This window comes from Prosopis cineraria, unplaced genomic scaffold (assembly GCF_029017545.1).
Source record: "Prosopis cineraria cultivar Desert tree isolate PC_DT_omini unplaced genomic scaffold, ASM2901754v1 PC6, whole genome shotgun sequence".
Taxonomy (NCBI): domain Eukaryota; kingdom Viridiplantae; phylum Streptophyta; class Magnoliopsida; order Fabales; family Fabaceae; genus Prosopis; species Prosopis cineraria.
In genome coordinates this window covers 42,992,708-43,134,355 of record NW_026555337.1, presented here as the reverse complement: position 1 = coordinate 43,134,355, position 141,648 = coordinate 42,992,708, and the positions used below count along the sequence as shown (strand labels likewise).

Here is a 141,648-nt window from a genome sequence, read left to right as displayed (position 1 = left end):
ATAAATAAATTATTAAACTTTTATTTTCTCCCAAGTTAAATGCGTCCCCTTCTTTAATAAAAAATAAATTTTATCTACAATTTTTCAATTGACTTAAAAATATTTTAATAAAAAATTTATTTTAATCATATAAATTTTGTTGATAGTCATTTTGGAACATTATTCTTTATTATCTTTGAGATAGGAAATGGGTGGACATGTGATAAACTCAAGTAGATGCCAACACAAAAACTCCAAGTGAAAATCTAAGTGGATATTTCATAATCAAAATAGAAGGAATCTTGGCTTGACTCGATGTAAATGATTTAAACTTTCATTAAAGTCTCTTTAACAAAGTCAATCTAAAGTTAATAGGGAATACTTCCCATAACTTTATAATTTGAAATAAAAAACTTTAATAAGTTTATACATAATTCAAAACGTTCATTACCAAAGTGCACAAAAGAGGACATAGAGAATCTCCTGGCCTCTTGATCGCGACCAACATTGAGATTCACTATTTAATTAAAATTCACAAAAATCTTGATAACTTCTAAATTATTCTAATGCCCTTGAAAAGAATTAGTTAGCATAATTTGGAATTTAATTTGTAATTTACTTTGAAAGTCTCAACCCTGCTAAATGGCCCATTTTGCAGTTCTTTTTCTGCATACCAGGTCATTTTGCTTTGTAGAACAAGTATGACTTGACTCAATCTTTCTTCATCATAATCTTGCCACATAGAAGACGAATGGTTTCAACTTTGACATCGGCAGTTCCAAGAAAGATAACCAATACCTACAAAGATGGTAATTAAGCCGTTGTAAATCCATAACATATAAAGAGAACATGACATCTCAATTGTGTGCAATTAGAATTATTAAAATAAAGTTTTCACCCAAAAAATTATTAAAAAGTGCTTCAATAAAACAGATAAATGCATGTTAGTTTAAGGTTTGATAATAGCATAACCTGCAAGTGACATTTATCTTGCGTGGTGCGTGCGTGTGCGTGTTAAGTGAGCAAATTCTAGTTCATGCTACTACATTCTCGTCATAATCTATGCATTTCTTATTTTGTTTAATTAGATGGCAAAATATATGCCTTTTAAATTGATTACACAAATGACAAATTTGACACTGGAGTAAACAACAGAATCAATTTGAATTGTGCCATAAGCACAAGGCCAAATAAATAGCCCATTCCAAAAAAACTAGTTTTCATGTAAGAGAGCCTTTCATACTTGAAGAGGAAATCAAATTTAATAGGAGAGCTCATGCCAAGAGACTAGCCTATAAAGAAGAAGAGCCCTTAAATTTATAAACCACACTTACTTGTGAGGCTACTCAACGTGGGACTCATGAAAAATTTCTCTTGATGTATTTATTTCCATTTTCTTACTTACCACACATGCACCAATTCACTTAAATCCCAAGTTTGCCAACAATATGTCAAGATGAGTCTATCTCCTATTGTAAATACTATCTCCGTCCTAAATTAGAGAGCACGTTTTAAAGGAGTTTCTCCATTACAAAATATAAGATACTTTGGATAGATTAAGGCTTCATTAAAGCACCAATTTTAATATTACTCTTTCTCTTTCTATAATTAATTTTCATTTTATTTTTTGCAATATATTAAATTATAGGTTTTTTTAAAATTATATTTTTGTTTTGGAAAGATAGGGTTGTAAGTGTTTCTAATGAGGTTTATTGATATGTAAGATTTTGTCTAAAAATAATTGAAACGGAGGGAGTATTATTTTGCATCACCAAATGCAAAATAGAGAAATATAGTTAAGGCTCAAAGTAGTGAAATACCGTCAAGTGGGGAAACTCATTTGAATATGGCAAAGTACCAGTTTTCTTTGAAGAGGGGAAATGTTTTGCTAGATTCATTATATTAAATTCAGGATGAGAAAACTTTATGATTGTGAACTTCCAGCCGAAAATGAATGACTAGAAGGTCAAAAGCTACGTGTTCATTGATGATTCGATAGTAATGACACAGTAGAGTTGCAGTTAAGTAAACAATGACAAAATGTCTTTACCAACACAATAGTTGACGGTACTTTGCGTTTTGAAGTTGAGAAAAATATATATGTATGCATTTCTTTGTATTGAAAAAAAAATGTAAAGCCACAGCTTTCTTCAGTAACTGAAACAGAACAATGCTAATATGTTACTCATATGAGTACAGACCTTGCTCGATGGATCAGAGCGGGAGAGGATGCAGATACGGAGGCTTTCGACGTTCGGTTGTTGGCCGAAAACACGACGGAAATCAACGAGAGAGCGGGTGACATCGAAGTCAGGCGCATCATAACCACGATCTCGAAGCATTTCACACACCGTCCGACGAGCGTAGTAGTATCTTGAGCTCTCCACACTCCCTTGGTCAAGGAAATCAGTGATGCAGTAGTTTGTGTTTCCGCTGCCGCCTTCTGCTGTGGCTGTGGCTGCAGCGGCGGAGGCGCCATTTCCGTTGCCGATGCTTTCACAGGTGAAGGTTGCCATTATCGCTCGCAGTGGTAACGTTTGCGAGTGCTCAGTGTGTGAGTGAGCTTTCAGGTTTCATACATGTAGTGCAAGGAAGGAATAGGGTAAGTACAGTAAGCGACGAGTCCGAGTGCGATAGTGCTGTGCGGTGTGGTGCGTGTGAGCTTCTCCACTGCATGACAGTGTCAGCATTTATTTTTAATTTTTTATAAAAATATAATGTGTTTTATAAATTTTCCTGTCATTGTCAAGGAGATGATGGCGTTTTTGATTCCATTTTTCCTCAGAAAATATTTTAATTAAAATATAAATTCGAAATTTTTTGTTAATTGTAACGTTTTAATGTTTGATCATTCCTCCTCTTCTAACATGATGAAAGAGATCCTTAGCTGGCTTTTTTTTTTTTTGGTTGGAAAAATGAAAATTAGGAACCTCATCAAAATATTAATAACATTTATAGACCCTAAATTATTGAATCCTAATAACAGATTATGGTCATTTCTCATAATAATTATCTTTTATTAGTTAGTTTTAGATTTATAATAGACTTTTATAAATTTCTAACTAAACTAGAAGATTCCTATGTATTTTTTGTTAATTTCCCTAGTGATAGCAAAAAATCATAAGCAATTGGCTTGTGATTCATAAGTAATTTCATAAATTTTTCAATTAATATCATGCATAATTCTAAGTGATTTTTCAAGCAATTTGTCTATATAATGATAGTAAGAAAATTACAAGTAATTGATTTATGATTTACAACTAATTCTCATAAATTTTCAACTAATATTATAAATAATTTCAAATATATTTTATTGATAATTCAGGATTTATATCTATCATTAATGTTTTTATAAGATCCTTAATTATCATTTCCCCTTATTTGTTTGGTACTCTATTTTGAGTTGTTTTTATATATGATTTCAGTTTCTATTAAAAAAAGTAAGTTTTAATTTTAAGCGATTATGATTTGTGATTTTTGTTTGGAAATTGTTTTTCTTTCTAAAAAGTGATTTGAAGATACCCTTTATTAAAATTATCTTTAATGTGTAATTATTAAAAGGGTATCATTTAATAAAATTCTTCTAAATTTGTATAATTATTATTCAATTTTAAAATTATTAAACATAAATTTAATGAATGACATAATATTAAAATAATTTCTTAGATTTTTCATTTTAGCATGGACAAAATTTTTATTTTTAAGTGAAGTACATATTTGGTAATATCCTGAAATTTAGACCTGAGTGCTTGTAAGTGTCAGCAAGAAGTTTTGATTAGTATGATATATTTCTGATTTGGATAGAAACTCAAACATGAGGAATCTAAGATGAATTCAAGGTAAGATGAAGAGAAAATAAAGAAATACTTATAGATAAGGAATTTATAAGAAATTTACCTGCGTTTAGTTTTATAACATATAATTTATATAAATTATGGAAAGTGAGTGCACACAAGGAATTCTCCATTAAAGTATACAGATGCCTGAGAATACAAAGGAAAATTTAGAAAAGAGAAAGTCAAAGCTGGTGAGGACTAACTTGAAAAGATTCTTTGTTTTAATTAAGTAACATCTTAAGTTACTGGGTGAATTAGGGAGAACCTTAATCATAAAATAAGTTCAAGTTACATTCAATAGGCATTAATTTAATATTTTAAGAAGGAGAAGCACAAAATTAGAGTTCCAAACTTTGTTTGTAAGAATGCTAAAGTAATTTTCATAAACTTAATGTGTGCAAGAATGTTAGAAACAATCTCTAAGTGCAAACTTAAGTAAGAGCATGTAGATGTATCATATTTAATATCATACACTAAAACATGGCGTAAACTAAGGTTGCTAGAAATATAAAGAGTTGAGGGAAGAGAGATTGCAAAAAATAATTTATCTTGATTTAGCTCATCCACTTAAGCCTACATCTAGTCCCCAAGCAACTACTTCAGTTTTCTTCACTATAACATAAGCTTGAGTAGGTGCTTGCCACCACAGTACATCCACAAGTTTAGTTTAGGCACTTGTGAGTCTTTATAACAACTCACTTTACTAGTAAGCTTCTTTTTCCAAGAGAACAACTTCTTTTGATTGCAAGGAAATCTCTCCCTCACTTTTACAAAGATTTTGAGTATGTAAATCACAGTTGAAACTCTTTCTAAGAGTAATGGTGAGTTCAATGAAGCTCTAATACTCAAATGATGAAGATATAAATGATATTGGTTCAGTAATAATGATTTTTGTATAATAAGAGTAATATGATCATAAATTTCATAGATTGATGATTTTTGAGGTTAATCTCTTGTTAAGATGAGTTTGGAGTGTCATATTTATAGCCCATGGAGTGAAATAAGTGATAGAAACATCATATGACCATTTAGAGACGTTACACAGTAATTATAGCCATCGGTGACAAATCTTGTGAGAAACTAAGGCTTATTCTTTCTTGGAACCTTACAAATCACATAAGATATGCAAATCACACAAGAGGCCAAGTTGTATTCAGGCATGTTTCAGACCACAGAAGCTAAAGAATGAGAAACAAGGCTCTAGAGGACATTTCGTGCATGGGTACAAGGTGTTTCATGCATGATTTAGACTACAAAGGCTATTTAGTGAGAAACTAGGCTTCTAGTGACATATCACATGTGCATGCAAGGTGTTTCACACATGATTTGGACTCTGAGACTATTTCAAGATAAATCACTTTGAGACTATTTGCTCTTGCATGATTTAGAGGGTTCACTACACATAATTTCATAATATTCTAGCTCACACAATACAACTCCAAATTTGACAAATTATATATCTTTGAAAAGATCTTGAAGTCTAGTTTTTTTTCAAACTCAAATTCAATGTAACTTTTGAGATATGATTAAAAATAGTGAATAAAGGTTAAGTCTAAATGTAGTGCAGAATCAATATCTCAACACTCAATTTCTAAAATTCATATTTTTCTCAATAAAACTCCATTTCAAATAAATAAACTATCATTGAAAATATGTTGAATTATATTTTCAAATAAGATATGTCTCACATTAAAATAATTTATATAGTGAGAGATATGATAAGAACATGACAAAAAGGTCAAAAATGATTTTCTGCACAATTTCCATTTCAAAGCTTAGATTTCAAGTGTTCAAGACTTTTTCAACTTAACTCTATTTTGAGTAAATAGAATAACTTTGAAAACTTTATGGAGCAAGTAATTAAAATATTTAAAAGTTCGTGAGATATATATGTTCAAAGATGAAAATCATGAATATAGGAAATTATCTCACTCTTTTTCTTAAGAGCTAAAATGCATGTTTTGATTTAAAATATCTTGAGCTAATATTGCATATCTAAATCAATAAGTTTAACATAAATACTTTTAGCCTAATGATATATACCTATCAAGTCCGAGGCTTCCAAGTACATCCAAGCTTGTATAAATGTTTTCATACTTTAAGCTCTTCTTAGATCATCATTCTCTTTATATTCTCCAATCATGAGTATAGCATGCATGCTAATGATGTCTTTGATTTTTGCCCCTTCATGCTCACTCTTATCTTTACTTTGGACAATCTTAAATGATATATCATGAATAAAATGATTAGTCCAAGTGTTAATATGCCTATATCCAAGTTATGAAGAATAATAATATGAACACTCTTGGATATATAATCAACTTAAGATGAGGAAAAATATAATAGTATAAAATAGCTTTGATGCACACAAATCATTTTTTCAAATCTCATGAAACATGGAACAACATAGGTAAAAATACTTTAAAGCACTTATTCCATAGTCATAGTTAACTACTCTATATATATATATATATATATATGAAAACAATTAGGCATAAGAATAGTTAATTCATCTATATTTGTCATCATTAAAATTTAAGCTAAATATAATGTCACAAGTCATTATGTCCAACAAATCCAAGTTTTCTAGAATAAGTTATGAATTTTTGAATTTAGTCAAAAATTCTAGAAATATCAAGTTAAAGCAAACAAAGATTGAGTTAAAAATTTTTAAGTCCTTCTTGTCTCTAATTTCTTCTAATGGAACCTAAGATAGCTTCTGTTGCTAAATAATAGTTCCTAAAACAGGATGTTTCATATTTCAAATTTTAAATATATGACAATGATCAGGTGTTAAATATAAGCACTTCTCTTAGTGAATATTCGAACATGATTAGTCATGTTGTGATGAACTAGCCCCTTTAATAATTCTTTATATTTTGGTGTTTTAAAATTAGTTTTGGATGGATTTAAAGAGTTATTTTATTTCTTTCTTTTAGTTTTGGTCCTTTATTTGGTAATTTGGTTTATAATTTAATTTTGTTGTAAATAGTAGTTTTAAATTTTGTTTTTATCTTTTTTTTATGTGTCTTTATTTGCTTATTTTTGTTTGTATTATTTTAGATGACCTTGAGATTGCATTTGAATGAGCATGGAGGGATGTCAAAGTGAAGAAAAATTTCAAAGAGAAAGATGTCATGACATGTCACCACCCAATTAGCATGGCAAATTCTTGCAATAGAGCTTTTATACAAACACCAGAGTAGGAACTTGCCATGGCAATTTTTGCTGTCAAAACGCACAACTCCATTTTCTAGTTAATATAAAGGAGGCAGGATTTTTTTGAAGCAGGCTTCATTTTGGACATTCTCTAAAGTTCTTGATTTTAAGGTGATTTTGGAGATTTTGGGGTGATTTTGGAGCTTAGGAGGAAGAGAACTTATTACCATTTATGTCTTCATTGAGTTTTTCATTAATTACTTTTTTCCTTTTGTCTCTTATGTGTCTAATTTGAACCAGTATTCTGCTGTTTTGATATTTTATTTAGCTGTGTGGCTGAACTTTGGTACTTTAGAGTATTATAAACTCCCAATTGTATCATACACTACTACAAAATAGACTTTTCACGTCACATTTTTAGGCATTTTCACGTCACAATTGAAGGGGACATCATATTAGGCGACTTAGAATAATGGCATTTCCACGTCGCAAATGCCTATGACGTGGAATATCATAAACCACGTCCCCTTTAATAATAGGTGAGGTGGTTTCTACAAAATCCACGTCCCCCCTTATAAGTGGTGAACGTGGTTTATAAAGAAACCACATCCCCCTCTAGTAAGAGAGACGTGGTTCTCATTGCCTAGTTCATATATTGAGAAACCACATCCCTCTTGATATAGGGGAACGTGGTTTTTTAAGAATCCACGTCCCCTATGGTATAAGGGGATGTGGTTTCTCATCTGGATTCACAAACCACGTCTCTTTCTACCTATAGGGGGACGTGGTTTTTAAAAAAAATTTTATATATAATTTGCATTTACTTTACAACTAAAATAAAATCTGCCAAAATATGTCATAGAAACAGCCAATTCATACAGTGAAAGTCTAATAAATAGCAATTCATTTACAACCATTTATACACTATCACAACAAAATACACCAAATGCAATGGAAAACAAAACGATTGCACCTCTAATTATATAATTATAAAATTATCTAAAATAATAAGTACATACTTTCATGGGCTCAAACAAAATTTAAGCATCATAATATCATATATGTCATGTAAAATTAAAATTAATTGATCACATTCTTAGGTCAAAACAAAAATCACATTCTTGCGTAGAGACCTGTTCAAGAAAATAAAAAAACAAGGAAAAAAAATACCTGGAGAGAAGAGAAGAGGTCCTTAGTCGTGAGTGGCTCGGCTTCTTCGTCCATAGAGCTGCCGAGAGAGACAGAGGCAATGAGGAAGCTGGGAGATAAGAGAGAGAGAGCGAGGGAGGGATCTGAGAGATGAGAGATAGGGAGAGCTGAGAGAGAAAGTGAGGGAGGGAGCTAAGAAAAGAGAGACAGAGAAAAGAAATAAGGAAGCTGAGATGAGAGAGGGAACTACGAGGAAGAGAGCTGAGACGGAGACAGAGAAAAGAGATGAGGAGCTGAGATAAGAGAGGAAGCTATGAGGGAGACAGAGACAGAGCATAGGGAGCTGACACACTAGTTTTGAAAAATGAAAAAGTGAGTATGCACGGAGTCCAAAATTTCAACATATTATACGTCCCCCTCCTAGAAGGGGGACGTGGATTTGAGAATCCACATCCCCCAGGGGGAAGGGGGAAGTGGATTTAAGAATCCACGTCCCCCTCTTAGTTGGGGGACGTGGATTGTTTAGAATCCATGTCCCCTTCCCAGTTGGGGGACGTGGATTCTAAAGAATCTACTTCACCTAGCTTATGGGGGACGTGAATTTTTAAATTTACTTTCCTCTCCTATCTGTGTGACGTTGATTTGTTTTTTTTTAAGTCCCATTTTTAAAATGGGACGTGAATTAGGGTAGTAGAAAAGCCTTTTTGTAGTAGTGATAATTTACCAATTAATTATTAATGGATTTTTATGTTTTAATTTTAATTTTGTTGTGTTATTGCTTGATGATTGGCCACCATTAAATAATAATTTGGGTAAATATATAGATTAAACTTGGGAAAGAAATTTTTATTTGGACTATTGGAATTTAATGCTTAGGATTAACTATAATTAATTTGTCTCTAACTTAATGCTTTTAATATAATTTTAGCAAGGAATTGTTGAATTAGAATTAAGTAGGATTTTGGATAATCAAAAAATATTCAAGATTAATTCAAGTGTCCCAACCTTTAAAACTAAAATTAAAAATTAATTTAATTTGTAATTTAAGTGCAATGGAGAAAATGAGGGATTTGAACTCTAGAGTGCTTTCCATATTTTGTTCTTGAGTTTAGAGGGTTTTTGTCATGCCCTGAAAATAGAGGGTGACCGGCACGGGTGCGAACCACTCACACATCCCCGTAAGCCTCAAAATGAAAATTTATTCCATTTTACGAAAGAAAAGAAAGAAAAAATTAATCAAATTACATGAAAATTAAAATAATCTTTTTCATGCTAATTGTCATGAGAAAGTTTCAACATTTTTGTAGAAATTTTAGTAGAACATCTCCTGTAACTAGGATCTCCTGAAAATTCTACAACAGAAATTTTTTACAGATAACAATACAAATCAGGAGCATAGCTCCTTCCAGCCAGCAACCAATATACAAACCAAAATAAAGTCTATCAACAATTTATGTGGAGCATCTAATCTTTCCTTTAAATCAAAAAGACATACAAATTATATATTTACATTAAAAGTAACAATACCAATCAAAAATTTCCACCCACTGTAGTTATTTTGCCCTTCAGAGGTCGATGGTGGAATCAACGTCAGCTCACAAATCTGAGGCCAAAATAAGTTTTCCAGTGAATAGCATTCCTAAAGTAAAATTTTAAAACTTAAATTAACAAACTCTAATGATAGCATAAACTAAATAAAAATAATTAAACAAAATAAATTTGTAAGTTTGTAAGTTGTAATCATAATCGTAAAATGAAAGGAAGTTGGAAGTAATATATTTTTCTCATGCTTAAAGAAAACCATTTATTCACACGTAAATCCGAGTGATGTATTTGCTAGCCAAAATCATGTAAATTTTGAAACAGATATTTGTCCAAATGTAGAATTTTGAGAACTCAACAGAACAGGTAACAAACATGAACACATAGTCCACGAGGGTAAATAATCAAACGCGACTTATGCCACGAAAACAAACGTGGACACACAGTCCACAGGGGTAAGTAACCAAATGTAGCCAAAGCTACGAAACAAATGTGGACACACAGTCTATGAGGTAATACTAACCAAACGTAGCTCAGGCCACAGAATCAAACGTGGGTACAAAGCCCACGAATATCAAACGTGAGAACAAAGCCCACGAGACAAACTAGTTAGTTTTTAACCATAGCGTGCTCGGGCCAACGAAACTGCCGCTAGCAGCAGTATTCTGTTTAGAGTCCTCTAAAAAAATTCACGTTTTAAACATGCAAGAAAAATAATTATTGTTGTAATAAAATTACCATTCTCAATGCCAAATTCGCATGAATTATTTCAATTCTCACAATTTGCGAAAATCATATTTAATAGCTAATATACCAAACTTGCAATAATCGAATAGCCGATACATTTCAAAGCTTAATAACCATATGAGAATGCTTTCATCCATCTTAGAAATACCCTTTTTTAAAAAATAAATAAATGCACATATCACAACTCGTTTGTCCTTCATTAATATTTCATAATTTTCAAAATTAATGCAATTCATAAGAATAAAATACTTCAGTAAAGACTATTAAAAATAAATTAAATGGAATGCTATTCACTTACACGTTAGAGTTCTGAATTCCCGAAAGTATTCTTCTTTTAATTCTTGTCAGGGTCTTGTTCTTCCACACACCCTATAAAATATAAATATATACAATTTTAATAACTTTTAAATTTATAACACAATCTCTACCAACCACCATCTAAAATTCAAAACCAAATTTATGATTTAAAGTTAGTTCAAGCATTATCGTTCATTTCTCTAACTTTCTCCATAAAACTTTAACCATGCCATTCTATTTTCTTGGAATAGAAGTTTTCTCCCAATCTTTGCACCACTTACCTTAGGTGCATTACTTCTACCTCATCAATTTAAAACCTTCAACAATTTACCAAAAATCAAACAAGCTCCAAATATACAAATAACTGCATGCAAGCCAATAATTTAAATTCCTTTATAGATCTACAGGTGAATTCCTAAACCAATAATTTCCATCAATATTTAGAAGTTAAATTTTATTTCCTCATACAAGCCCTTCAATAACATCTCATAGGCACCAATAATATCTAAGCTTGTCTCTTTCAATTTCATCTCAATAAATTCTTTAACATCAACCAAATCAAACAAAATCAATTTAACTCCAAAACTATAACCCATATGTATCACCATCATTCTTCAATACTAATGCATATTTTGTTAATTCGGTCATGGGCAGCAACAGAAAATCAAGAGATGAAAAGCAATTTCAATATTATCTCATCACACACATAGGTGCGTTAGTTACCAAGAAGAAAGAGAGAAGAGATCAAGACTCTTCACCCCAAATGGACCAACGACATACAGCAGGGGAGGAGGAAAATGAAATTCACAGCTGAGCAAGAGGAAAAACGAAGCACTATTTGAAAGAAAGTGAAGAGAACAGAATCCACATCAACTCTAGCTCATAACCAGTACCACCAATTTCCAGCAAGCTGATTTCTTCCATTCATCAGCAACATGTGAATGAAATTTGTGAAAATAGAGCAAAAATCAGAATCGAGTAGAAGGAAGCATAATAAACTAAGAAACATAGCTGAGAAACTTGACAGTAGCAATAGAAAAAAAATCCCATAATCTATACCTCACCCAACCGAGACCGAACAAGGAAGCAAGATGAGACACAGCTCTGTATAATAAGCTGAAAGGAAGAAGAAGAGAGGAGGTCTACTGCACGAATCCAACGCGAGAAGAGCAAGAGACTTCCAGCGAACTCACAACCACCTGAGATGGACGAAAGAAAAATGATGAGGAAGCTTGGTGATAGGAGACGCGGAAGCAGAATCGTGCTAGTTTAGGGACAGAACCCTGACACAACAAAAACACAAGAACAAAAAGAAAGAGACGAAATTTATGATGAAAATAAAGAAAGATATGAAATAAACAATGGGATAATGATCAAGGAGAAGATCCTCTAGAGCACCTGCCTCTAGAAACCTCAACCTTCGAAGACACCACAAGAGTTGATCACGCTCTTAATCATATCTGTTTCTCACACGGGATGCCACCACAAAGTACTAAGGCTCATAAGAGTTATAAACTCTAAAATGAATAATTTCATTCAACTTCTGTTCCGTTTACAAGAGGGAGCATGCCTAATTTATATAGGCTCATAGAAAAGAATATTTTCTAAAATTAAAACCCTAATTTCCTAATACTAAAAGGAAAATAATATAAAATAATGATAAAATATTCAGCCACATAATTTAGGAGATGTGATCCTAAAATTATGGGATTACAAAATTTAAAAATTAATACTATAATTAATTCTAACCTTTGACTAGACTCAAAATAGGAAATCAAATCAAAGGACCATTAAAATAGGAAATAATTTAGGAGACAATCAAGGGATCATAAAGGATTTAAAATCACGCCACCCTTGACTTCTTCACTAGGGTTTCATGCCTCCTTGCTTGCAAGAGGCTCAACTTGTAGTCTTCCTTGCATTGGGTTAAGGTCTGCATCTCTTGGGCTTGACTCTTCATGAGTTTGGATCTTAAGTACATTATACACGTATAGATGCTCTCCTTTGGGCTTGAGAGGAGTGCCCTAATGCTCTCCAAGCTCTTGAACTTCTTGCACAAGATTGAACAAGGCTTGCTTCATGGCTTTAGTTCGGGCTCTTGTCATTGAACCCCAATATGTTGTAATGGGTCTTTAGGTACGTTGGATTGGAAGTATTGTCTCCTTCCATGTCACCATGCTCATGATTACCATCCTCAAGCTTCGTTTCCGTTAATGTTATGTCATCCATGCCATGGGGTCCATCATTCCCTCCCAGTTGGAAAGGATTCGTCCTTGAATCTGCAGAATCATATAAAGATAGATCAGAAACATTAAATGTGGCACTAACATTGCCATAAGAGCTAGGCAAATCAATCTTGTAAGCATTATCATTAATTCTTTCCAAAACTTGGAAAGGTCCATCTCCTCGAGCTTGAAGTTTGGACTTCCTTTGATTAAGAAATCTCTCTTTCCTCAAATGTAACCAAACCCAATCTCCAGGCTTAAAGATCACACGTCTCCTGCCTTTATTAGCTTGCTTGGCATATTACTCATTCTTTCGCTCTATGTTTGCTTTAACCTTAGCATGTAAGTCCTGCACAAACTCAGCTTTTTTCTTACCATCAGTGTTAGCATGCTCAGAAAAAGGCAAAGGTAAAATATCAATAGGAGATAATGGATTGAAACCATAAACAATTTCAAATGGAGAATAAGAAGTAGAAGAATGAACAGCCCTGTTGTAAGCAAATTCAATATGAGGTAAACAATTCACCCAATTCTTCAAATTCTTTTGAATTATTGCTCTTAGCAGTGTAGTCATAGTTCTGTTAATTACCTCAGTTTGACCATCAGTTTGTGGATGGGCAGTAGTGGAAAAAGTAACTTAGTCCCTAATTTATGTCCATAGGGTACGCCAGAAGTGACTAAGAAACTTCACATCCCTGTCACTTACAATAGTCTTGGTAAACCATGCAAATGAACAATCTCTTTAAAGAATAAGTTAGCAATATTAACAGCATCATTAGTCTTAGCACAAGCAATAAAGTGTGCCATCTTAAAGAATCTGTCAACAACAACAAATATGGAATCTTTTCCTGCAGAAGATTTAGGCAATCTAATTACAAAATCCATAGAGATATGTTCCCAAGGGTGAGAGGGGACGGGTAAAGGAGAGTAAAGTCCATGAGGTTGGACCTTAGATTTTGCCTGTCTACATTTAATACATTTATCACAAATAGATATGACATCTTTCCGCATGTGAGGCCAAAAGAAATGATCAGACAAAATAGCCAAAGTTTTCTCTACACCAAAGTGTCCCATCAAACCACCACTATGTGCTTCCTTAGTAAGCAACTCACGCATAGAACAAATAGGAATGCATAATTTATTTTTCTTAAAAAGAAATCCATCAAATCTAAAGAAATCACCAGATCCATGATTTTTACAAGATTTTCAAATATTTTCAAAATCAGAATCAGTTTTATAAAGATCTTTTAGAATCTCAAAGCCAAGTAATTGAGCATGCAAATAGGAAAGTAATGTATACCTTCGAGATAAGGCATCAGCAACGATATTTTCTTTACCTTGCTTATGCTTAATCACATAAGGAAAGGTCTCAATAAATTCCATCCAGCGAGCATGTCTCTTGTTCAACTTACCTTGAGACTTGAGAAACTTTAAACTTTCATGATCAGAGTGAATGATGAATTCCTTAGGCCACAAATAATGTTGCCATGTTTCTAAGGCCCTCTTTAGAGCATAAAGCTCTTTGTCATAGGTGGAATAATTCAAAGCTACGCCATGAAGCTTTTTACTGAAGTAAGCTATGGGCTTAGAATCCTGCATTAAAACAGCACCTATACCAATACCAGAAGCATCACATTGAATTTCAAATGCTTTAGAGAAATTAGGCAAAAAAAGTAAAGGGGCATTAGTCAATTTATCCTTTAGGGTTTGGAAAGCCCTTTCTTGTGTCTCACCCCATTTAAAGGTCACATTCTTCTTAACAAGTTCATTAAGAGGGGCAGCAATGCTAGAGAAATTCCTAACAAATCTCCTATAGAAGCTTGCTAAGCCATGGAAGCTTCTCACTTCACTTGCATTCTTAGGGTTGGCCATTCACGAATAGCCTTAACTTTCTCCTCATCCACACGAATTCCCTGTGATCCAACAACAAATCCCAAAAAGATAACAGAGTCATACAAAAGAAACAGTTTTGAAAATTAGCATATAGCTTATATTCCCTCAAGGTGTCAAACACATTTTTAAGATGATTCATATGATCAGTCAAAGATTTACTATAAATCAAAATATCATCAAAGTAAACCACAACAAACTTGCCTATAAACTTTCTAAAAACATGATTCATTAATGCCATAAAAGTACTAGGAGCATTAGTCAAACCAAAAGGCATAACTAACCATTCATATAATCCAAATTTAGTTTTAAAGGCAGTTTTCTATTCATCACCCTCTTTCATACGAATTTGATGATAACCACTTCTAAGATCAATTTTAGAGAAGATAGAAGCACCATGCAATTCATCAAGCATATCATCAAGTCTAGGGATAGGGTAACGATACTTTACAGTGATTTTGTTGATTGCTCTACAATCAACACACATCCTCCAAGATCGTCTTTTTTGGCACCAAGATAACAGGGACAGCACAAGGGCTAAGGCTCTCACGCACAAAGCCTTTCATCATCAATTCCTCTACTTGGCGCTGGATCTCCTTAGTCTCTTCAGGGTTAGCCCTATAAGCAGGCTTGTTTGGAATAGCAGCTCCAGGCAAGAAATCTATCCTATGCTCAATTCCTCTTAAGGGAGGAAGTCCATCAGGAATTTCATTAGGGAATAGATCTCTATAATCCTGCAACAAAGAGACAACACTAGAAGGCAAAGTGGGGTCAAAAGTGTTAGTAAAAAAATAAATATTCTTGGGAATTACAATAAGGGCTTGCTCACTCATCAAAGCCTCTTGAATCTTACTTTTCCCACACAATAATATTTTTTTTCACTATTTTCCTTCACTCCCACCATTCTATTTTTTTCTTTTCTCACCTTCTCACCACTCTTTTTCCTCTCTTTTGATTGATTTTCAAGTAAAGTAATACTCTCTTTCTTTTCTCTCTCACTCATGCCACAATCAAGGAGATCTCTCCTTTGCTTGTAATCTTGAGTAATCTTTAGTTGATCTTCATAGGCTTGGATGGGCCTAAGAGGATTTAATACAATAGTCTTGCCTTTAAAAGGCACCTTGTAACAATTTCTAAAACCATCATGAGTAGCCTTACTATCAAACTGCCAAGGCCTACCTAATAACAAGTGTCCAGCAAGCATAGGGGCTACATCACATAATACATCACAAGTATAAACTCCAACAGAGAAAGTAATCAACACTTGCTTAGAAACCCTAATTTCAGCAGAATCATTCAACCATTGCAATTTGTAGGGCTTAGGGTGTGGAATTAAAGGTAAAGATAATTTATCTACAAGTAAAGTGCTAGCGACGTTAGTGCAACTACCACCATCAATTACCATGCTACACACTTTCTCTTTGATGAAGCATCTAGTGTGAAAAATATGCTCATGTTGCTCATGTTCATCATCCTCCTTTGGTTGAATATTGAGAGCTCTTCTTGCCACCAAGATAGAGTCAACTACACCATTGCATTCAAGCTCATCATTTGATTCATGGGAGGTAGAATCATCATCAACATTATCAGCATCATCTTTATCACTTTCATGCACACTATCATAGCCACCATCATCTCTCAAGATCATAACCCTTTTATTGCTACAATCTCTCACCATGTGGCCCACACCATGACATTTGAAACACTTAATAGGAGAAGTGTTAGATGAATAAGAAGAAGGTTTAGGGTTAGAAGTTTTACCCTCATACTTGGTCTTTATTTCTTCCTTGGCCTGGGATGTATCTTTGGCTTTGGAATCCTTCCATTTGGAAGTTGTCTTGGAGTCTTTCCAAGAGAACTTGGACGTTTGTTCTTATTTCTCTGCTCCAACTTTATAGCCTTGTGTATGAGCTCTTCCTTGTCCACAAAAGTGTACAAGTCAAGCTTATCTCTCAACTCTGGCCTCAAGCCATCCATAATTCTTGACATTGCTTCACGTTCATTTTCTTGAATGTTTGCATGAAACTTCAAGATATTCAACTCGTGCACATACTCCTCCACTATCATAGATCCTTGAGAAAACATTCTTAATTTTCTATTCAGCTCTGTATAGTAGTAGCTGGGGACATAAGCCTTTCTCAAGTACCTTTTAAGCTTCTCCCACGTTTTAATGGGCTTTTTCCCAAGTTGGCTTCTTTTGTACTGTAAATCTTGCCACCAATAAACAGCATAGTCAGTGAAATTCAAAGAAGCAGTTTTTACCTTCCTTGACTCAGACAAATCAAGAGTCATGAAGATTTGGTCCATCTTCATTTCCCAATCAAGGTATTTTTCTGGATTGTTGCTACCCTTGAATGAAGGATACTTTACTTTTTGGTCCGGTAAGTCAACACTACGTTTGAGGATTTCTTTCCCTTAGGAGAAGGGGGTTCTTTATACTCCTCATCATCGCTGGGGATCTTATGCTTCTTTCCTTTAGAAGAGGAAGTCTCCGGCTCATCTTTATCCTCTTTATGGAACCTATGATCAAGTTCCAAGTGAAACTGCTGCAACTGTGTTTTGATAAGTTCTAAAACAGAGTTCATATCAATACTAGGGGATTCATCCTTGTTACTCATGTTCACAGAAGCACTAGAAACCATATAAGATAAAAATGGGTCCTCACACACACAAACTCACGTGTTTACTCTCAAATAAATAAAGTCACTCGTGTTTCACAAAAAAAAATTAATGGCTTTTTTTTTAATGATGAAAAACACACTTGCCTTTTACCACTCACTAAGCTTGTGGATAGAATCCAATGGTGAAACCAAACACAAATCAAGAAACTAAGAAACAATCAAGTGAATATCTTTAAATTAAAGAAACTAGAAAACAAGCAAAGATGAAAAGAAAGGATTTTTTTTGCAATTTTGAAACAAATAGGAAAGAAAAATTTTCAAATAAAATTAAGCTTGCTAAAGGAAAAACCACACGTGACAATAAAAATAAGAAAGAAAGAAATAAAAGTCAAAGAGTCAAATACTCAAAGACAAAAATAGAAAACTAAATAAAATAAGAGAGAAGCACAAATATCAAATAAGAGAGTAGAGAATTTGAAAAGTGCTACCAAAAATTTAAAATAAGAAAGTGATCAACGTATAAGACTTTCTTATCACCCAAGTTGACTTTTCTCTTTAGGCAACCTCTTGGTGACTTGGAGTTCAAGAATAGCCTTTTTCTATAGTCATAACTCACAGCAATATTTTTTTTGTAATTTTTTTTGAATTTTCGGATTTTTTTTCAACACACTAACACTTCTTTTTTTTTTCTGCCTTTTTTTTGCACGAATTTCTAGGTATATTTTTTTTTCTTTTTTTTGAGAAGGCTAATAAAATGAAAACTCACATAAGATGAAAAAGTCACAAAGATGAAGAAGAGAAAAACCAAAAGATAGAAGTAATGGATAGATAAGAGATGATCATAAAAAGAAATAACTCAAGATGAAAAATAAGAAGAAAGGACAAGAATTTGAACCAAAACTAGCAACCAAAGCTCTGATGCCAATCTGATAGGGACGCGGAAGCAGAATCGTGCTAGTTTAGGGACAGAACCCTGACACAACAAAAACACAAGAACAAAAAGAAAGAGACGAAATTTATGACGAAAATAAAGAAAGATATGAAATAAACAATGGGATAATGATCAAGGAGAAGATCCTTTAGAGCACCTGCCTCTAGAAACCTCAACCTTTGAAGACACCACAAGAGTTGATCACGCTCTTGATCACGTCTGTTTCTCACATGGGATGCCACCACAAAGCACTAAGGCTCACAAGAGTTATAAACTCTAAAATGAATAATTTCATTCAACTTCTATTCCGTTTACAAGAGGGAGCATGCCTAATTTATATAGGTTCATAGAAAAGAATATTTTCTAAAATTAAAACCCTAATTTCTTAATACTAAAAGGAAAAATAATATAAAATAATGATAAAATATTCAGCCACATAATTTAGGAGATATGATCCTAAAATTATGGGATTACAAAATTTAAAAATTAATACTATAATTAATTCTAACCTTTGACTAGCCTCAAAATAGGAAATCAAATCAAAGGACCATTAAAATAGGAAATAATTTAGGAGACAATCAAGGGATCATAAAGGATTTAAAATCACGCCACCCTTAATTTCTTCACTAGGGTTTCATGCCTCCTTGCTTGCAAGAGGCTTAACTTGTAGTCTTCCTTGCATTGGGTTAAGGTCTGCATCTCTTGGGCTTGACTCTTCATGAGTTTGGATCTTAAGTACATTATACACATATAGATGCTCTCCTTTGGGCTTGAGAGCATCAAGCTCTTGAACTTCTTGCACAAGAGTGAACAAAGCTTGCTTCATGGCTTTAGTTCGGGCTCTTATCATTGGACCCCCAATATATTGTAATGGGTCTTTAGGTACGTTGGATTAGAAGTATTGGTCTCCTTCCATGTCACCATGCTCATGATTACCATCCTCAAGCTTCGTTGCCATTAATGTTATGTCATTCGTGCCATGGGGTCCATCACTTAAAACGTTCGCACAGTTCATGGACGATAAGATAAGGGAGAATGATTCGAAAACAGGGGAGAACAACCAGCCAATGAACGTCTCCCATAGTGGAATTTTCGGCATTCTCAAGGTCACCGGCGAGTAGTTTAATGACAAGGATGATGATAATGGATGAAGGGCTGGATGAAGAGGGTTCAAAGTTTCTGGTGAAATCTACAGCTCTCTTGACTCACGCACCAATCTGCTGGAGAAAAGAAAAGAGAAGGAATTATATTATAATGGGAGAAGGGCAATTTGGTGATTTCACATAGCAAAAGGGCAAAAAATTAACTCTTCCTCTAGCCTCTTTCAGATTTGAGCTTGGAACCTGAGACATAAATACCTACTCAGCTGCCACTACATCAACTCTCTAACATGTCATATTTATCCCAAGAAATAATATAAAACACACTTTAAGCAAATTAACATATATATTTATTTAAAAAATTGTCAAGGTTATTACAATTTTATAATCTTAGTTGCCTAGTTTCATCTTTATTTTTAAATCAAATCATTCACTACTACAATTTTCTTGCTTAACTTGACTAAAATTTGAAAATTTAATGCTTATTTGCTATTTGACTTGATTTTTTGAGATTAACATTGATTTACCATTAATTACATTCATGACCCACACATTCAGTGTCTATTGAATTTTCGTGTGGTTTCCATGACAAAAAGAAGAAATAATTGAAGAAATCACTCCCTTTGAAGTCACCTCTAGACATCATTGTTCTTAAGATTGAGTGTTGTTAGTGAAGGGCGATGGGAATGAGAAGCTCATTTGTGGGCGAGGAGGACAATGAGAATTTGCACAAAGGTTGGTAGGCATTGAGATTGAATGAAAGTGGGAGGGGAAAAAATGGAGTGTGCAAACATGGAATTCAAAATCTTTGAATCCTAACATGAAAGCCATTTTCACATATTTTGGTGGAATTGGAATTGAAAAATTTTCTAATCATATTATGCCAAATAAACATTTTCCCAATTTCATTTTCATATCCATTTCTTTCATTTTAATCATACCAAGTGGGTCCTTAGTAGCAATTGCAAAAAACTGCCATGTATCTAGTCAAACTCAAACTTGCTACTACTAATGGTTGGGGGTGTCTTTCTGCTGCCAATGTTTTGGCAGGATAAGTTTGGCAAGTTTTGCACCTTTACTAGCATCAGTGATAGAATTTTAAAATTTGTAGTCATTTACAAATCTCTACCAAATTGAAATTTTGAAACATAAAAAAAAAAAGAACGGGTGATTTTGTAATATCACAATGGTTTATATATATCTATATATATATATATTTTGAACTGCTATTATAGTTTATTTTTTTTTAAAAAAAGTTAAATTTTTTATTTTTATTTATTTCTCAATGCATTTATATTTATAAAATTTTGGTTTAATAATTTTACAACAGATGAGAAGATGAAATGGAGGAAGTTTTGTTGTCAAATTTTCCTCTTTTGATAAGAGGATTAATCGTTCCATCTAAAAAAGAAAACAGATAATTAAAATATTATTAGTACAATATTTAAACAGAAAAAAATAAAAATGAGTTTAAAACATGAAGAGAAGAGATGCCAAACCAACAAATGGAAATTGAAAAGGGATAGAAGATCTGGAGAACATTGGGAAGAGCAAAACCGAATTGAAGGGGTGAAGCTTTTTGACCTTTTTTACATTATTTCATCTTGTATTTTGTAAATTTTGCAACATACATTATGTGCATTAAATGGGCACAGGTAAGTTGTTGACAAATGAGTGGAACTTAGGCTTGATTTTCATGGAAGGAAAAAACGAAAAGAAAATAAGGAGAATTAAAAATTAGAAAGAGAGATTTTTAAAAATAGTAAAAACTTTTTATTATTTTTAAGAGTTTCTTTCCTCCCATTTTTTTTTTAATATCCAGGCCAAGGATTAAGGTATTTAAATTTCTTGCCACAATTTAACATCTTATAAATTTGAAAGGTGTTCCTGGATATTTGTTATTTATTTATTTTGTTGGCACTAGATTTTTAGTGGTTTCCCCTCTTCAGCTAAATAAGAAAGTGCTTTCTTCCTATACATGCTAAAATCAATTATAAACTTAAAATTATAGTTACCTCAAAAGCTAATTTTACTTGCTTTTTAATTTGGCTTTTCAATTAGACTTTTTAAAAATTTATTTAAAAAGCATATGAACTATTTTACATATCATGTTTTTAGATTCATAATTAATTTTGACATATATATTTTTTTTAAGTATCTGGTTAGAACCAAGGGTCCTAATGTTTTGAATGGTTTAATTTTTAATTACACTATTCAATTTTTATTCTAAGATATTGTTTATCATATCATTAAAATTAATAATGTAATTGATTCATTAAATTTATTTAAAATAAAAAATATAAATTTACCTATATCTAAAACTATTAATTACAATATGAAGAGTCACAATGAAAAATTATATCAGACTTTTTTATATAAATTGGAAAGAGAAAAATATAGCAGACTTTAGATAGATATCATTTTAGAAAAAATGTAATTAATATCTTCTCAATGGTTGATAATGAAAACCATTAATTTTTTAAAATGTGCATTATGATAATGATTATATATATTTTTTGCCGCAAAATAAAAATTATCTACATATTACGATTTGAAAGAAGTATTTATGTTGTTATTTTTTTTCCGTGCATCATACATTTTTTGTAAGAAATAATTGTGAATATTGAAGAAAAATACACCATGAAAACAGATTAAAAATTTACCTATATAAAGCATGGTTGTATCAGAATACATTACTCTTGAGATTTTGAGCATTCTTCTTCCATCTTGAGTTCTTCATTTTAGTTTGCATATTTAATATTTATGTTGTTCTGACACCTTGTTTTCTATAGGAAATGTTCATTTAATCTTGGGGTTTCCACATTCAACTTGTATGGCATAATAACTCTAAAGAATAGTATTCTCAAATACGACTCGAATCAAATTATTCACTAGATTTTTCAATAGAAATCGCCTAAAGTTTGGAAAGTGATAACATTCACAACGTTAAGGACCAAGATACCCATTTGGTATAGGATAATCATAATTAACTAAATAATATTAACCTAATAAATAAATGAAGTTTTATAAATTTGACTATCATTAATTAATCAATGCAATAATAACTACAATGAAGTTTAGTTATAAAAAAAATACACGGAGGTGGATGTGTGAAATTCATTGACATAGTTGATAAGGCATTATCAAATATTCGAGCATCAAGGGCCGTACCTTCCATCTCGCAATTATAGAAGTAAAACACATGTCCCAATCATATATATAACCATGACATTATGTGTTGCATATCCCTTCTTTGCAATAAATCTAGGTTGATTATAAGCAAGACTAACAATGCATGACATATGAGCACCATCAATTGCTCCTACAACATCCTTGAAGAAAGGCCAATATCTTGGATCATTTAGTATTTTTGAATAACAATACTATCAAAACATAGGATCACACGAGCTTTAAACTTTCCTTGGCTAAATTAAGGCAAGCAACTAATACTTTATATATGACATTTATATTTACATTTCTGTTCTAGAATTGTGTGCTGGAAGATAGGCCTAAAGTCTTAGGATGATGCTTGTGATTGAAATATAATCACGATGATGATATTTAAGGATGATTTGAGAATTGAATTTAAAGTTTGGGATATCCCATGTTGATTGTGTTGTTCTAAAATTGGATCTCCTGAAAATTTTTAATTGCCATGGTAGAAGATTTTATTGGCTTTAAAATTTTAAATACTGTGGTAGATGTTGTTTAAAGAAATTAAGAAACTAAGTTGTTACAAAATAATGTTTTAATCAATTTCTTTTTCTTTTTTTTACTTTTGATCAAAATTATTAAATCAAATTTTCCATAGATTCTAAAAGAGATTTTGTTTTTGGAAGGTTAATACTTTATTATTAATTTTAATCTTCAGATATTAACATATTTAATGGATCAAATTATATGGGCTTGATTAAAATAAAATAAACTGTAGGAATCCAAATCAAAATTGAGAAAAACTATAAAAACCTGAAGATTAATTTTCTCTTTTTTTTTATAATATGATTTCATATCTTCCAATATTTTTCTTACTTTTCTTTTTATTTTCTTTTTGATTATATTTCAGGTTTTCAAATGGGATGATTTTGTTCACTTGGATAATCTTAAAATGACTAATATATAGTGATTAGAGGAAAATGTTAGGGACAATGACAACCAAGTTCTAAAAGGACCATTTTATTCCAATAAAGTCTCAACAAATTCCAAAATACAAAGTAAGTCCCATAGGTCCTTAGTTGGTATTATGATACATTAGAAATGACTCAAATACCCTTGATAATTATAATAGAATATTTCAAATACAAAAATTTGCAACTAATCCTCCTAGATTTGTAACTTCATTTACCTCTATTTGCAACTTGATTTCCTAATTTTATTTATAAACACAATATTTTAATATTGAATTTTGAAATGGTTTATAACTTATTTTCTCATATTTGCAATTCCATCTAATCTGATTTGCAACTCTTTATCCTGATTGTATTTATATACATATATCCCAATTTTGGCAAAATCCAAGTGGTACCATGCACCTCCTCCTTCACCATTTCCATCGCACAATCCAGATGGTCTGGACTTGCATTGCTTGTGGAGTTGTCATCCATGATTCCTAACTTGGCACAAAATATGGAAAGGACACCAAAATCATAAACAATTCTGCCTTTTACTATACCCTATACCTTAATTCCACTATTTACATGGTTGTAGAGAAAAAGTTGAAATGCACCCTCAAAACTCTGCCCTTTAACTTTTGTTTCATTTATTTTTGATCAAGCATGAATTTTCACACATTGAAATCCTACAACTATAGTGTGGACACTCACTAGATGAGAGGATATGAAACACTTAGATCTCAAATCCTAACAAAATATTTTTATATAGCAAAACCTTATTTAGTGAAACTAAACTTGTTTTTATTGTTGCAACTGGAAGCTTAAAGTTTTAAAATAATTAACGCAAATATTAACTATAAACAATCAAAATATCACCTCATACACATATGACTCTTTTTGGCAAAAGAAAACATAACCCTTTGAAATAGGATTTGAAATTTTGCCAAGCTTTGAGACACGCAATCAGTGTTTTGACAAGAATTTGCAAGATGAACATCTATGCTATTTTGTACTAGACAAATGTTAATGTAGGATTAAAAAAGGACAATTCATTAAAATTAAGGACCATCAATCTAACATACTTTTAAATTAGGTCAAAAATATTTCAAAATTTCACTGCAAGATATTGAGCCTGTATTGAAATAAAATTATAAAACAAAATAACTAAAATATCCTTTTTCAGTATGTTGTAGCTTATGGCAACAAGTAACAAAAGAAAATTAACATGTAAGTTGACACATTTAACATGTAAGGTAAATGATTAATAATAGAAGTCTATGTGATGATTTAAATGATTTAAACCCATGACTTGTTAAATCATTATCATAACTTATAAAATCAACTATATATTACTTGTTAAAAGCTTTACTTACTTGTTAATTCCTTCCCAGGTAAGTATTGCTTGTTAATTCCCTTGTATTACTTCTTTCACTAAGGAACATATTGGAATAAAGATATTTTGGTAATTTTATTTTACAATTTTATTTAATTTAAGTCCAATATCTTGTAATGAAATTTCAAATTGTGTTGAGCCTAATTTAAAAATATGTTACATTCAAGGTCGTTAGATGAAATTCTCCTATTCAAAAAACAGCATGTTTCTATTGCATGAATAGTCAATTACTTTGGAGACACAATGATATTTTTGGAATATATTATTGTATTTTTGAAATGTATTCACAATTTTTAAAAGAAAGTAATAATATATGTTCTTTAGCATTATTTAATAAGTATTTTTAATATCAATATTATAATTGTGGATATATTTTTAAAATATTTGTATAATTATTGTTCTTCACAAGTTGAATGTTGTGTTTGAATAACAAGACTAGGCATGCCAAAGACGCAGAGTCTTAAAGATAACTATAGGGTTCTTAGGCTCTTTTACTTCAATTCACCTAGATGTGAATATGTGAAGAGATTGATGTAAAATGTGTTTTTGATTAATGGAAAATAAAGTACAAAATCACAATGATTATAACTTGTGAACTAGAAATAAACCTAAGTCTAAATATGGAATACAAGGTAAATAATTCATAATAGTGAATTTGAGATGGTTTCTAGTGTAAGTTGTTGTCATCCTTCTATTGTTAGTTGAGCCCCTTTTATAAACATTCATTTGAGACCATGGTGCCTAAAGATTCTGAAACCTACATGTGAAATGTCCATGATCACTAAGCATAGTCTTGCAAGATTCATGGCACATCAAAATAACGATCTCATGTCCACTTAACAGTTTTCAATATCCAGTCATTCCGAGCCTTAAGGGTCACATTGAGTACGTACGTGGCACAACTCCTTTTGAGAATAGACTAAGCCTTGTCATCACTTGAGCCTGTGAAACGTTCTCACTCTACTAAACCCAATTAACAAATAAAACTCATGGTAATCAGAGGATTAGCTTAAAGAGAGATTACTAAAGTTCAATTTAAAAAATAAAGGATCACAATTTTTCTAAATAGAAATGAGTTAAAATCAATTAAAATCTTTCATATCAGAGTAAAATTAAGTTATGGAAGCATGGGATACCTCAGAGGAGTGAAAAAGTCAAAAATGGTTGAAAAATGAAACATGTGCTATGATACAGGGCAATGCGCCGTGGCTCATGCATGCTACACCGCAGCGTGTTGCTCTCTATGCTATGCATCGCATCTTAGGCACCATGCGCCGCGGCATGTTGCACAAAATTTTTGCAAATTCTGCTGTTAAATTCTCCAATGGACCTAGGACTACCAGTACAATACGTCAAAAGCACCGAAACATTAGTATAACAAAAATTCACTCCTCAACCCCATTTTACCAGAAACAAAGGGGGAGGTAATGTGTCACTGCATTTCACTCAAATCATTCAAAACATGTTCAAATCTTCATTTCTACAATTGCACTAGTATTTTGGCCCTATAAACATATATAATAAACATATATATATATATATATATATATCAACATACACAAAGGCTAAGGGCCTAAAATACAATTCTAACATTCCAATAGCCAAAATAGTGCAAGTGTGGTGATATGCATCCTAGAATTGAAAAATCATATACCATTACACAATTAAATCTAAAATTAGAGGCATATAGTAGGAATATGCTAATTCCCCACCTCTTTAGTCTTCTCCCTCTCAAAACCAGAGCTAGAGCCTGAAAAGTATTAAATAAGAGGGGTGAGTCTCGCCACTCAATAACCAAAGTTAAACCTACCTTATGCAGTTGTATGTCAATTTAAACTAATTACATGCACAAGGAAATCAAATTTATAACATGCTAACATAAATCATATCTTGTCATTTATCGTTAAATAACTTCTTTAACTCTCAAAACTAGGTGCATTATCACCATATTCTCATATATGTGACATGACCCATACTCAAGCAACATACCACCACTAAACACGTGTGACACGTCATATATTTACTTAGGCAATGATCAACTAACCTTATATCCTCCTTATTTCCTCAGACCGAAACCATGGGCTGTAACATTAATTAGGGCTCCATCTGTGTGACTGGACTACCCAAACTCACCCATCGTGAGGTGTGACCCAACCAAAGATCACAGGACTCACTCTCGGACCATAACTTCCCCCATTCTTGAATCCCTGGGGTGTCTCATACCCTAGGCTATTCTCCTCATTGAACTGGTGGAGATAGCTAGGTTCTAGTCCCTTGACAAACTATGGGATAGTCCCTCGACAAACAGTGGGACAAGGCTATACCCTGTGCACCGGAGGACAACCTAATTACTATATGGATTTTCTTTACTCCCAATCCCTAGGTTAACTCTTGCCACCGATCATGCCATAAACAATACTCACTTGTTCTCACTTTTCACTTTTATATACTCACTTTTACAACAACCACATTGGGCTCATGACCTTGCACTACCCAGGTGTGTATTCTCATCTTTTTTCTCAAAATTCATTTCGTATTAACACACAACTACCTCCACACATCATCACATTCATTTTTCAAAAGTATAGGCATATTCATAGTAAAAATCCTCTTGACTTTGCATTTTGCATTTTCAAGCCAAGAATAGCTTTTTCATATACTCAATGAAACTAACATGTAGTTTTTACTTTAACAATCAATCCCATGCATGTAATATTCACAATTTACATTCAACAATCAATTAACATACAACCACCCAAAGTAGAGTTTTCCCCTAGTTACCTAAAACCTTTGAAAGATCAAAGATTTATCCCTCAATTAACTAGCTTCCAAACTTGAATTTCCACTCCAATAAGTGACTAAGAACCAAAACTACAATCAACCAAGTTGAATTCCATCAACAAAACCAACTCAAACATTTGAACCCTGAATCTCTACTTCTAAATTGCCCAACATTCACTCTACAAGAGGTGGAGCCTAACCATTGGGTTTAATAGTTACCTTTAACCCCCAATAGTATTAATGAGTTATTAAATCCCCATTAATGGCATCACAAACTTCCAACTACCCATAAAAATAAGATTTTGTGGGCATTAATGGTGCCCAACAACTCAAGACACAAAACTCAATATACTAAGGTTTATATACTCTAATCTACCCCTATTAACTCCATTTGAGTCAACAAATTCATACCCATAACCTATATGGATCGAAATCTCACTTTTACTATCAAACCCTAACCATAAACTCTCAACTGTAGAAGAAATGGGAAAATTAATAAGTGTAATACTTACCTTGAGTGTTTATAGCCTTCAAAATTCTCCCAAAGTCATCCCTAAGTAAACCCTAGCAAGAGCATTGGCGTGTCTCTTCTTTCTCTCTTTTCTCTTCTCTCCATTTCTATCTCATTTCGTGTTTGATAAACTGCAGAAAATGGCCATGCGCCACGGTGGACGCACAATGCACCGTGGCGCATGGCATAGAGAGGTCCTCCTTCACTCAAAAATGGTTATGCGCCATGATGAACGATCTACGCACCGTGACGTATGGCACAGCAACTTCAACTCTTCCTTTTCTTCTCCTTTCGATACCCGGGTGGCCCGCCTCGATACCGAACCATAACTAGGGCTGAAATACCATCAAATATAATTATTAGACCTCTCTAGCCACACACCACTTCGACTTACTTAATTACCCTAATTAGGTTTAATTAATCAAGGAATTAAAACTTGGGATGTTACAGCCTGTCATTTTAGTTTTCCTTCCTCTTTATGATCGTGGGCTGACGCTTCATTTTAAGCCCAAACAATGCCCCCTGCATGTGAGTAGCTAATGGTCATAGGCCATATGACATGTTTGAATGGGAGAGTATCTTGGTGTTTTGTTTCTTTGAATCCTTAGGACTATAAACTTTTGACTTCACATCAATCGTCTCTTCTACCACTCTATACTCTCTACTCTTTCTTGCCCTTCAAGCTTTTTCTACTCTATGCACTCGCATTTTGCTCTGTTCATCTTCTCTAGCAATAACATCTTAAACCAATGCTGCTCAAGCTTCTCAAGCCATAATCCCTACTCCTCTTTTTGAGGAATTAACTACTGTTCACAATCTACTTGAGCCTCCTTAGGATGCTACTCTAGTAAATGTTACCCTTTTGAGCTTTCCTTTTAAGTTACTTCCTTTCTCTAATATTAACTCTTTCTATTTAGGAATCATTGTCTTCAACAAGACTTCCCTCCTGTCTTCACTTCCAGTGAGCCTTTTTTTCCAACTATGTTCTTCTTCTTTGCTTTTTTTTTTACTTTCTTTGAATTCAAACTTCATCCCTTTGATTTTTTGGGTATAGTGCTCCCTTTTTATAGTTTTACTTTGGCCATTGAGACTAATATTGGCTACCTATCTATGGCCTCAAAGGTCGTAGATCTAGAGGGCCCCACAATCCCTAACCTATGGCTATTGTAGGTTATTGGCTTGGGAGACTCGCTCCTTCAATGAATCTTTCGAGAAAAAAAATTCTATAATTGGCCCCGGTGTCCGTTTAGGTAGGCTAAGTAGGTGAAGCACCTTCAATCTAAATACTACACTCTATGGGAGGAGGTAGGTTTATTTGACTTGATCTAATATCCCTCATTAACATTGACACACCCGTCATGCTTCTTGATGCCTTGCTCTGCTTCTAGCCCCTTGGTTGCAATGCTTTCCTATTCGAGCTTAGCCCTACGATCATCACCCCTCTTAACATGTTCATGTTCCTAGGGTTACCATCACAGCGTAAGAGGATTTCTTTCTTATCCCTACCATTGATCCTGATTATGTCTCCCTAGATGCTAAAGTTGAAGTTGAGATGAAGGCCTCTGGTTCATATACTTCTATCATTGCGAAGTATGTGAACTTGCTTGCCAATGAGCCTGTCACGTATGAAGAGTACCTGGTCTTTTTGTGGGTTCTAGTGAGCCAGTAGATCTTTGCTTTGAGTAGAAGCAAGCCTGTGTTGCATCATCTACCTCTAGTGAAGCATCTTCATTGTAGGCGGCATATTTCCTTGTGCCTATTTGACAAAAATAAACAACATTGGGCTTCTCTTCCTCACATCTCTTCAATGGTTACATATTTGGAATTGCCCAAATCTCAAGTGCTTGCCAGAGGAAGGTTTAGCCAACTCCCTTTCTTCAATATATATATATATATATTAAGAGATAGTTCATTACTAAAGCAATAGTACAAAGAAGTGGATGGACTAAGCTTGCATAAAATTTCTCACATTTCACACTTTGATATATATTAGATGGAATTGTTTTCCCTTATAGGTATTTGTTTTAACCTTCCATTAATAAGTTGATTTCATTGTTTTGATATTTTCACTCTTTTTCTTACCAAAAAAATAATAAAGGCAACATATTTTGCAGTCTGCTCAAAATCAACAAAATTATCATTGTAATTATTTTTTTATATGGGAATCTGAAACTCAATAAGCTCCTAGTCTCCTAGTTTTAATTGTAGGATTACAGATGATAGAGTTTTTTAGTTTGTTCTATTTACTTTTTTCTTTTTGTTTTTTGTCAAGTTGAAACTTATTCCCATAGATAAGAAGGCTTGCAGTCTTTTACTATTGTATTCCTTCCCAATAAAATATAACTTCTTAAATTTTATTTATGATGTTGGCATTCTTTTATTTCTTAGGCCATTTTATTTTTAAAAATTAATTTAATTTTAAGTACTTGAGAGTTATGATGCATATATAGAGTTTCCTCACTAATATTCTTTCTTAATTAAAGGTTAGTACTTTATTATTATTGCGTTTCTTAGCTTCATTTTTTTTTTGGCACTTTCTCTATCTTTAACAAAATTTAAAACGATGTGCAATTGTTAAAGTATTTGCGAGCTGTAAAATTCTTGCAGGAAAATGTGAACATGTACGGACTGTTCCCCCCTCCTCACAGAGGGGAACGCGTTCAAATCATTAATAAATGATGACATCTTCTAATCGTTGCCCACTTGTTCAACCAAACTTTAAAATTAGGCGATTTTAATTTTAAATTACATTCAATGTGTTAATATTGTATATTGACAATAATAATCATATTTGAAAACTTTTTTGTTTATATAGAATAATTTCATGTAAATAAATATCAATTTTAGGAAAAAAAAATTCTTCACTTAATACATATTTATTGCAAACATTAATGTGTGCAATTAGGCCTATTTATAGGATAATGACAAAGATTAATTTTAGTCATATTTACATGACACTTCATTATTTTTTATTTATTTTACTTTTATACCATTATTAAATGCAAGAAAAATTATTAAAAATAATTGTTTTTGCCCTTATGTGGGGTAGAAGTGAAAACTTATTAAATTTATAAATAAAATTAATGAGGTTTAAGATTTTCTTTAGTTTTAGTAAAACATATTAGAACCAGTGACAAATTTAGGAGTGCCAGTAAGGGTTGTGGTCCTCCTACTCCAATTTTTTTAAAATAATTGTTTATAAAAAATGAAAAAATCATTGTTCCCTACATCTAGATAAAATTTCAGTTATGACCTCTCACATTTGGATAAAATTTCAATTATGGCCCCCTATGTGATGAATTCTGGATTCATTCCTGGCTAGAACTGACTTATAAGTAAGATCGGAAGGAGTAAATGATTAAAGGGAGGGATATTTTGGAAAATCGATATAGAACTTTTATAAATAACCAACTTAAATAATTTCCTTAATCTATGTGAATTTGTACATCTTGCTCCTTTATTGATGATGGGAAGATGCATTAAAAATTGATGATGGGAAGGAGTATATGATTTTGCAACAAGATTTAAGCTCAATATACATGTTTAATTTCTTTAACCCATTGGCTTAAGCTCATTTTTGCTCCTTGGGTTGGAACACGTAGTGAGATACTAAGTCTTTGGACTATCCCAAGTTTCCCAGAATCATATGCCATATCATGCACTGCCAATCCTTGTTGTGACCTTCATCTCTCTCGACATCTCATGGTACCTCTCCCATAATTAAGCAACATGGTTGGATTTTACTTGTGATTCCAGTAATGATACTACTCTTACATTATTGGTAGTTTCCAAGGATGTGTTTTAGCCTTTCAAGAGCAACTCCTATTGGCTCTTTTTAGAGATGAAATTTCTAATAATATGATCATCATGTAAAGTTTCATTGAGTGTTTGTAATTTTATAATCACGATAAATTTCATCGATTAGTTATTTCCTCATAGCACTACATAGAAACTCATGCACATCATCTAATCGTATGGCAAAATTTACATGAGTTTTGTTTTATCTAACAACTAATGCACATCAGCAATATGTTTATTTTTAGAAGACATGTTTGCCCGTGTAATTATGATTCTATCTCATGCTTTTATTTTTTTCCATGTGTAGAAATGCTAAGCCAAATACCATGTCTTTGGACTATCTTGAGTTTCAATGTATATAATATGTAGAGCAAATCTGTGATGATCCCATCCTCAGAAGAAATCTAGTCCACAGAACCACATTCTTGAAGTTTCCATTATCCTAGTTATAACATCCTGAATTTCTTAATCCTAAGTTTAGAGGTTAATTAAAGGTGAAGTGGAAATTAAAATGGGATTAGAGATTCAGAGGATTAATTGGTATTTTGACTTTGTTGTGTGTTATATGAGTAAATATAGGTGATAGGAGTGCGCATCGGGTCGAAGCAAGTATGCGTGGTGAGAATAAATCTCACTGTGCCACGCGTCGCGGCTTGTGCTGCGTAGGCCGCAACGCATGGACCAGAATTTTCCTTCATAAGTCGTGAAATTTCAGAAATTTCATAGGAGAGAATTTAAGAAACACACAAAACAAAGAGAGGAGAAGGGCTGAGAAGTTAGGTTAAGTCATTTTGGAGGGTGGAAGGTGATTCAGATTGGTAACTTGCCAAGTAAGCTACGTATAACTCTTACCTTCCATTCTACACAAATTTCTCTGAAAATGAGTTATAGGAAAATTGAATCGGTAAAATTTAAGGGGTTTGATTCTTGCCTAATAGTAATAAAAAGATTCTTGGAAGTTAAATTAGAGTTTTGTGACTGGTTTATAGAGCTGAACGGTAGAGCTTTGAACTCAAAGGCTCAATTTTGGCCTTTAGAGAGAGAAAGTTAGGGCAAAAATCTGTCTTGAGTGAAATAAGACCGATTAAGGTGATGTAAAGTAGTAATTGGATAGTTATGGACTTAGAATGGATAAATAGAAAAGATTTTATGGATGAATATAGCCTTAAATAGCAAAAATGAGTTTTTGGTCAAAATAGACCAAATGACTAAAATGTGCCAAATGTGTTCAGATTGGCATATTGGACGCGTGAGTAGAGAAAGAAAGCTTGAGATAAGCTTAAGTGATAGTAAAAATCCACGGGTAACCTTTATAGTAATAGAAGGGTTGAGGTAACCGAATAACTTCCTTTGTTTGACTGTTTATTGTAACTGTATGTTAGTATGCTATGTAATACATGAACTAGTTTTAAATTGAGCATGTTTTGTGGCATGGAGTGATTGCGTGTGTAAAATGACTTTTGGTCGAAATGAGCATTGAAATTATGTTTTGTAATGTAAAGTGCTATATATATATATATGTTACGTATAAGAAAAAGTAAATTGTGAAAAGCGAACCTTAAATGGTTCGAGAAAGCATGATCTGAGTGGTGGGAGTTCACCCGAGTATAGAAGATGATAAAGACCATATGACAAGGTTTCCTTAGTATCCTATTAGGGTGCGGTGTTGGAAACAATTCTCCTTAATGCCTTAAAAGGTGCTATGTTAGAGAAGATCTCTTGAGTGCCTATTAAGGTACTGTGTTGGAGATGAGAGACTCTTTAGTATCTTTGTGATACGGGTTGGAGTCAACGACGCCCCATTGTGTGCATTGGGGGAAAACCATAGTCCGTATTGTGCGTTAGAACATCTTTGGCTGGGTGATTCTACCACTGTAGGTGAGCTCAAAACTAATGAGAGTGTACATTGGTCTGAGATGAGCCTATGATTTCATGTCGGGGTGATTGGAGGTTTGGTTGGTAGAGATCATGCTAGTATTTTATATGATATGATGAAATATCTTAACATAACACGGAATCCTTTGGGATTGATGAAAAGATGAAAAATGAAATGTGATATGTGATGAAAATACTATGTAATGAGGTTTTAATGGTATACTATGTTTACTCTCATATTATTGCATGTGATAGTCAATAGGATAGAGTTATTCTGTTATTGAGATTTTTATCTCACTCCCATGGTTACATGTTTACAGGATTGGGAAGTGATCAGGCCAAGGGAAGAGAGTCTGGACCGGCTTGAGTTGAGAAGCCGTGTACTCTGAGGTTGTGTAATGAACTGAAGTAAAAGTTTGTATATATAAGTGTATATAAGTTTCCATAAGTTGCATGCATGTATTGAATTGTGTTTTTGTGAAATCAAACCTGATTATATGTATGTGTTGTTTGAGACAAAAGGGCTTTGATTTGAGTATGGTTGTGATGAATTGGTTGTTTATGTTGGTTAATCTTAAGCCAAGGGACAAATTATGATGAAATGAGTAATTTAGAGGCTAAGATTGTATTGTGGATATGATTGCATATGTATGAGTTGAGAAATAGTCGAGTGAGCTAAGTTATGCCGAGAAATGGCATAGTATGTTAAGTTAGTGAATTGTGAAAATTGGCCGTAGAAGGGTCAAATTTTGATATATGATAATGATTTTGATTAATTAAGGTCAATCAGGTGTATTAGATCCTTTTAGACTTGGTTCAAGGCCTAGTGTAGTCTAATGAGAGCAAGGGATCGATTTGAGCGTTTGGGTGCGCAAAATTTTTAGGAAAAGTGACTTTTTGCACCTAGGTGTCTAAATTTTGATCGGATTGTTAGATTGTGTCTAAACTAACTCATTAGTTAGTATACGAGCTAAGCTTCTTGTAGGCATTTGAATCACTCCGATCGGATGTCATATGAGAAATTGGCTCACGCCGAAAGTTCATCATTTTTGCTGTCAAAATGACAGTAGAAAAACATAAAAGCGCACCGCAGCGCATGGAGGCACATGCCGCAGCGCATGACACAGACAAGGCAAGCGTATGGCTCTGTGCCACATGTCGTGGTGCACTAACCGTCCGCCACAACATACGGACTAAGTTTCAGTTTTTAATTTGTGTTGAAATGCATGCATTTGTGATAGGAATGTTGGTGAGTTATTTTCACTATGTATTTGAGATGTGTATAAATTATTTCCACTGTGTTTTCTCTAATTGAAGTGTGATTTAATTGATTTTATAAAGTAAGTCTTCGGTCGAAGCTTTTTAAAATGGAATTTGATTCATGTGATTGATGTGAGGTAGTGGTAACACCATAATCTTCTTCTATATTAAGTGGATATAGGAGGAGGTTACACTAGTAGTGGTTCCTCATCAGTTGACAGTATTCTATATGAGAAAGTTGTCGAAAATGCAGATGAACAATGGGTTTGGATTCTATTTATCACCCTAGTTGTGATATTGCTCTTTATTTTCTACGGATATTTTAGTTTGATTCTTTTAGATTTTCAATATGAGAGGAAGAAAGGAGGACCCAATGTTTTCCATCATAGGGTTGTGGATGTTCTTATTCTACCCTGCCTCATTTTGGTATTGTAAGAGTCCTCCATTCTTAAAAATAAAGCTCTGCTATGTTTTGGTTTGTTTTTATAGAGGTTTGAGGTTGACAGTAAAACTCTGACACTTTATGCACTTTTTCTGTTGGAAAGGATAAGAGTATGTTTGTGGACACATTAATTGTAATTTTTGTTGATTTTCTTCTATGCCCTTGCATTAGCTTTTGAAAGTGTGTGAAGTGATAGATTAATTGGCCCTGAAGTTTTGATGGTTGCAGGTATAGGTGGACTTTGGTTAGTCTTATTGAAGTGACAATCACAAACCATTGATTCCATCTGAGATTAGTTTATATGTGATATTAATCCAATGAATGATCAATTGCCTGCAAAATTTTCTCTTCTTTTAGTCTTGGGTCTGTTTCTTTTGTGGAAGTTGAGTAACCTTTGGATATGTTCATAAATGACATTTAACAACTAAGCTTACTTTGTCTTGCATCTACTTCTCCTTTTTATATCATCTGTTTTTACTTTATAATTCTTATTCCATAGTTGGATTTGAATCTGGAACAACACTACCAAGCTTGTCAATCAATGTAGCAACAAATGAAACAACTGCCAAAAACTTATGGCACAAGGGAAAATTAAAATTGTTGAATTAGTCTCTCATGATCAAAGGTACCCTATAGTCCTTTCCTTCTGTGACTTTGTTTCTTAAATATTAATGAATGTCCGAGAACATTACCAAGAGAAATAGATAACTAATTAACTGATATATGCCTGTGAAGTTATTCTCAATAGTATTGCATTAAGGTGTTCAGTGAAACTAAACTAATTACATTATTCTATATGACTCTTCTATCAAGAGTTTTAGTACTGTTAATAATTCCTAGAGAAATGTAGTCATGCCAAAAATCGATGCCAGGCTTCTAGTATTTTCATGATGTCTGCATTATTTTCTGTCATAGTCTAAGTTCAGTGGGGAATATAATTAGATATTTTGATGCCTAACATACTAATAAAGTTTCCAATTCCAATAATGTCACTACCAAAATGGATGGCTTTTTATCTCGATGCATGTATTTAATTTGAACTGAAAATTTACAATCCTTGCCTTCTGATTTCATGGTCATGTTCTAAATGACTTGTTCATTTGTTGATTTTCTAGCTGTGGGATGTTGATGAAAAATAGCATTGGAGGTCATGTTCATAATCAAAGATTGAGTAGCACATATGGGGAAAATCTCTACAGAACTTAAAGATCTTGAAAATTATTGCTGCTACTTCTTTAATGTGATCTTCAAATTATATGGAATTAGTGTCATGATACTCAATGGAAGAAGAGACCTCTGTTCAGAAAGGATAGGATCATACGAGAGAGAGATCACAAAATCATTTCACATCCTTTCCTTTCAGTATTTTCTCTTAATTTATTGTAACAGACTTTGCACCATTCACTTCCATATCTTTCATGCGCATCTGTTACAGCCTCCTAATAAGCGTACTCACTTTGTTGTGACACGTGTTCCTCATTTCTTACCCAATTAGTCCTTCTTCCATTGAGTATCATGACATTTAGTCATGTTATTTCAACACCATCTGGGAGAGACAGACCTATTCAAGTGGTATTGGAGATTATGATATATATGTTTGTTGTAACACTTGCCCCGAGTGTTATCTAAAAATCACACAATTCAAATAAACTAAGTGTGGTTAAGGAGTTAATCCTAAAACCAACTTAAGAAATAAACTATTTAAATCACTAAGCAGATACACGATTGCAAAATAAACATTTAAAACCTTTTTTTTAAATAAAATTTTTTTTTATAGATTTTGCCTATAGCGCACGGAAGCGAGTTAGGCGAAAGCGAGATAAAAAAGATGCTGTCATGACAGCCCTCCCGGGCCAACTTCCGGGAGGCGCCGTTCTGTCATTCAATCCCCAATCGAAGAAATTTTAAAGCTCAAACATCACATTCAAAGGGTACTATAAGCGTACCAAATTTCAAAAAGATCCAACGGTCGGATTAAAAATTAGACATGTTAAAAGTTAGGTCATTTTTGCTGTCATGACAGCTAAAAAGCTGTCATGACAGCACCTCCGAGCTAACTTTTGGGGTGCACCATTTCATCATTCGACCTCTGATCAGAGCGATTCCAAATCCCACATGTCACTTTTAAATATTACTATTAGCATACCAAATTTTGGAAAGATCCAACGGACGGATTGAATTTTGTGCATGTTGCAACATCATCAATGTTGCTGTCATGACAGCAAACAGCTCATCCGGACCAAATTTTGAAGTGCTCCGTTTCTCCGTCTGATATCCAATCGACGTGATTCTAAAGCCCACATGAAGCTTATAAAAGGTTTTACTTGTGACCCAAATTTTAGAGAAATCCAACGGTCGGATTAAGATTTGGACACCCGGATGCAAAAGTACAGTTTTTTGGTAAAAACCATTTTCAAAATTGTCCAAATCTCATCCTAATGGCCACAAACTTGTGAGAACACTTTGGATACGTCAAATAGGACTAAAAACACCTGATAGAATATTTAAATGATAGAAAAATCCTTTATACCAAAATTTGATCACCCGGGTGCCATTTCCCAAAATGAACCCTAAACCCCCAAAATGCACAAATCACACAAGAGTGGCCAAAAACTATTCCAAATATCATATACACATATGAATACACACGCTAAACATTTTCACTTGGCTCAGAGATCTTCGTAGGGCCCACGCACCCACTCTCTCTATTCAAGGTGTATGTTTGCCCATAATACACCATTTGCAATGCAACCACTTTGCATTTGCTTGTGGAATCACATATATACCAAAATAAATATTTTTTTATAGTGGAAACTTAGTCTACTAAATAAATCCATCAAAACCACACACCATAGCCAAGTTTTCTAGCCACAAGTCTACAAGCAAACAAAAATTCATACACAAGCCATACAATCCACACATACTCACACACATATACATAATCACATCCTACTGGCACCCTAATTCTAAATACATTACAATAGATTTGCTCAAAAGAAAGGAGTTACAATTCTTTACAATTCACAAACAACCCCTAGCTATGCTCCTTTCCCCATCCTCCACTGGTTCCTTCGCCTGGACTTGGAAATATTGAAAAGAAAGGGGTGAGACAACCACAGTCTCAGTAATAGAGAAATCTACATTGATTATTACAAAGTAAGCCATAATCGAATAAACGAATAATAAATTCAACATAGTATATAATTTAACCATTTAAAATGCATGAATGCATGACATAGGCTGGTATGGCCTTTCATGACCAACAGAATGCCCCCGGCACTCTTTAACTCATAGGTAAACCTTATACCCACTTGTACCTCCACAGGCATAAAACATAATCTAAGGCATGATTTAATCCACCGAACCGCCTATGCCCCTTCGATGTGAATCCTGAGCAGTCGAAGCTAACTCCCTCCCAGAGCCAGCCCGACTTACTCTTCATGTAAGGGCTACCTTAGCCTAGGCACTCAACCTCACACTTCATATGTCAGATTCTCTCTCCCACTGAGAGGTGTCGAACACTCAATACACTAACCACTTTAGTGCACTGAGCCCACAATACATAAGGCAACACTGAGTACTGGCAGTGTGCCATAGAATATCAAAAGTCCACACCTTCTCATTGGTGAACTCCCATCGAGATCATGCCTTTTATTCGTGTCTACCTTTCCCGAGTATTGACCACTTCAACACTCTAAGGTAGTATAACATTTATAAATCTCCCTTAAACGGTTCCTTAGCCTATCTAAGGTACCTTACTTAGTTACACTTCCTTAAGTGCAACTTCTATTCTTTATGATTATAATACATGCAAACAAATCTTGTTTCCATAAAAATATTGTTGTTAAATAATTAGAAAAACATATTTTCACTATAATCAAAGTAGTACCCCATAACCCCTTATAAAGCACATTTAATCTTTTAAAACATGTAATGCATGATAGCTAGTAATATTTATTCAAAAATAGCTAAAACAAAGTAATAAGAAATATAAATTTCCCTGTTACCTCAACACTTTGGTACTAAAAGGGTTCCTCTTGTACAAAATAGGACTCGGTTTGTTCCTTAACTTCCAAACAAATTCCACCAACAATCCCTAAAATATATAAGTGATCCACATCACTTATCATGACAAATAGCATTAATGAAGACTATAACTCATACCACACAACTTGAGTCAATGAGTCATAATCCATCCTAATAGTCTATATATTAAACCAACCATTCACATAATACTACTTAACCACCAAAACCATTTATTAGCCATCACTAGGCTAATTTCCAATTTATATAATTTTTAATCAATTAAAAACCTTCACTTAGTGTCACCAACTTTCACCATTAGCCCTTATAATGAAAACCAAACCTTAATTTAAATCTTATTGGGCTCAAATAGAAAAATTATAACTAAATCAATAAGCTTAAACCATTGAGGAGCAAAACCCAATCTCTCAGGGTTTAATTTGTGCCCAAAACACCTCTTTTCATCCAATTATTCACTCAAAACATTAGATCACTATATAGAAACTCAAAACATCCTCCCTAGGATCCAAAGAAACAAAAGCTTATAAGAATAAAGCCTTTGGGATCAAAATTCAGAAATTCTCTCTTCTAAAAATTGAAGAAAATCAAGAGGAAGGGAAGAGGATTTAAGTAGGGAGTTTACCTATCGTGTAGCCGAGCTCGCAACGGTCGTAAAGCCTCCTAGATCCAAGCCTAACTTCCTCTCTTTCTCTTCTCTTCTTCCTCTCTCCCTCTCGTGTGTTTCCTTTCCTTGTTTCAATTCAGTTTCTGCGTCTATTTTGGTCTTTCAAAAGCTGATATAAGACTTTGGAGAAAATTACAAGAAAGGGCCCAACATTTTTTATTATAGCACAAAAGCTCGGGTCAACTTTGATAATTTTTTCCATAGTTAAAAACAAAATAAAACCCAACTTTTGCTTAGTAAAATTCAAATACTAGACCTCTATCAAATTATTCTAAATATTAATTTAATTATAGATATTATATTTTATTTTTAAAATAAATCTGAGTCTTAAAATTTTTGGGATGTTACATTTGTATTTTTATTAGTCTTCTAGAAATTAGAACTCTACTAGTGATATAGTGCCTATTTGGATTGCCTCATTAATCAATTTTTGAGGAAAAAAATCGATTAATATGAAAAGTTACCCAAACAGTTGAAAATGGTCAAAAATCGATTATGAGTCAGGACGCGCATTTTTCCGTAAGCTCTCTCCATCAGCTTTCGCAGAAAGTTTATCAAAAAGTGTTGGGAAAAATTACAAAGAAAGGCCCAAGAAAAATTACAAAGAAAGCACATAATTTAGTAAAAATAAAATTAAACTCTCTTCTTTTCCCTTTTTTTTCTTAATAAAATTTAAACTTTGTATATTCAAAAAATTAATATTTGGTATTTAAAAATTAAATTATATAGTAATTTATATAGTTAAAAATTAATTTTGATTAAATTTTCCAAACATCTTCAATTCTATTAAAATCAATTTTAAAAAAACAATATCCACACAAATTGCGTTATAACATAATCAATTATGATTATAATCTACCACTTAATCAATTATTTTCATAATCTATTATACTCAACTGAAATCCAAACGGGCCCATAGGAATTCAAAATCCTCTCAACTAGAAATTTTGCATATTCTCAATTTTTTTGCCATTTTAAATTTTGCAATATATAACTCTACTACTTATAACTTGCGGGTTTTCTTATAAGATGCACGCTTGAAATCAAGATATACTAAGAAAATTGCCATATGTATCTGATTTCTCATATGCTGATATCACTGTTAGTTAACTTTGTTCTCATGTCTCATAAATATAATACCGTAGTGTCTTCATGTTCAATTTTTATGAATTATGACTTATGAGCTATGTGCTGCAATGCACTTGTTCTTTTCTTCATTCTGATTATTCTACTGTACCATAATTTAAAGCATCAGCAAAGTGGAATTCTAATGGATGTTAGCCAAACTTATGAAGAAGAAAGAAGAAGACAACCCAAAACTAGTTAATTTGTTTCTTATCCGATTAATATTGAAATAAACAAGGCTCGATCAGATATATAATTTGACCATATAATAAAAAAATAAATAGACAAAACAATCAAAAGAAAGTAAGTTTTATATTAATCAAATTATTGATAACATAATTTTCTTTTATAAGAATTATTGATAACATAATCATTTATTGGAATCCACCCACTAATAACTTGTTAATATTAAAAATAAAACCGAGGTCCGATTATCAATAACCCAATTGTTTATTCAAAATTATTAGTTGATTGAGTCTAAATTAACTGGCTGCTTCTCACGGACATGGTTTATATTCGGTGTGAATTAATAGTATGTTGATTAAATGATGTGGACTTCGATAATAAGATTAGGAATAATTAATTAAATCAATTTAATTAAAATCAAAGGGAAATAAGGCGCAGGTTCGTGGTAATAGCCTGTTCCCAGCCACACATGTCTGACTGAAGGACGTTACATTTGTGATCATAAGCTGCAAAGTTGACTAACGAACTTTACAACAATGATGAAAGATAAACATGATTTGTCTTATTACAATTTTTAATTAATAAATATGGTTTGGAATCTTAATTAGAAGACTATTTTTAACATAATTAACATATTAGACTTAAATATAGTTTTTTTTAATAAAGAAGATTTATATAATAAAAATATGGATAGAGGTTAAAAGTTTAAATTAGAATTTGTTTTTCAAAATAGAGAAGATCTATGGAAAATTTGGTGGAAAGGACCAGCTTGCAACCAAAATTGGTCCCAAGGACCAAATTCTGTTGAATGACCAAGCTGCTTTTTTTTTCCTTTTAATAAACCCTTTTGAAATAAAAAATTTTGAGAAAATAAATTTGCCTCTCTTCTTCCTTTCTTCGTGCGATTTGAACAAGGTAAGACGGTGAGGCATGCTTCCGATGGACAATCAATAGTGGTGTGAGGTATGACTGAGTTGTGGGCAACAAGCACAGAGAAAGTGTTGGAAATTGTGTCCTAGGACCAAACATTGTACCATGTACATTGTTATTTAATGAATTTCTCTTTTGTTATCATATCAATTGCATGTTCACTATGATAATTATATCTTTGGACAAACTATAATGATTGTCCTAAATGTCCCTGGTTGGTCATCTATGAGGGATCATAGATGAAACAAGACTAGTATGACTTTGATTAATTATAGAGATACAAATCAAAATCATAGGCACTTGAAAGAATACAAGGTGATGGACCGACCCCACTATGAGAAAGCTGCATGGTACAAGTCATAAGCTTATCTTATATGTAATCATATCATTAAGCCCTTTGACCTGAGATCATCATGGATTCCTGCATGATGACCACTGAACTTTAACCTACTCAAAAGTCACCTTTGACCTAGTAATCATAGAGGCTATGATTGAGTTTAGTGATATTCATAAAGAAGAATATGAGTGGTTAAGATGAAATTTGTCCCTCACATTAAGTGAGATATATTATTGGGCCCCTCGATGAGTAAGATCGAGAAAATGTATGGCCATATCACAATGGAAAGGGTTATTCCATTGCTATAGTTAGTCTACTCAGAAATTGAGAAAGTAATGGTCAGGTAAAGGAGAATGGCAATTCCATGTCTCATACATGACCAAAATATTACATGACAAAAGGGATGTGATATCGTTATATGATAAGTTACATCAAATTATTGATCTCCATATGAATTGGGTAGTTGTAATGTCTTACTAGAGGCCACCTGTGACTTGTGGGCTAATAGCGTAATTAGCCTACTGCCAACTTTACGTAGGCCTACAGGGTCGCACACAAGAATAACTCAACTCGAGTTATAATATCTAAGTTTAATGAATTTGAAATATGTCTAAATTCAATGAATGTAATATAGGGTAAATGAATTATATATATATATATATTTGAATATTTATTTGATAAATATTTTTATATATATATATATGAATATAAAATTCAAAATATAATTATATATATATATTTGAAATATATATGTGTGTGTGTGTGTGTATTCGTGTATATGTATGTAATATAATATGTATATGTGATATATATTATATTATATTATATTATATTGTGTTAGTTTTAAATTTAACTTTATATGATAGATTAAATTTAATAACTAACATGATATGAGAGAATATCATATCAGTTCTATAGTTTGAATTTATAAAATAAATTCAAATTAGATATAATATTATAGATTTTATTTATGAGATAAATTTAATCTAATATTTTCGTTGGCTCATTAAAGAAAAGCAAAACCCTGGTCTATAAATAAGATAGAAAAGGGACATGCAAGATAAGTTTAAGAGAGTTAGAAAAGTTTTGATGACAAAACATTTTGAGAGCCACGAAACACCTTAGAGAAAAAGTAAATTGATGTTCAAAGACAAACGGACTTTAGGAGTGCTAGTATGCTGTTCGAGTTAAAGAATTGTTTGTGTGGATACTAGTAGAGGGAGCAGATCTATGTTGTCAGCTCTTGAGATCCAAACTCTTGAAGAGAACATACCTGAAGCAAAAAAAAAAGTAACTCTTCTTCCCACCTTGACTTAAATGATTTCATTTAGTCCACATCAGAATAGGAAATTTAAAATTTTAATCTTTTGCTGTGCCTCCTTATCTAACAGAAAGATAACCCCATCTCTTTGCACGGTGCCCTAATCGAATGGCTTATAATAGACGAGTATTTACCATGAGTTTTGAGCTTCTTCAGAAAGAGTTTCGAGCTTCTTCATAGTGGTGGCAGCCTAAGTGACAATGATTAGGCACACATTGTGTTTGAAAGCTTCCTTTTTGTCTAAGCAAGCACTGTTATGTTTTCCTCTTTTTTTGAGTTGCTCCCTTTGTTCTTCATGCATTCTAAGCTTATTCAAAAATTTGCAAATGAGATTGAGTGTGAATTTTTAATTTCCTAAACCTTGTATTGTTCAAAAATTTCATGTAAATTAATCCATGAGCAAAGTTAGGTGTGTGAAAATTACATGCTATTTGTATTGAATTTCATGTAAAATGAATACATCTGCCTGTGCCCTTACCTACCTTCTATGTTAACCATTATGTGATACCACGTAAAATAATTTGTGATCATGCTAACATGCCTATAGGACAATTACATTCTTATGATCATGCTAACACACAGAACACACATGATTACATTATGATTGAATTGCCTTCAATGTCAAGTAATACCTGACCCTATGTTATGCATTTAAGAAGAAAGGTGAAAATAAGAAACATGAGGGCTTTATATTCCTCAAGGACCTTCTTGGAATTGGAGGGGTGGCCATAATAGTCTCGCCATGAATCAATCCATGAAAGCATCCTCCTCTTCTAGCACATACAAGCGAGAAGACTCTACTACTACTAACTATAACCCATGTGTGACGTCATGAGTTCCCCAGAGTCAACAGCAATGGGTTTTACTTTAGCACCAGCCTCAGCTTTACTTGGGTCCTTGCTTTCTACATCCACCCTATGCATGTTACTCCCTTCATGAAGGTCATCTCTATCCTACACATTGCTTGCCTCAGCTCCCATCGACACCTCCTCACATTTACATTTCATCTTTTGCAGCTCAGTCTCTAGCACACATCAGAAATATCTTCTTCATTTGTAATTGCAACATCCTTTCCTAACTCTGATTGCAGTTGCAATATCCTCTTGGCAATAGCGTCACCAAGTAATCCTATTATTCAGTTATATACATGAGACATTTTCTGCACAAAAGACACAAATAAGGCCACGGAATATAAATGGAAATGACATATCAACTACAATACGTAACTTAAAACATACTGGATCATTAAACGTAGGGTGTGAAGGATCACTAGCTTGGTTGTCCTTCTGCTGCCCAAGTTTCATAGGTGACACTTATGGGGTAGATTTCATGGGTGCCTCGACCATTTTAAGCAGTGTAGGTCCTTTGCATTCCACCTCTAGTGTAGACCCTGAATACAGGACCCCTCAAACACTGTCCCTCTCCTTCACGATAGCTTCCTTTATCATCTTATCATCCTAATAGAGTAAAGCATCGCTTGACATAGTAAAATCGCTACCATCCAAGGGAAAGTTTTGAAGAAACATAATCTAAAATCACAAGGCAGAAAGGATGTCATATACACAAGTTAATCAACATGTAAAAACAATTAAATAATGCTACTTACCATCAAGAAATAAAGGCAACCACCAACATATGATTTTTCTTACTATTGGTTGTAGCCTTCTTGTATTTCTTGACCCCCCTCATTAGCTCTTTAATAATAAATTCACTTCAGTTGTAGGAAGTCAGAGCTATTTTCTCACAAGAGATGATCTTCACCAACTGTGAAGTCACTTCTCCTCTTGCAGGAGGATATAGAAGCATACCCAATATGCACAGAACAATCAATACCTTAAATGAATCTTCTTCATCTCCTTTAATGATCCTATTTTTAATGTTCAAAAATCTGCACCTAACATACTTCCCTTTCAACTCATTGTATAGCTCGCCAACTTCTTCAACTACCTCCCCTCCTTCTTTTAGAAGACCTATAAGCATGTGCACATCTTTAGCATTAACTTGTCACTCAATTTACCTTATTGATAGCATTCTTGTTTCTAGGTCAATTGCTTTCAACAAACTTCTATACAAAGCATGGTTTATTTGTATGTACTTGATGTCAAGGAGCTTGCCAAAACTAATTGCATTAGCCCTCACCATTAGAATTTCACTTTACTTGACATGTTGAGCAAATTCCATAACTTTCTTAGGCGAGCAAACCGTAAGCAAATTCTCTTTCAACGCTTCATTAGATGAAGACACGCAAGCTCTATGATGCCTTTCATCCTCAACCATTTTGTTGACCTATTTCCTCCTTTGGATAGATTTTTCCATACCTTTCTTGCTCCTCTGTAGTATTTTTAAGACCCTTCCTTTACCTTGCCTTTATTTTTCAACTCATGTAAATAAACATGCAATCTATTAAGCCTCGACCAACATGCATTCCTTCCCTTAACTATGATTGCCAACTGCCAAATGCATAAAGTATAAGTCCTACACAATTATAGCTGCCTTCAGAATAGGAGAGGTTGTACTCCATGTACACTAGGAAGCCTAAAGCTGTTCACGAGGAGGAGATTGTTTGTCAAGTTGATGGATTGTATCTGACCCAAAAGGCGTCATGACAGGACAATGGGAATTAGACAAATTAATGATTGTACCTAATGTAAGTGAGAGGATGTTGGAAATTGTACCCTAGGGCCAATCATTGTACTATGCATATTGTCATTTAATAAATTTCTCTTTTGTTATCATATCAATTGCTTGTTCAATATGATAACTGTATCTTTAGGCAAACTATAGTGATTGTCCTAAATATCCCTCGTCAGTCATCTATGAGGGATCATAGATGAAATAAGACTAGTATGACTTTAATTAATTATAGAGATACAAATCAAAGTTATAGGCACTTGAAAGAGAACAAGGTGCTGGACTAACCCGCTATAAGAAAGCTGCATGGTACAAGTCATAAGCTTATCTCATATGTAACTATATCACTAAGCCCTTTGACTGGAGATCATCATGGATCCCTACATGATAACCATTGAACTTTGACCTAGTCAAAAGTCACCTTTGACCAGGTGATCATAAAGGCTATGATTGAATTTAGTAATATTCATGTAAAGGAATATGAGTGGTCAAGATGAAATTTATCCCTCACATTAAGTGAGAGATATTACTAGGTCCCTCGATGCATAAGATTAAGAAAATGTATGGCCATACTACAATGAAAAGGGTTTTTTCATTGCTACTGTCAGTGTACTCAGAGATCAAGAAAGTAACGGTTCGATAAAAGAAAAGGACAATTTCATATCTCATACTTGACCGAAATATAGCGTGACAAAAGGAATGTGTTACGGTTGCATGATAGGTTACATCGGATCATCGATCCTCATGTGAATTGGGTAGTTACAATGTCTTGCTAGAGGCCACTTGTGACTTGTGGGCTAATAGTGTAATTAACATATTGCCAATTTTATATGGGCCTATAGGATTGCATACAAGAACAGCCCAATTCGAGCTATAATGTCTAAGTTCATTGAATCTAGAATATGTCTAGATTCAATAAATGTAATATAAGGTGAATGAATTTTATATATATATATTTGAATATTTATTTGATAAATATATATATATATATTTATATGTTGGATAGGGGGCACAGTGGAAGATTAAAATTTTAAAGTCCCTATCCTGATATTTATCGAACGAACTCATTTAAGTCAAGGTGGATAGAAAAGTTACCTTTTAAACTTGGCGCATGTTTTCTTCAAGAGTTTGGATCTCAGGAGCTCACAATATAGATCTGCTCCCTCTACCAGTATCCACATGAACAACTCTCTAACTTGAACAGTGTGCTAGCGCTCCTAGTGTTTGTTTTTCTTTGAACATTAGTTTTCCTTTCTATAGGGTGTTTCATGGCTCTCAAAGTGTTTTTGCAGTCAGAACTTTCCTAACTCTCTTATCCTTCATAAAGGACATCCCTATCTATATATAATATATGGATCAGGGTTTTCATCTTCTACTTAAAAGCCCACGAAAATTTAATTAAATTTATCTCATAAATTTAATCCATGATATCATATCTAATTTAAATTTATCTTATAAATTCAAATTATAAAACTGACATGATATTCTCTCATATCATGTTAGTTATTAAATTTAATCTATCATATAAAATTAAATTTAAAACTAACATAACATAATATAATATATATCATATATATATATATATATATATTATATATACATATATATTTCAAATGTATATATATATATTTAATTTTATATATCATATACATATATTGTATATATACACACACAACACATATGAATATATATTTCAAATATATATATATAATTGTATTTTGAATTTTATATTTCATATAAATATATATATATATATATAAATATTTATCAAATAAATATTCAAATATATATATATATATATATAAAATTCATTCACCCTATATTACATCTATTGAATCTAGACATATTCCAGATTCAATGATCTTGGACATCATAGCTCGAATTGGGTTGTTTTTGTGTGCGACCCTATAGGCCCATATGAAATTGGCAGTAGGGTAATTACGCTATTAGCCCACAAGTCACAATTGGCATCTAGCAAAACATTACAACTACTCAATTCACATAAGGATCGATGATTCGATGTAACCTATCATGCAACCATATCACATCCCTTTTGTCACGCTATATTTTGGTCAAGTATGAGACATGAAATTGTCCTTCTCTTTTACCTAACCGTTACTTTCTTAATCTCTGAGTGCACTGATAGTAGCAATGGAAAAACCCTTTTCATTATAGTATGGCCATATATTTTCTTAGTCTTACGCATCGAGGGGCCCAGTAATATCTCTCACTTAATGTGAGGGACAAACTCCATCTTGATCACTCATTTTTTTTTTGCATAAATATCACTAAACTCAATCATAGCCTTTATGATCACCCGGTCAAAGTTGACTTTTGACTAGGTCAAAGTTCAGTGGTCATCATGTAGGAATCCATGATGATCTCAGATCAAAGGGCTTAGTGATATAGTTACATATGAGATAAGCTTATGACTTGTACCATGTAGCTTTCTCATAGCGGGTCGGTCCAGCACCTTGTACTCTTTCAAGTGCCTATGACTTTGATTTATATCTTTATAATTAATCAAAGTCATACTAGTCTTGTTTCATCTATGATTCCTCATAGATGACCAACCAGGGACATTTAAGACAATCACTATAGTTTGTCCAAGGATACAAATAATCATATTGAACATGCAATTGATATGATAACAAAAGAGAAATTCATTAAATAACAATGTGCATAGTACAATGATTGGCCCTAGGGTACAATTTCCAATAGTTCAAATATAGTGTACTCTAGTGCATCCATTATCTTTTGTTTCATCATGGGTAAATCTCTGACTATATGATTGTTTGTAAGTAATGCTAGTAATTAGTAAGATGCTAAATTCTGAGTAGAGTCATGATGGGCCTTTGAGGTGCCTCATTTTAGATCCTTCACTAGCGGTGAGTGGTTATTATGTAATTTGCTTCTTGAATTTTTACAATTTATGGGATATTAGTAGCTATCATATATTACTATATATGTGGCAGGGCGGCATGTTATGGAATGTGGAGTAATGGAGGCTGGAAGACCACACAAGATTGATTGCCTCTAACAAATGACAATATGATTTATCATCTTGCGAGATCATTTTTGTGCTTGTGTCAAAGATCATTGGTTTTATTTGTGAAGAGGGACATGAACCTATGTCTACTGGATTCAATGCTCCTCATCACCAAAGGTTTAACAGGACAACATTTGACTCAAGGAAGGATGGATCGGGGGAGACAAGTGGTATTGCACTTGTGACAACCTTCATATTACTTTACTTTTGACACATGCTCCACACTTTTAATTCAATATAATTGTTATGCTTGTGTCTTTTTTATAGGCTGTGCATTTTGCAAGAGTTATTGCATACTTGTTGCTAGACAAATTTGTGCATATTCCTTTCATTGACTTCAAAATTGCTAGGGTTCCACAATAAAAGAACACATTAAGTATTTTAGCAGATCACATGTTCATGTTCATGTCATTTGCATTGTTGAATTTTATAGATGATGACATATTTCCCATTATGAGTAGATATGACTGTGGTATGTTCGTCATATGTTGGCTTCAAGGGTGGGATAATAGCCCTATTCCAGAGTGCACTGATAGACTTGAACTACCTACGCTATGTTGCATTACCCATGTATAATAATTTAATAGCTTGGACCATTGCCTTACATTACATATTCCTTACATTGTCTAGGTTAATTGCCTACACATAGGGCTAAAATGGTATGGTGGCTGTTAACCCATTCATGAAATGACAAGCAAGATGAAGTTGTGGAGAAATTGGAACGTGATAGAGGTTTAAGACGAAAGAAAGCAAGGAAGAGGACATAGTTTTTATTGTAAAAATGTCATTATAGATTATCCAATGTATAGATGTTATGAATTATTTGGTGCATAGATTTTACATATGTACATAAACATTCTCATATTTGTGGTAACAAATATGAATACAATTATGTCTTCAATATGACTCTTCAAAGATTCTACCCTCACAATGACTAATTCTATGTAATTTCAACTATTAATGACCCCAATTTTCATATAAAACAATATGGAGAAAAACTTGCAAGCATACATGAGGAAGAGTTTATATTGATTTACATGAAAACCACATTTTACATGTAAATCACTATGAAGATAACATGCACAAGCATGCCTGGTGAGCAATTTATATGTAATCCCTAGTAGATTACATGTAAATGAAATGCACAAAGAGCACCCCCTAAAAGTGTCTTAAAATTATATGAAAACCACTGCATTTTACATGTAAATTACTATGGGGATAAAATGCAATATGTTTTATCTAAAGTATAGAGAGAAAACAAAGAAATTTCACATGCTTTGATACCATAATACAATTTGTGAAAACAGTGACTTGCCTTATTAATTTCAATATAAGATATATTTATATAGGGGAAAAAATCTATCAAACAATAAAATAATAATAGAGAATAAAATAATTACAACAAAATTAGTTATAACCACCCTAACTATGAAAAATCATATATACAATTAAAAAAATCTAATATTGCCGTATATTAAACTTGTCTAATTTCTCTTGTGTCAATTAATTAACTAGCACCTAGGTTTAACATCTGAAGAACTATTTTCATTTGAATATATGACATGAAACACATGATGTCCAATGCTTTTTTTTTCTTCAATATAATTCGCAATGAGTCTTGCAGTGCAAGAATTATTTTGGGACCTTCCTTAGGTGTGTAATTTCCTTGGGGGGAAAAAAAAGATGCGCTTCAAACAAGGCATTATCTTCAATAGGGACTCTTTTTTTTTTTTAATAGGATCAATAGGGACTCTTTTGCTAGAATTGTTAAGTTGCATCTCACCTAACATGATTCGTATTTACACTTGGTTTTGATGGAGAGAAAAATAGAAAGGAAGGAAAATTAAGAAAGAAAACTCTTAAAAATAGTAAAAAAAAACTATTTTTGGACATTTTCCCCTCTAGTCTTCTCCCCTGCTTAATTTCTTCATATTTTTCTTTCCATCCAAACTAAGTCTTCAATGAATCCATGAGTTTGAAGACTACATGCTTCTCTACAAACAGATTGCCTGCAAATATGTGTATCTGTATGTAATGATTAGTATCAATCTCTATAAGAGTGTATGATTAGGGTCTTTTAGTTTGTCTTAATTATTAATTTAATTTTTATTATTTAAGTATGGGATAAAATTATTAAAATATACTGACATGGGTAATAGAATATTGAATGAAAAGAAGGTTAATTATTTAAGTAAAAACCAGCATCATAAATTTTTAAAAACAAGACAACAAAATGCAGTGTAATGGGCTAGACTAATAAAAGGTAAACTGATTTAAAGATTAATTTATTCTGATTTAATTACATATGCATTCAAAGTCATTAAAATATGTTATAAATTGGATTAATTTGAGAGTAAATTAAATTATATTTGAAATTTAAAAGGCTAACATAATAATTTAAGAAAATATAAGGATCAAATTGATAAAAATAAAAGTAACCAAAATTTATCCCCCCATATAATCTTGACCTAAAACCAATTAGTAGTGTCTATACTAATTAGTGATTAAAAAAATGATGTTAAACATACTAAAAAGAGCTCTATTAAACATATGTTAATGCTCAAGTTTAGTGCTGGGGTTGCTACATCTGAGCAAAATTTGCTAGTTTTAAACAATTAAGGTCGCTGAGTTTGCAACCAGTTAACCATTTATGATTCTGATTTCTGATGTCTTAATATAACTAAGCAAAATTTGTTTTGGCAAAAAAAAAAATACAAATAAGCAAAATTTGTTCTGGTATCTCACAAATTCTTATATTTTCCTTGAATGATTGACATGTGAACTAGAGCATGCACAATGTCTCTTTTCTTCAATCTGATATCAAAAGAGCTTAACAGGGCGAAGAGTGTACAATTTCCTTTTTTTTTTTTTTTTTTTTTTGGGATGTGTTTCAGACATGCACGGCATAATCTTCCATAGTGTGTGGGGACCTTGTTGGCATTAATAATGACCTAACATGAGTAAGAATCAATGGGCCTACCAGCTAGGACACTACACACTCTGCTCTTGAGATTTGTGTACATGCATGTGTTTATCACTATCATAGATCTTTTATCCCAAAAACAAAAAAACAAAAAACAAAAATCAGTATCACAGATCTGTGAGATTTCTTGTTCCTTGGCTTGAATCATCTGCCATTTCTAATCTATTTGAGTATTAGCAATTTTAACCTTTTGGTTTACTTCACTTTTTCATTGTGAACGTCTTTGTTGTTATCCTCATCTTTCACCTCATCTCTTTTAGACTAAAGAATATAAGTAAATTCGTCACTCTAAATCTTTTATTTTTTATTTTGAATTTTAGCTCAGATTTTTTTATTTTTAAAATATTTTACACCATCAAATAAAAGATTTTAAGTACATAAATATTTTTATTTCTCACAAGTATTTTCCTATTCAAAACAATCTTGTTCGAAGTATAGTCAGGCACTAATCAAAACATCAGAATTTCCTATAGGCTTTCTCATAGAAAATTAGTTTATGCATGATTTCTCACACATTTTTTTTTATGACTATGATATGAAAGAAATATTTGTGACAATTGCGTGAGGAAATTTGCAAAAACCATAGTGCATTATGGTGCCAATTTGACGGCAACTTTCTCACCACTGATAGCCATGAGAAAACAAAGGAAAACTTGTCAAAACATAGCAAAAACAATTTCTCATGAAAAATATATGAAAAGAAGCTTTCACCGGATTTATGCCCTTGAGAACATTTCTAAATAACAGAGTTCATATGCCTTTTATTCGTATGAATGTCTTTCATATAGCTATGTGTGAGAAATTTTCAAGTGGTTAATCATGCTTTTGCAAGTAATTCTCACAGATCTTATGCCGTGAGAAATTATCTCCAAATATTTTCCATGAGAAAGTCTTTTGAGCAAATGTTTTCCATAGTCAACTTAACAATGAGAATTTCTTTCGATACATTATCTACGAGAAAAGTTTTCAAGTCATCCCTTTCAAATATTTTTCATAGATAATATGTCAACAGAACTTCTTTCTAATTTCTACCTAGTAAAAATTATTATCTCGAATGTTTCTCACAGTTTATTAGTGGTGAAATTTTTTTATTGATAATCATTGTGAAAAAGTTATTTAAATGTATATTTCGTTTTCCAATAATTTTGTTAAATAATACTATTAATTATCTAAAAAATAGTTTTATTAAAAAATATTTAATTATATATTATTTTTGTTTTATATGAAGTTGATTACTTACTAATTAAAAAAATATTCATATAATATTGATTCTATATTCAAGATCAAACCATAATTTTTTTATCTATAATTTTAAGCATAGAAATATTTTCTTTTTATTACAAATAAAATAAATAAATAATTGTTATAATATTTTCTTAATTTTTCTCACAATCTATATGTTAAGAGAATCTCTCTCAAATTCTTACCAGTAAAAAATTATTATTGTGAAAAATTTCTCACTGTATTATGAGGTGTGAAAACTTATCATTGGTAATGATTGTAAGAAAGTTATTTAAATAATATTTATTTTTTATAATAAAGTGAAAAAATACCAAGAAATTTTTTTCTAGAAGCTTCTAGTATCATTAAATAAATAATATTGCATGGGTATCCATTAACTTTATCAAAAAAGCCATATAGTCAAATTCGGCCTTAACACCTTGTGCTTTTCGGCAGAATCGAATAACTAAATTATTAAATATTATATTATTTTATTTTTTAGTTAATTTCAATTTATATATTAAAAAATTAAGATTTGAATTTTATTTTATTAATAATAATAAAAAAGAATTTGGGTATTGATAAGCCTAAGTCATATCGGCCTCAAATTAACTAAGCTATAACCTAAATGTGTATACCTAGGTCATTCTTCCCAACAAGTTCAATTAAGATTGATTTCAGAACTAATTCCTAAGTGAATAAACAGTAACAAAGAGTTTTAATTCAATTACCTAAAATGCAATTAAAATCAACCTAAACTAGTATTTTTGTGCTTTTCGATTTTTATGAAAAAAAAGTGAGTGAATGTCTTCAATTAAAGATTGTAGATTCCTTGGAGTTTAGTGGAATGCAATTCTTGTCACAAATATTTAATTGGCTAAGCTTTGATTCTCATTAGTCTTAAGTAGCTCAAATAACCATTTGAACCTAGCAAGCATAGTTACCATACAATTCTAGAATTCTAGCAATCATATGATAAAACTAAACTTGCTTCATTAAGATCCTAATGTGTAAATTGCCATTGGACTTGTTGAAACAACAAATAACAGTACCTAATTGAAATTAAGCAATTGATTAAATCCAAATCAAGTTTCCAATGATTAAACAATGCAATTACACAATGTAGTACATTGGACCAATTCTAGAACAAGGCAAGCACATGAATATAACAATGAAGCTCAAAATTCCATCAAAGAAACCAATATTCCAATAGCCAAAATATAAGTTCTCCTCAATCAAATGTCTCAAGCATTTGATCAAACATTTTAAGTGCACTAGTGTTTGCACCTGAATTGTAAATTTGGGGGCCTGGTTAATTTAATTTAATCGACCTTAAAATAATTAAAAATGAATATTTATAAAACTTTAGTCACTAAGTTAAGACCAAGTCTAGGCCATTATCTCGACATTCCACCCATGATGAGTGACCATAATGGAGAAAGTGCTTTCTAAATTAAAGAAAGTGACAATCATGGGGCTTGAGTATTAACCCAGGATCATCTATAAGTAGAGAAGCCCTCTCTCAACAAGAGGCATCATCAGCATCAGTATCAATAAACTACCAGTCATTCTTAGACTCCGCATCTGCTGCTTTATTTTATTTTTTCTTTTATCATATAGTTTTAGTCTTTTTTTCTGTTATATGGCCGACATAGCTCACTACTTCTTTTTTTAATTAATATATCTCTGCTTCCCGATATCTACATTAATTTTCTTCACTTCGCATTCTCATATTTCAGGTGAACTATAGTAAGAGAGCCCGAGTTATCCGCGTTTGATTAGAAGTCAGGTTCTTTCATTCTTTTAAAAACCCTGCATATATGGCATGCCTCACGACATCTTTTTTTTTTTTTTTTTACAAACAACTAGTTACAATCCAAGCCAAACTAGAAAATCTAGGGAAATTGGAACTAGAATGGAGAAGAAAACTCAAATTAAAATTGTTTAGCCTCCTCGAAGATAAGAACTCACGCACATTCACTTTACTCCTTGGAATCCCAGTGATCTAGCCTTGCATCATTGCCTCCGACAAACCTCCAATCGAACCATGCAAGTCGGCATGTGATAGGAGTGAAGTGCTATACGATTTTGATGGAAGAATAGAGGTGAGGACCGAATTTATTCATTTGAATCGGACGGGATGAGGAAATGATTGCACGGTTCAGATGTTGATTTGATGGGTGACTGATGCAAGATTAAGAGATAATTGGTGGAGAAAAGAGAGAGAGTTTTAAAGGAAATGGACGAAACGGTGGATAGCAGAATTTTGAAATGTGAATCATGAATTGGCTATGTGATTGGAATGTGTCTTTTCGAAAACCTGATTGTGAGTGAGAAAAATGAATGAGTCGTGAGCGCAGTGGGAGAGAGAAGAAAGAGATGATGATGATCCGAATGTCTCTGTGAAGGAAGTGAGGTGAAAAATAATTTAAAAAAAAATGAGAGGACCAAGTGGTGGGGCACATGCAATGGCAAGAAACTAAATGTGTGTGGTGAGCACGTGAGGTTCCTAAAATTTTTGGAAGAAAATAATATTATTTCTTGAAAATTTATTAAATGGTTAATAATAAAAAATAAAATTTTAAGAGGAAAAAAAATAAAAGCGAAGGGAAATTGGAGAGAAAAATTTTCCACTTTATCCTCTTGCTTCTTCTCTTTTTCATGTAGGCACCAACACAAAAAATAATAAAATCAATAAAAATAAATTTTAGGAAATTAAAAATAATATTCAATAAAACCTGTAAAGATATGCAATAAATCACAACAATTCCTGAAAAATATTTATTTGCCTCTTAATTGCAAATTATTAACCAATTAAACTCAAAAGTGTAAAATAAATGCTAAAAAGCCAATAAAAGTGAGGTAAAAAGATGTAAAATATGTGAACCATCAGATATTTGGCCTTGTCTGGATTTTTTGGCTCATTGTTTTGAGGTAGGTAATGATTAGAGGTTATCTAGATCTTTGTAATTATTTTGTATTGTAAGCTATTGGTATTCATTAAAAATTAAAAATTGTTCAAAATGATTATTAATAAAATTTATATAATTAAAATTAATTTTTTATTAAAGTACTTTTTAAGATAATTGAAAAACTGCAGATAAAATTTATTTTTAAGAAATGAAGGAAAACATTTAACTATTTTGGGATAAGATAAAAAATTTAATCATTCATTTATTAGTTTTTGAAAAAAAATGGAAAAGTAAAAGTAAAAGATATTTAACGTAATATGACATGTTTTTAAAATACCCATCATTTATTTTAAAATAATAAATGATGGGTCTTTTTCAAATAAATGACAGGTATTTTAAAAAAAATCCATCATTAATTTTCTGACCATCATCTGTTTTTTATATATATGATATATTTTTTTAATTATAATTTTTTATATCTTATATCTTAATTTTTGTAGTAGTGTGTTTTCATGGTAAAAAAAAAATGATGCTAGCGTTATTTATCAATTCAGTGAGGGGGAAAAAAGATTTAGAATGGAACAGCCAAACGGTCACAGTGTCCCTACTCCGACTACTTGCAAAGTAAGTAAAGGAATCAAAGCAACCTACATTATTGCCCTTCGCTTCAGGCATTGGCTGACAAGAAAATCTACCAAACCAATTAAATTGAATCTTCCAACTTTATTATCCCCTTACGCGGCTTTGAGATAATTTCCATTATTGTAATATAAAAGAAATCCCGCATATAAAGATATGAACATATATCATAAATATATAAATTTAAAAAATATCTAATCAAATGATTTAAACTATTTTAATAAAGTATATTATCTTTAAACATACTTAATATAAGAAATTTAAAATAGTATCATGAGCCATTCAATTAAAGACAAAAAAAAAAAACAAAGAGAGAGAGATGGAAAAAAAATGAAAGAATGAAAGATGAAATAAAACAAGAGATTAAAAAAAGAAAGAGAGAATAAGAAGAAAAAGAAGAAGAAATTAAATAGACTTAAAACCTCTGAGACTAAAAAAAAAATACAAGCCTAGGCAAGAAGAAAAAGAAGAAATGAAAAAAATATATTAGAAGAAATATTATAACATAAGAAGTAACATATCTAAATATTTAAAGATATATTATAAATAAATAAGTTTAGAAAGTATCAACTAATTGACTTAAATTATTTTGATAGAGTATATTATTTTTAAGTATACTTAGTATAAGAAATTTAATATCCACGGAGAGAAAGAAGCTCTATGGCAAATTGACTTTCATGCCATAAAAAAAAATATTTTCCACAATACTACACTTTCAATAATATTTACCTAGGTACTACAAATTTAAAATTTGGCCTGATCAGTACCGAGTTTCAAATTTTTTTTGGTCAAAAACGTATATAGAACTTGGCTTCTATCAAGCCAAGTTCTATTTAACATAAAAAAAAGATATCTGTCCCATCATCTCTCTCTTTAGCCAATTTTTTTTTTGTCAGATATAGAACTTGGCTTCTATCAAGCTAAGTTCTATTTAATTTTAAAAAAATCAAATATATATCTCATCCCCTCTCTCTTTAGTCAAGTTCTAATCAATTATTTGGGCAAAATCTAAATCATACAATCATTATTCCAACATCATTAACTCCATTAAAGACTAAATAATCAATTGAAGTCCCTAATCAATTGAAATTAAAATGTTAATGTCTAATATAACATTAGACGCTTGGATTAACCGAATAAATCACCATGAATCTCTAAAATCATTAAATGAGATGTTTTGAGTGATACTAAGTCATTATAAGTAAAAATAATAAAATTGCTAACATATTTTAGGTTATACCATGAGTGATATTAAATTATCATGGATCTCTAAAATTGTCAATCAGGATATTATGAATGATACTAAGTTATTATAACATCTCTATTTTTACTCCTCAAATCTAAATAAAAAATTTATAATCATATAAATATTAAAGAAATTGTGTTTATCAAAATATACTAGTAGAGTTTAATTTTTAAGATATTAAGAAAGTACTATAAAAATTACATAATATGTGTGGGGAGGAGGGTTTATAGATTATTAATTTTTGAAAAGAAAAGAAGGAAGAAGATTTAAAATAAAAAAACAAAGAGGAAAGAGAGAATAGATACCAAAATGTAGGGCCAACTAACTTATTTTATTATTTTCAATCTCATTTCTTTTTCTGCGCGCATCACTTCCTCTTTCTTTCTTTTTGTCTTCCTCTCGCTCGGTGCACAGTGAGAAACTAAGATAAAGAGTGAGCAAAATTTTAAAGATGAGGCTATATAATAGATACCTTGAGTATGATCTCAAGCTTTTTCGGACTATATAAGTGTTTTAAATATTTTTCTTAATCACATACTTTATTTGGTTTTTGATTTCTTGATGATAGAAAACCTAAGATTTGATATAGTTTGAGTTTTTAGAGACTTCAATTGATTATTTAGTCTTTAATGGAGTTAATGATGTTGGAATAATAATTGTATGATTTAAATTTTGCCCAGATAATTGATTAGAACTTAGCTAAAGAGAGAAGGGATGACATATATATTTGATTTTTTTAAAATTAAATAGAACTTGGCTTGATAGAAGCCAAGTTCTATATCTGACAAAAAAAAAAATTGGTTGAAGAGAGATGATAGGATAGATATTTTTTTTTATGTTAAATAGAACTTGGCTTCTATTTAAGTAAATATTATTGAAAGTAAATACACGTTTTTGATCAAAAAAAAAATTTAAAACTCGGTACTGATCAGGCCAAATTTTAAATTTATATTATTTAAATAAATATTATTGAAAGTATAGTATTGTGAGAAATAAATTTTTTTTTTTTATAGCATGGAAGTCAATTTGCCGGCTTCAAACTTTATTATCCATTCACGCGGCTTTGAGGTTATTTCGATGAAGGAAAGAACAGAAGCTCAATCATTATTCAACACTGCACTCTTCTGCGCTCTCGTTCCAAAAAACTTTCCAACTTTGTTATCCATTCACGCGGCTGAGATTATTTCCATAAGAAAAGAAGCTCTATCATTATTCAACACTTCACTCTTCTCTGTGCTCTCGTTTCCAAAAAACCTTCCTTGATTTCTTCTGCAGATCTCCTCTGATAAGCATACCAGAAACTATGGCTGCTGAGCTTGTAACAAAATTAGTTATTACCACCACAAAATAATACATGTAATAAAAAATTTAATATTGTCTTATTTAAACTAATGTAATTTCCCTTAACTCGTGTCAATTAGTTAACATCTGAAGAACTATTTTCATTTGAATAAATGACATGAGACACATGATGCCCAATGTCTTTTTTTACTTCTTCAATATAATTTACAATGAGTCTTGCAGTGCAAGAATTATTTTGGGACCTTAATTCCTCAGGTGTGTAATTTCCTTGAGGAAAAAAAAAAAACAGAATGTGTTTCAAACAAGATATTATCTTCAATAATGGGGACTCTTGCTAGTATTAATGAGTTACATCTTACCTAACATGATTAATATTTATACTTGATTTTAAAGGAGAGAAAAATCTGAATGAAGGAAAATTAAGAAAGAAAACTTTTAAAAATAGTAAAAAAAAAATTATTTTTGGACTTGTTTTTCCTTTAGTTTTCTCCCCTTCTTAATCTTTTTTTTTTCTTTCCATCCAAACTAAGGTCCCGTTTGGTTATTAAAATGGAATGAAATGAAATTGATTGAAAAAATTAATACAAAAATAAACTAAATCATCTCTTTTCCTCATTGTAAGCATGATAAAACTTATTGATATATACTACAAATGTGAGAATCATTACACCCTCTAAAAATCTTATGAATCATGATTTCCAATCCCATGAACTGAATTACCCCCTTCATTTATGAATGTGGTTCACTATTTCATTTGATTATCTCATTTTTACCTTTATTTTTTCAATCCATTCCATTTCTTTCTAACAATCAAATGTGACCTAAGTCATCAATGAATCCATGAGTTTGGAGACAACATGCTTCTCCATGAAATAGATTGCCTACAGATACGTGTATCTGTATGTAATTAATGAAAAGAAGCTTAATTATTTAACTAAAAAACAGCATCATAAATTTTTAAATGCAGTGTAAACTGATTTAAGAGTTAATTTATTTTGCTTTAAAAAAAATTTGTTCTGATTTAATTATATATGCATTCTAGGTCATTAAAATATTTTATAAATTAGATTAATTTGAGAGTAAATTTAATAATATTTTGAAATTTAAAAGGCTAACATAATAATATAAGAAAATGCAAGGGATCAAATTGATAAAAATAAAAATAAACAAAATTTATCTCCCCATATAATCTTGACCTAAAACCAATTGACAGTGTCCATACTAATTAGTGATTAAAAAAATTATGTTAAACATACTAAAAAGAGCTCTATTAAACATATGTTAATGCTCAAGTTTACTGTCGAGGTTGCTACATCTGAGCAAAATTTGCTAGTTTTAAACAACCAGTAAACCATTTATGATTCTGATTTCTGATGTGCTAATACAACTAAGCAAAATTTGTTCTCATATCTTGTAAAATCTTCTATTTTTCCTAGAATGCATGACTTGCTAACTAGAGGATGCACAATGTCTCTTTTCTTCAATCTGATATCAAAATAGCTTAACAGGTCAAGAAGTAGCATGTGTTTTACCTTTAACTCCTTGTGTGTAATTTTCTTGAAATAAACCAAGGATGTGTTCCAGACACGGCATTAGCTTCAAGGGTGTGTGGGGACTCTTGTTAGCATTAATAATGACCTAACATGATTATGAATCAATGTTTGCTCAAAAAAAAAAATATAATAATAATAATACGATTACGAATCAATGGGCTCCCAGCTAGGACGCTATACACACACTATTCCAAGCCTCTCCTTTTCTTTACTTTTTTATTATCATTGTCTTTATTATTCTCATCTCTTATTAATTGAGGGATACAAATAAGTTTATTATTTCAAATCTTCTAATTTGGCTTTCGAATTTTAGCTCCTTTTTTTTTTTACCTTTAATATTTTGTACACTATCAAATAAAAATATTTTAAATATATAATTTTTTTTTAGTTTTTATAAATATCCTTCAATTTGAGACAATCAAAAAGTATAGTTAGAGATTAAATTTTGATACTTCTTCCCATTAAAATTCTAACCTCGATTTGTCAGCAAGAATTTTATTATATTTGAGCCCCTAAACATATCCCAACTTTGGTGGTCCCCCAGCATCAACACCCAACTCATACAAAGTTTTTCTTTTGAAACAAAGAAAAAAACTCATCACGATTCATTAATTTCCTGAAAAACCGACAAAAATTGAAAGTCTTTCTTTTTAGTCAATGACAGCATGTCTTCCAAGTGCGCGTGAAAATTTTAAATTCCTCCTTGGTGGGGCTGCCTTCACTTTCTTTTCTTTTCTTTTTTTTTTTCTTTTTTAAAGCAGAAATATTGGGAAAAAAATTACAGAGGATTAATTTAAACATGCAAGTCGATCTTGCAATCTTCACAGATCTTGTTGCTTAGCTCTAATCATCTGCCATTTCTAAGCTCTGAGCTTGGTAAGATCAGCGACGCAGGCCATCATTGTATCATGGCTCAAGGATCAGGATCCTCCTCTGTCACTTAGGGACTTATGACGTATTTCTTGGTTTTCGCGGTGAAGATACTCGCCTCACTTTCGTAGGCCATCTCTATGAGTCTCTGCGTCAAAGAGAATTAGTACCTTCTTTGATAACAAAGCCCTCCATGCAGGTGAAGAAATCCGACCATTTCTGCTGAAAGCCATCAAAGGATCGAGGATAGCCATCATATTTCTCTCCAAAAAATACGCGTCGTCAACATTCTGTCTGGATGACCTTGCAGAGATTGTTGAGTGCTTCAAAGAAGGAGGTCGGTTGGTATATCCGGTGTTTTATCATGTGGATCCATCTGTGGTGAGACATCAGAAAGGGACTTATGGAAAAGATTTGGCTCGTTTGAAGGAAAGATTGGGAGACAGTATTGATGACAAGTTGCAGAAATGGAAGGAGGCTTTGTCTCAAGTAGCTGACTTGACTGGCTGGCATCTCCAACCCCGGTATCTCATCTTCTATAATTTGCTTGTAATTTCTCTTTTTTCTTTTTCCTTAAAAAAATATGATACTTACTCCATCTAATCACCCGCACGGATCAAGAAAACTCGTTATATTCTTATTAATTAAAGGGATATAGAACATTTGTTACTTGTACAACCTCCTAGCCTTGTCTAAAGTTGTGAGAGAGCTGTTAAAACTATTGGGGTAAAAATAGAACATGACTTGATATTTTGACTAGCCACTTTATAATTTGGATTCACTTTTATTTTTTGGAGGCGCATCATATAAGGGATCAGGAATGTGCTTTTGAAGTCAGCAGTATGGTCCTGACCTATCAGCCGGGTTACCCATTTATGTCCATTTTTTTTTTTTTTCGGCTTGGACTTTGAAAATTGAGGTGTTTTAGTATAACAGGGCTTTTGAGCCCAGCAATTTCAAGTCTTGAAAAACAAGATTCAGCTACCTGTTTTATCCTGTATTTATTTTAACCCCTGAAAAATTGTGATATTTTATATCTTTAGATTAATTAAATATAAATTTTAAAATATATATTTATACTTTAAAATTAATATTTGTATTACTTATTGAAAAAAAACTTATATACTTAAGGTCTTTTCTTTTTTTTTTTGGTAATTTTTAAAGTCATTTTCTATAATTTTTTCTTCAATTAATGATCAAAATTAATGTTTGTTATCAGTGGGGGCAATATTGCATTATTTTCCAAAGTGAAAGGAAAATATTGCACAAAAAATGAATCTAAAGACCTGGACGCTCTTGGATCTAAAATTTAGATGTAAGCTTTTCATTTACCCCTAAAATATAATATAGTCAATATAATTTATGTTTGTTTTTTTAATAAATTTTATTAATTTTTCCAGAATATTATTAAATTATTTATTTAGATATTGCTTTGGTAAAAAAAATTAGATACTGACATATTTATTTAAATTCTTTAAATCAGGAGAAAGGGTAGACAATTAACTTATAAATTAATAATTTTAAAATTTTCAACATAATTACAAATAAGAAATCAAGTTTTTTGGATTAAAGTGTATGTTTTTAAAATAGAAGGTAGAACTTTGTAATTTTGGCTGAGCGAAGCCATGGCTATTGAATTTTACTTCTCATTTTATACTCTTTCCCATTCCATGATTCCATATATATATAATTTGCATATCAATATTTTTGTATGAATAAAGGATAACTTTTTTATGGGCAGGGTTGCAAAAGATCAAGCGTATATTGAAATGGTTACTTGTGAAGTATCTAACAAGATTAATCGCACTCATTTGGATGTTACCAACTATCCAGTTGGACTTGTGTCTCGAATAGAAGAAGTAATCTCACTTTTAGATCTTTGGTCCAATGAAGTCAACATGATTGGAATCTGTGGCACTGGTGGGATTGGTAAATCAACACTTGCAAGAGCTGTGTATAACTCAATTGCTGATCATTTTGATGGTTTATGTTTTCTTTCTAATATTAGAGAAAATTCTAACAAGCATGACTTGTCCAATCTCCAAGAGACAATACTTTATGAATTGGTGAAGGAGAAGGAACTCAAGTTGGGTGATTTCCATAAAGGAATTTCAATAATGGAACATAGGCTTCAACAAAAGAAGATTCTTTTAATCCTTGATGATGTTGATAAATTGAAGCAGTTAAAAGCACTTGCTGGAAGATGTGACTGGTTTGGCTCTGGAAGTAGAATCATCATTACAACAAGGGACAAACAGCTCCTAGCAAGTCATGGGGTTCATAAAATTTATGCTGTCAAGAAATTAAGTTATAAGGAGTCTCTTCAGTTGATTAAATGGAATGCTTTCAAAAAGGTCATTATGAATTCAGATTACATAGATGTTTTAAATCGTGCAATTAATTATTCATGTGGCCTTCCATTGGCCTTGGAAGTGATTGGCTCTAACTTATGTGATAAAATAGTTGATAAATGGAGTTCTGCACTAGATGAGTATGAAAGAATACCTGCTACAGAAGTTTTTGAAGTCCTTAAATTAAGTTATGATGCTTTGGAAGAAACACATCAAGAATTTTTTCTTGACATGGCTTGTTTCTTTAATGGAGAGAAATTAGAAGATGTCAAAAATGTGTTGAAGATTATACGTGGTGTCGAACCAACTTATGCTATTGAAGTGTTGACTGATAGATCTCTAATAAAGATTAAAAAAGATCGTGTGACAATGCACGACTTGATAGAAGATATGGGTAAAGAAATTGTTCGGCGACAATCACCAAGAGAACCTGGTAATCGCAGCAGGTTATGGTCTTATGAGGACATTATTCACGTGTTGCAAAATGACACAGTAAGAGCACAACATACATCACTCTTCATTTAATGCTTATCTTTATATGACTTTTGTATCTAATATCCATCATTTATTATGTGTTTTTCATTTTAAAAGGGATCCAAAGAAATTGAAGTCATGATTCTTGATTTGCCTAAAGGTGAAGAAATTCAATGGAGTGGAGAGGAATTCAGAAGGATGAAGAACCTCAAATTTCTTGCCATAAAATGTGCAAGTTTTTCTGAAGTCCCCAAATATCTCCCAAATAGTTTATGTTTGCTAGAATGGAAGGGGTATCCTTTAGAGCTCTTGCCTTCTAATTTTTGTCCAACTCAACTTGTCCAATTAGACTTGTCCAATAGTTGTTTTGCAAACCTCCAACCATTTATTAAGGTATGTTTATAAGTATTCTTAGAACTATGTACTTTATTTCATTTGTTTGATTTTTTTTTTATATTTTATTTTGCAGAAATTTGAGAGTTTAAGTCACATGAATTTTAGCAAGTGCAAATTCCTAAGTCAGATACCAAACTTGACAGGAGCTTCTAATTTAAAAGAATTGCGGCTTGATGGTTGTACAAGTTTAATTGAAATTGATGATTCAGTTGGATCCTTGGATAATCTTAAAGAATTGAGTGCCATGCGATGCAAAAATTTGAAAAAATTTCCTGCTACTATTAAGTTGAGATCCTTGGAACATTTAAGTCTCTATGGTTGTTCAAGTCTTCAAAGTTTTCCAGATATATCAGAAAAGATGGAGAAGTTAAGAACACTTGATTTGGAGGGAACATCCATCCCAAGATTGCCATTTTCAATTCACAATCTCATTGGGCTTGAAAGCTTAAACATGGATGCATGCCCTAATCTTGTGCAATTACCGGCTAGTATTTGTATGTTGCCAAACCTTTCAGAAGTAACAGCAAATTTTTGTGAAGGGATGAGGCATTTTGAGATGTGCAGAGGTGGAAAAGAAGGAAGCTTAGAAAGCTCATCAATATCTTTGAAATTGAAGCAATTCTGTTTCTCAAAATGCGATTTGTCAGATGATTCTCTTTCTCTTTGTCTATCTTACATCCCTGGCATTGTATGTTTAGATCTAAGGTTTAATAATTTTACAACCCTACCAGCATGCATCAAAGAATGTAGGCATTTAAAAAATCTTTTGCTGGATTATTGTATGCAACTTCAACATATTGAGAGGATGCCACCAAACTTGGAACAATTCAGTGCCATAGGTTGTACTTCATTCTCCAAGTTATCCAAGAGCAGAGTATTGAATCAGGTCTCTCTCCCCCCAGTCTTTTCTTAATTATCTTTTTGGTATTTAATTATATTTTATTTGTAATTGTTTGGTAATATGTAATGTGCAGGCATTCTATTTTGAACCAGGGAAAAGAAACTTTATTTTTCCAGGAAAGAGAATCCCCGAGTGGCTTGACTATTATAGTCGAGGAGGCTCCATGTCCTTTTGGATTCGTAATGAATTCCCAACAATTTTTATTTGGTTTCTTGTTGAAAATGACCAAGATTCTCCATACAAGTGTATGTTCTCAGTGCACATTAATGACATCAAGCTAGAAATTAATTCTTCGGAGTGGCTTTTACTGTCATCAATAAAGGCTAATCATATATACATATTTGAGCTACAAAGCATACTTCAAAAGGCTGAACTCCCTCGTGTAAATAAATGGAATCAAGTTAAGGTTTCCATCAAGAGCAGTGCACAAGAAATGAAAGAGGAAAAGGAAACTCATATTGCAGTTCATGTATATCGGCAACAAAGCAACTTAGATGATATCCGATTCAGGGATCCCAAAACATTCCTTGACAACAATTCATGGCAAAAGCTACGACCCCCAACCAAAGATTGGGAAGGACTTGAAGCTGTCATGCATTACAAAGGTACTTTTCCTCTTCCTTTCTATACTAAAAGTAACATACCTTGATTACTACGACTTCTGGCAAAAAGTACAATAACAATCAGATAGGGAATTACTTGATAATGATATGAATTTAGACTAAATTAAAAAAGAAATAGTTCACCAACATGCATATAGAATAAATAACTAAATATTTTGTAAGATTCTCCGTTGCTTTGTTTGATAGATATCAGGGTTGTTGAATTTGCAAAACAAAAGGAAGTCCTGGGATCGAAGGAAGGCTTTGGCGATGATAGTGGAGTTGGAGTTTATCAGGAAGTACCCACCAAATTTCCAACTACATCTGTGGTGTCTGATGAGTCCATCATACGTAGTAGGAATAGTGATAAAGAAAAAATGTTTGAACTTTTTGCTGGATTAGTTAGAGTGATTATTGTTAATCACTTAATTGCTGAATCATCCTGAAATCTATATAAAGGACATCACTTTTCATTAGAGGTTAAGGGAGTTGTATCCTACCTCTAGAGAGTAACAGTGATGAGCTGGCACCAGTTCTGAGGAGGAGCCATCGTGTGGCAAGAACTTGGAAGGTGAAAGAAAATGTTGGTTAAAAAGTTACAGAGCAGAGTACAGAGGAGGTTGAGCAATTTCTGAGGAATCTTTATGGTCATGGCAGCTTCTCCCTGAATATTCTATACTTTTCCCTTCTGATATTTTTCTTCTATAGTGTGATGGTTATATTCCTAATACTGTTGTTACTGACTTTCCATTTTTTCTTGAATTGTCTCTGTAAATTTCTAGGCACAATAATTGTAATTTTTGTTGATTTTCTTCTATGCCATTGCACTGGCTTTGCATAAATGTGTGAAGTGATAAATTAATTGGCCTTGAAGTATTGATGGTTGCAGCCTTATAGGTACAACTAGACTTTAGTTGGTCTGATTGAAGTGACAAACACAGAGCATTGATTCTATCTGAGATTAGTTTATACGTGATATGAATCAAATGAATGATCAATTGACTGCAAAATTTTCTCTTCTTTCTTTGATATGTTTCTTTAGTGGAAGTTGGGAAACCTTCTGATCTGTTTATAACTGACACTAAACGCCTGAAGCTTACTTTGTCTTGCATCTACTTCTCCTTTTTGCATCATCTGTTTCATCATTATCCATAGTTGGATTTGAATCTAGAACAAAACTACCAAGCTTGTTAACCAACGTGGCAACAAATGGAACTACTACCAAAAACTAATGGCACAAGGGAATATTGAAATTGTTGAATTGGTCTTTTATGAGCAAAGGTACTCCATAGTCCTTTCATCTTGTTATGTGACTTTGTTTCTTAAATATTGATAAATGTCCGAGAACAATGCCATGAGAAACAGATTACTGATTAACTGATGTATGGCTGTGAAGTTATTCTCAATAGTATTGCATTAAAGTGTTAAATGAAATTAAACTAATTACAATAGTCTATGTGACTCCTTCTTTTTGTTAAGAGTTTTAGCTCTGTTCATAAATCCTAAAGAAATGTAGTCATGCCAAAAATCAATGCTGAGCTTAAACAAGTTGATAAAATGATGTGGACTCATAAGATTAGAAACATTCAGAACAAGCTGATTTTTTTTTTTTTTGGAGTTAAACAAGTTGAGTTTACAAATTAATTTATTTCGAATCGAAGGGAAATAAGTCGAGGGTTCGTGGTAGTCTCTTTCCAACTACGCATGACTGACTGACACACGTTACATTTATGGATTCCAACAATCTTCACAGCTCTTGTTGCTTAGCTCTAATCATCTGCCATTTCTAAGCTTTGAGTTTGGTAAGATCAGCTGTGGGAAGTGTTGAAGAACAAAAGTGCTTTGTAAATTGCCGCTGCTACTTCTTCTATGTAATCTTCTAGAAGTATTTGGAATTTGCTCTTTTATTGCTTCAACTCCATCTGGGGAACACAGACCTAGTCAAGGGTATTGGAGCAGACTATGATATTTGTGTAATATATATGTTATTTTAATAATACTCCAAGATAAATGGTGAAAAGAAGGGATATTTTAGAAAAATTATCACATTTTTTTTTTACAAATAACAAACTTAACCTAATTTCCTGAACTCGTGTGAATTAATTAACTAGCTCCTATATTTAATATCAAAAGAACTATTTTTCTTGAACATATGACATATAAGACATATGATGATGCCCAATGTCTTCTTTCTTCAACCTATATATACAATGAGTTTCGTAATGCAAGAATTGTTTTTTGAGTTTAAATCCTTGGTGTAACTTCCTTGAAAGAACAAGGATGCATTTCAAACAAGGCATTATTAACTATAGTGGGGACTCTTTTGCTGGCATTGACAATTAGTTAAATCTCATCTAATTAATATGATTAAGATTTAAGGATAAATGGAGTCGGCATCTTGTACTCATCACTTATGGGCTCATCTTGGCTTTTCATTTCACTTTAATGATTTCTTCAATTCACTTAAATTAATTTTTAGATATTTTTAATATTATATTTTTATAATTTTTATTTTAATAAATAAAATGATAAAAACGCCTAAAAATTAATTTAAATGAATAGAAGAGATCATTTCAAAGTAAAATAAAAGGCCAAAATAAGCCTCGGAGTGATGAGCACTCGGTTTTCATCGAAAGCTCCAAGTGTAGATCATGGATAAATGAACCCATAAGTTTGGATCCAACACAGTTCTCTATGAAACATAATGCCAACGACTACAGAATATGTATATATGTGAGGAACTAAATTAATAAAAATTAAATTGATATGAGAATTATAACTTTTTTTTTTCCATTTAGCTACATATGCATGTTAATTTAAATCATTAAATACTTTATACATTAAATTAATGTGAGAATATACTTGTCTTCTGAGATTTAAGAGGACTAAAAAACGAACTGACAGTGTTTACAGTAATTTGTTATAAAAATTATACAATACATAACACATACGAAAAGAAGCTCTATTAAACATATGTTAATGCTTAAAGTCAAAATTTGCTAGTTTTAAACAATCAGTCAACCATCGATTACTCTGATTTCTGATATGCTAATTAATACAACTAAGCAAAATTTGTTCTGATATCTCATAAAATCTTATATTTTCCTTGAATACATGACTTGTGAACTATGTGATGCACATTAATGTTTCTTTTCTTCAATCTGATATCAAAAAAGCTTAACAGGGCAAGAATTAGCATGTGTTTTACCTTTAACTCCTTGTGTGTAATTTCCTTGAAATGAACCAAGGATGTGTTCCAGACACGTACGGCATTATTTTCAACAGCGTGTGGGGACTCTTGTTAGCATTAATAATGACCTAACATGATTATGAATCAATGTTTGCTCAAAAAAATAAAAAAATGATTATGAATCAATGGGCTACCAGCTAGGACACTACACACACTCTATTCCAAGCCTCTCCTTTTCTTTACTTTTTCATTATCATTCTCTTTATTATTCTCATCTCTCATTAATTGAGGGATACAAAAAATTTATTATTTCAAATTTTTTGGTTTGGCTTTCGAATTTTAGCTCACTTTTTTTTTTACCTTTAGTATTTTGTACACTATCAAATAAAAAGATTTTAAATATATAAACGTTTTATTTTTTTTAGAAATATCCTTTAATTGGAGACAATGAAAGTATATTTAGAGATTAAATATGGATACTTCTTCCCAATAAAAATTCTAACCTCGATTTGTCAGCAAGAATTTTATTATGTTTGAGCCCCTAAACATATCCCAACTTTGGTGGTCCCCCACCATCAACGCCCAACTCAAAAAGTTTTCTCTTTTGAAACAAAGAAAAAACTCATCACGATTCATTAATTTCCTGAAAAACCGACAAAAATTGAAAGTCTTGCTTTTTAGTCAATAACAGCATGTCTTCCAAGTGCGCGTGAAAATTTTAAATTCCTCCTTGGTGGGGCTGCCTTCACTTTCTTTTCTTTTCTTTTTTTTTTCTTTTTTAAAGCAGAAATATTGGGAAAAAAATTACAGAGGATTAATTTAAACATGCAAGTCGATCTTGCAATCTTCACAGATCTTGTTGCTTAGCTCTAATCATCTGCCATTTCTAAGCTCTGAGCTTGGTAAGATCAGCGACGCAGGCCATCATTGTATCATGGCTCAAGGATCAGGATCCTCCTCTGTCACTTAGGGACTTATGACGTATTTCTTGGTTTTCGCGGTGAAGATACTCGCCTCACTTTCGTAGGCCATCTCTATGAGTCTCTGCGTCAAAGAGAATTAGTACCTTCTTTGATAACAAAGCCCTCCATGCAGGTGAAGAAATCCGACCATTTCTGCTGAAAGCCATCAAAGGATCGAGGATAGCCATCATATTTCTCTCCAAAAAATACGCGTCGTCAACATTCTGTCTGGATGACCTTGCAGAGATTGTTGAGTGCTTCAAAGAAGGAGGTCGGTTGGTATATCCGGTGTTTTATCATGTGGATCCATCTGTGGTGAGACATCAGAAAGGGACTTATGGAAAAGATTTGGCTCGTTTGAAGGAAAGATTGGGAGACAGTATTGATGACAAGTTGCAGAAATGGAAGGAGGCTTTGTCTCAAGTGGCTGACTTGACTGGCTGGCATCTCCAACCTCGGTATCTCATCTATTATTTGCTTGTAATTTCTGTTCTTTCTTTTTCTTTAAAAAATGTGAAACTTACTCCATCTAATCACTCATATGGATCAAGAAAACTTGTTATATTCTTGTTAATTAAAGGGATATAGAACATTTGTACTTGTACAACCTCGTAGCCCTGTCTAAAATTGTGAGAAAGCTGTTAAAACCATTGGGGTAAAAATAGAACATGACTTGATATTTTGACTAGCCACTTCATAATTTGAATTCACTTTTATTTTTAGGAGGCGCCTCATATAAGGGATCAGGAATATGTTTTTGAAGTCAAGAGTATGGTCCTGACCTATCAGCCGGGTTCCCCGTTTATGTCCTTCCCTTTCGGCTAGGACTTTGAAAATTGAGGTGTTTTCGTATACAAGGGCTTTTGAGCCCAACAATTTTGACCCCTGAAAAATTGTGATATTTTATATCTTTAGATTAATTAAATCTAAAATTTAAAATATATGTTTATACTTTAAAATTAATTTTTGTATTACTTATTGGAAAAAAAACTTACATACTTAAGGTCTTTTCTTTTTTTTTGGTAATTTTTAAGGTCATTTTCTATAATTTTTTGTTCAATTAATTATCAAAATTAATATTCGTTAAAAGTCACTACAAAAAAATTGACTTTCAGTGGCGACATTTGTCGCCACTAAAAGCTAAAAAGTCACTGCTAAAAGTTTTCAGCGGCGACAAAAACTCACCACAATATCGCCGTAAGAGCTCTTGTCGTTGATTCAATTTGTGGCAACAATAAAAGTTGCCGTTGAAAGTTGAGAATTGGCGGCGGCAAATGTCACCGCAGAAAAGAAAATTTGACACAGCCGAAAGATGGTAGCCATTGAAAGTTGAAAATCAATGGTGATATTTTGTCACCGCAAAAACCACACATCAACTACGATTGTTTGTGCCACTGAATGTTAAGTATTAATGACGACATTTGTTGCCATGGAAGCAACCAATTAGCGGTGACTTTTTTATCGCCGCTAAAATGTAATGTTGGTTCACTTTCACACATGACGCTATGTCACCGTCCACGTGGCGCCATGTCATCCTCCACGTGTTGCTCCCACCACACGCCATGTGTCATCATGTCACCAATTTATATTTCCATTTTGAAAGTTGTCTCCTCCAAGGTTTGAACCCATGACCGTGGCGCCATGTCATCCGCCACGTGTTGCTCCCACCACACGCCACGCATCATCATGTCACCAATTTATATTTCCATTTTGAAAGTTGTCTCCTCCAAGGTTTGAACCCATGACCGTGGCGCCATGTCATCCTCCACGTGCTGCTCCCACCACACGCCACGTGTCATCATGTCACCAATTTATATTTCCATTTTGAAAGTTGTCTCCTCCAAGGTTTGAACCCATGACCGTGGCGCCATGTCATCCTCCACGTGCTGCTCCCACCACACGCCACGTGTCATCATGTCACCAATTTATATTTCCATTTTGAAAGTTGTCTCCTCCAAGGTTTGAACCCATGACCGTGGCGCCATGTCATCCTCCACGTGTTGCTCCCACCACACGCCACGTGTCATCATGTCACCAATTTATATTTCCATTTTGAAAGTTGTCTCCTCCAAGGTTTGAACCCATGACCTCCTCTTTTTGTGTCCAATCATTTTGCCACTGAGTTGGAATGAACCTGTAGTCTATTATTGCATAATTAAATACACACACACAAACACACACACACACATTATTAAACTATACAAACACACACATATATTAAAATATTAAATATTATAAAATATCATTACTATCCTCAAATACTTCAATTTAATTCTTTTAATTTATAAAACTGCAAATTATATTATTTATTTTGTTTAAAATAAACTATAAATATAATTGATACAATATCATTTGTATTATTTATTTTAATTTTTTTTACTTCTTGAGGTTGTTATATTATTTATTTTAATATTCATATTTATAATTATAATATAAAAATATCTAAGAATAAATAGTAAAAATACTGATAATTATACATTAGTTTATAATTATTTATGTTTCTAAACTGGCATCAAGCTTTAAAGTTATTGGTGTTAAGTGTAGAATTTGAATTGAAAAATTAGATTAGATGAAATATCATTCTATGAATGAATAAATTTAAGTATTACATATTTAATTATTATAAACAAGCAGTGTTATTAACTTCTATGTTGATCCGATGACTTATACTTTCTCTCTTTTCTCTTCTATTTTGAATATTTAAGATTTTTCACTTATTAGTTATAATTTTAAATTTAATTTGTTTTAGTTATTAATTAGTCCAAAAATATATATTAAAAATTTCATGCTTATTTTGGCCATTAAACATCTCAACTGGTTTTTGAATAAAATTATCTAAATAAATTTAGTTTATTTAACTGACTTCTAAAAAAAAAAACATCCAAACATAAATCATATTACATTTACTGATTTTTCTTCTGACCTTAATTTGCTAACCTCGGTTGAATCTTAACCTTAGTTGTAAATTTTTTAATACAAACACACGTAAAATAATATGGTTTAGCTTAATTCTTCACTTTAGCTCATTAGCATTAAATAATACCTTACACACATGTAAAATAATATGGTTCAGCTTAATTCTTTACTTTAGCCCATTAGCATTAGATAATACCTTACCTTATCTTAAAGTTACAATTTAACCATAGAATATATTAAATGAAAACTCATTATGTTATTTTATATATTCATTATAAAATTAAAATAATATAACAAAATTAATGTCTTAAAATGTTAAATATTAGATAAATAAAAATAAAAAATTATGATGATAATACAAAATCAATATACTTAAGGTCTTTTCTTTTTTTTTTGGGAAATTTTTAAAGTCATTTTCTATAATTTTTTCTTCAATTAATGATCAAAATTAATATTTGTTATCAGTGGGGGCAATACTGCATTATTTTCAAAAGTTGAAAGAAAATATTACACAAAAAATGAATCTAGGGTCCTAGACGCTTTTGGATCTAAAATTTAGATGTAAATTTTTCATTTAACCCTAAAATATAATATAGTCAATATAATTTATGTTTGTTATTTTAACAAATTTTATTAATTTTTACAGAATATTATTAGATTGTTTATTTAGATATTGTTTTGGTAAACAAATTTAGATATTGACATATTTATTTAAATTCTTTAAATCAGGAAAAAGGGTAGAAAATTAGGTTATAAATTAATAATTTTAAAGTTTTCAACATAATTATGAATAAGAAATTAAGTTTTTTTGGATTAAAGTGTAAGTTTTGAAAATGGAAGGTAGAACTTTGTAATTTTAGCTAAGGGAAGCTGTGGCTACTGAATCTTACTTGTCATTTTATCCTCTTTCCCATTCCATTATTTCATTATATATATTGAAATGATTACTTGTGAAGTATCTAACAAGATTAATCGCACTCATTTGCATGTTACCAACTATCCAGTTGGACTCATGTCTCGAATACAAGAAGTGGTCTCACTTTTAGATCTTTGGTCCAATGAAGTCAACATAATTGGAATCTGTGGCACTGGTGGGATTGGTAAATCAACAGTTGCAAGAGTTGTGTATAATTCAATTGCTGATCATTTTGATGGTTTATGTTTTCTTTCTAATGTTAGAGAAAATTCTAACAAGCATGACTTGTCCAATCTCCAAGAGACATTACTTTATGAATTGGAGAAGGAACTCAAGTTGGGTGATTTCCATAAAGGAATTTCAATAATGGAACATAGGCTTCGACAAAAGAAGATTCTTTTAATCCTTAATGATGTTGATAAATTGAAGCAGTTAAAAGCACTAGCTGGAAGCTGTGACTGGTTTGGCTCTAGAAGTAGAATCATCATTACGACAAGGAATAAACAGCTCTTAGCAAGTCATAGGGTTCATAAAATTTATGCTGTCAAGAAATTAAGTTATAAGGAGTCTCTTCAGTTGATTAAATGGAATGCTTTCAAAAAGGTCTTATGAATTCAGATTACATAGATGTTTTAAACCGTGCAATTATTTATTCATGTGGCCTTCCCTTGGCGTTGGAAGTGATTGGCTCTAACTTATGTGATAAAATAGTTGATAAATGGAGTTTTGCATTAGATGAGTATGAAAGAATACCTATTAAAGAAGTTTTTGAAGTCCTTAAATTAAGTTATGATGCTTTGGAAGAAACACATGAAGAAATTTTTCTTGACATGGCTTGTTTCTTTAATGGAGAGAAATTAGGAGATGTCAAAAATGTGTTGAAGATTATCCGTGGTGTCGAACCAACTTATGCTATTGAAGTATTGACTGATAGATCTCTAATAAAGATTAAAAAAGATCGTGTGACAATGCACGACTTGATAGAAGATATGGGTAAGAAAATTGTTCGTGGACAATCACCAAGAGAACCTGGTAATCGCAGTAAGTTATGGTCTTATGAGGACATTATTCACGTGTTGCAAAATGACACAGTAAGAGCACAATGTACATCACTCTTCATTTAATGCTTATCTTTATATGACTTTTGTATCTAATTTCCAGCATTTATTGTGTGTTTTTCATTTTAAACGGGATCCAAAGAAATTGAAGTCATGATTCTTGATTCTCCTAAAGGTAAAGAAATTCAATGGAGTCGAGAGGAATTCAGAAGGATGAAGAACCTCAAATTTCTTGCCATAAAAAGTGCAAGTTTTCCTGAAGTCCCCAAATATCTCCCAAAATGGAAGCGGTGTCCTTTGGAGCTCTTGCCTTCCAATTTTTGTCCAACCCAACTTGTCCAATAGCTGGTTTGCAAACCTCCAACCATTTATTAAGGTATGTTTGTGAGTACTCTTAGAACTATGTACTTTATTTCATTTGTTTGATTTTTTAAAATTTTGTTTTGCAGAAATTTGAGAGTTTAATTCACATGAATTTTAGCAAATGCAAATTCCTAAATCAGATACCAAACTTGTCAGGAGCTTCTAATTTAAAAGAATTGCAGCTTGATGGTTGTACAAGTTTAATTGAAATCGATGATTCAGTTGGATCCTTAGATAATCTTAAAGAATTGAGTGCCATGCAATGCAAAAATTTGAAAAAATTTCCACTTACTATTAAGTTGAGATCCTTTGAACATCTAAATCTCTATGGTTGTTCAAGTCTTCAAAGTTTTCCGGATGTATCAGAAAAGATGGAGAAGTTAAGAACACTTGATTTGGAGGGAACCTCCATCCCAAGATTGCCATTTTCAATTCACAATCTCATTGGGCTTGAAAGCTTAAATATGAACGCATGTCCTAATCTTAAGGAATTACCATCTAGTATTTGTATGTTGCCAAACCTTTCAGAACTAACAGCAAATTTTTGTAAAAGGATGAGGCATTTTGAGATTGGTAGATGTGGAAACAAAGGAAGCTTAGACTTCTCATCAATGCCGTTGAAACTGAAGCAATTTTGTTTCTCAAATTGCAATTTATCCAATCAGTCTCTTGCTTTTTGTCTCTCTTGCATGCCTAATGTTGTGCGTTTAGATCTAAGGTTTAATAATTTCACAACCCTTCCTCCATGCATAGAAAATTTTCACCATTTAAGATACCTTTTGCTAGATAATGCAAGGAACTTTATGATATTGTGCAAATGCCACCAAACTTGGAACAATTAAGTGCCATAAGTTGTACATCATTGTCAGAGTTATCCAAAGGCGAAGTGCTGAATAAGGTATCTCCCCCCACTCCAATCTTTTCTTAAATTTCTTATTTTGGTACTTATATTTTATTTGTAATTTTTGGTAATATGTAATTTGCAGGCATTCTACTTAGAACCTCAGAAAAGAAACTTTATTTGCCGGGAAAGAAAATCCCTGAGTGCCTTGACCATTATAGTCGAGGAAGTTCCATGCCATTTTGGATTCGTGATGAGTTCCCAACAATTTTTCTTTGGTTTCTTGTTGAAAATGTCGAAGATTCTCCCTACAAGTGTATGTTCTCAGTACACATCAATGACATCAAGTTAGATGTTAATTCTTCTGGGTGGCTTCTACTATCAACAATAAAGACTAACCATATATACATATGTGATTTGCAAAGCATCCTTCGAAATGTTGAAATCCCTCGTGTAAATAAATGGAATCAAGTCCAGGTTTCCATAAGAGCAATGCGCAAGAAATGAACTGGGAAAAAGAAACTCAAATTGCAGTTCGTGTATACAGGCAACAAAATATCTTATATGATATCTGATTTAGGGACCCTAGAATGTTCGCTGATGATGGAAACTTATGGCCAAAACTACAACCACCAACTAAAGATTGGGAAGGGCTTAAAAATGACATGCATTCCAAAGGTACTTTTCCCCCTTCTTTCGTCTGTCTTCCTATTGATTTTCTTTCTAATACATATTGACGTATATCTTGATTACTACAACTTGTGGCAAAAAAGTACAACAACTAGAAATAAGATTGGGAAATGATATGAATTTGGATTTTAAAAAGAAATCATTCACAAACATGCTTTTAAAAAATAGATAATCTACGTTGGACATTATTTAAATTTTTATTAATATTATACTATTGGATTTTTTAAAAATAAGGGTTAAACTACATTTTCCCCTTGTACTTTGTTTTAAAGAGTGTTTTGAAGAGTGTTGGATACTCTGAACTAATAAGTGAGATATTTTTTTTCTTTAAATTATTTTTTAGAGGAGCAAAAATCTCCTTCCATTAACGGTTCACTAATGGAGAGGGATTTTTACTCCTCTAAAAATGATTTAGGTGAAAAAATGACCCACTTATTAGTATAGAATGTCCAGTGTTTCTTCAAGGAAAGTATAGGAGAAAAATAAACTTTAACTTTGAAAATAATTACTTTGTAAATGACCCAATTGATATGTGTGTGTAAAAGTCTCCTTTGCTTTATTTGTTTAATCAGATACCATGGTTGCTGAACTTGAAAACCGAAAGGATGTTATGGGATTGAATGAAGGTTTTGGTGGTGGTGGTAGTGTTGGATTTTATCAAAATGTATATTCCACCAATTATTCCATCTAGTGAAATAAAACTTGTCATTGTTGTATATTACACTAATTTGCCAACTATATCTCTTGTTTTTACTAAATCTATAAAATATGTGGTAGAGCTAGCGATAAAGAAAAAATAATTAAGCTTTTACTTGACAGGGATATGAGTAGGAACCCACCATCTGTGATTTCTATATGAGGAACTAATAAAATTTTCTAGCTCACTTTTTGTAATTTTTTTTGTCTTGTTTGTAATTTTGAGATCCTTTATTATAATTTTTATATCATTTTCTATAACAGTGAAAATTACCTTTTGTTAATTGTAGGAATCAGATTACACCATTTAGAAAATTTAAAAGAGAATATTGCTCTTTTACTTTTATGATCTTATAAAATCTTTAAGATTAGGTGGATCTTATTTCTTAACTTTCCTTTCTATGTTTCAAATGAATGACAAATGTTGCCATTAAATAATAAATAATTATCTTTAATATATTTTATTTTAAAATAAGATTCTATATTTCAAATGAATGATGAGGTTCGAATGACACAATAAAAATCTACAGGGCATAATAAACAAGAAACAAGTCAAAGAAGAATGAAGATCTAAATGCATCTATTTCTTCAAATTCAAAATCTCATTCTTCCTCTCCCTCTTGATTTCTTTCTTTACTGCCTTTTTTTTTTTTCCTTCTTGCCCAAGTCCTCTTTTTTTTTTTTTTAAATACAATGAAGTTAGCACCACTAAACAGTAGGCATTACAATCCGTGCGTACACCCTCTTTCTCCATGACCTCAGCTAATTCCATACAAGTGCTCTGAATGCTCTGTTATTGCTTCTCTCTCCCTCTATCTTCATACATGAGAGTCAGGTGAAAGAGACAGGCCATAGCCATTGAAGAAACAAGCCCTTTATTGTCATCTTCTTCTCATGGGAGAAGTGCAAAAGCATGGCTAAATGAAGAGTGTAGTGCCAGATAAAAAAAAAACTCCCTCCTTTAAAAAATGTGAGGCATTTTTAACCGAATTTCACTCCTCAATAAAGTAGTTACCTACTTTCAAACTAATTATATCTTTTCATGTTTACCTTTATTAAACACCCTACAATAAATATAAAGTCATGAATCAATAGAGGTACTTTTAAAAAAAGGTAATGATTACACATCAAAAGATTAAAAATGCCTTACATTTTTTAACGGATGGAGTATTAAATTTCAAAATATAGGATTTTATGCTCTAGTCTTATCAGCTTTTCACTTTTTAGTTTTCTTGTCAGTCTCCTTTTCACTATTCTCATTGCTCAAAAGCTCTTTCAATTTGCTATTTCTTTCATATGGCTCTTCGGAAGATATTTATCCCCATTAGAAAGTTATGTTTAGACCTAATCTCAATCACAAAATTGCTTCTATCTTCCAAATCTGTAGCAATTGCAATTCAGGCAAAGATGTAATAGTGGGAAGTCGAGTTCGTTCTTGTTCTCATATATAATTAGCTCCATCAACACATTATTTCTGTTTCTTTCGTGTCAAGTCCGGTGGCTCCAAGCCTATCATTTTTCAATCTCAAGTTTCAAAATCTCTCCTTTTGCTTGATAGGAAGGAAAGATGGGATGAGTGGTTACATCGAAGAGCACACTCTGCTGCAATGGGAGTCGTCGAAGGAAGAATGTGAGTCCTCAAGTATCTTCTTCCTTCATCCATGAGTATTCCTTCCCTTTCATCTTCATTTGGCTTATCTTTTCTTTAGGAATAGGACCTAAGATTAGTACTCCCTCTTTCCTAAAATATAAAATAATTTAAAATAAGATTACACATATTAATAAACCCCAATAATGATACTTTGTAAACTTATTTTTTTCAAAACAAAACTATAAATTTTAAAAAATGCCCTTACAATCATTATGCTATAATATCATTTTAATTGTTTCTCTACTTAAAAGGTAATATTAGAAAAGTATCATTAATGAAATTTTATTTTTCTCAAATTATCTTATGTTTGAGAAAATGACAATGAAATTCATCCAAAATTGTCTTATAATTTGTGACAGGAGGAGTATTTGATGAGTGATATAAGTCCACTTATTCAATAAATGTCTCAATTGTAACCATTTACATTTTATAAATACTTAAAAATTATCAAGGTATATTTTATTTTAAAAATTTAGAATAATTCTCATGATCAAAATACTCCTCAATGTTATCCCCTTTAAAAATTTGAGTTTTGATACTTCCTAATTATCATATAACAGAATATCTAAAGCCAATTGATTCATTGTTATTATGCCAATTGAGATGTTCATTGAATGAGTAGACGTATGTTACTTACTTGATTTATTGTCAATTGCACAAACAATACAATACAACTATTTATTATCAATTGCAAATAATCAAAATCATCAAGTATGCCACAATAATTGTCTAATCCAACCAGCATAAGCTTTTATTATTAACTAAAATCATAAATAAATTATCAAATATAAGTATATCACTAAAGAAAAAGCCAACTACAAGACAAATAAAAATACAAAATAATATAATTCTGGGTTATTGAGATTTTTTTAAAAAAATAAGGAAACCGGTTCTTACCAGTTTTCCACTAGTTTTTCACTGGGTTTGGCTGATTTTGATTGGTTTTTGATCGGGTTAGTTTATACTATTGTATTTTTAGAAATACATTCCCAAAAATTAATTTTCAAAAAAGGAAGTAATAATATATGTTCATTAGCATTTTTTAACAAGTATATTTTTATGTCCATATTATAATTGTAAACAAATTTTAAAAATATTTTGTATAATTACAAAACGAATATATGTAAATTTCATTTTATAATATAGTACTCTTCCGTTTAAAAATGTAAGGCATTTTTAACAAAATCTCACCCCCAATAAAATAGTTACCTACTTTTAAACTGACACTATCTTTTCATACTTACCCTTATCAAACACTCTACAATAAATATAAAGTCATTATCAATAGGAGTACTTTTGAAAAAAAGGTAATGATTACACCTCGAAAGACTACAAATGCCTTACATTTTTGAACATCCAACTCATCAAAAAATGCCTTACATTTTTGAACGGAGAAAGTAGTATATAAATGGTTATATAATTCCAATATATAGATAAATTTATTACACCTCCAATATATTTAGTATTTACTTGATAAAGACACCAAAATCAATTTCTTAATAAATGTACTGAGAATCATAATACGATGCGCATACCAGAAACCATGGCTGCTGAGCTTGTGGGTGGAGCATTTCTCTCTGCTACTCACATCGCTTTCGAAAAGTTGGCTTCTTCTATTCACTACTTCCAATCAAAAAACCTCAAAGATGGCTTGCTTGAAAAGCTCCACCTCACTCTCATCTCTGTGAATCAAGTGCTTGATGATGTAGAAGTAAAGCAGCACACAAACTCTAATGTGAAGAAGTGGCTTCAGGAGCTCAAACATGCTATTTATATGGCTAATGACCTCTTAGATGAGATTGCTACTGAGGCGACCAAGTTGAAGATCGAAGCTGAGAATCAACTTGCTCCCAATAAGGTACGAAGCTACTTAACTGCTTCTGACAATCCATTTGACAAACACATGGAAGCTAGAATCCAAGAAGTGCTTGACAACCTGGAGTTCCTTGCAAAACAAAAGGTGCTTTGGGATTGAAGGAACTATCTGGCGGTGGTAGTGAAGTTGGAGTTGGTGGGAAAGTATCTTCTAGGTTGCCAACTATGTCTCTGGCTGCTGATGAGTCACGTATATATGGCAGAGATGGTGATAAAGAAGAAATATTTCGTCTTTTACTCGATGAAAATCTTAGCAGGGACCCACTATCTGTAATTTCTGTAGTGGGTATGGGTGGATTAGGAAAAACCACTCTTGCTCAGCTGGTGTACAATGATGGGAGGATCAGGGATCAATTTCAACTCAAAGCTTGGGTGTGAAGAGAGAGGAAGAGGATCAGATCGTGAAAGATTGATTTGTTTTGGGAGGGGCAAAATTATATTTTTGCTAACAACAAAAATTGCAAGAAAAAACCTCGTGCCTGCAATGTATTTTTATATTTTATTAGACCCAAAGTGTAATTGTGTGTGTTTTGAGAGCCTTAATTGAGATTCTCCCTTGTATTTTTTAAGACAAACGTAATCATCCTTAAATTTGGCGGCCATTTATACATAGAATGACTTTGAAATAAATATTGAATTTTTAATAAACTTTGACTAAGTAAATGGCTGCTCATTTGGGAAGGGTTCATTATAGTCTCTCTCACTCAGTAAAATATTGATAAAATGATAATGTGGGCTCCAATAAGATTAGAAATAATTATTAAACCAATAAAATGTAGTGGAATACCTTGCAAATAGTAGGAAACTCATTTGAATATGGTCAAATGTGTCAAGTTTTGCTAGAATCATTGTGTTAACTTCAGATGATGAGGAAAGAAGCAACTTTTTCTTTTTTTCTCTATTGAAAGTCATGGCAAAAAAACCGTACAAGGAAACAAAGTCATGGTAGAACTTAACAAATTAATTTTCATACCCTAAATTAAAATTATTGTGAGAATGAGCACACTTATTAGCTTGTCTACAAGTATGATCAAAAGTAACAATTCAATTGTAATAATGCAAAATTTTTATAAAGTGATAAGATATTTAAGTGTATTTTTATTAGTATTGGGATAGACTTACATCATTATATTAAGGTTCTATATTTTTAGTCTTCTAATTTTATATAAAATTTTAATTTAATCATTTAATTTTATAAAGTATTTTTTAACATTGTTAATTTCAAATAATTATTTTTATATCAGTCATTATTATTTTTAAAAAATTAAACTTAAGGTTAACATTTGAAAATATTTTATTAATATTTAAAATGTCAATGTAAATATATGTTTTGATAAAGCTAATAGTGCTAGGATTAAAGGATTGAAAATATATTTTATAAAATTAAGGGATCGAAATAAAATATTATGTAAAGTTGAAGAACTAATAACATACTTTAATCTCATATTAATAGTCCAGAGGAGCTTCGCCTGTCGATTATCATAAGCTCCTAGGGTTCCAGTCTTTCTATTTTGTTATTTTTTTGGCCAACAGTCTTCCTGTTGCTCAAAGAAGCATTTTTATTCTTATTTCAATCTTTTGAAATTACTGTTACGCCATTTAAAAAAAAAAACCAAAACCATTTCAGATATTCTTTTTTCACCCTCTCCATTTCTTTCCCTTTAGTGTTTATGCTTCCCGATTCAACTGAGAGAGAGTAAATGTAATGACCCAAAAATTTAAATTAAATAATTATAATAATAAAGTAATATGTGTGTGTGTGTGTGTGTGTAATAAGAGTAAGGTAATTGAGTCTTTTATCATATTAAATATACAGTTTACTAATGATGCAACAATGAAGATTTGAGGCCAAGTGGAATTTATGTCGGTTATTAGTTTCAAGATTGTACCAATCATGGTGAAGGTGCAAGGGGGATTTCCACATTATGCAATAATTATTAATTTACCAAAATGTCAATCTTTCAGTTTGTTTAAGCTTGGTTTTTTGGTCACTTAAATTTCCCCTCATATATTTTGCATTTTGGCCAATGGTCCAAAGTTGTGCAAAAGTCTTTTGGTCTTATTTGATCTAGTCCAACTCAAAATAAATTTGGTCTGATCCCATTCCAATAGAAACTGGTCTTACAAGACTAAAAGAACCAAAAAGACCAGACTCTTTTTTCGGATTGAACTGGACAAGAGACCAAGTATCTGAACCACTTGGTCCAGTCTTATAAATTTATTTAATATAATTATAATTAATTTATTAATTATTATTACAATGAGTTAATTTATAATAATAATTAGTAATTTTTTATGTTTTATACTTGTGAAGTCATGAATATTGAGTAAAATTTTAACATTAACCAAACTCAATCTTCTCCTTTTATTGGTGAAATTTGCTGTTAATTTGGTATAATGGACTTTAGACATATTAAAGATTGTTTAATTTGAATCCTTTATGTTATAACTGAATTATTTTTTATTGTTGTTGGAGATTGTTGTGGATTTATAATTGTTGTTGTTGTGATAAATTTTTTATGACTATAAATAATTTTATTATGTTAGGTGAGCTTATTATGTTAAAATAAATTGCTACTCTCATAGATGAAAAAAAACAAAATGAGACACTGGACAAGATTGGGACCGGTCTCTTATTAATTGTGTTAGATCGGTCTAGTGTTTTTTAACTTTAAGCTATACCAGGACTAAACTAGATTACGATTTGCCTAACTTAATCCTTTTTATGAAAAGAATCAAACTTCAAGTTGGGATGAAGTCCTATCGAGTCAATCCTTTGTGTAGCCCTAATAGTCGTATTAAAAGGAAGAAGGGGAAATGCTTAGGAACACTTTGTGCTTGAAGGTGTTATGAGCATTGGGATTTCTGGCTGTTATTCTTCCTTCTTGTCGCTGGTACTTGTGTTCGCTTGCTTCACCATGGTTCACCTTCAAGTGAGCACTATTTTGAATCACCAAAACCTGTCATTTTCCTCTGTTTTGCACTTTATATTGGTATGGGTGCATTGAACCTCAACTCTCTCTCTCTCCCTCCCCTCCTATGGTGCGCCAATTTGAGTAAGGTAGGTTCAAATTTTCACCTTCCTCCACCATTGCATTTGACGCTGACAATCGTGACTTGAAATTGTTCCTCTTCCTTTTCTCCATTTTTTATTAATTCCCTTAGAGACTGAGTGAGACAGCCTTGCATCTTCTCCGATCTTCCTTTCTCCTCCTCCATTCAAGCAGCTGCAAGTGTGCGTCGGAATCTCCTCCTCCCCTACGTTGTGTCATTATGGTCTGCTGCTGTAGGAGTCCCGTCAAGCAAGCAACTCCTTCCTCCCCTGTTCACCATTGTGAACTTCTCTTCTTCTCATTCCCGTCAATGGTGATTTTAAGTTGAAAACTTCAATCCTTTCTCTTAGTTTCTGTATATGTGTGCTGTTAGTTTAAGTTTTGGAATTTCCTTTTTCTTTTCATTCAATCGCATGAAATGTAAAAATAGGAATTGAGATTTCTTAGTGTTTGAGATTGAATTTTACTATTAAAGAATACATATCTGGGAAGCTGAATGATCTAAATATCTTTATTGTAAAATTCTTGGAGTTGGAATAGATGAAGGAGGAGTTTGGCCATGAGCTTAAGAATTAATGCACAAAAGGTGTTTGACAAAATGTTTGTTAGAAGAGGCTTGCTTGATTTTGTATTTTTCTAAAATTTCATTAATTTTTGAGAGGAGCATGTTTAATTTGGGTGTTATTAATCTATGAATTTAACTTGAAGGTTGTAAAAAAATTTGATTATGTAATATGAATGTAACTATTTGAATTCTTATAAATTGTACGGCTATTAATAAATTGTTGGATAAGAGATGGGAGGTTAGAAAATTTAAATTGAATGGTTGGAAATAATGTACCTAAGGTGTTTGATACAAAGCTTAAGAGAAAATTATATCTCAAGTAAATAGGTAGTAAATAGGTTAGCATGACTAAAGCAATATAACACGTGGAAAATTAGTGATATATATGATAATACTTAGACAAATTCTAAAGCATGAATTTTGGTCTTGAAATTTTAAATGATGATAATTGATTGAGATTGTGTTAGGAGTGGAAATAAGTCTTTATAATTTATAGAAAAATTTATTAAAATTTCATTTACTCGTATCCTTATAGGGTGTGTGGAAGGACCTTGCTAAGAATTGAATAAAGAAAGTTTTCGGAAGTTGGGAATCCGACAAGTAAATAACATCTCAATTAATTTAATAACAATAGTGTTTTACTGAAATATTTCATTTTTATATAGATTATTTTAATTATTATGATAAATATTGGGTATGTTGTTAATTTAATTATTTTATCTTGTGACAATATAGAATTGTGGCAAGAATAATTATGTTATGGCATGTATATGTATTTTTCCCCATAAGTTATATTTTCAAGATTTATGATATCATCTTTGATTATCTTTGAAAAATTTTGGTTATCCAATAAATGCAATAATACACATTATTTATAAAATTTATATTGGCATTAAATTGATGTTTACAGTAATTCATAGGAGTTTGGCATTAAAAATGACAATTTATTTTAGTAATAATTATTTTTCTTGTAGATTTAAAATGTGATATTTTTATATGATTATATGCATAACACTGGTTGCTAATAGCAATTTCGTTAGCTAGTAATACTATTGTTGATGATTAGCTAGTTGAACTTTCGTGAGCTTTGTCCTCACGTTCGTTATTTGTGGGTCTTGTTCCTACATTTGTTTTCATGGCTTTAAGCTGTGTTTGGTTAGAATTATTCTCTTGAATTGTGTCTCCATGTTTCTTTTTTGTGGCTTAGGTTATGTTTAGTTATTTATCCTCGTGGGCTGTATATCCATTGTTGTCTTCATGGCACAAGTCATGCTTGATTATTTGCTTTCATAGATTATGTGTTCATGTTTGTCACTTGTTCTAACAAGTCCTCAAAATTTTGAATTTTAATCAATTATTTGAAATTTCAATGGTTTCAACTAGTAAGCATGCTACATTTATTCATATATAAATGATTTGCTATCCTTCAGCATAATAGAATAAAGAAATTCCAGGTCACTATCATTTTATGATTATGATTAAGATTTTTTTATTTAATGAATTTATTATATTGAATTATCCTCTTTTAATTATTTTACATAATTGTTTGAGTTTAATGTTTTACTCTTTTTACTCTTTAAAATTTTATTTTAAAATTTTATTCACTGAAAAATATTTTGATATCTAATTCATTAGTTAATACTGAACCTCCTATGAATCATTGAAAAGTTTGTCGCTGGGTAGGAAATAGAGAATACGATAGATTAAGCTACCTTTTAACATAAAATTTGAATTATGAAATTGTATTTTGTAAATTAAATTCTAGGTATTCCACATATACTATAGTTAGGGTCCATATTTTGATATATATTCTATCTGCTAGCTAGAAAGGGTTGAGCTCCTGGTAGTTATGATATTTGTTTGAAAATTTGTATTGTAGAATTTCAGAAGATCCTATATATAAGGGAGATTCTGCCAGAATTTTTACAAAAATATTAAAGCATCATTTTAAATGAAAAGTAATTTTAAAAATGGAAAATTCTTTGAATTAGGCTTAAGGGATGTGTGTTTAGGTATATATCTTATGCCAATCACTCTCATATTTTGGGGCGTGATAGAGAACTTGCGAGGGAAACCCATATTTTTCTTCTTCAATCTTCCTCCATTTTCTTCTCACCATTCAATGTATCACTAATGATTGGGGAGCATCGACCATTGTTGCCACTAGAAGTCCATTTGAGTGGTTGTTTTTTCCCTCGTTTCTTGCCTTTCATCTTTTCTTCCTCCCTCTTTGGTTGTTGCAATGACATTAGAGACTTCTTTCTCTTTCTCTTTACTAGTCGAGTCATCCTTGTTCTAGTGGTTTAGGACTCCTTCTTCCTCCCTTCCCTAGCTCGACCTAGTGTGGGTACCTCTCTTCCTTTCTATGTTATTTTGAGTTGTTGCAAAATTTGGAATTTTCCTCTCTAGTATCATGTTCTCTAATCCTATTTGATGCATGAATTTGAAAGTTGCCAAGATTTAATCAAGATGAAATTTGGACTTTAAGAGTGTATTTTGATAGGCATTTTCATTTGGGTATTTGTGATCTCTATAAGAGGGAAAAAATTTGTTAGTTTCTTAGGCTTTAAATTTATTGGGTTTGCAAGTATGTTAAAACATATAGGGAAAATAACAATCAAGAACTACTGAAGAAAATTTATATCAATCAAGGATCACTTGTTATCAAAACCAGAATGAATATTTGTTGGTTCAAGTTAGTCTTTTATTAATAAGTATCTATTCAGGTTTTAACAAAAACTAATTCTAAATTAATAACAGTCAATTTGAGCATTTTTTTTATTTGAATTTTGACAACAACTAGTCTTTCACTTATGTAAATTTTTTCAACAGTCTCATTGCTATTTTCCCAAACTTATATTGGTATTTAAAAATATATGGGTAAGAGATTTGAGGGTCTAGAAGCTTAATTGAGTAATTTGAAAAGTAATACATGTTAAGTGTTTGTAAAAAGGTCTAAAAGTGGATTATATTCTAATAATACAAGTAGTTGAGTTAAAATGAAGATGGGAAGTTTGGAGACTTAAATGATGATGAAAGATGAGTTTTTACTTGTTCAAGTTAATTGTGGTTGAATTACTGTGGCAAGAGAGTTTGTTTAATTTGTAAGAAAATACATTAAAATTCTATTATGTTTGATAGGATTATTAGAAGAAAAGAAAACTTGATTGAAGTTGTGCCAAAGGAGATAAAGGACTTGGTGGCATACCATGTAAGTAGATTATGTTCCTAATGAATAGAAGTAAAGGTCTTTCACTTGCCTCATTATCTTTTTCTCTGAATAGGTTTTCTTATTTTTATTTTATGATTAAGTTGATTTAAAATACAATAATAGTTTATTATGTTATGAATTGATTCACATAAATTTTCTTATGGTATTTTTTTTTCATGGAAGTTTTAAACATGCATGGACTTGACAAATCACTTTGAAAGGATAATTTATATCTTACAAGTGAAGAAACATTTTTAACTATAAGGATTTTTAGATTTCATGCATGCCAAAAATGTTTTATATGACTAAATTTAAAATACTGGTTATTAATGATAGTTTCATTAGCCTTTGGCACACCTTGGCATACCTAACTAACAAGTTGCATAGGAAGTATTAGCTCCGTGTGTCAGAACACTCATGGAATGGAGGATGTAATTTCATTGATATAATCTATGCTTGTTATTTGTGAGCTTTATGCTTGCGCCTATTTTTTATGGCTTCTTGCCACATTAGATGTTATTTACCTATGTGGATTATGTATTCACACCTGTTATTTCTTCTATTTAGGTCCTAATAGAAAATAAGTTTTTCAAGTCATATTTTCACTTTCAAGAATTGTATTTTTATAATTCTTGTTACTTTAGTGGTTTTGATTTTCCATTGTCTCTTTTTTATATTATCATCCAATTATTGAAGATAAAATTGTGCTATTATCTGCTTTTAAAAACAAATGGGAGACCTACTTTTTTAAACATTTTAATGATGGAGAGGGTTCATCTAGTAACTTGAAGGATTTAGTAACTCATGAAGGAGAACAAAATTTGTCATTCTATCCATATGATAGTGAGGTAAAGTAAGCTCTTAAGGAAATGACAAATAGTAGAATCAATGAACTTGATAGTATCCCTATTGAAGTGTGAAAATGTTTAGGTGAAGAAAGAATGTGATGGTTAACTAATTTATTTAATGTTTTTATGGTCTAAGAAAATGTCTGACGATTAGAGGAGAAGTACATTAGTTCCTATTTATAAAAATAAAGGAGATATTTAAAATTATATTAACTATGTAGGGGTTAAACTTTTGAGCTAATTGTGGGAGAGAATAATTGAGCATAAGTTGAGATTGGAGACTAGTATTTCTAAGAATAATTTTGGCTTCATGCTAGGTAGGGCGATTACAAAGGCGATTTAGTTACTAAGGAGATTAATGAAAAAGTATCGTTGCAAAGGTAAAAATTTACACATTGTTTTCATTGATATGGAAAAAGTTTATAACCGTACACCAAGAAAAGTACTTTGGAAAGCCCTAGAAAAGAAAGGAGTATGGGTTGCTTATACTAAAGCTATACAAGATATGTATGAGGGGCTAACAACTAGTATAAGAACGTTTGCTTGTGAAACAAAAGACTTTTCTATAAAGATTGGACTATATTAGGGATTATCTTTGAGTCCTTATTGTTTGATTTGGTCCTAGATGTTTTGACAGAACATATTCAAGATGAAATCCCTAAATATATGCTCTTCGTGGATGATATAGTTCTTATAACAGAATTATAAGAAGAGATTAATTGTAAATTTAAGTTATAGATAAGGATATTAGAGTTAAAAGGTTTCAATTTGAGTAGGAGTAAGATGAAAAATTTATATTGTAATTTTGATAAGATGTCAGTCGATAGTAATTTGAAAGTAAAATTGGAAGATTAGATTATACTTAAAGTGGAAAATTTTAGATATTTGGAAGCTATTATTCAAAATGACGGGAAAATTAATGGAGATATTGCATATAGGATATAATTTGGGTGGATTAATTGGATAAAAGCTAGAGGAGTTAATTGTAATTATAAGGTACCTAATAAACTTAAAGAGAAGTGTTATTGTACTGCCATCATACAGCTATGTTATTGGCAGTGAATATTGGGCTCTAATAGAACAATAAGAGCATAAAATTAGAGTAGTAGAAAGGAGAATGTTGAGATGGATATGTAGACATGCACATAAGATAAAATTTGAAATGAGCACGTACGAGAAAAGTGAGCGTTAGACCTATTGAGAGAAAAATGGTAAAAAATCGTTTGAGATAGTGTGGACATGTACAAAAAAGATCAAGGGGGACACCAATGTGGAGAGTAGAAAAGGTAATTTTGAACCCTGTTTGAAGGCATAAAGGAAGGTCAAAGAGAATATTTTTGAAAGTTGTTGATCTAAAAGCTTGGTAAATGATAGAACACAATGGCATTATGTAATCCACTTAGCCAACCTCACCTTACAAGATAAAGGCTTGGTGCTATTACTGCTGCTGCTATATCTTTCTAGTACCATTAATAGTTATATTAGTCATTTATTTCAAGTTTTATATGTTCATGATTATCATTTACTGCTATTATTATTTGGGAACATTATTTATGGGAAGAACTTTTTGGTATTCAAATAGTAGAAGCAAACCTTCTTTGTAGTAGACCTCGTGGGACTCTTTAAGACAAGAAATATTTTATCACTTTTGATTACCTTATGAATTAATGTAAATATTTAAAGTTTGCTTTTTTTTTTTCTAGAGTTACTCCATGTATTCTATAGGCAAAATCTTGGTTTTAAATATTTTGGCTTGTATATATCAACTGTTACAAATCTGAGCCCCACATGCTGCCTTAATATTTTTTTTTTGGCAAGCTGTAGAAATTTTAGGAAGTTTGATTTTCAAGGTAGATTTTGTCAAAATTTTTACATCAAGTTTAAATATTTTGTCTCTTTTAGCATATGCTTATTAATATAAATCATGATAGTATGACAATTGAAATTAACATGTTAAGTATTATATGAGTCCAAGCTTATGCAATACTCCTCTAATCTTATTTATAAGTAACTTCCAATATGTTTCACCAGTTTTAAGGAAAGCCTTAAAGTTCATTAACTTTATCTTAAAATTTAATAAGTTTTTAATTTTTCTCTATTAAATATACATACTTTAATAATATATTTTCTCTCTCCAATATTCTTCAATGGAGTGTAAAAGAGAAAGATTGTGATGAAAATTTAATGACATGACTTATAAATAGGATAAAAAAATTCTTCTCTCTTTGCTCTATAAATAGGAACAGAGAGAGTATGAGTTTCTTTGCATTTCACCCAATCACACTTTGAAATTTTAGAGTGCAACAGCAATCCTATATAGGGGGTCCATCTTCCATGCACATCATGGTGATGATAAGATTTAGAAATTTTGAATGATTCAGATTTAGAGTTTTCTTTAAATTTTAATAAAAATTTATAAATTTTTTAAATAAATAGTTTATCATCAATCAAGATAGTCCATACTTAATTTAAATAGTTCAATTTAATATTAAATTTTTTATAAATTGATAATGCACATATACTTTGGACAATTTAGATTTAATAGTAAGTTTTCTTATAATATTTATTTTAATAAATATAATGTCAAAGATAAAGATAATATCCTAATTGGTACTTGTATTTTTTTAAAAAAATTATGTTTCTTAAAATAAAGACTGTCCTAAGGAAATTTGGTTAGTGAATTTATAAAATTATAAAAAATTTGATATTAAATTTGAACAATGAAAATTAAATCTAGATTGTCCAGTTGGTACTAAATAAATATTTCATAATATTTCATAATTTTAATTTTAATTTTTTTGGATAAAATGATAAACAGTTCAAATACATTTTTAAAAAGAAAAAGAAATATAAAAACAAGAAACTAAAAAGAAAGGGGGAAAAAAAACAGAAGACGCGTGTCTACTTGAATGAAAATTTTTTATTTTAATAAATATAAAATAAAAATAAAATATAAATAGCTTTAAATTTAGAATATCTAGATTAAATTATTTAGATGGTCAGGATTTTGTCAGAAGTTGATTCCATCCTGCATAACAATATGTCTCTTATATATGTTCATAATTGAATAATGAGTCTGGGCGGAGAACTCAATTTGAGTCGGAGCTGGGGCTTCAACAGAATCATTCCTTGCTAGAGAACTCAGAGAAGCGATTTTGTGAACGTGAACTTCTGGCATGACAGCCACCAGAACGGTTAACCAAAAAGCTTTACCAAAGCCATGGTGCTCTCTCATGATTTGAGAGGAATGACGTAGTAATTAAGAGCATCGATGTACAGTACAAGAAGACACTGAGGTCTTTTATATTCTTCTTCTTCTTCTTTAACATTAAATAAGAGGAAAAATTATGTATAGATCTCGTAGAGTAGACTTATTTATCAATAAATTTTACAAAATTCAAAAATCACAACCAGGTCCCTTGAGACCTGAGTATAATTTAAAATTGGGCTACGAAGACAATAATAATACCTTCATTAAACATTAATTATATCAATTAAATAATTAATTTACAACTACTTCATCAGTAATTTACAATTATAATTTTAACTTTTTATAATTGTACCTTCATATATTCAATAGTTAAGCAGTCATGTATTACTAATAAAGTTTAATACTAATTAATTACAACTAATTTATCAATAATTTATAACTATAACTTTAACTTTTTATAACTGTAACTTCACATATATATTCAAACATATGTCAAGTTACAGTTGTAAAAAGTTAAAGTTATAATTATAAATTACTGATAAATTAGTTATAATTAATTAGTGTTAAACTTTATTAGTAATACATGATATATAAAGTTACAGTTGTAAAAAGTTGTAGTTATAGTTGCAAATTACTAATAAAATAGTTATAAATTATTTAACTAATGTAATGTATATAATTTTAATTTGGGCATTATTATCTTTTTATTTCAATATCAAATTACATTCAAATTTTAAAAGATTTAATTGTGATTTCTGAATTTTGTGAAATTTATTGATAAGTAAATTTACTCTATGAGACCTATATATAATTTTTCCAACTCAAATTCATTTAATACAGTTACGTGATTGGTAGAATCTACCCACCAACTTATTAATATAAAAAGAATGCTTCAGTATTCCATCATCGATTCAAAACTCAAAAGGAAAATTTAAGTACTTCTCCAATGCATTTACTTGATCAAGGCATCAAAATCAATTTCACGATAAACAGAGCGCGAATAATATGATATGTAAAATATTAGAGTTTGCGACATAAATATATTATTTCTACTCATATCGTTTTAAAATATATTATAACGGTTATTTTAACGTATCAATGCATCTGCAGCTGTTGTATCCAACGATGCTAACGTTATTTATCAATTCAAAAAACGAAAAAAAAAATAAAGATAAATCCCGGCCCATCTTCTGCATAAATTTCAAAGGGACACAAAAATATAATTATACAAACAATTTGTGAGAGAAACAGCCAAACATATAAAAAGTCGTGAATGGACCATAAAGTCTAAAATGTTACAGCCTGTTTGGTTCATCCCATTGCAATGGTAATACTTACCCCATCACCATTATATGTGTGTCTGATTAGACATCTTGATGGTCAAAAAGATTATCATGGTAAAAATGATTTCACACATCGGCGGCGCAAGTCTTTTTTTTTTTTGGGGGGGGGGGGAATGCACGCACTAAATTTGAACAAAATTGTAAGAAAGGGGTTATATGTTTTATTATTTTATATCTCTTGATCCAAATATTTTGCACTCTTCATCTTAATTTTAAAAATATTTGAGTTTTAAAAAAATTTTAAATATATTTAGTTGAGACTCAAAAAAATATTGCATCCTCTAACCTAAATTCTGACACCACCATTGATTGCACATTTTATGATAATCCTTATTCATAGACTCCCTTATGAATGTTTATTACCATCTTGCAATGGTTGACCAAATATCTATTTTACCCTCAAATTTTTTTTCCCTTCACCCTCGCCAGCTCATTTTTACTTTTATGCACTTATTAAATATTAAAAAAAATATTAAAAATAATTCTTTTTATTCTTATTAAGGATAGAAGTGAAAACTTATTAAATTCTAAAATAAATTAATGAAATTTAAGATTTTTTTAGTTCTAATGAAATATGTTGGGAGTGATTTATAAATAAAATTGTAAAGAGATATAATCACAAGGAGAGATATTTTAGGAAAATCAACACAGAATTTTTACAAATGACCAAGTAATCAACTTAAAAAATTTCCCATTTTCCCTAATCTATGTGAATTAGTATATCTCGCTCCTTCATTGTTGATGATGGGAAGATACATTACAAAATTGATGATGGGGAGATACATGTTTAATTTTAGTGTAAATTCCTTGAAATAGACCAAGGATGTGTTCCAGACACGGCATTATCTTCAACGGCGTGTGGGGACTCTTGTTAGCATTAATAATGACCTAACATGATCATGAATCAATGAGCCTGCCAGCGAGGACACTATACATGCTATTCTAACCCTCCTCTTCTTCTTCTTTTTTTAATTTTTCATTATCAACGCCCTCATTATTCTCATCTCTCATCCATGGAAGAATAAAAATAAGTTCATCATTTCAAATCTTCTATTTTTTCTTTCAAATTTTAGCTCATATTTTTTCTAGCTTTAATATTTTTTACACTCTCAAATAAGAATATTTTAAATACATAATTTTTTTTATTCTTTACAGTCAAGGATTAAATATGGATACCTCTCTTAGTTAGAATTTGAATCTTAATTCATCACATTATGTGGAACTAACTCCTTTCACTAGACCCAACTCTTATTGATAAAATATATGAATTTAAATATAAGATTTTAAATTTAAAAGAAAAAAATTAATTCACAAGTCCTTTTAATTTTTCCCAATTTTAAAGTAAATCCTGTAATTTATTTTATTTTAATTAAAGAAGTGTAGTTTAATCTATTAGATGTGTAGTAACCTTTGTTTGAGCCCTATCTCATTTAAATTTTTTCTTTTGAAATCACAATTAATTAATTTCCTGAAAAACTGACAAAAAATGAAAGTCTTGCTTTTTCGTCAATGACAGCAAGTCTTCCAAGTGCGCGTGAAAATTCCTCCTTGGTGGGGCAGCCTCCATTTTTCTGTTTTTAAGAAGAAATATTGGGCAAAAAAAAAATTACAGAGCATGAATTTAAACCTACAAGTCGATCTTGCAATCTTCACAGATCGTGTTGCTTAGCTCTAATCATCTGCCATTTCTAAGCTCTGATTCTGGCAAGATCAGCTGCGAAGGCCATTACTGTATCATGGCACTAGTTCCAGGATCCTCTTCTGTCACTTGCAAATGGACTTATGACGTATTTCTTAGTTTTCGCGGTGAAGATACTCGCCTCACTTTCGTTGGTCATCTCTACGAGTCTCTGCGTCAGAGAGGAATTCGCACCTTCTTTGATGATAAAGCCCTGCATGCAGGCGAAGAAATCCGAGAATCTCTGTTCAAAGCCATCAAAGAATCGAGGATAGCCATCATAGTTTTCTCCAAAAACTACGCATCCTCAACATTCTGTCTGGATGAACTTGCAGAGATTGTTGATTGCTTCAAAGAAGAAGGTCAGTTAGTGTATCCGGTGTTTTATCATGTGGATCCAGCTGACGTGCGGCATCAGAGAGGGAGTTATGGAGAAGCTTTGGCTCATCTGCAGAAAAGATTTGAAGACGATGATGACAAGTTGAAGAAATGGAGGTGCGCTTTGACTCAAGCAGCTAACTTGACTGGCTGGCATCTCCAACATGGGTATATTTTAGTTGGCGTTTACCTCATGATTCTACTTTTATATATTTTCGAAGAAGTTACGATGATTGAAGTTTTCTAAGATTTTATAATTGAAATTTAAAATTGGGAATAATTAAAAAGATAGGAAGTTATGATAATAAGAGGGACAGTTGAAGAGAGATTGACGAAAGTGGTCTCTAACAGTTTTACAGATATTGCTATCATTTTTTTTTCCAAATAAAAAAAAAACATTTTTTGCAATCAATGGTAATTAACATGGACATGCTAAATTCCTAAAAGTGTGTATGTGTCAAGTTAGGAATACTACTGCTTGTGATTATAATGTCCAGAAAAATAGTAGTAAATTTTTTCTTTTAAACATATAGAGGTTTATGTCTTGGAATCTTATTTGCAAATTCTGTGTTTATTAGACCATCGATGATCCTTTTACGTATATTCTTGATTAATGTAGATAACATTTGTTTATCTTAATTTTTTCTGAACCGATCATAGAAGAAGAAAATATTTAAATTGGACAGATAGTTGATATTAAGCTCATGGAGAGATTTTTTTAGGGTGAGGAAATCATGATGCTTGAACTTTTTTAAAATTTTTAAAAATTATGAATAAGTTGGGAAGTTATGATAATATTTGAACTGGAGAGATAATTGATATATTGAGATATAGTGGAGAGATTTTCTGGGTGGAAAAGTTATGAAGCAAGAATTTTCTCCTAAGATTTTTATATGTTTAAAATGTCAAGTTCAACTGACACGTAGTTACGATTAAAATGGATAAAAAGTAGAATTTGAAAATTAAGAGAACTATCAGAAATTTAAAATATATAACAACAACAACAACAACAACAACAACAAACCTTTATCCCATTAGGTGGGGTCGGCTACATGGATTGCAAGACGCCATTGTGCTCTATCATTTATCAAGCTTTTAAGAATATTATTAATTAAGAGATCACGTTCAACAACTTCCAAGAGTGTTCTCTTAGGCCTTCTTCTACCTCTCTTAATCGGACTCAAAGTTATATGTTCCACTCTTCTCACTGGTGCCTCCTTTGGTCTTCTTTGTACATGCCCAAACCATCTCAACCGATTTTCTACCATTTTTTCCTCAATAGGTGCCACCCTCACTTTTTCGCGTATGTGCTCATTTCGAATTTTATCTTTACGTGTATGTCCGCACATCCATCGTAACATTCTCATCTCTGCTACTCCAACTTTATGCTCTTGCTGTCCCGTTAGAGCCCAGCATTCACTACTATATAACATTGCCGGTCTGATAGCAGTGCGATAAAACTTTCCTTTAAGTTTATTAGGCACCTTACGGTCACAAATAACTCCTTTAGCTTTTCTCCAATTAAACCACCCAGCTTGAATTCTATGTGAAATATCTCCACTGATTTAGCCATCATTTTGAATAATGGCTCCCAAATATCTAAACTTTTCCACTTAAGGTATAATTTGATCTCCCAATTTCACTTCCAAATTATTTTTGAATAGTCCTTTACCAAATTTACAATATAAATATTCCGTCTTACTTCTACTCAGACGAAAACCTTTCGACTCCAATGTCTTCCTCCATAACTCAGAAATTTAAAATATATAAATTAGATTATTTTATTTAAAATAATTAAAATTCGATGCGGCTCTTCAAAATTACAACAGTTTACAAAATAGGGACATCTCAAGCTAGAAATGCTGAGCTTATTTATTTAAAGTTCTTTAAATTAAGGAGAGAGACAAGAGAGTAGACAATTAGATTACAAGAGCAATTGACATCTATAACAGAATATTCATAATGATATTAAAAATAAAATAAAAGTGCCAATTTCAAAAACAAAAGGAAGATGTCTATAATTTTGGCAAAATGGAACGGATCAAGTTTATTGTACTTTACTTTTTATTTTATCCTCTTTCTGATTCCATTTCATTCTTTTTATAACATGCATATCAATATTTTTTGGTCTAAGTAAAGGAACCTTTTAATGGCAGGGTTGCAAATGAACAAGAGTATATTAGAAAAATTACTTGTGTAGTCTCTACCAAGATTAATAAACACATTCATTTATATGTTACCAATTATCAAGTTGGCCTTGAGCCTCGAGCACAAGAAGTAATCTCACTTTTAGATCTTTGGTCAAAGGAAGAAGTCATCATGATTGGAATTTGTGGAATTGGTGGGATTGGTAAATCAACAATTGCAAGAGCTGTGTATAACTAAATTGCTGATCAGTTTGATAGTTTATGTTTTCTTTCTAAAGTTAGAGAAATCTCTAACAAGCATGGCTTGTCACGTCTTCAAGAGACATTACTTCATAAATTAGTCGAGGAGAAGGAAATCTCATTGGATGATGATTTTCATGAAGGAATTTCAATAATAGAACATAGGCTTCAAAGAAAGAAGATTCTTTTACTCCTTGATGATGTCAACAAATTGGAGCAATTAAAAGCACTAGCTGGAAGATGTGACTGGTTTGGCTCAGGAAGTAGAATCATCATTACGACAAGGAATAAACAGCTCTTAAAAAGTCATGGGGTTACAAGAATTTATATTGTCAAGAAATTAGGTTATAAGGAATCTCTTCAATTGATTAAATGGAATGCTTTAAAAAGGGCATTGTGGATTCAAATTACATAGATGTTTTAAATCGTGCCATTAAATATTCATGTGGCCTTCCATTAGCCTTGGAAGTAATTGGCTCTAATTTATGTGATAAAGATGTTGATAAATGGAGTTCTGCATTGGATGAGTATGAAAGAATACCTAATAAAGACATCTTTGAAGTCCTTAAATTAAGCTATGATGCTTTGGAAGAAGAACATAAGGAAATTTTTCTTGACTTGGCTTGTTTCTTCAATGGAGAGAAATTAGGAGATGTCAAAAATATGTTGGTGATTGCACGTGGAGTCCAACCAACTTATGCTATTGAAGTGTTGGTTGATAAATCTCTAATAAAGATTAAAAAAGATCATGTAATAATGCACGACTTGATAGAAAATATGGGCAAGGAAATTGTTCGACAACAGTCACGAAGGGAACCTGGTAAACGGAGTAGGTTATGGTCTTATGAGGACATTCTTCATGTCTTGCAAAATGACACAGTAAGAGCACAACATCTATCACTTTTTATTCAATGCTTACCTTTATATGACCTTGTGTGTGTGTGTGTGTGTGTGTATCTCTAAAATCCAGTATTTATTGTGTGCTTCTCATTTTGAAAGGGAAGTGATGAAATTGAAGTCATAATTCTTGACTTGCCTGAAGGTAAAGAAATTCAATGGAGCGGAGAGGAATTCAGGAGGATGAAGAACCTCAAATTTCTCACAATAAAAAGTGCAAGTTTTTCTAGAGCCCCTCAATATCTCCCAAATAGTTTACGTTTGTTGGAATGGAAGGGGTACCCTTTTGAATTCTTGCCTTCTAATTTTCATCCATCTAAACTTGTCCATCTTGACATGTCCAATAGTAGTTGTGCAGTGCTCCAACCATTTATTAAGGTATATTTATAACTACTCTTAGAACTACAGACTTCTTTGATTCATTTGTTTGATTTTTTTCAATTTTATTTTGCAGAAACTTGGGAGTTTAACTCACATAAATTTTAGCAAGTGCAAATTCCTAAGTCAAATACCAAACTTGTCAGGAGCTTTGTATTTAAAAGAATTGCGGCTTGATGATTGTACAAGTTTAATTGAAATCGATGATTCAGTTGGATCCTTGGATAATCTTAAAGAATTGAGCGCCATGCGATGCAAAAATTTGAAAAAATTTCCATCTACTATTAAGTTGACATCCTTGGAACAGCTAAAACTCTATGGTTGTTCAAGTCTTCAAAGTTTTCCAGATGTATCAGATAAGATGGAGAAGTTGAGAACACTTGATTTGGAGGGAACATCCATCCTAGGATTGCCATTTTCAATTCACTATCTTACTGGGCTTGAAAGCTTAAACATGGATGCATGTCCTAATCTTATGGAATTACCATCTAGTATTTGTATGCTGCCAAACCTTTCAGAACTAACAGCAAATTTTTGTAAAGAGATGAGGCATTTTGACATTGGTAGTGGTGGAAACAAAGGAAGCTTAGACTGCTCATCAATATCGTCGAAATTGAAAGAATTTTGTTTCTCAAATTGCAATTTATCCAATCACTCCCTTGCTCTCTGTCTCTCTTACATACCTAATGTTGTACGTTTAGATCTAAGGTTTAATAATTTCACAAGTCTTCCAGCATGCATAGAAAATTTTCACCATTTAAGATACCTTTTGCTAGATAATTGCAAGGAACTTCGTGATATTGTGTGGATGCCGCCAAACTTGGAACAATTCAGTGCCATAAGTTGCACATCATTGTCAGAGTTATCTAAGAGCAAAGTGTTGAATAAGGTCACTACCCCACTCCAATCTTTTCTTAATTATCTTATTTTGGTACTTAATTATATGTTATTTGAAATTTTTAGTAATATGTAATTTGCAGGCATTCTACTTTAAACCTGGGAAAAGAAATTTTATTTTGCCAGGAAAGAAATCCCTGAGCGGCTTGACTATTATAGTCGAGGAAGCTCCATGTCCTTTTGGATTCGTGATAAGTTCCCGACAATTTGTCTTTGGTTTCTTGTTAAAAATGACCAAGATTCTCCCTATAATTGTATGTTCTCAGTACACATCAATGACATCAAGTTTGATGTTAATTCTTCTGGGTGGCTTCTACTATCAACAATAAAGACTAACCATATATACATCTGTGATTTGCAAAGCATCCTTCGAAATGTTGAAATCCCTCGTGTAAATAAATGGAATCAAGTCCAGGTTTCGATCAAGAGCAATGGACGAGAAATGAACAGGGAAAAAGAAACTCATATTGCAGTTCGTGTACACAGGCAACAAAATATCTTATACGATATTCGATTTAGGGACCCTAGAATGTTCCCTGATGATGGAAGCTTATGGCAACAACAACAACCACCAACTAATGATTGGGAAGGGCTTGAAGATTATTTGCATTGCGAAGGTACTTTTCCCCCTTCTTTTGTCTGTCTTCCCATTGATTTTCTTTCTAATACATATTGACATATATCTTAATTACTACAACTTGTTGCAAAAAAGTACAACGACTGGAAATAAGATTGGGAAATAATATGACTTTGGATTTTAAAAAGAAATCATTCATAAACATGCTTTTAAAAAATAAATAATTTACATTGGACATTATTATTTAAATTTTTATTAATATTATAATTTTGGATTATTTAAAAACAAGGGATAAAGTGTATTTTTGCCTTGTACTTTCCTTGGAAGAGTGTTGGGTACTTTGACCTAATAAGTGAGACATCTTTTTTCTTAAATTATTTTCTAGAGGAGGAAAATCTCCTTCTGTTAATGGTTCACTAATGGAGAGGGATTTTTACTCCTATAAAAATGGTTTAGATGGAAAAATGACCCACTTGTTAATGCTGGGTACCTAGTGCTCCTTTGAATAAAAGCATAGGAGAAAAATAAACTTTGACCCTAAAAATAGTTACTTTGCAAATGACCCAACTGATATGTCTGTGTAAAAGTCTCCTTTGCTTTAATATGTTTAATCAGATACCATGTTTGCTGAACTTGAAAATTGAAAGGATGTTATGGGATTGAATGAAAGTTTTGGTGGTGGTAGTGGAGTTGGATTTTATCAAAATATATATTCCACTAATTATTTCACCTAGTAGGATAAAACTTATTATTTTTGTATATTCCACCAATTTTCCAACAATATCTCTTTTTTTTTAATGAATCTATAAAATATATGGTAGAACTAATGATAAAGAAAAAATAATTAAGCTTTTACTTGATTGGGATATGATTAGGAGTCCACTATATGTGATTTCTATAGTAGGAACTAATAAAATTTTTTAACTCACTTTTTATAATTTTTAATATTATTTTTTGATCAACTAATAATCAAAATTACTTTTTGTAAATGGTAGGACTCAGATTGCATTATTGATAAAAGTTGAAAGAGACTATTGCACCACAAATAAATTTAACATTTTCGAACTTCCTGAAATTATAATTTAGGAACTAATTTTCTCTTTTACTTTAATAGAAATCATAAAGTTAACCATTGTTTTTAGGAGTTTATTTTAAATATGATCTTATAAAATCTTTAAGATTAGGTGGATCTTATTTCCTAACTTTTCTTTAAATCTTTCAAGTGAATGACAAATGTTACCACTAAATAATAAATAATTATCTTCAATATATTTTATTTTTATGTAAGATTCTATATTTCAAATGAATGACGAGGTTCGAATGAGACAGTAAAAAATCTACGGGGCATAATAAAAAAGAAGCAAGTCAAAGAAGAATGAAGATCTGAATGCGTCTATTTCTTCAAATTCAAAATCTCATTCTTCCTCTCCCTCTTGATTCCCTTTTTTATTGCCTCTCTTGTTTTTTTTTTTTTTTTTGCCTGCCCAAGTCCTCTTTTTTTTTGGATAAAATAAAGTTAGCACCACTAAACAGTGGCCTTTACAATCCGTGCGCACGCCCTCTTTCTCCATGACCTTAGCTAATTCCATACAAGTCCTCTGTATGCTCTGTTATTGTTTCTCTCTCTCCCCCCGTCTTCATACATGAGAGTCAGATGAAAAAGACAGGCCATAGCCATTGAAGAAACAAGCCCTTTATTGTCAGCATCTTCTCATAGAGAAGTGCAAAAGCATGGCTAAATGAAGAGTGCAAAAAAATATCAAATTTCAAAATATAGAATCTTATGCTTTAGTCTTATCACCTTTTTACTTTGTAGTTTTCTTGTCAGTCTCGTTTTCAGTGTTCTCATTGCTCGAAAACTCTTTCAATTTGCTATTTCTTTCATATGGCTCTTCCGAAGATTTATTTGGACCTAATCTCAATCACAAAATTGCTCATATTTTCCAAATCTGCTATAATTGCTATTCAGGCAAAGATGTGATTGTGGCAAGTCGAGTTCATTCTTCTTCTCATATATAATTAGCTCCATCGACGTACATTATTTCTGTTTCCTTCGTGTCAAGTCCGGTGGTTACAAGCCTATTATTTTTAAAGAGTTGGATATTAAAAAATATAAAAATATTTTTTAATCTTTTAAGATATAATTATTACCTTTTTAAAAAAAAAGTGTTCTTATTGATTAATGATTTTATATTTATTGCAGAGTGTTTAATAAGATAAATATAAAAAATAGGGTTAGTTTGAAAATAGATAATTACTTTATTAGGGAGTGAGATTCGATTTAAAATGCCTTATATTTTTTAATGGAGGAAGTACAAATCATCAAAATCATCAAGTATGCCACAATAATTGCCCAATCAAACCAGCACAAGCTTTTGTTATTAATTAAAATCATTAACAAACTATAAAATATAAGTATAACACTAAAGAAAAGCCAACTACAAGACAAATAAAAAATACGAAATAATATAATTTTCGTTATTGAGATTTTTCTTAAAAAAATTAGGAAACTGGTTTTGACCAGTTTTCCACTGATTTTCATTAAGTTTGGCCGGTTTTAATCAGTTCTTGACCAGTTCACTTTATACTATTGTATTTTTAGAAATATGGTCTCAAAAATTATTTTTTTTTCTTAAAAAGGAAGTAATAATATATGTTCATTAGCATTATTTAACAAGTATATTTTGATATCGATATTATAATTGTAAAAAAATTTTAAAAATATTTTGTATAAATATAAAATTAATATATGTAAATTTTATTTTATAATATAGCAGCATATAAATGGCTAAATAATTCCAATATATAGATAAATTTAATTACACTTCCAATGTATTTACTTGATCAAGATTCCAAAATCAATTTCTTAATAAATGCAGTGAGAATAATAATATGATATAGAGTATTGGGGTTTTTAGTTTTCTCCATAAATAGTTTTTTTTTTTTTTGATCATATTGATTTAAAATATGATAACGGTTATCGGTAACGGATCACAGTGGGGCAAGGAACTTTGCAGTACCAAACCAACTTTACTTCGACTCCAAAGTAAAAAGTAAAGTGGACTGCGAACGTATAATTGGCCGACAAGAAAAATCAACCCAAATCAATTAAAGTTTCCAACTTTATGCTCCATTCACGGCTTTAAGATTATTTTCATCGATTTCAAAGTCAAAAGAAGCTCTATTATTCAGGATTTGAATTTTGTACTTGATACAGGCAATTGAAATGTTGATCTAGAAATTCAGATGGTTGCATGTATCAAATACAGTCACCAAATTCAAATCTATATTATTCATCATCTTCTGTGCTCTCGTTTCCAAAGAATCGTTTTTGATTTCTTCTACTAATCCCCTCTGATATGCATACCAGAAACCATGGCTGCTGAGTTTGTGGGTGGAGCATTTCTCTCTTCTGCTCTTCAAGTCGCTTTTGAAAAGCTGGCTTCTTCTGACGTCACTGACTACTTCCGATCAAGAAACCTGAAAGATGGCTTGATCAAAGACCTTCACACCACTCTCATCTGTGTGAATCGAGTGCTTGATGATGCAGAAGCAAAGCAGTACACAAACTCCGATGTCAAGAAGTGGCTTCATGAGTTCAAACATGCTGTGTATGTGGCCGATGACCTCTTAGATGAGATTGCCATTAAGGCTATCAGGTTGAAGTTCGAAGTTGAGAGTCAAACAGCTACCAGTAAGGTACGAGGCTTCTTCACTTCTTTTGTTAGTCCATTTGACAAACAGATCGAATCTAGGATTCAACAAGTTCTTCACGACCTGGAGAACCTTCGAAAACAAAGGGGTGATCTAGGATTGAAGGAAGGCTGTCGTGCTGGTAGCAAAGTTGGAGTTGGTGGGAAAGTATCCTCTAGATTGCCAACTACATCTCTGGTGGCTGATGAGTCACGCATATATGGCAGAGATGGTGATAAAGAAGAAATAATTCGTCTTTTACTTGATGAAGATCTGAGCAGGGACCCACTATCTGTGATTTCTGTAGTGGGTATGGGTGGGTCGGGGAAAACCACTCTTGCTCAATTGGTGTACAATGATGGGAGGATGAAGGATCAATTTCAACTCAATGCTTGGGTGTGCGTTTCCGAAGAATTTGATGTTCTTGGAATTACAAAAACAATACTTTCTGCACTTAAATGTCGAATAACAGGATATGAAGGTCTAAATCAGCTTCAATTGAAACTGAAAGAGAAATTGATGGGGAAGAAATTTTTGCTGGTTCTTGATGATGTCTGGAATGACCAGCAATACGAGTTGGAATCATTACAAGTTCCTTTTCGTTCTGGGGCTTCTGGAAGCAAGATCCTTGTTACAACACGTGATAAAAAGGTAGCATCAGCCATGGTCTCTGTTGAAGTGCATCGCATAGCTTTACTAAATGAAGAAGATGGTTGGAAGTTATTTGAGGAACATGCGTTCAAAAACAACGATGCTAGCTCGTGTTCAAGTCTACAGGCAATTGGCAAAAAAATTGTTGAAAAGTGCGACGGGTTGCCTCTAGCCATAAAATCATTGGGTGGCCTCTTGCAAACAAAATTTTCAGAGAAATATTGGAATGAAATTCTTGAGAGTGAGATATGGCAGTTACCAAAGAGTAACATAATGCCAGCTCTACGGCTAAGCTATGATTATCTTCCTTCTCATTTGAAGAGGTGTTTTGCGTTCTGTTCTATATTTCCTAAAGACTTTGAAATTGACAAGGAATCTCTAATCCAAATGTGGATGGCAGAGGATTTGATACGTTGCAACCAAGGAAATAAAAGTGTGGAGGAATTGGGGAATGAAATTTTGGAAGAACTAGAATCAAGGTCATTTGTTGAGAAATCAAGATTTGATGATGACAAATTAATCATGCATGACCTGATAAATGATTTAGCGAAATCAGTCTCCGAAGGATTTTGTTTGATGATGGAGGGTGATAAGGTGCAAAATAATATTAATGAAAGGATACGCTACTGTTCATTCTCAATTTTCGTCCCCAAGTTCGAAGAATTATCATTGGAACCTATTTACGAGTGTAAGCACTTACGATGTTTTGCTAGTCTACCACGAGAAAACGTTCTTATTGGTGGTAAGGTTGAGGTTGAAACGTTTTCAAGATTTAAGCACCTGCGAATTTTGAGCTTGGAGCGAGTTTCAACTAGCACTAAATTAAGTGATGTTATAAGGAATTTAAAGCACCTTCGCTACTTAGACCTCTCTCATAGTCATATTAAAAAGTTACCCGATTCAATCTGCACTATGTATAATTTACGAACTTTGAAATTGATCTGGTGCAGTGAAATTGTTGAGTTACCTGAGGATTTGTGCAAATTAATCAATTTGCATTATCTAGACCTTTCTCGTACTAGGATCAGCAAGTTACCTGATTCAATTTGTAAGGTGCACAGTTTGCAAACGTTGAGATTGCAATGGTGTAAGTCTTTGGCTGAATTGCCACCAGATTTGCACAATCTCATCAATCTTCGACATCTTGATTTGTTTGGGACTAATATAAGGGAGATGTCAATGAACATTGGAAGGATGGAACATCTTCAAGTATTGACAAGATTTTGTGTGGGAAAGCAAAGCTGGTCCAATATTAGAGAGTTAAGAAAATTCAATATTAGAGAGTCAGTCAGTCTTGAGATTTTTGAGTTGGATAACATCAATGATCCAATGGATGCCGGGGTGGCCAATGTGAAAGAGAAGAATCACTTGAATGAGTTAACTTTGGAATGGAGTGGAAAAAATGTGGATTCACAAAATGAAATGTCTGTTTTGAAGGCTCTTCAACCTCATATCAACTTGAAACGCCTTGCTATTAGAAACTATGGTGGCGCAAGGTTTGCGGACTGGATGGATGCTCCTTATCTACCTAATTTAGTATATCTTGGGTTGAGTGCATGTAAATATTGCTTTTGTTTACCACCACTTGGGCGGCTGCCCTCTCTAGAGAGGCTTGACATTTCTCATTTAGAAGGAATAAAGGAGATTGGGTCAGATTTTTACGGGGAGAATTTGTCAATTGCTGCGTTTCCATCCCTTGAACATTTGGCAATTGAAGATATGGGGGAATTGGAAGAATGGAAGCATTTTGAAGGTGAATGTTTTCCTCGCCTTAAACTCATGTACATAAAAAGCTGTCCGAAATTGAGGAAATCCCTTCCTCTATGCCTTCCATGCTTGGAATATCTACGTATTAGAGGATGTGAAGGCTTGGAACTTGAATCATTCCCTCTGAAAGATTCCTCTTATCCGAAACTTGAATGGATCACCCTTGATGATATGATCCAACTGAAGTCACTTCATGAAGACATGCATGCACAGCTCCCCTATCTTCGTGAATTAGCTCTAAGGAGCTGTCCACAGCTGCAATTGGTTCCTCAGAGAGGTTTTCCTTCGAGCCTTGTCTACATTCAAATATATCGTTGTCCGAAACTCATAGCTTGTCGTATGAGCTGGGGCTTGCACAGGCTTCATTCTCTACAAAGCTTAGAAGTGCGTGATCATGATTTTGAAAATGCCGAGTCTTTCTTAGAAGAGCAACATTTGCCGCCCAATCTTGTAATTCTTTATCTTGTTGGATGTTCAAATTTGACAAAAATAAACAACAATGGCCTTCTCTCCCTCACATCTCTTCGACGCTTAGAGATTAAGGATTGCCCAAATCTCGAGTGCTTGCCAGAGGAAGGTTTACCCAACTCCCTTTTTGAAATATCTATTAAAGGAAACAGTCCATTACTAAAGCAGCGGTACCAAAAAGTGGGTGGACCAGGCTGGCATAAAATTTCTCACATTCCAGAGGTGTATATAGATTAGATGGAAACGCATTCCCTTATCGGTATGTTTTTTACCTTCCATTGTTTTGACATTCACTTTTTTCTATTTTGAACTAAAAATAAGGCACCATATTTTGTAGTCTACTCAAAATCCACGAAATTATCATTGTAATTATTTTTTTAATGGGAATTTGAAACTCAATAAGCACCCAGTCTCCTAGTTTTAATCCTTGGATTAAAAATTATAGAGTTATTTTTTTGGGACTTTAAATTAGTTGTTTGGTTTCATCTATTTACTTTTTTTCTTTTTTTCTTTATTAAGTTGAAACTTATTTTTTGAAAAATATATTAAAATAATTCTTTAAAAAAAATATAATTATATATATTCTTTATAAAATTAATATTAGAATGAAAAGTAATTTTTTTAAAAAATTGCATATGATAAATAACTATCAATTATTTTTCATGATATTAAGTTAAAAGTAAATTTGAATTTTTAAAGGGATTAAAAAATTGTAATGACAAGAAACGTCTAAAAATTATAAAAATATTATAGTTCATGATAATTCTCAACAAAAAATAATACCATAAAAATAAATATAATTAAAAAAACAAAAATGGCATTTGTTGGAGTTGGAGTACGCCCCTACCCATAAATAAGAAGCCTTGCACTATTGAATCCCTTTACAATAAAATATTGTTTCTTCCGTGGCTGAACCAATATTGTAATTTTAATTTTTAATATTTTACCTTTCTTTCGTCTCTTGTTGACAGTTCATTCATTCATTCATGCACCCGGGAGTTATGATGCATATATAGAGTTTCGTCCCTAATATTCTTTCTTAATTAAAGGCTAGTACTTTAATATCATTGCGTTTCTTGGATTTAATTTATTTTTTCACTTTCTCTATCTTTAATAAAATTAAAAACGATGTGCAATTGTTAAAAGTATTTGTGAGCAGCAAAATTATTGCAGAAAAACGTGAACGTGTACGAATCATTAATAAATGACGACATCTTCTAATCGTTGCCACTTGTTCAACCAAACTTTGAAATTAGATGATTTTTTTTTATTTTTGGTAAACGAAATTAGATCATTTTAAGTTGCATGTGTTCAGATTGTATTTTGACAATAATAATCAGATTTGAAAACTTTTTTATTTATATCAAATAATTTCATGTAAATAATTAATAATTTTAGGAAAAAAATTCGTTACTTTAAAATTTCTCTAGCCAACTTTAAGATAGTTGAAGGATTGATTGATTTATTTATTATGATTTTTTTTAACAAAAAATCATTAATTATACTTTGAAAATTAAAAAAACTTATATTTTTTAATATCTAATCTCAAAAAAATGCCTTACATTTTTTTACTAGAGGTAGTAAATGATTAAAAGGAAGGGGTATTTTAGGAAATCAACATACAATTTTTACAAGTAACCAACTTAATTAATTTCCTTAATCTATGTGAATTAGTTATCTAGCTCTTTCATTGAGGATGGGAAGGAGTATTTGATTTTACAGCAAGATTTAAGCTCCGTGTACATGTTTAATTATGATGCTATCTCCATTTACTTAAAAGCTCATTGTTGTTACTTGTGTATAGCCAGACACCAAGTCTTTGGACTATCCTGAGTTTCCTCAGCATATCATGGTGCTTTTCCTGTAAGCAACATGTGATTCCGCTAATGATACTACTCTTACATTGTCGGTAGTTTCCAAGGATGTGTTTTAGCCTTTTAGGATCCACTTTTGTAGGCTCTTTTTGGACGTGAAAATCCTAATAATATGATCATCATGAAAAGTTTCATAAATCTATAACCGTTTTTCTTGCCTTAACAACAAGCTCAAGAATTTTAAAAGGTAGCGCCTTAACTTTTTCATTCATTCATTCATTGAGTGTTCATAATTCTACAACCACGATAAATGTCGGTAATTATGCCCTCACGACTACATAGAAACTCATGCACATCATCTGATTGTGTGGCAAAATTTACATGAGTTTTGTTTTATCTAACACCTAATGCATATCAGCAATATTTTGAATTTCAAAGCAGACATGTTTGCCTGTGTAGTTATGATTCTATCTGATGCTTTTATTTTTCTCCATGTGCGGAAATGCTAAGCCACATACCATGGATTTGGACTATCCTGAGTGTCAAGGTGTGAAAAGTAAATTTGTGAAGATCCCATCCTCACATGAAATTTTGTCCACAGAACCACATGGTCGAACCTTCCTCTATCCAACCTCATCTTCCCATGTGATGGTAGTCCTAGTTGTGGTCTTCATCTACCTCGGCATTGTTCAATAAGATAGTTATCAAAAGTGCAAATGAACAGTGGGGTTGGATTCTATTCACTACCCTAGTTGTGATGTTGCTCTTAATTTTCTACTGAGAGGAAGAAAGGAGGATCCATCATTTTCCATTTATTATACTTGCTTATCGTGGTTCTGTAGGAATCACTTTCCTCGAAAATAAAGTTTTGCTCTGTTTGGTTTCTTTTTCTAGAGGTTTGAATTCCTAGATAAAGTTACTTATTATTGTGATGAATTTGATAGTAAAATGACGAAAATCTATAGTCGTTTTTACTTTCAATTATCCGATAATAGGAAACTTTCAATCTAACCACAACAAAATGACAAAATATATGATCGGAGACAGAGCTGTATGAATTTGGTTTAAGATATGGAATCTTGTTTATTTAGAAAGAAGTTTGCTAAATGAGGATCAGAACTTCTCTGACTACCCTACTGCCAACAATTGTGAAGATATTGAAGTTCAGTTTTAGGCATGTTTGAGAATTGAATCATAATTGATCACCATAGAAAAGCTTTATATATGCCTTTATACTTCTTTATATGCTCTTCTTTTATCTCATGGTTTGTTTCTTCAACAGAAGTCGACAAATCTTTTAAATTATTTATAACTGATGCTAAGCACCTGAAGCTTGCTTTGTCTTGCATCTACTTCTCCTTCTGTGTCTTCTTTTCTCTTTTGAATTTTTATTTGTAGTTGGATTTGCATCTGAAATAAGTTTGCCAAGCTTGTTTGTGAAAGTTGCAACAAGTGACAAGTAACAAAAGCTAATGGCACGCTGAGTATTCAAATTTATTGATAGTTGCAAACGATCAATGGTAGATATTGTCCTTTATTTTCCTTTGCTGCTTTGTTTGTTTAAGATTGAAATTTGTCCTGTAACATTTCAAAGAAAAGGACAACCAGTGTATAACTATGAAGTTATTCGCAATAGTATTTTATGAAACTAATTGATTCCATTGTTCATTATGACTCTTTCTTGCTAAGACTGAAGAGTTTTATTACTTATCCTTATTCCTCAAAAAATCTAGTGAAGCCACGATGGATTGCTGGGCTTTTGGGATTCATTCATTTTCATTATATCTGCATTTGTTGTTATAATCTCAGTCGAGTGGTGAAAATTGGATACTTCTGTGCCTGACATAATTTATTTTCAATTCTAATAATGCTCAGCACCATTCATGGGTTGATTCTTGAGGGTGGAAGGCTTTTATCTTAATGTCTTTTGGAGCATAAATGAGCTTGTTGACTTGTCAGAATAAGTGAAGTTGTGGAATATTTCAACCGCCATTTCATTTGTTTTTTTTTTTTGAATTTGCAAGCAGGCTAGAGATGCTGTCAAAGCTATTAAAACAACTAAAGAAGGAAAAAGGCTTTGTGGCAAATCCGAATAATTAACTTCATTGGGTCATGGTGAGCATGCAGTTCTTCATCTAATTCTTGTCACAGTCTATTCCTCAAACAAGAATCTCCATTATGAAATTTTATAAGACTGAATTTACAATCCTTGTTGCGAACAAGATGTGAAAAAGAGGAAAAAAGAAGGCAGTGCAATTATGTTTCTTGATTCTCTTCTTTATGTACCTTTAACTCTTTGGGTTAGTTTTTAATGCTGGGTCCTATAAATAGAGGTGATGTACACTTATTTGAGATAATGAAATGAATGAGAACTTCTCCTTATCTTCTCTCCCAATTCTCTCCTTTCTTCGTCTCCCTCATCCCAATCTCTTGTAGTTTTCTTTTCTTCATAATGCTCTTGTTGGAAGTTTGAATCTTTTACTTTCCTATCATCTCTTGTTGGAAGTTTGTAGTTCTTTATTCGTCCATCCGGGAGTTATGATGCATATGGAGTTTTTGCACCGTTGTTCCTTCTCAATTAAAGGTTAGTACTTTAATATCATTGTGTTTTTTGGCTTTAACTTATTTTTTTTGCAGTTTCTCTGTCTTAGAAAATTAAAAACAATGCCATGAAAACTTGTAGCTTAGTGGTTAGTGTGCTTCACTCTCAACCTGCAGATTGCAAGTTCGAATGGCAGACCCAAAAAAAAAATTAAAAACAATGTGCAAGTGTTAAAATATCTGTAAGCAACAAAATCCTTGCAAGGCAAAGTGAATTTGTGCAACTCATTAATAAATTATGCCCTATTATAATCATTGCCCACAAAACTTAGAAATTAGACGATTTTAAATTATATATGTTAAGATTGTAGTTTGACAATAGTAATCATATTTGAAAATAGTTTTCTTCGTATAAAATAATTTCATGTAAATAAATTTTCCTTCATAATACCATGATTATCTTGCAAAAATTTATAAATGTATAAGCTTAGCTAGCTAGACTTGTACTAATCCTTAATATAATAAAAATATCTAAAATTTATTGTCAAGTCGCCCCTCTATCATATTTCATTACTTGACAACCTAAACTCCTATCACATAGACAAATGTCATTCATGGGAACTTTAGTATTATCTAATTTTGCAGCAAAATTTAAGCTTGGTTTACAGGTTTAAGTATGATGCTATCTCTTTGACTTAACCTCAATTTTGTTCATTGTGTAGGAATGCTATGCCAGAAGATACCAAGTCTTTAGGCTATCTTGATGAGATTCTTTGAATCATATGCCATCCCATATACTGCCATTCCTAGTTGTAATTTTCATCTTCCTTGGCATCTCATGGTACTTCTATAAGCAGCATTGTTGGATTCTACTTGTGATGCCAGTTATGATACTACTCTTACTTCAATGGTAATTTCCAGAGATGCATTTTAGCCTTTTCAAAACAACTTTTGTAGGCACTATTTGTTTCTTCAGTGGAAGTTGACAACTTTCTTAGTGATCCATAACTGACATTTAACACTTGAAGCGTAATCTGTTATGCATTAGCATTCCCTTCTATATCATCTATTTACTTCTAATCTTATTTATTTGTTAATTGATTTCAATCTAAAACATAAACAAGAGTATTATTGTTGCAACTGTTTGAAACTGATTAGTTTCAAAACATTGAAATCTGTGAATGAGTTGCTCAATTCAAAGATATCTATAGTGCATTTATGTCCTTCTACGAGACTTTTTTCAGGATTGATTACTGTCCTAGAACATTGCCAATGGTATTGTATGATGGTATGAAACTAAACTGAATATATTGTTCAACATGATTCTTTTCCACTAATGTTTTGCTACAATCCATAATTCCCTATGAAAATGTAGTCATGCCAAAAATTGATTGCTGGTCGCTTGGGATTCCTTTGTTTTCATGATGACTGCATTTTCTGTGAAAAAGTCTTAGTTCAGTAGAAACAATCTGATGTGTTGGTGCCTAACTTAGTTTTCAATTTTAAGAATGTCCACCTCGATCCATAGCTTGATTGTGGAGCCTGAATGGCTTTTATCTTGATGTATTCAACCATGGTACATATATTCCTAAATTTGAATGCTAGCTAGTGATGTTAAGGCTATTAAGAAGAGGCATTGTAACAAAAATCTCAATACCTTCAACCATTATGAGAATGTTAATCTTCATGTAATTCTTGACACTGTCTATTCCTCATGCTTCATTATGTAATATTACCCAACTAGAAATTTACATTCTTTGCTTTCCTGTTCTATGATGTTGTACTAAATGATCTGTTCATCTGCTAATTTTCTAGCAGATGAAAATGTTAATCAATAAAATTGGAGACCATATTCAAAACTAAAGAATTATATTCCATACAGCAATGGCAAACAAATTTTATGGTCTTGGCTTTTCTATTCATGCCGCTTAGATTGAAGCAGAGAATTAGAGAATATTCTTGCAAGATTGAGAGACCTATCTGCTCTTAATTTTCCATGGTTATTTCAGATTAGTTAAGTTCACCGTTGGCTCTTCAACATGAGAGGAAGAACTGAAGACTTATCGTTTTCACATCAGACAGGTGCTCACGGTTTCTTTTATTGTACTCTTGCTCAATAAGGTTCTGTAAGAACCTTCCTTTCTTGAAAATAAACTTTTTCTCTGTTCGGTTTTTCCCCCTAGAGGTTTGACTTTTTGGATAATGTTTTTTTTAGTTTGAAGGATTTGATAGTAAATATGAAAAGCCATAGTCTTTTTTCAGTTCATTTGCTAGATAATTGAAATATATGAGTCTATGATACTGATCTTCTTACTATTATCAACATATGATAGTATATGGTGCTCTGTGAAGGTAGTTTGAGATATGGAATCTTGTTTATATGCAAAGAAGTTTGCTGAATGAGGATCATAACGGGACTAACGGTACTATGCTTAAGGGAATTGGGAATAAACACAATTGTCCAACACATTGAAATTTCACTTTCCGTTGTGCTTGAGAATTGAATCATGATCAATCACCCTATAAAAGTTTGGGAATATTTTGCTTTCTATTTATTTGTCCTATGAAGGAAGATGTTATATGGCACTTCTCAAGAATTTTGAATATCAATCAAGTGAATGATCAATTGCCTCCAAAAGTTTCTCTTCATTTAGTCCTCACTAGTTTATTTCTTCAGCAGTTGACAAGTGTTCTAATTTATTTAACTGAGATTAAACACTTCAAACTCCCTTTGTCCTGCATCTGCGACTCTGAATCATCTGTTCACTTTTAACTATTTTTAATTTGTAGTTGGATTTGAATCTGAAGTAAAGCTTCCAACCTTGTCAATCAACGTTGCAACAAGTGAATTACTGGCAAAGACTAATGGCACTGAAATTTATGAATTAGTTGCTCGTAATCAAAGGTACTACAGTCTTTTTATCTCCTTTTGTGACTTTGTTTCTTTAAGATTGATAAATTTTCAAGAACATTTTAAAGAGAAACGGATTCATTCATTTTCATCATGTTTACATCTGTTGCTATAATCTCAGTTGAGTGGTGAAAATTGGATACTTTGGTGCCTAATATGCTTGGTTTTCAATTCTAATAATTAAGTTCACCACCAACCATGTCTTGATTCTAGAGGGTGTGTAGTTTTCTTTTCCTTTCTTTTTTTTGGATAGAGGAGGCTGTATAGCTTTTATCTTGATGTCTTTTGGAGAATAAATGATCTTGTTGAGGTCCCAGAATAAGTGAAGTAGCCAATTTTTCAACTTTTAACCATTTTATACTTTTCTGAATATGCAGGCAACCCAGAAACGCTGTCAAAGCTGTTAAAAAGAAAAAGCTTTGTAGCAAATCCCATTAATTATCTTCATCAGTCTTGGTGAGTATGCTATTGTTCATGTAATTCTTGACTTTGTCTATCCCTCAAACAAGAAGCTTCGTTGTGTAATTTTAGGAAACTGAAATTACAATCCTTGCTTTTCAGTTGTATGGTGTTGTGCTGAATGATCTGTTCATTCACTGATTTTCTAGACGTTGGAAATGTTGACAAATAATATAGGAGAAAATCATGTTCAAAGTCAAAGAAGAATCATGCTCCATCCTGCAATTGCCAACAGATTTAGTGGCCCTACCTTTTGTTGTTGATGCTACTTGTATTGAAGCAGAGAAGTTAAACATTGTGCCTTTATAATGTAGAGAGCTTGTAAATTATTGATGCTATTTCTTGTATAGCAATTTCTTTAAGTACTTGAAATTAGTTATGTTGCTTCAGCGCTACTGGGGCCATAGAAACCTATTGAAGGTGTCCATTGGAGATTATGATAATGTTTGTATATAGATTGGTCATTAAGAGATTAGAACTTTCATGTGGTAACCAAATTCTATGTTCTTTTTTAAATGGAGTTTTTGGTTATTCTCAAAATTATTCTTTTTTTTTAATTTATAGAATATAGAATCCAGGGTTTGTGTTGTGGTTGCTACAACTAAGGAAATTGTTGGTTTTGAACAACCATTACATATGAATCTGATTTATCATGTGCTGATACAACTGATTTTGGTTGTGATGCCTCATAAATATAATATTTTATTGCATTTATGTAACATTTTCCTTGAATCAGGGCTTATGAGCTATGTGCGGCACTATGTCTCTCCTCTTCTAACTTATTATTCATCTATACCTTAATTTACTTATCATGTGAGACTTATGGAAGGAGTTTAACTGAGCAAAAGTAGCAAGGCAATTACGTTCTCTCTTTGCATTGTAAAAATGGAATCATAGAAAAATATGGTAATGTGATTAGGGAAAAGCCAGCAAGATTCCTTCTAAATTTGATATTACAAAAAGTCAATGTATTCATAACAATACTAATGCAAAAGTACTGAGTATTCACACAAGGCATCAGTTAATAGAATTCATAATTGGTATAATATTGCAAAAGATGGCTCCAGTAGCTCTATTTAGGTTGGGCAAGATTTAAATGCTTAAGCTTATATATGTAATTGAGCAACATTTATATATATATATATATATATATAACTAAATCAAAATAAGTGAATTTTTAATATATAAATAGTAATAATAATAAAAGTTAAATAATTGCGCAACATCACACTGCTCATGATGACTACTCAACATAGTAAATTTCAAAATTTAGAAAAATTGGTTAATTTTTACTTTTAATTCTTTTTCAGCATGAAAAAATTAATTTTATTAAATTTAAGTACTTGAACAGGAGTTAGAGTGCTGGTAACATAGGTCCTCATAGTGATGGACCCAGAAAATTGTCATTGGGGGCAAAATTTATATAATATAAATATTAATATTTTGAAATATATTTTAATTATTTATTAAATTAATAAAAAATAAAATCATGAAATTAAATACATAAGAAGCAATAAAATAGCTACAAAATTATAATAGCTTAAAAAATAAAATCATCTTAATACAAGCAAACAATATATTGTAAATGATAAAATAATTAATAGTACCTCTGTTTCAAATTATAATATGCTTTTAGGAAAGATTCAATGTCTTAAAATATAAAACACTACATTTTTTAGGGAGATTTGGTATCCTAAAATATAAAACATTTTGATAAAAATAAAGATTCATCAATGATACTTTTTTAATATTAACCTTTCCATTATATTTTCTCTTTAATATTCTTTCGCAAATGGAGTATTAAATAAAAAAAATGATAATAAAATACCTTTAAAATATATAAATGATAATTTGGTCCCTCAAAATGCCATAATTCCTCTAAAGTCGTTAGGAACTTGTTTGTCATTAATGAATTTATATAAATTATCAAATTATCCTTGTTAAAAATAAATGATTCATAACTTTTCTTCTTATATTCACAATTTTTCTTCTTATATTCGCAACAATACAACAACAAACAAGGAATTTAACATTCAAAGTTGTGATTTGTTGTTGCATTGTTGTGAATTTAAGAAGAAAAGTTACGAATATAAAAAAGAAAGTTGTGAATCATTTATTTTTAACAAAAGTAATTTGATAATTTATATAAATTCATTAATAATAAAAAAGTTTCTAGGAACTTTAAGAAAATTATGGCATTTCGAAAGATTAAATTATTATTTATATATTTCAAAATATTTTGTTGTCATTTTTCCTTAAATAAATGACATTTTTAAAAGTTTACATTTTTGTTTTGAAAAAAAATAAGTTTATAAAATTATTTAATGACCTTTATTGATATATGTAATTTTCTCAAAATATCTTATAAATTAAGATAAATAGAGCAGCTATTAATATCATACTTTGATTCTCTTTCTGGATGAAAAGAATCATACTCTTTTTGAATAAATATTTTTAATATAAAGAATTAAAGATAGTTTTTCAACTTTACTCTTTATACTAATAAAAAAACGTGTTACTTTAAGTATGAATGAGTAGAAATTAAAAAGTTTAAAAAAATCTGACCTTAATATCCCTTAAAAAAAAGATTAATATTTTATTTTGATAAGTAGAAAAATATTGTATAATATTTAATATATTTTTATATTTATATAATATGAACCAACATTTTTATTAGTTGCTCAAATTGGTATCTCTACCTACTATAAAATTAGCAATACAAGTAGCATTAGCTTCCTTGATTGGATCAGTTTTCATGCGCGAAAACTAAAAATTTTTAACAAAAATCTGAAGTGCTGAGAGCAAAAATTTTTGGGAGGGGGAACAAATGACAATTTTATGGAAGGGACAAGTGAAATTTTCCCCGTTATAACTAAAAGATTTCATTGGATTTAGTGGGGGCAGCTGCCCCCATGAGGCTACACGTAGATTCGTCTCTAGGGCTGCAGGTTGTGGATTGTGCAGTGTGAGCTAGCATAACCTACATCTTGATAGATTGTATTTTTATCCATCTCACAACCTATAAGGCCGCGAACTTGCCAGTTAAACATATATATATATATATATTATATATATATATATATATATTACATTTTTTTTAATTTTAAAAATTACAAATTGATCTCTTTTTAATATATTTTTATTGTAAAAAAAATCATATTTTCTTTTTAAAAACTAATTATTCAAATACCAATAAAACTCATTCTAAATCATTAAAAAACACATTACAAATTTAAGATACATAATTTTAAATTTCCTCCCTCCTTCAATTGTCTATCCATATTTTCTCTATCTCTCTCTCTAATCTCTCTCCTCAGTTGTCTATCTTGATCTCCTCCATACTTCATTTCTTATAGTTATGAAACTTAAATTTCTTTTGATAATCAGCTCTAAGCATGGATTTGATGATTGAATACTCAGCCCTGGAGCTTAATGGAGCAGATTAGTTTGATGCTAAATTTCAATTTCTTCCCTCTTTAATTTATGGTTTTATTTATGCTCTTTCATTTCTACTAATTAATTCCGGTGATAATTAATTATGTTGGAAAATTAATCACCTTTAAATTGATTGATCTAATAATACACATTGCTAGCTAGCTCTTGTGTTATTGATTAATTACATATAGCTTTGGGCCAGGATTGAACTGAGGAGTTAGCTAGTATGACCATTATACTCTTTTAGTGCTTTTCAGTAGGTTAGACACTCTAGTGATGTGCTTGACTCATGGAGAAAAATATGAAGGAGAGAAAATGAGAGGAGAGAAAAGTGAAGGAATTTAATTTTCTCTCATTATGCTTTGCTAAGTAAGAGAAAATAAAGAAAAGAAAAAAGTTATTAATTTTTTTACAAACGATAATAACCTTATTATTTATAAAAATATTTATATAATAAAATTTAATATTTTAACATATTATATATATAATAACTTCTACCATATATTATTGACTGAACAAAAAACATAATTAAAAATTATTTTATGCAATACTTATAAAAATATTTTATTTAATTTAAAATTCTATTTATTAAATTATTAAATATATAATAATCTTAAAATTTAAAACTACAACCAAATACAAAATACTTAACTTAAAATTAACCTCAAAATTTAGAATTATAATTTATTTAATTAATCTAAAAATTAAATATATTGCTTGTTTCATAAAATTTTATGATCAAAATATAACTACACTACAAATATCATGATAAAAATGAAAGGAAGCAAGAGGCAGCAATGCAAAAATTGTTGGGTAAATTTAAAAATAAAATTTTCACTCCAAAATCTTCTCATATTTGAAAAAAAAAAGTGGAAGGAAAATAACATGTGGATCTCATATATTATTTTTCTACCACTTTTCACTCCCCTTCACTTTTCTTTTTATAGTCAAGCAAGAAAAAGTGTTGTTCCCCACTACTTTTTCCTCCCATTTTCTCTACCCTTCACTTCACTTTCCTACCAAGCATAGTACTAGGTGATTGGTTAGAAAAAGTGAGAATGACAGTTAAATTCCAAAAAAAAAAATTAATGATAGTTAATTCTATTGCAAGTTTAAAATTTTCAATTGAAAATACAATATTTAAATTCTAAATATAACAATTAATTTGTAACTTGGATTTCTATTTATAATTGTATGAATTGATATTTATAATTATTTTATAGAAAATTTTGTTTAAATAATTCTTTTGAGATTTTATTGTCATTCTTCCTTAGAGAAATTTTCTGTCATAATCCACTGGTCCATTGCATTTCAAGCTCTGTCCAGATTGTTAGATATAATGTTAAAATTGAATTATTATCATATATTTATGGTTATAATGCCTACCGGCTATATTTTAATTTGTTCCATTATTCGCACAGCTATGGAGCATCGTCTAATAATTTTAATAACTATTTTTATATATGCATGGAAAAATCTTAATTATTATCATGTATATGCTGTGTTTTTTTTTATATAACACTATAAAATCCTTCAAATATGTGAGGTTGTAAAGCATATTTTCTTACATGTATTGTACTTTATAAGCCTCTCTTCTTTTAATGCATAATGCATGGTTACTAGGTTGTATACTTGTGTTATTAAAATTAGGGGGAAAACATGTAATAAATATGAATCAAATAACATTAGTTAATTATATTGGACAAGTTGATGTTGACGGAGAGTGAAGCTGATTGCTAAATGTGAATGAGGAGGAGATGATGAGGGTTTTGTGTAGAGTCATAATTTTTTTAAGAAAAAATAAGAGGACACCATGGGTTAGCCTATTGTAGGTTCAAGTTATGTGGTGCGAGTCAAAACCCGACCCGCATATAAATGAACTCATTTTTGCCAACCCACCCCTTCACTATTTAGTGGGTTGGCACCAACTCTAACAAAAGTGTAACATTTTGAATTGGGGAATCATCGTCCATATATCTTAAATAAATAGATTTCATTCAAGCTACATATTGAATACAAGCTCCTATAGGATCTATGAGCAGAAAAAGACCCAAGATATTAGAAGAAATGAAAAAAAGAGACTTCAATGAAAGAGAAAAACTTATTTCAAACTCAAAATACAAAATACACCAAACTACTTACTTTTTACTCCTCTCATTTACCCCACTTTTCCTCTTTTTCTTTTGCCTCTTTCTTCCCTATTACTCCTTGCTCCCCGTCTCAAAACATCTTCTCTCTTCGCCAACTATAAATAAATAATAAAAATAAAAAGTGCAACTTGAAGAGCAAGAGAAATGAAACTTTCAAGTAAGAAGAGTGTCTTGTTGAGTAAGCACTTTTTTCATCTATAAATAGGACACTTAGATAAGTTATTTGCATAAAGAAAGTGGAAGCAAGAAAGCCAAGTGTGGTGAAAAGAAGAGAGACGGTGGGGAAAGAAGATGTCTTCAAGGAGAGAGCGAGCAAGAAGAGGAAGAGAGGAAAGAGAATTAGAAAAAAGAAGAAAAGTGGCATAAGGGGGGATAAAGAGTAAATAGTCAGTATTTTGAAATATTTTGTAATTTGAGTTTGAAATAATTTTTTTCTGTCATTAAAGTTCCTCTTCTCATTTCTTCTGGTATCTTGGGTCTTTTTGGCACATAGATCCTAAGTAGTATTAAAGCTTTGGTTCTAAATATACTCTATGGTTGCAATTTAGTCTAGTTTACCACATTAGAAAAGAATCTAAGTGCTGAAACTATTCTAGGTTTTGTTGTATGACATCATCTTACAAACTATTAACTTTTTATTGGTAAGAGAAAGAGAAAATTTTATTTCCAACTTAAATTACAAAATACGTCAAATTTCTAATTTTTTACTCTCTCTCTCTCCCTTTGTGCCACTTTTCTCCTTTTCTTCTTTTCTTCGTTCTCGTCCCTTTCTCCTACTCCTTGCTCACTTCCTCATAACTATAGTTTGTAAAATCAAATTGGACCAAACCGGCTAGCTTGGTGAACCATCTGTATGTCTAGTTTGGTTTTGTGATTTCATTGGAAGTTAGTTGACTTGGGTTAACTTGGGTGACTTGGGTTTAACTCGCTCAACCCCATGAGTTATTAGGTAGTTGGACAAATTTTTTTAGCTCTAAAAAAAATTAAAAAAAAAAGCCCTAAATGATTGACTCAACTTAATTAGAAGCTCAGATTAGGGACCTTCTTCACTTCTCCGCCTTGCTTTTAGACTCATGTTGCCTTCTCGGCTCTCCCTCCCCCTCATCAGTGGCAATGTTGCTCATATGCGATTCCCTTCTCTTCTCGGCATTCTTAGCCATTGACCCAAAACCCATATTGAGTGCTAAATGCATTTAAAATGAAGGTTAGGAGACATTGAGATGCAAAGACAGAGGACAAAAGAGGAAAAATAGCATCTGAATGAGAGGGAGTGAGGTGAAAAAAAAAAAGAAATGGTGTGTGAAGGAAAGAGAAATGGTGTTTGAAAAGTGAATGATAAAGAAAGAGAAGAAGAAAAGGAGGGAGAGTAATTGCCAGTTGGGTAAAAGGAGAAAGTAAAAAGCATTGGTGTGTCATTGCTCTTTATTTGATTTTGGCTACTCTATTTTTATTTACTTGAACACAGTGCCTTGATTAGATTAAGAAATATTCATATTATATTAAGAAATATTGATATTATATTATATATTATATATTATTATTATTGTATAGCACAATAGTTCTAAAAACATAGATTGTATGTTGCATAATACATTAGTATGTTTTTATTATTGAATTTGGTATGTTGTATAATCTTGAATTTGAAAGAACATTTTAAGGATTAATGTGTTTTTATTTAAATTTATTATTTTATTATGATCGGTTTGACTTCAGTTTGACTCCAATTCAATCTTAATTGAACTCTTAACCCCTGACCTTTGATCTTGATTGGTTTAATGACTAGTCCAATTTTCAATACCTTAGTTACATCACCATCTCTCTTCACCACCCCTCTCCTTTTCATTACACTTGGCTTTTTTACTTTGACTTTGCTTACACAAATGACTTATCCAAATGTTTTATAGATAGACAAGTTTCTTTTATCTTGCTCTCCAAGATGAACTTTTATTTTTATTATTTATTTATTTTAACCCTAAAATTAGTGATGACTTTAACATCTCATCTGACAAATCATTATTCATTAAGTTATTTAGCTTAAATGGCTCTGTGAACCGTATAGGCTCCATCTTGAATTTCGTATTACTTTTTGATTTTCTTTTTTACCCCATTTTTTAAGTTCCAAAATTTATAATAAAAATATTCTTATTTTCATTTCTATGTCTTTTATTTGTTTTGAATTTCAAATTTTAAAATAGAAAATACATGGTAAAAAGTAGATGACATATCTTTTCTCTATTGCTTTTCACCTTTTCCTCTTTCACCTCTCCAATACATTGTAAGTTTTCTCACATGTAATGCCTACTCCATATTAATTGGTATTGATTCTAGTAGAAGAAGTTATAATTCTTTACATGTGCTTGAGTTTAAGTTTATATGAACAAAGAAAACATGTTTGAGAGAGTTAGCTTGAGCTTTACAATACTTGAATTTGACCTAATTAAATAACATATAAAAAATATGCTTGTTGTATCAAAAGGTTTCTCTCTTTTACCATTATGGTGAGTGTGATTTGTTATGAGATTTTAATTATTGTCAATGCACCATATTTAACTAGTTTTAAGTGTGAATCAATACCAGTTATTGAAATGGGAAGATGGCAAATGTAGGAAGAGGGAAGCAATGGGATGAGAGTCTGGAGGTACTAGGGGCAATTGCCCTCACAAGCTAAGATAAAATTATGCAAATTGACTCTAAAAAGTTTTAGTTGCCCCTTCAAAAAATTTCAATTGCTCCCATCATTTTAAAAAATTCATTTGTCTCCTTAAAAATTTTACTTATTTTATTAAAAATTTGATAACTCTAAATCTTATCTATATGCTGCGCCTTAAGTAGAAATAGTTTTAGAATAGAAGAGTAATAATTTAATAAAATATTTTGTTTACAGAAAATTTTATCACAAATTAATTCTCTTTCATACAAAATAGGTATATAGATTTAATTTAATAAAAATAAAAACATGAAACTAATAGAAATTAAAAAAATTTATATAAAGATAATTTTTATTATAATTTTATGTTTTATGCATTGTTTTTAATATTTAATTTTATTAAATTATGCCTTTAATATACTTTTATAAATAATTAAATTTATATTTTTAATAAAATATTAATATTTATTTTAAGATAAAATATGCCCCATCAACTTATTTTTCCGGGCCCGTCATCACTGATGGGAGTGAAGAGTTACGTAATGAGATATAACATGCCAATATTAAATTCTCTCGATTAAATTAATAAAATAGTCTATGTAAATTTAATTTTGTAATCTTATATTATTTGAATCGGTGAATGACTTTAAATATTTAGGTCAATCTTGTAAATTTGAAATTAATTTATTTAATTGTTTTTTGGAAGATGATAATGGTCATATCAACCTATCAATATCCTATTCTCCCCACGACATCAATTAATTTCTTTTGACTTCACGGGACACTCATTATAATAAACAACACTTTAAAGATAACGAAGCTGTCATCTCAGTTCTCAGTCTCACAGTGTACTTCCCCCTCGTCTCCACTGATTACATACCAGAAGCTATGGCTGCTGAGCTTGTGGGTGGAGCATTTCTCTCTGCCGCTGTTCAAGTTGCTTTTCAAAGGCTGGCGTCTTCTGACATCACAAACTATTTTCAATCAAGAAAGCTCAAGGATAGCTTGTTCAGCAAACTTGAAATCACTCTCATTTCATTGAATCAAGTGCTTGATGATGCAGAAGCAAGGCAATACACAAAGCCCAATATCAAGAAGTGGCTTCATGAGCTCAAACATGTTGTGTATGTGGCCGATGAACTCTTAGATGAGATTGCTACTGAGGCAACCAGGTTGAAGTTCGAAGCTCAGAATGAAACTGCTACCAGTAAGGTACGAGGCTTCTTTACTACTTTTGTTAATCCATTTGACAAACATATTGAGTCTAGGGTTCAACAAGTACTTGACGATTTGGAGTTTCTTGCAAAACAAAAGGATGTTCTGGGATTGAAGGAAGGTTCCTGTGGTGGTAGTGAAGTTCGAATTAGGAAAGTCTCCAACAGATTGCCAACTGCATCTTTGGTGGCTGATGAGTCCGGCATATATGGTAGAGATGGTGATAAAGAAAAAATGATTGAGCTTTTGCTTAATGATGATTTGAGTAGGAACCAAGTTTCTGTGATTTCTATAGTGGGTATGGGTGGTTTAGGTAAGACTACCCTTGCTCAATTAGTGTACAGCAACAATAGGGTGGAGAATCAGTTTCAACTCAAAGCTTGGGTGTGTATTTCAGAAGAATTTGATGTTGTTAGAATTACTCAAACAATTCTTTCTGCACTTGGATGCTTAGTAACTGCATATGAAGACCTTAATCAGCTTCAGTTGAAATTGAAAGAGAAATTGGTGGGGAAGAAATTTTTGCTGGTGCTTGATGATGTTTGGAATGAGCGCCAATCTGATTGGGAAGCCTTTCAAGTTCCTTTTTTCTATGGGACATTAGGAAGTAAGATCATTGTTACAACACGTAGTGAAAAAGTAGCATCAGTTGTGTGCTCTAGTAGAGTGTTCCGCATGACTTTATTAAATGAAGAAGATGGTTGGAAGTTATTTGCAGAATATGCATTCAGAAATAAGGATGATAGCATGTGGACAAATCTTGAGTCAATAGGTAAAAAAATTGTTGAAAAGTGCAAAGGATTGCCTTTAGCTATAAAAACACTGGGTGGCCTCTTGCATACAAAATCATCAGAGAAACAATGGAATGACATTCTTAATAGTGAAATATGGCAATTGCTAGATGATGAGAGTGATGTAATACCAGCTTTGAGATTAAGCTATCATTACCTTCCTTCTAATTTGAAGCAGTGTTTTGCATTTTGTTCTATATTTCCTAAAGACTACAAAATTGAGAAGGATTCTCTAATCCAAATGTGGATGGCAGAAGATTTGTTGCATTGCAATCAAGGAAATAAAAATGTGGAAGAAATGGGAAGTCAAATCCTGGTTGAACTAGAATCGAGGTCGTTTCTCCAAAAGTCAAAAATTCATAATAGGTATGTCATGCATGATCTCATCAATGATCTTGCAAAATCAATATCAGAAGAATTTTGTTTAAGGATTGAGGATGGTAAAGTGCAAAATATTCATAAAAGGATTCGCTACCTTTCATACTCAGCTTTACTTGATAGCAATGAAATGTTGCTGGAGCCTTTTTATGAGTGTAAGCAATTACGATGTTTTGTGTCTTTTAAACGAGCAGCATTCTCCTTTAAAGAGGGAATGGATGAGGGTGAAATATTATCAAAATTTAAGTACTTGAGAATTTTGAGCTTGAAAAGTTTTGAAAATATTACTAAATCAGGTGTTGGTATGAACAATTCAAAGCACCTCCGTTATTTAGACCTTTCTGACACCAGAATTGAAAAATTACCATGTTCAATTTGCAAACTGTATAATTTGCAAACTTTGAAATTGTGTGGCTGCACTCAAGTTGTTGAGTTGCCTCCAGATTTGCACAAATTGGTGGACCTGCATTATTTTGACCTTTCTAAAACTAAGATCAGCAGGTTACCTGATTCGCTTTGTAAACTGCATAATTTACAAACATTGAAACTGCAGGCATGTCAATATTTGGTTGAATTGCCACCTGGTTTACACAATCTCATTAATCTCCATCATCTTGATATAAGTTGGACTAGCATAAGGGAGATGCCAAACAACATGGGAAGGTTAAAACATCTTCAAATATTGACTAGCTTTTATGTGGGAAAGCACAGTGGGTCTAATTTGAAGGAGTTAGGGAAACTCAATTATCTTCAAGGCAGTCTTGAGATCTCTAAATTGAAATATTAATGACATTATAGATGCTAGGGAAGCCCATATCAATGATAAGAAGTACTTATATAAATTGGATCTGCAATGGAGTGGAAACAATGAGGATTCACAGAGAGAAAGGTTCACCTTGGAAGGTCTTCAACCTCATGTCAACTTGAAAGAGCTTGCTATTAGAAACTTTGGTGGTACAAGATTTGCAGACTGGTTTGATGCTCCTTATTTGCCCAATTTAGTATCTCTTGTGTTGCGAGCATGTAAATATTGTTTTTGTTTACCACCACTTGGGCAACTACCTTCTCTCAAGTCAGTTCATATTTCTAAATTAGAGGGATTAAAGAAGATTGGGCGAGAGTTCTATGGGAATAATAATTTGTCATGTGTTCCTTTCCCATCCCTTGAATATTTGTTTATTGCTGGAATGTTAGAATTGAAAGAATGGATTCATTTTGATGGTGCATGTTTCCCCTGCCTCAAAGAGATTGTTATAAGATATTGTCCCAGGTTAAGAAAGTCACTTCCTCCCCACATGCCATGTTTAGAAAAGCTAGAGATTGAACAATGTGGAAATTTGGAACTGGAATCATTCCCTGCCAAGGCATTCTCTGCTCCTAAACTTGAATCTATCCATCTTGCTGGGTTGACCCATTTGAAGTCACTACATGAAGACATGCATACACTCCTTCCCTGTGTTCATTCTCTATCACTATTTCACTGCCCACAGCTGCAGTCAGTTCCTCAGAAAGGGTTGCCTTTGAGCCTTGTCCAAGTTTCAATCCATGATTGTCCTAAACTTTTTGCTTCTCGTATGAGCTGGGGCTTGCATAGACTTCATTCTCTGCATGAGTTCTCTATTGGTGAAAATTTTGAAACTGTGGAGTCTTTCCCAGGAGAGGGCTTGCTGCCATCCAATCTCAAAGTTATTCGATTTGAAGGATTTTCAAATTTGATCAGAATAAATAGCAGTGGCCTTCTTCCCCTCACATCTCTTCAAGGATTAAGAATCTATAACTGCCCAAATCTCCTATGCTTGCCAGAGGAAGGTTTATCAAGGTCCATTTCCTATTTAGTTATTGATGGGAATTGTCCATTTTTGACACAACGGTACCAAAAGAATGGACAAGAGTGGCACAAAATTTCTCACATTCCTTGGGTATGCATTAGCTAATACTCCGTTCCAAGAGTTTTGTTAGCTTCTAAAGCCTATATAGGTACTTCTTTTACCTTATACTAACATGTTTGCTTTATTTATTAAGTTTTCACTTTTTCATGCAAGGGCATCATATTTATTACAACAACATATGCACCTCAATCCTGAGTTTCAATCTATGTTAAGCAAATTAGTGATGATGTTATCCTCTCCTAAAATCTTGTCCACAGAACCACATGCTCGAAGCTTCCACTATCCAACCTGCATCTTCTCTCTAAGCCCTCTGCAATTTCATGTGATGATAATCCTAGTTGTTGTCTTCATTTTCCTTAGCATCTATGGTGCTTCCAAAAGGAAGTTTTCAAAAGTACAAATGAACATTATTGCTTTTAGTTTGATGATTATCTTTGATAGATACTTCAGTTTGGTTCTTCTTCGGCTCTTCAACAAGGGCAAGAAAGGAGGACCCATCATTTTCCATCAAAGGGGTGCAGTTGTTCTTTTGTGCTCTTGCTTATTGTTGTTTTCTAAGGATTCACCATCTAGTCATGGGTTCTCTACGATAGGATCATTGAATCTTGGCACATCTTCAAATAAGAAAACACCAACAAATAGTATTAATGGAATCAAAGAGGTTATAAACTGGAAAGTATAGATAGACATTTGTCAGAATCTCCTTCATGCAAAAATTCAGTATCCACTCTCCCTTCAAGTAAGCCTCCTAATCCAAGTTCAAAAGAAATCACTCTTCAAAGGCCCACTTATATGTTGAGCTTGGTAATCTTGACTCTATGTTAGAATGAATTCAGTAAGCTCGTTGGTGTTATTCCCTTCAAAAAAGATATTTATCCTACTTTATGCTGTTTCTATCATGCTTTTCACTAATGATACTTTTTTTCATTCTTTAAAAAAAGAATAAAATTCTTCTCTGCTTGGCTTCTTTTCTGGAGGTTTGATTTTTAAGATAAAATTATATGTAGTTTGAAGAAATTTATAGTAAATGCTAACAAACATGATTTTTCATTTAATTTCATTTGTCAATGAATGAAGGACTTTAAATCCATGATACTGAGATTATGACTATTATAAATATATGATATGATAGGAGATGGTGCTAAATGGATATGGTTTAATGTATGGAATATTGTTTATATGGAAAGAAGTTTTGTAAATGAGGATAAAAACTTGAATAATGGTTCTCTGATGAGAAGGATTGTGATAAATCATGAAACACAATTGTCTAACATATTGACATTTCACTTTCTGTCATGCTTGAGAACTTAATCACAATTGGCCTGACTGAGGGGTGGGAATTTTTGCTTATTTTACTCAGTGCCTTGTACTGGCTTTTGAAAACTGTTGCAAGTGATGAATTGATTGGCCTTGAAGTTTTTCTGGTTGCAGGAAGTTTATGACCCCATTCTTGTTCATTCATTCTATCTGAGATCAATTTATTTATGTTGGATGGAGTCATTTTCTTCAATGCCTCTTCACTGGCATCTATAAATGTGTAAAGTGATGAATCAATTGACCTTGAAGTGTTCCTGTTCAAAATCTGGTTGGTCGTATTGCACTTTGGCATTCATTCTATTTGAGGTCTGTTTATTTGCCTTGTGAAGGAAGGTGATATTATATGGCACAAACCAAGGATTTTGTGAAATCAATCAAATGATTGATCAATTGTCTTCAAAAGTTTCTCTTCTTTTACCCCAGACTGTCGTTTTAATTCAATATTTATAGTTGACATTAAGCCTCTGAATCTTACTATGTCCTTCATCTGCTTCTTTTATATCATCCGTTACCATTTACTTTTCTGTTTGTTGTTGAATTGGTATCTGAAATAAAACCACAAAGCTTGTCAATTGATGTTGGAATGAGTGAAAAATTGGCTAAAACTGATTGTACTCAAAATAGTGAAATTTGTGAATTAGTTGTTCATGGTCAAAGGTCCGATAGTGCTGTATCTCCTTCTGCAGCTTGGTTTCTTCAACACTTATGAATGTCCTAACCTCAGAACATTATAGAGAGGAACAGATAACCAATATATATGCCTGTGAAGTTGTTCCTAAAAGCATTGTACAAAAGCATGAAACTAAACTGATTACATTGTTCTGTATTGTCAGCAAAAGTCTCAGTTCAATGGTGAAAATCATATCTTTGGTTCCCTACATAGTTTTCAAATCTAATACTCTCCACCACCATCCCTGGCTTGATTCTTGAGCTTGGATGGTTCTTATCTTGACGTCTTCAATTTGGAGCATAGAAGAGCTGGTTGATATGCCAGAATAAGTGAAATAGTACCAATGTTTCAACAACTATTTGATACTTTGTTGAATTTACAGGCAAGCTAGAAATCTTGTTTAAGGTATTACGATTAGGAAATGGTTCTAGTGCATTTCTCTAGAGAAGTGCACCAAATTCAAATCCGTTACAAGTAGACTTTGTAGCAAAAAAAATCCAATATTATATATGCTATGAAGTTATTCCCAGTACCAGTAGTATGATAGTATGAGACTAAGCTAATTACATTTTTCTTTATGAAATTTGACACGTTATTCCCAATACTACAACTAGTCATCCCAAATTTGATTCCTGGGCTTTTGGAATTCATTTTTTTCATAATTCCTCATGAAAGTCAGATATTTTGCTGCATGACTGTGTTTAATAATGTTCAGCACTGTCCATGGCTTGATTCCATGGTTGGATGAGGACGTTGATGACCTTTATCTGTATTATGCAGGCAAGCTAGAGATACTTGTTAAAGCTTGGTAGCAAAAATCCCTACTCATTTTTTCATTCAGGGTGAGTATGTAAACCTTCATGCAGTTACTAGGCACTTTGTATTCATCAAAAAAGAAGCTCAATCATGTAATTTTATTGAACTGAAAATTTTCATTCCTGTCTTCTGAGTTCTATGGTGTTGTATTAAATCCATCTCTTAAATCTGCTAATTTTCCAGCTGCTTGGAAATGTTGAAGAGCAATGCTACTATATAGGAGACCATATTCATAGCCAAAGCAGAATTTTGTTCCATCTGCAATGGCCAGCAAATTGTGTTTCTGGCTTTCCTGTCCGTGCTACTTGTACTGATGCTGAGAAATTGGACATTATGATGTTAGAGAACAAGCCTTGGATTAAGAGGCGCACATGAAAAACTCTTGTAATGAGAACTTAATAAATTATTAGTTGTTGTAAGAACACTGACTTCTATAAAATTATTGAAATTGATTCTGCTGCTTTAATACCAGCTGGAATATATGAATGTTGGTCATTTTGAAATTATAACTGAACACTGGAATTGATTCTCCTATGTGAGGTTAGCTTTATTTTTATTTATTACTTTGTATGCTTCTTTAAATTTTTTATTTAAAATATTATGTTTTTAGGTGTTTGCCTCTCATTGATAATTAATTAGAAAACTATTATTATTATTATTATTATTATTATTATTATTATTATTATTAAAAATATATTTTTTACTAAAAATTATTACTTTATCAAATATTTTTTCTTAATACATTTTTATGTGCTGCCCTTGCATCTTTTTTTTTTTACTTATAAACAAACATAACTGTTTTTTTTTTCATTATTTGGCATTCAAAATGGATTATTTTATTTTTTGTATTCCGATCAGATAATTCAAAATGATTTGTTCATTTTCCTTGAGTTAGCATTTGGATTTAAGACCTCCAAATTAAATTTGAGATTATTTGTTATTAATTAAACTAATTGTTTTTGAGTTCTGTAATCATTTAAATGATTTTTTTTCCTTATTCTTTCTTGCACCTCAGAAAAGATTTTTCTTGTCACATCAAATATAATTGTAAATTCAAAAATTTCAGCCGCTCTCTTTATTTTTATCAATTTTTTTATTTTATGGATCCAACGCCGAGTGATCAACTTAAACATAAACTATTGCGTCAGAAAACAACTGAATCTATATCACTGTAAAACATATAATTGTTATGGTCCATCTACTGTTATATGAACAGTAGTAATTATTTTTAAAAAATATTCTGTGTACTGAAAAATTATGTGAGACCCACAATAAAAAAAAAAATGAGTGTTGATTGAATTTTATATATGTATGTATAAGATAATAAATTAGAGAACAAAATTCGAAGTTAAACAACTTTTTATTATATTGGTTGAATTTTAATTAATGTAGTATGTAGCAACTTAGTTAAAAGAAATCTATCTTTTGCCTTCAATACCTTGACAAAGAAATTTTTGTTGTCTGACAAAATTTGCTCCTTACACTTACGCTATAGAATACATAAAGTAACAAATTTGTTAGTAATATATAAAGGTAACTACGGCTTTATAATAAAAAATATTATTGCAATTATATGCTTCAAAATTAATCATATGCATGAATTCTTTTTTTATTGCACGCATTCTAGATATCTATTAATTAGTCATTGTTTTTTCTTTTCATAGGCATATATATAATTAATAAATAGTACCATAACATCGATTTTTCTATGTGCTTAATTTAAAATTATTATCTCATGATTAGTTTTAATTTTGCCTATAATTATAATCTATAAATATTATCATAACATAAATTATAGTGCATGATTCATTATATTACATGTTTCATTTTTCTATGCCTTGGCCAACAAATTCTGAAAGAGAATAAAACAAGCTAATTTTATTTTGCAGGATGTGAGAATAAGTTCATTGTTTATAATTTTTAATTATTTATATGAAGCAAATAGTGAAATATCTAAAATATTTGTTGTGGAGTAAATTTTCTTTTTCAATTAATTATAAAGAGTATAACTTAATAAAAAATTAATTTTTCAACCTAATCTCAAAGTTTTCCCTCACATTAATTAAGGAAGATCACAAGTAGTGTTGCCTCTTTGAATCCATATGAGAGCCACATGTTTTAAAATGTTAAAAAATCATACATGTAGTACATAACAATGACATCTTGAGAACGATTTTCTAATACCTATATACCAAAAAATTTAAAAAAAAATCTAGTTTTATGCATAAAATTTAAAAGGAACAAATGTCCATATCTGATTTGGCAATCAATAAACGAGCAAATTATACAATTCTTAGTTGACTGAAGTTACCAAAATATTCGCACGCCTTCATACATATCAACATCAAACACTGTAAGTTTTGTTATATTCTCAATGTTCCTTTTCTTGTTAGTTATAAATTATAAGACTCTACCACTTGGAGCCATTAATTCGAGCTAATTTAAATAAGTTCTAAAAAAAATTAGGACTGCACTTGAGTTGAGTTCCCGAATAGATTTTTTAAAAAAATATATTAAATATTAATTAAAAATTAAAATTATTTTATATTAACAGAGATTTATATTAATTCTTTGAATTACATTATTGCAGACACGTTCTTAAAATATAAAATATCTTAAAATCTTAATATTGTTATATGTTTACTATTTTTAATTTATAAAATATTTTAAAATAATCTTTAAAAATTGTAATCTTGATATTTAAATTCTAAGGCCCACAATTTTTTTTTTAAAAATCAGTCTTCTACATTTTTTAAGTATTCTAAAAATTATATTTATATTTTATAATAACACAAAAAATAAATATTTTTAAAATAAAATTTGAAATTTGATTTATAACATGAAAAAAAAATTGCTATTCAAATATTCAGGTTGATCGAAATAAGTTTGAAGCTTGAGAGTGTTATGGTTAGGCTTAATTATATGAAATTTTTGCCAGGCCTGAATTGAATCAATAAATTTTTTTTATAATCTTTTACTTTAAAAATTAAATCAATATAATTTTAAAGAATTATTTAATTTGATCAAGAATGCCCTATCTCAATCTTTCGACTCATGAATTTTTAAGAGAGATTATATTTTAACATAATACGGTTCCTAGGTATTAATTTAGCTTTGTTTTCGTTTTCTATTATATAAAAAAATAGCTTTCTCTCAAATAATCTGTCTTGTTAGTAATTATAAAAAACAACACGTAAGATGTTGTGGGGAAGATATGATTAGAAGCAATCTATTACTTTTAAAATTATATTTTGATATTTGGTCCTTCTAAATAATAAATAAGGAGAATCATATTAAGAATCACTCAAACAAATTATTCACAGATAAAGATCAACAACAATCCTCATTTGATAAAAAGTAAGTCATATTTTCATTTTAATAACAATTTATTCTGTATTAGTCTTTATTTATGAATAATTTTTTTTAAGTGATCCTTGGATGTGATTCTCACTAATAACTATATTTAAGATACTCTCCAATAAATATTAATTTTCAGGTCCTTTGTTATAATTTCCCTTTTAAATGTAATATACTATTTAATAAGGACAAATGTAAAAAAAAAAATATTTTCCTTCAAACAACATCAATTATTCAATTATCTTTTCTTAATTCCAATAAAGTAATTAAAAATAACTTATAGGATAACATTTAGTATTATTGGAAGACAATTTTTAACATCTTACTTTAAAAACAATATTTATTAAACATATCATGGTAATCAAATATCTATTATGATAATTAAGAATACAACTTATTTTTTAGAAATGTTACCATGGTAGGAAAGAGTTTACATTAATATAAAAGAATCAAACCTACTTAAAGCATACTATACAATGTAGAGAAAGATTTACCTTTATTAAATAAAACCATTTTGAAGCTAACTATCATGGTAAAGAGGATTCTATCATATTAGAGAGAATTAAACTTTAATAAACAGAACTACCATGACAAATAGCAGTTGACTAAAATAAAAAGGTCTACCCAATGAGATTTCATTTTCAAAACAAGTTTGAAATCTAAATATCATAATAAAATATAAACAACAATAAAAAAAATCAGAGTTTATAAGTGTAAGTTAATCAAAAACATAACATGATTATTTTCAAAATACCTAAATGAGTGATTCAAGTGTTCACTCTAAAATATAGAACAAAATCCATTTGCTAGCTTTAGCTTGATTCCCAAACATTTTCATATGGGGAAAAAAAAACTGCATCTACAAACCCATTTAGGGCCTCAAAAATGGTTCCTAAATAATAAACTTCATAAAACAAACCAATGCAAGCATTTAGTATGAACAAATTGCCATAACCTAATTATCCACTTCATCATATACAATTCATATCATCAACTAAACACAAATACAATTCACAATTAAGTTACAACTACCCAACATACTTTATATACTACCCAACATAATTTATATAAAGCTAAACACAGTTAAACTCATGCTCAAAACACACATAAATTCTTAAATATAACAAATTAAGACTATGAGTGTTTAGACATAATTCTCATTATTAATACATGCAAAATCTATCAAAAACTAAAGTCTACATGCTCAATTACATTTAAAGTTCTCTTAAGTTGGCAAATATATATTCAATCTTAAAATGAGTCATAACAACACAAACTGGTGTTTCATACACCAAGTTTAAGCCTATAGTGTTTCCCCAGTTGGACTGACTGCTATAAAAATATTAACTACGAAAAATGAGACAAAAAGCTTGCAATAACCAAAGCTACTATGCAATAATGCATGCCATGCAACTAATTATGTGACCATTAAGTAGGGTATGCAAAACAATTTTCAAAACAATTTAATTCAAAAAAATTCCAAACAATTCTAAACATATTTAAACAAAAGATGTAAGACTACCACCTTATATCCTCCTTTATCTTGGACTGAAGTTCACACCTGACACCTAACTCATTCAACTAAAGGTAAGCTAGTTCAAGTGATAAAGTGTTAGTCGTGGATTAGAGGAGAGCATACCACAAGGTATATTTATTTCTAAACAACAAATCTCAAAAATAACCTCCCACAATACAACAATTCATGCGTATATGATTTTTGAACAAATATGAATTCCAAATAATGATATATTCTTCCAAACATGAAAATTCCATACCAAACATAATTATATATATCAATATTTTTAATCCCACAAGCAATTTATTTTCAAACAATAATTATACATTTCTAAAGTATATAGTTCCTAAACAACACTTAATTTAAATAAAATATACGAATTTAAATAAAATATACTCAACTAATTACACAACACACACTACAATATAATAGTAAAGGTTACTTTTGCTTCTAACAAGCAAGTTTTCCCAAATAAGCAAATTACTGCCACAACGATGAGAACACCGTACTCTACATAATATTTATGCCAAGCATATTTAGTATTAGTGATTAAACACTAATTATAACATAATTCTAAGCTTAGATTAATTAATCTAATTAACTCAACACCCTTCCATACATTTTAAATCTTTAACCTTAATCATCTCTATTGTTAACTCACTTCTAATGCACTCATTTAATCTCTCATTAACATAATTAACTTCTTGAAAGCCTTAATTTTGCATTTATAAACTTCAAAAATCTAGGGCTTGCCTTAAGCCACAAATCATCATCTCAATACCTTACAAACATGTTTTCCTAAAACATTGTTTTCCTAAACCCAAATAAACCCTAATCATCCCCACGATCCTCAAATTTTCTCTAAACTTTGCTTAAAAAAAAAACTCCAATTCACTACCACAAATATATTTCTTCATTCCAATCATATTTCTATAATTCAATAACCTCATTATACTCATTAGAGCTATTAAAAAACAATAATTTCCTTCTGTCCAAAATATTAAACAACAATAATCTCAAAATTCAAACATTTATCATATCTATACAAATCACAAATATTCACATCTAATAATAAACCTCAAATCCAAACTTCCTAAACTTAGTACTCTATCCAAATTATTCATTTTGTGAATTCAAACCTTAACCAAAAAATTAAATTGATTAATCCTCAATATAACCTCCAATATACATAATCAATTTATTAAATTCAAAATAAACCTTACAAATCATCATCTCAATACCTTACAAACATTTTTTATCTAAAGCCAAATAAACCCTAATCACCCTTAATCAATTTATTAAATTCGAAATAAATCACTAATATATTCATAAATCACAATTTTTTCAACTAAAACCTAACTTTTAATTCCTCAAATCAACTATTTGAGCAAAACTAAACTATACAAACTCTTATTCTCATATTATTAGTTCTATAAAACTAAATAGTCAATAAAAGTATCCAAAGATTCGAAATTTAACAAACCTTAAATTCTTTTCATCAACAAATCAAAAACTGACAGAAAAAAGATAAATAAAAAAAATTATCTAAAACACTTACCTAATCTTAAAAATTTTCAAATCATTCTTAAAATATCCGATCACATAAAGCCTCACTACTAAAATCTGAGCGTCGCAGTCGCTGGTCTCCTCACTCGTGCGCTCTTCGCGGCACGAGAAAGGAGATGAGGGAGCTCATTGCTATTCACGCGCTTGTGTTGTGTTAAAAAAATTTGGGCCGCATGTGATATGTTGGCAGGGAACAAATTGCCTTTTTGAAGTGCTAATAAGTGGGCCGTGGCCGCCACAATTCCCTTCCTATTTGTTTGTTTGTTTTGTTTTTTTAATTTAGAGATAATTTACATATTTTTATTTAATTCCAACTTAAAATATATAACACCCCTCGAGTAATTCTTTTCCCCAGATAATTATATGATAAAATTCAATTACCATGAAATAATTTGTTAAATTTAAATCAATATTGACAAATATTTATTACCTTCAATTGTGTAGTTTTTTCATAAAATAATAATTTAATGCTTTAAGAATATAGTTAGAATAAATTCATCTCAATGAGAATTTTTCCCTAATTTCAATTCTATTCATTGAATCAAAAACATATGAGCCTTTATATCTCAAATAACATAAATTTAGTTATCTTAAACCTTAATTTATGCAATAAATTATATCCTAGTATTACTTAAATTATAGCAATAAAAATTGGGATGTTACACAATTTACAACATGAAAGGCCATTCTAAAATTATATGAATAGTCCAATAGTTCTTAAATATAATTAAAATCTAGGAGTTAATTACTTAAATACCCTTGCTTTATTTATTTTTTTAAAATATCACTGGCCCTCGACATCATTAGAGCCATCATCAACGGCCTAGCCACCATCCCCAACCACCAAAGTTATGGTGATGTGGTCAACTCCAGGGACGGGTCAAGGCGATTCTGAACTCAAGATCCCTTGATTCCCCAAAATATTAAAGATCATTGAGCCAACTAATTGTTTGATAGCATTTTCCATATTCTTTGATAGCGGAGCCAAGTAAGTCTTATATATATATATATATATATATATTACAAGTTTTGGTTTCAAGCATTTACATATGAATTAGAGGGGTAGGTACCAACAACATGAGGTTACAAGGAGTCAAACTTGTGACCTCCTACTTACAAAAGAGTTTACATACTATTAAGCTGTAAGACCATTGATAGTTATTGTTAATATTTGGATTTGATTTTTCCATATTCCAAAAATAGGTTGTCAATTTCTGAAAACTAACTAGTTTCTTAATTATTGATAAAGTATTAATATTATGCTAAATAAAATAAGGAATAACCTTATATACTTAACCTAATATATTTAAGATATTTGTTTTCAATTAAATTTAGACACATGTATTATTTATATTTATATATTATTTATTTTGTAATAATTTCTTGCAATAAATATTTTAAAACATTAAAATCCACTTGTTTTGATTTAATTGGATAAAAAATACATTAAATATATAAATTTAAATACATAAGTCTTGCCCATAAAATAACATACATGTTATAAATTTAGTTTGAGCAATTCCATGACCTTTTTCTGCAATATAACACAATTCCAATTCCATGACTTGTTAATTAAAAACTAAATTTATAACATATATATTGTTGTATTTAGTATAATATTAGTAACTAGTCAATAATCAAGTAATTAGTCTTTGGAAATTGACAATTTATTTTTTTCTTCTTTCAATACTGACAAGTCAAGTTTGAATATTAACAATAACTCATCCAAACTTAATAAGAGCCTATGCAAATGGTTGAAAATGAAACTTATAACTAACTAACATACATACATACATATATTGCTTTGCAATTTGCATTAATGCTAAGTTTAGATACATATGAATTTGGATTTGGACATATGAATTTGGATTTGGGCCCCAATCTCTTTGTAATTTAAAATTCTTTTTAAACCCCTATTATTTTAAATTCTAATTCAATCTCTTTGATAATTTCACCCAAATCTACAAAGACTTGATCGGCCTACCAATGGTAATTAGTTCGGACCGCTGAAACTGACGGAACCAAGCTGCCACCATTGACTAGGATCGGACCATCACTGCCAACTAGGATTGCACTACCAATGATAATCAAGACCAGATGGTTGACTTTTATTGGGACTGAATTGCCCACGCCGGTAGGGACCTGAGTGCAGTTGACAATTTGGATCAAATGGCCAACTTTCATTAGGATTAGATAATCGACGATGACCCAATCAGGCCCCCAACTTCCCCTAGGCTAACTTCCATTAGGATTAAACCGACTAGGACAATTGAGACTGGGTGGCTAACTTCCACCGAGATTAGACTGACAATGACAATTGAGACTGGACGGCTAACTTTCATTAGGATCGAAACTATGGCGATGATTAGGATCAGATGGCCAACTTCTATCAAGATCGAGCGGCCTGTGCTGACTAGGATCAAACAACCTCTTGTGACTAGGATTTAACCATCAGCACTAATCGTGATCAAATCGTCAATGGTCTCAGTCAAAGTTGTCGACCTAGTCATAGTGGGAGTAGGTTACTCAATCTTGGTTGTAGGCACAATCACGGTTGACGATGGCCATCCAGTCTTGGTCGCTTCCCAATTGAAGTCAATGGTTCAGTCCTGTGAAACTCAACCATCTGATCCCATAGAAGTCGACTGTCTAGTCCCAGTCATCATCATAGGTCCAGTCTCAATGGAAGTCGACTATCCAATCTCGGTCATCGTTGTCAATCTACTCCTGGTGAAAGTTAGCCATTCAATCCCAGTTGTTGCTGGTGCTATAGTCCTAGTTAGTGTTCACAGTTTGGTTTTGGTAGAAGTTGGCCATACGGACCATCAATTTTGACCAGGAACGGACTACCGACATTGTCTAAGTTTCTTTTAAATTCAAATATATAATTTAAAATTTGAAATTTTACTTTAAATCCAAAGAAAGGATTTTAATATTATAATTTAAAATTTTTTATGTCATCTAAACAAAGAATTTGAAATCTTTGAATTTTAAACTTGAAATTTCAAATATAAGATTTTAAATTTAAATTCCTAACTTAAGTACAACATCCAAACACAGCCTAATATTGTATAACTAAATGAATTAGTTGGCTCAATGGTCCTCAATGTTTTGGGGAATGTTCTTGGGTTTGGGTTCAAATCCCTCGAGTCCTTTTAGGGTTGACCACGCTCAATCACGTTGCCAATATCAGAGCTTCGGCACTACTAGTTGTAATTTAAAAAAGAAAAAAAAACAACAGCATTATTTAGATAATTGATTGACTCCTATAATTTAATTACATTTAAAGTCGGGTCCTTCATGTAATTTCACAATGCATTGAGCTCTTCATATTATAAATTTTCTTCCAAGGCCCTGAATGCTATTCTCCCTCACTTACAAATAGAATTGATTGGAACATGCTTCTAGGATGCATTGACATTGTTAAAATTATGGATAACTAGATAAATTGCTAGGCGATGAGAAGCATCATTCCTCATGATGATTATAAGCATTTAGAAACCTCGAACTTACCAAATAGAGATACCTATTTTGTTCAGATTTCTCCTAAATCTTGTTCTCATTGTTGCCTGAGACAGCATAATACAAATACAAATATTAAACTACACAACGATAAGTTACAAAGTACAAACGA

At 31.5% G+C, this 141,648-nt stretch overlaps 7 protein-coding genes and 1 pseudogene across 27 annotated transcripts in view; 7 read left to right on the top strand and 1 right to left on the bottom strand.

Moving 5' to 3' along the window:
- The first annotated feature begins 20,156 nt into the window (after positions 1 to 20,156).
- LOC129314200 (disease resistance protein RPV1-like) lies at positions 20,157 to 63,971 on the top strand. Its single transcript, XM_054957561.1, has 3 exons — positions 20,157 to 20,211; positions 62,858 to 63,182; positions 63,878 to 63,971. The coding sequence occupies exons 1-3, from the start codon at positions 20,157 to 20,159 to the stop codon at positions 63,969 to 63,971; spliced, it is 474 nt and encodes a 157-aa protein (XP_054813536.1).
- LOC129313028 (disease resistance protein Roq1-like) lies at positions 62,613 to 68,285 on the top strand. 2 transcript variants are annotated; one of them, XM_054955858.1, is made up of 7 exons: positions 62,665 to 62,762; positions 62,858 to 63,182; positions 64,400 to 65,501; positions 65,601 to 65,876; positions 65,953 to 66,765; positions 66,854 to 67,385; positions 67,590 to 68,285. In XM_054955858.1, exons 3-7 carry the CDS (start codon positions 64,428 to 64,430, stop codon positions 67,826 to 67,828), a joined length of 2,934 nt encoding a protein of 977 aa, XP_054811833.1. In that variant the 5' UTR covers positions 62,665 to 62,762; positions 62,858 to 63,182; positions 64,400 to 64,427; the 3' UTR covers positions 67,829 to 68,285. The 2 variants fall into 2 exon arrangements, with proteins under 2 accessions (XP_054811832.1, XP_054811833.1); XM_054955857.1 differs by having other exon boundaries at positions 62,613 to 63,182.
- A 3,573-nt stretch (positions 68,286 to 71,858) lies between these two features.
- Positions 71,859 to 83,069, top strand: LOC129313069 (putative disease resistance RPP13-like protein 1). 6 transcript variants are annotated; one of them, XM_054955907.1, is made up of 5 exons: positions 71,859 to 71,992; positions 76,600 to 76,800; positions 77,574 to 77,685; positions 77,774 to 78,306; positions 82,204 to 83,069. In XM_054955907.1, exons 4-5 carry the CDS (start codon positions 78,219 to 78,221, stop codon positions 82,638 to 82,640), a joined length of 525 nt encoding a protein of 174 aa, XP_054811882.1. In that variant the 5' UTR covers positions 71,859 to 71,992; positions 76,600 to 76,800; positions 77,574 to 77,685; positions 77,774 to 78,218; the 3' UTR covers positions 82,641 to 83,069. The 6 variants fall into 6 exon arrangements, 4 of the variants coding, with proteins under 4 accessions (XP_054811882.1, XP_054811883.1, XP_054811881.1 ...); XM_054955908.1 differs by lacking the exon at positions 71,859 to 71,992 and adding an exon at positions 75,117 to 75,550; XR_008593849.1 differs by lacking the exon at positions 71,859 to 71,992 and adding an exon at positions 80,573 to 80,644 and having other exon boundaries at positions 75,568 to 76,800.
- Positions 83,070 to 96,337: 13,268 nt separating this feature from the next.
- On the top strand, positions 96,338 to 102,607 carry LOC129314199 (disease resistance protein Roq1-like; annotated as a pseudogene).
- Positions 101,942 to 116,807, top strand: LOC129313136 (putative disease resistance RPP13-like protein 1). 11 transcript variants are annotated; one of them, XM_054956057.1, is made up of 9 exons: positions 101,942 to 102,003; positions 105,334 to 108,801; positions 110,347 to 110,405; positions 112,384 to 112,940; positions 113,620 to 113,807; positions 114,907 to 114,979; positions 115,688 to 115,802; positions 116,186 to 116,264; positions 116,370 to 116,807. In XM_054956057.1, the coding sequence occupies exon 2, from the start codon at positions 105,339 to 105,341 to the stop codon at positions 108,777 to 108,779; it is 3,441 nt and encodes a 1,146-aa protein (XP_054812032.1). In that variant the 5' UTR covers positions 101,942 to 102,003; positions 105,334 to 105,338; the 3' UTR covers positions 108,780 to 108,801; positions 110,347 to 110,405; positions 112,384 to 112,940; positions 113,620 to 113,807; positions 114,907 to 114,979; positions 115,688 to 115,802; positions 116,186 to 116,264; positions 116,370 to 116,807. The 11 variants fall into 11 exon arrangements, 10 of the variants coding, with proteins under 10 accessions (XP_054812032.1, XP_054812036.1, XP_054812034.1 ...); XM_054956061.1 differs by lacking the exon at positions 101,942 to 102,003 and having other exon boundaries at positions 105,160 to 108,801; positions 112,384 to 112,471; positions 112,870 to 112,940; XM_054956059.1 differs by lacking the exon at positions 101,942 to 102,003 and having other exon boundaries at positions 105,160 to 108,801; positions 112,384 to 112,471; positions 112,863 to 112,940.
- An 8,510-nt stretch (positions 116,808 to 125,317) lies between these two features.
- On the top strand, positions 125,318 to 132,086 carry LOC129314542 (putative disease resistance RPP13-like protein 1). 5 transcript variants are annotated; one of them, XR_008594156.1, is made up of 5 exons: positions 125,318 to 125,711; positions 125,814 to 128,860; positions 130,204 to 130,357; positions 131,540 to 131,601; positions 131,759 to 132,086. XR_008594156.1 is itself a non-coding variant. In XM_054958019.1 (3 exons), exons 1-3 carry the CDS (start codon positions 125,388 to 125,390, stop codon positions 127,504 to 127,506), a joined length of 1,452 nt encoding a protein of 483 aa, XP_054813994.1. In that variant the 5' UTR covers positions 125,318 to 125,387; the 3' UTR covers positions 127,507 to 127,653. The 5 variants fall into 5 exon arrangements, 1 of the variants encoding a protein (XP_054813994.1); XR_008594157.1 differs by lacking the exon at positions 130,204 to 130,357 and having other exon boundaries at positions 125,814 to 128,802; XR_008594155.1 differs by lacking the exon at positions 130,204 to 130,357.
- On the top strand, positions 128,071 to 131,950 carry LOC129314198 (putative disease resistance protein At3g14460). The gene is made up of 5 exons (XM_054957559.1): positions 128,071 to 128,802; positions 129,214 to 129,287; positions 131,475 to 131,539; positions 131,626 to 131,639; positions 131,759 to 131,950. Exons 1-5 carry the CDS (start codon positions 128,071 to 128,073, stop codon positions 131,948 to 131,950), a joined length of 1,077 nt encoding a protein of 358 aa, XP_054813534.1.
- A 9,474-nt stretch (positions 132,087 to 141,560) lies between the features above and the next one.
- Positions 141,561 to 141,648, bottom strand: part of LOC129314197 (DNA-directed RNA polymerase V subunit 5C-like) — a 4,117-nt gene continuing 4,029 nt past the window's right edge. Inside the window, exons 4-5 of the mRNA XM_054957558.1 lie at positions 141,636 to 141,648; positions 141,561 to 141,583 (exon numbers count right to left, since the gene is read on the bottom strand). The exon at positions 141,636 to 141,648 is cut by the window's right edge and continues 96 nt beyond it. Of these exons, the coding sequence (XP_054813533.1) occupies positions 141,561 to 141,583; positions 141,636 to 141,648 (36 nt within the window). The remainder of the gene's footprint in view (positions 141,584 to 141,635) is intronic.

What these genes read in the sequence shown, in the direction of transcription:
- LOC129314200 (XM_054957561.1), top strand. Translation starts at nt 20,157, where the DNA reads ATGGGAATGAGAAGCTCATTTGTGGGCGAGGAGGACAATGAGAATTTG. An exon ending in CAATGAGAATTTGCACAAAG is followed by an intron (nt 20,212 to 62,857) that starts GTTGGTAGGCAT and finishes CCCTCCATGCAG; the next exon opens with GTGAAGAAATCCGACCATTT. An exon ending in GGCTGGCATCTCCAACCCCG is followed by an intron (nt 63,183 to 63,877) that starts GTATCTCATCTT and finishes GTTTGTTATCAG; the next exon opens with TGGGGGCAATATTGCATTAT.
- LOC129313028 (XM_054955857.1), top strand. Translation starts at nt 64,428, where the DNA reads ATGGTTACTTGTGAAGTATCTAACAAGATTAATCGCACTCATTTGGAT. An exon ending in ACCTCCAACCATTTATTAAG is followed by an intron (nt 65,877 to 65,952) that starts GTATGTTTATAA and finishes TTTATTTTGCAG; the next exon opens with AAATTTGAGAGTTTAAGTCA. An exon ending in AGAGCAGAGTATTGAATCAG is followed by an intron (nt 66,766 to 66,853) that starts GTCTCTCTCCCC and finishes TGTAATGTGCAG; the next exon opens with GCATTCTATTTTGAACCAGG.
- LOC129313069 (XM_054955907.1), top strand. Translation starts at nt 78,219, where the DNA reads ATGTTCGCTGATGATGGAAACTTATGGCCAAAACTACAACCACCAACT. An exon ending in AAATGACATGCATTCCAAAG is followed by an intron (nt 78,307 to 82,203) that starts GTACTTTTCCCC and finishes TGCGCATACCAG; the next exon opens with AAACCATGGCTGCTGAGCTT.
- LOC129313136 (XM_054956057.1), top strand. Translation starts at nt 105,339, where the DNA reads ATGGCTGCTGAGTTTGTGGGTGGAGCATTTCTCTCTTCTGCTCTTCAA.
- LOC129314542 (XM_054958019.1), top strand. Translation starts at nt 125,388, where the DNA reads ATGGCTGCTGAGCTTGTGGGTGGAGCATTTCTCTCTGCCGCTGTTCAA. An exon ending in ATGAAACTGCTACCAGTAAG is followed by an intron (nt 125,712 to 125,813) that starts GTACGAGGCTTC and finishes GCAAAACAAAAG; the next exon opens with GATGTTCTGGGATTGAAGGA. An exon ending in AAGTCAAAAATTCATAATAG is followed by an intron (nt 126,872 to 127,436) that starts GTATGTCATGCA and finishes TTGAAACTGCAG; the next exon opens with GCATGTCAATATTTGGTTGA.
- LOC129314198 (XM_054957559.1), top strand. Translation starts at nt 128,071, where the DNA reads ATGTTAGAATTGAAAGAATGGATTCATTTTGATGGTGCATGTTTCCCC. An exon ending in AAATTTCTCACATTCCTTGG is followed by an intron (nt 128,803 to 129,213) that starts GTATGCATTAGC and finishes TATCTTTGATAG; the next exon opens with ATACTTCAGTTTGGTTCTTC. An exon ending in CATCATTTTCCATCAAAGGG is followed by an intron (nt 129,288 to 131,474) that starts GTGCAGTTGTTC and finishes AATAATGTTCAG; the next exon opens with CACTGTCCATGGCTTGATTC.